At 24.7% G+C, this 144179-nt stretch overlaps 3 protein-coding genes and 11 non-coding genes across 15 annotated transcripts in view; 8 read left to right on the top strand and 6 right to left on the bottom strand.

Annotated features, from left to right (window-relative positions):
* Positions 1–28435: 28435 nt before the first annotated feature.
* Positions 28436–28632, top strand: LOC145830318 (small nucleolar RNA U3). The gene has a single exon (XR_014369655.1). It is a non-coding gene; the product is annotated as a small nucleolar RNA U3 (small nucleolar RNA).
* A 3289-nt stretch (positions 28633–31921) lies between these two features.
* On the bottom strand, positions 31922–31993 carry Trnaw-cca (transfer RNA tryptophan (anticodon CCA)). The gene has a single exon. It is a non-coding gene; the product is annotated as a tRNA-Trp (tRNA).
* Positions 31994–34028: 2035 nt separating this feature from the next.
* Positions 34029–34100, top strand: Trnae-cuc (transfer RNA glutamic acid (anticodon CUC)). The gene has a single exon. It is a non-coding gene; the product is annotated as a tRNA-Glu (tRNA).
* A 1016-nt stretch (positions 34101–35116) lies between these two features.
* On the top strand, positions 35117–35188 carry Trnaq-uug (transfer RNA glutamine (anticodon UUG)). The gene has a single exon. It is a non-coding gene; the product is annotated as a tRNA-Gln (tRNA).
* A 2410-nt stretch (positions 35189–37598) lies between these two features.
* On the bottom strand, positions 37599–37670 carry Trnaq-uug (transfer RNA glutamine (anticodon UUG)). The gene has a single exon. It is a non-coding gene; the product is annotated as a tRNA-Gln (tRNA).
* Positions 37671–38689: 1019 nt separating this feature from the next.
* On the bottom strand, positions 38690–38761 carry Trnae-cuc (transfer RNA glutamic acid (anticodon CUC)). Its single transcript has one exon. It is a non-coding gene; the product is annotated as a tRNA-Glu (tRNA).
* Positions 38762–40706: 1945 nt separating this feature from the next.
* Trnaw-cca (transfer RNA tryptophan (anticodon CCA)) lies at positions 40707–40778 on the top strand. The gene has a single exon. It is a non-coding gene; the product is annotated as a tRNA-Trp (tRNA).
* A 2356-nt stretch (positions 40779–43134) lies between these two features.
* LOC145830316 (small nucleolar RNA U3) lies at positions 43135–43331 on the top strand. The gene has a single exon (XR_014369653.1). It is a non-coding gene; the product is annotated as a small nucleolar RNA U3 (small nucleolar RNA).
* Positions 43332–43599: 268 nt separating this feature from the next.
* On the bottom strand, positions 43600–43671 carry Trnae-cuc (transfer RNA glutamic acid (anticodon CUC)). Its single transcript has one exon. It is a non-coding gene; the product is annotated as a tRNA-Glu (tRNA).
* A 1576-nt stretch (positions 43672–45247) lies between these two features.
* Positions 45248–45319, top strand: Trnae-cuc (transfer RNA glutamic acid (anticodon CUC)). Its single transcript has one exon. It is a non-coding gene; the product is annotated as a tRNA-Glu (tRNA).
* A 249-nt stretch (positions 45320–45568) lies between these two features.
* Positions 45569–45765, bottom strand: LOC145830317 (small nucleolar RNA U3). The gene has a single exon (XR_014369654.1). It is a non-coding gene; the product is annotated as a small nucleolar RNA U3 (small nucleolar RNA).
* A 7423-nt stretch (positions 45766–53188) lies between these two features.
* On the top strand, positions 53189–94085 carry LOC145829379 (membrane-associated phosphatidylinositol transfer protein 1-like). 2 transcript variants are annotated; one of them, XM_082937149.1, is made up of 30 exons: positions 53189–53299; positions 54677–54809; positions 55353–55556; positions 55874–56040; positions 56330–56387; positions 56602–56735; positions 57233–57311; positions 58132–58221; positions 59415–59492; positions 59892–59951; positions 60408–60457; positions 60795–60911; positions 62232–62368; positions 70598–70778; positions 71072–71164; positions 72288–72524; positions 72746–72899; positions 73332–73473; positions 77457–77533; positions 79221–79319; positions 79984–80076; positions 83846–83994; positions 88184–88321; positions 88814–88954; positions 90152–90270; positions 90842–90991; positions 92236–92419; positions 92709–92837; positions 93069–93149; positions 93621–94085. In XM_082937149.1, the coding sequence occupies exons 1-30, from the start codon at positions 53222–53224 to the stop codon at positions 93681–93683; spliced, it is 3615 nt and encodes a 1204-aa protein (XP_082793275.1). In that variant the 5' UTR covers positions 53189–53221; the 3' UTR covers positions 93684–94085. The 2 variants fall into 2 exon arrangements, with proteins under 2 accessions (XP_082793275.1, XP_082793276.1); XM_082937150.1 differs by lacking the exon at positions 79984–80076.
* Positions 94086–95911: 1826 nt separating this feature from the next.
* LOC145828915 (membrane-associated phosphatidylinositol transfer protein 3-like) lies at positions 95912–111650 on the top strand. The gene is made up of 9 exons (XM_082936661.1): positions 95912–95947; positions 96530–96646; positions 97635–97771; positions 104796–104976; positions 105751–105843; positions 106748–106984; positions 107226–107379; positions 108020–108160; positions 111580–111650. Exons 1-9 carry the CDS (start codon positions 95912–95914, stop codon positions 111648–111650), a joined length of 1167 nt encoding a protein of 388 aa, XP_082792787.1.
* A 32434-nt stretch (positions 111651–144084) lies between these two features.
* Positions 144085–144179, bottom strand: part of LOC145828914 (melatonin receptor type 1C-like) — a 14334-nt gene continuing 14239 nt past the window's right edge. The window contains exon 9 of the mRNA XM_082936660.1: positions 144085–144179. This exon is cut by the window's right edge and continues 153 nt beyond it. The gene's annotated coding sequence lies outside the window, so the exon portion shown is untranslated.

Raw genomic sequence — 144179 nt, 5'->3', positions numbered from 1 at the left:
TTAAAGTTACTAACAATATCTTATATTACACTTTGATTAGTTAAATGTTGTTTAATCATAGTAAACAAATGAAAATAAAGTAAATTTCTATTAAAAATTTATTTAAAGTATGCAACATTGATTCTAGAAAATTTTTGTTCTTAGTGCAAGTTGTTGTTTAAACTGGTACTTTTTATAGTCCCAATTCATGTAAGTAAGTAATTTTTGGCTGTTTAAAATTCAGAAATCAATAGGAAGTTTACTATTTTGCTAAGTCGTAGTTAAAGAACAAAAATATAAAATTTTTGTTGAGAACTTTTTCTTTAATATATGATAAAAACTTTAGTGAGTATTTTTTATTTAGTATGGCTAGCATTGCTTAGTTCAGGGGTAGGAAAAATACAGCTGCATTTCGCGAAATAATTTTCAGCTAATTACATACTTCAAAAAAAACTTAAAATCAAGCTTTTAATATAATGATTGCTGTTTACAAACGGTGGCAAGTTTCTAAAGTTTTTTTTTTAATTGTATTTTTACTTTTCATTATTACAAGTATTTTAAAATACTCGTAGCTTAAAGGAAGGTGTTTTTATACAATATGACTCCACACTTACTAAAGTTTACCGATTCCTGGAATACCTCATTTTAATTTGAAGTTTAAAACTTTTATGTTATTTAAACACTAACAAAGAACTAAGTAAAATGTTAAAAATATATAAAACTAAAGCAAAAATTATTTCTAAGTAGGTATTTTAACTGGCATAGATTTAACATGAGTTTAAAAAAACAAGACGAATTTTTGGATAAAAACGATCAAACTTCCTCCCCTGTAGAAAATAATGAAGAAGATCAAAGCAAAGCCGAAATTTTGTGCAAAAAGAATCGGAGCTTAATTTAAACGTATCAGACGTGTCCTAAAGAAAGATTCACCATAAAAGGTAGATTTGCTCATTCAAGCGTCGCAGATATTCACCTAGGACACGATTTAGTTGATAGTAAAACAGTAGCGATAAAAATATTCGACAAAAAGTATGAGAAAGATGCCGCAAGAGAAGTTGAGGTTCTGAAATTAATCAATAAGGATGAAAATTTACTTTGTTTGAAACTAATCGAACATTTCATCAATAATGAAAGCATCCACATAGTAACGGCTTTACACGGGTGGTCCATACCAGAGGCTTTCAGTAAAGACGTTAGGTTTGACATGACTCAAGTAAAAATGATCTCCAATTAGCTGATAGACGCCATTGGATTTCTGCATGGGGAAGGGATCGTTCACGCCGACATCAAGCCGCCCAATATTGTTCTTTCATCAAACGAAAACAAAGTCAACAGTGGAATAAAGCTCATAGATATGGGCAATGCTGAACTCGAAAAGGATTTCAAAGTGAAAAACCTAGATCGAAAGTTTATTGTTCAAAATTACCAAGCACCTGAAACAGTACTGTCTTTGAACTTGGACCGTAGAGTTGACGTCTGGGCGTTGGGCTGCTGCAAATACAAAATTTTTACTATCAAGCACCTTTTCAAATATTGCAGAGGATGCAAGGCAGAAATAAGTAAACCCATGGTTGAGCAGTTAAGAAGTTTTTGTTCAACTGACAGTGAAGCACTTATAAAATCTTCAAATTCTATCAACTATTCATCCTTAGATGAATCAAAAGTTGATTATAAAGAAAAGTTCTTACAATCTTTTGAAGACACAGATGAAGATCAGAAAAACTTGAAAGAATTAATTTTTTCGCTCACGCAATTCAATCCTGAAAATAGGATAACTTTAAAAATGGCGAAAAACCATATTTTTTTCAAAAACTAAAAGTTTTACTTGTTTTTGTAAATTTGCATGTTACTCAAAATGTTAGGTATTGTTTTTTAATGCTTTTGAGTGCCTGAAAAAAGTCTTTAATTGAAAATTGCAGTCGTTGTAGTATAATTTAAAAATCAATTTATAATGCATTTATAATGTTTTCAATTTTTAATATTTTTCTTTTAGTTTTTACTACTTCTCTAAGTGCATAAATTTCATAGAATTATCCATCTTAATTTTTTTTAATTTAGATCTTTAATATTAATTTTATAAAGCCTTGTTAAGTTTCTTTATATAGATTTTACAGTTAGTGTTAATTTCTCTAATTTTTTCTTAACTTGTTCCGTAAATGTTGTTTGTACAATTTATTACGCCTGTTATATATTTCAAAAATGTAGACTAGGGATTTTGCTAAATAGTCTAGGGAAAGAGTTGCAGCCAGGTTAACTTAAATGTCTTTTAAATTTTAATAATAAAAAAACGCTTATGTAAAAATTAAAAAAAAAAACACTTAGCTGCAATTCTTAAAAGGAAGGCATCATGGCTACCTTTCATGACTGTGATGTGATGCACCTTTTGCAAAAAGACGGTTATGCATTGTGAAACGTTTTTAAACGCGCTGATGCGTAACTGTTGATTTGTAAATGCCTGCACGCGGCCCTTCTGCTGAGGGTTGTAATTGAAACGCTTGTAAATCTTCAATTCCAACCTGACTGAAGTGCATCAAACTTTTTACTGGGCTTTAAAAATGTCAGTTAATTGCAAAAATTCTATGAAGTAAATTTAAAATATTTAATACTTCTAATTAACATAAAAAAGTGTTTTTTATTTGTTTTTAGACATGTAGAAGAGTTATTATGATTTAGAAAAGAACTAAACCAACAAAAAAATTTCAGAAGAAATAGTTTAGCAAGCTCATCATTTAAGTTCATCGAAAGGAAGGTTAGTGTGTTTATATAACTAAAGTTTTGATTAACTAAACGTGATTACTTGTCTTTCAATTGTATAAATCTTGGCTACTCGACGTCTATTTATGAAGTAATTTGGTTTAATAAAGAACTTTTTTTAAAGAAAGTTTTTGAAAAAAAAAAAAAAGGTTTGAATTAAAAACTAAGGTTTTTTTTTTGACAAATTTTGAAAGTTAAATTGTATTTTCAATTTTCAAACAAATTTATTTTAACCAATTTTTTAACTCTATGGTCTTTTTATGTCAATACCATTGTATACGTATTGGTAAATCAGTTGGTATATGTTTGAGTCTGTAATTAAAAAGTTGGTTTATTCTATGACAAGTTTCAGTTTAAATATTTTTTTTATAATTTAACTATTGGTTTTAGTTACTATTAGCTTGTTTAATTGCATTTAAGAGTTCTTAAGATGTTTTGAGTGTTTAATGATATTGATTAAGCTGTTAATATAATATATAAATATAATATAAGCCATAACTATAAGCTGTTAAATTCTTAGGTAATAAAGCGTTTTATTTTAGATTGTATTTTTGATGTTTCTAAAATTTAGTAGCTCGATTATGCTTCAATCAAAATAGACCTTGTTTTTTTAAGTTTCAATTTCTTAGCTAAGTGTTAACGCTCGCGGGAAGTAATTACTAGTCGCTTTATATTTGAATATACCTAACAAATTAAAAATTTTTCAATCGGATTTTAATTATAAAGCTTACATTCAGATTAGTAAATCAGACGCTTTGTTTATTCTGATCGATATTTAAAGTTTCAAAAAATGCTCAAAACTAATTAATCTTATACTGCATAGGCACTTTAATTTCAACTATTCGAAGCTGAAGTGTAAATGACAAATCTAAATATAAAGTATTAATGTTTTTTTATTGTATCTTGTAAAAAACCATTTAAAGCTATAACACAATATCTCAATTCCTTGTACTAGATTAATTTTGTAGTCATTTCTTTTTTTTTATTTAACGTAAATTAATTTTATCGGTCAATAAAAAGTATACAGCTTGATATTTAAGAATGAACAAGCGTAAAAAAAGTTTATCAAACTGTGAATAAAACTATTGTAACTCAAACTTCCTTCAACGGTGTACCGCCAGATATTTCAATTAAAATTTTGTAATCTACCAAATTAAATAACATGTATAAGTTATTTTTTACTTGCTCATTTTTATTAGCTTGTAAAATGACTTATACACTGTTTTATCATTTTGATAGACTCCGCTTTATCTTTGCAGCACTAAACATTTCTAAACTAAATTAAATACTATATAGTTGTTTATGTTAAAAATGTTTTTAATGAAAAAGTAACGAAATTTGATAATTTTATAAAAGTTAAAAATTTTAAGAATTTCAAATTCTTACTCAAACACTTAAATTATTTAAAACACAGTGCAATTTGAATACATAAGGCAAATTTATTTTTCAAAGCATTAAAATGTCGGCACGCTCACACAAGACGCCGAAAGCAAGTGTTTCGTGATCTCAAACTCTTTTTCACTCCACTCACCCTCGTCAACGTCATAAACGAACGAGGCTTCGGGGTGAAAGGCGAAGATTGCGCGTCCGACCGGAACGACCGCCGCCTCGCGATACCTCATCGCCCACCTCGGCTCCTTCAAAGCCGCGAAACTTTCGCCGTCGTAAACTTCGCACCCCTCCCACGTGCTGATGACGTAATACTTTCTTCCGACCGCCGCCGCGCTGTGGCCGCTTTTTTCGGTCGTCATGCGCGGCAAGGGCGCCCACCTGTCCGTTGTGACGTCATACCGCTCGACCGTGTCGTGACGCGGCCCGTCGTCGTATTCCTCCCCCCCCCGCAAACCACGATTCCTCCCTCGTAAACAGCGCAAGCCGCTTTGTCCCGCGCCTCGCCCATCCCAGCCAACTTCGTCCACTTGCGGCGCCTTTCCAAGTCGATTTTCGCGCACGAGCCGGTTGCGCGCTGCATTTTAGAACCGCCTAAAACGTACACTTTGCCGGCAAAGGCGCAAGCGCAAAAAGATGTCCTATCATCGACCGTTTCCGCAACTTTCTTCCAACTTTTGGTTTCGGGAAAATATTTTTCCACCGTCGTTTTCCGCTGTTCTAAGATGCAGCCGCCCACCAAAACGTAAATATCTCCTTTAACGCAGAACGCTTTGAAAAACATCGGATTTTGTGACATTGTCGGAACAAATTTCACGTTTTTTGGTATTTTTCCATCCACTTTCATGTCTAATTTTTTTAAGCGCTCCTTGAGTATTCCACAAAACACTATATCAAACTTTTCTTGGTTACAGTATCTGTGTGTGCCAGAGCTCTTTTTATACAAGCTGCCGTTATTGCCTGAAACCTTTTTTGTCAACGCTTTATAATCTTTGATATCAGAGAAGATGAAGATGATGAAGAGAAGATGAAGATGATTTCATAACTTCTTTCAACGCGTCCTCTGAAATCAAATGAAAGCAAACATGTGACAATAGATTTTTTGCAGGCTCTCTTCTTTCATTGATATTGAATCTGGTCCAGGTGTCTATTGCGTTGAATACTTCAAGTTCCGAATCAATTTTCAGTTGAGAGCTTTGCACTATTCTCTCAACTAAACTGTATGGTAAGTATAAAAAGTTTTGACTTTCTACAACCATTGTAAAACAACGCTCAATATAGCTGAACGTAGTTTTAAGTAAACAGTTTAAATTGTATAAATTGGCTATTTGGTAAAATGTAGCTACAGTTTTAACATTTATTTTACTTTCAGTGTGTCTGTATAGCTCTGATGAACTTGTACCTAACAAAAGCTTATGTAGTCTTAAACCGGAAAAAAATCTTACTCCAACAGTTCTTTTTTGATCTGTAAATTTTAAAATTTGTTAATAATGTCAACTACTTTTTATTTTAAAAAAAGTTGGTTTTACTAACATCTTATACTTATTCAAAGAGGAAAAAAGTAGTAAAATTTATTTTCTAAAAAAATATTTATTTACAGAGATTTCTTTACATTAATAAACAATGAACTTTACCGCAAGATCAACAACAACAGCATCCGAGACAATCCTACGACCGGTTTCGTCCTTAATAGGACTCATCAGGCAGGAATAGTCGCGAGAAACCACTATTGTGATCTTAAACAAGAGAGCTTAAGTACAAAGTACTGAAGCGACCGTTTGTGGGTAAAGTTATAAAAATGACACAGCTAAATCATTTACAGCCCAACGTCTCAGACATTGTCAGCTTGTTGTGAGATTATAGTCTGCGCTCGTTTGAACACATTTAGCCAGTATTTATTTCGGCCATCATCAACAAAGTTGAGATGTTATATGCCATCGATAAAAAACAATGAACTTTACCGCAAGATCAACAACAACATTTCTTTACTTTTAATCATTTAATAATAATAATAATTAATAACCAACAAACGGTCGCTTCAGTACTTTGTACTTAAGCTCGCTTGTTTAAGATCACAATAGCGGTTTCTCGCGACTATTCCAGCCTGATGAGTCCTAATAAGGACGAAACTGGTCGTAGGATTGTCTCGGATGCAGTTGTTGTTGATCTTGCAATAAAGTTCATTGTTTATTATCGATGGCATATAACATTTCAACCAGGGTTTCCCAAAGTGGGCGATATCGCCCCCCTGGGGGCGATTTTAGTATTTCGGGGGGCGATAATTAGTAAGGGGGCGAAAGGGTGGGCGATAACTAATAAGGGGGCGAAAAGGGGGCGATTTTAAAATTTTGGGTTGTCATAAAATTTTTACTTTTTATTTTGCTATTTTACTAATTTTAGCTTGCTATTAAATATTTGACCCTGTGGTAAAACTTAAACAAAAAAGTTTATTGTGTTTATGTAAAATATAGAGAAAAAAATCAAGTACTTATGACTCCTACTTTCAAGTTAATTACATATTTTCAATTATATATTTTCTTATTTTACACTTACATAGATCATAGACGATCGGAATTCTTTTCACTATTTTATAACCTTGAATATATGTTATTTAGGATCATAAATGCATTTAAAGTAACATAGTAATAAGAAATAAGGTTCATTTGAATTTTGTTTTGATACATTTTAATTTTTTATAAGTTTTCTATGCACACCAACTTAAAAAAATGCTCATATTTTAAACCACTTTTTATTTAATACTTTAGTTAGTTTAAGTTTAGTTTATGCATACTTTTCTAACATTGTTATTTATACATGTCATATCTAAACTTGTACAGACACATTTGAAACACAATAAACTGAAAGACAATAAAACAATAAATATGACATAAGTTAATATAGTTTTTGTTAGGTATACATTCCATTTTTCAAGCTAAGTTAATTTTTATGCCTTGCATATCAATACACACAACTGCTGTTTTTTCGAGCTACCTATTTAATATAAACTAGATATAGGGATGGTAAATTTATAAAGTTTGTACATTGTTAATCAAAATAGTTTAAATTCAAGTAAATAAACAACTAAACATTGCCACACACTTAGACTATCACTATTTAAAGTTTATCAAAAATATCAGGAATGTTTTTGTTGACTCAGGCTGGCTTTTTTGCTTGAAAGAGTGGCAAATTAAACTTATGATGTATGTTTTGCTCAATCCACAGTGTTAGTTTGAGTTTTAATATATGTTAAATTTTAAGTCTTGCAGCTGATATAATTCAAAATATTATTTATATTATTGTGTACATTAAAGAATGAACAATCAGTGTTGCCAAAAAAGTTGAATCCCGGAAAAGCTTTGAATTTGTGAATTTACGGTTAAAAATTCTAGAATAAAACTTGAATTCGAGAATTTTTGAAAAAACCTGGAATTTCAAACAATTTTTACATTTAAAGTAATGAAATTTCGATTTGACCCAAAAAAGATTACCAAATAAATGTTTTTTTTATTCAAAAATATATTATAGTAGCTAAATAGTATTTTTTAATATTGATAAATGTTTTAAGACATTTTTTAAAATTTAATTAAACTTTATACTAAAAATAAAAGAAGAAATTGTACTCCGTGTTGGTACATTGCACCTTTACTTGAAAAATTTCACCGATTGTTGTGCTTCGCGTTGGAACTAAACCAAGAAATTCTACTAAAATGTCAAAGTTAGTAAAAACATCTCTAATAAAAATTCTCAGATGAGCAACAGTTTTTCTATCAGTGCTCTCATGTTAACAGTTTGATTAAAGTCCTAATTTGATTTATGCGACTTTATAACCTTAATGCATTTCCTAAACACGACTTCATGTTGTCATTGAAGAAATAAACAAAAGTTTTTCATTACCGCCAACATCAATTCTTTATAAAAGCTTTCAATTGTAAACGATAACTCATTTTAGGTAATAAATTTTGCTACTTTATTATTTGCCTTAACAATTTTTTCTGATTGTTCTGTAGTTACTGAAGATAATAATGTGATTTGTCGGAAATGACTTTGGTGATTTTTTTTTGTTTCTCGCAATAACTCCTAACAAACGCTTTTTTATTCTTGTAGCTCGTCTTATATTTTACAATTAATATTTTTAAATGCAATATTCTTATTGCAAATAAAGAATTGCTATCATGCTTAATAAAAAAAATTTCTACTTCGCTAATGACTCAATAAAATTTTTTACTTTCGTTAAACTTGTTTAAGAAACTCGATTGTCCATTCCAGCTGACTTATATATTTTTGGTATGTAATTTATTTACTGTTAATAACCTTTGTTACTTCTTTTTGTAGTGAACTTTATATTAACTGGATTGCTACACAAACAGGCGATTTAAAAATCTTGAAAACTCAGGTGTGTGTGAAGCTTTTATTTTAAACACTTGAAAGAAATCTTCCAATTCTAAGAATAGTTTTTATGACTGTTGTGTAGTTTACTAATTGCATTTTTTCTTGTTTTCTTACACTTTGTGTACTTTTTGATAATGATGATATTTTAACTAACTATTTAAGCTTGATTAACAACTATTTATTAGCTTTTTAAAATTTTAATAAATTTATGCTGGTTTGATACATCTCAGACATTTTTGGTTTTTAATGGCATCCATGTAAAAGTCTAATTACTAATAAAATAGTTTATTAAAGTATTTGAGAATTAATTATGTTAAATCATTTGTTTTAGCTTTCTGGAATACAAACCGGTATTAATTTTATTTTGTTAACTAATTACTAAACTTCTTAATGAGTGTAATTTATTTAACTCGCAAAAACTTATTCAGAAGTAAATATTCTTAGAAATATAAAAAAGTGTTGATGATATAACAAATGTATAAAAGTAACCCATAAATTGTCTTTCAAGTTAGATTTTTACAGAGAGTTAGGTTGTAAGTAAAATTAAAAAAGTATTAAGTTTAACTTATTAAGTGCTTATGAAAGTATATACTTTATTAACAATATTAGTACATATTTATTAAAGTATATTAGTCAATGTAAATCATAGTCTAATGAATATAAATTTGAATAGGCATTCTATGTATAGCTAAAAGTCATTTTAAATAATAAGGTGCAAAAAAGTAAAACTTTTCTCTAGTGTGACTAAAACTAAAACCATAAGATTATTCAAATGTCACTAAAACTAAAACTGCGGCCCGCGAAGACTTTGGAAACTTTAAATTTGGCCCGCGACCACCAACTGCCTGCCGACCCCTGATATAGATAAAAATATGGATTCCTTCGTGGCAGATCTTTTTGAAGTAAACGCCTCACAGGAAACCTTCTCCGACTTACAAACTGACCTTGAACTTAAAGTAATTTTTTCCAAAGAACGAAATGAAAGCTTTTGAACTCAACAAAAACTAAGGCAAAAGTATGAAATCATTTGAGAGGAATTTAGATTGTTATGTATAGTTTTTTCTTCTAGCTATGTTGTTGAGAAAGCTTTCAGTTTAGTTATAAACATCTAGAGCAAAATATATAATCTAGATATTTGTAAAGGAGGTGACTTGAGGCTTTATTTGACTGATTTAGAATCAGATTAGAAAAACTTGCAAGAATTCATGAACCTCATCCTTCGCATTATATTTGAATTCAGTAGCAGACATTATTTTATGAAAGTTTTTTTTATTTATTTGATCTTTTAAAATACTACTTGTTTAACCTGGTTTGTATTGTATTTAAGTAGTCTTTTTTTATTAAAAAGTCTTTTAAGTTACTTATTGTATAACAGGTTGGCATAAATTCTAATAAATATTAATTACGGTAGACTTCCTCTTGAGTTCGCACCATTTACCTAAAAAAAGTGCAAACTTATACTCTCTTAAATTTAACTTAAATGAAGTCTTTTACTAACTAAGTATTAATAAAACAAAAAATACACGATATTTATAGCTTATATAGATCTTTTTTTTATGACTGTTTGTTTTATGTTTTAGTTGATTTATGTTTATTCATAACGTTATTGCATATAACATATTTAAATTTATCATTTTGAAAAAAATGGTAATAATTTTTGAGTTTAAACTTTTTTATTTTGTTCAAAGTGCGAATTGAAGAGGAAGTCTACTGTATTTATAAAATGTTTTATGTTTTAAATATGTTAATAGCTTTGTTTTGACCTGGTTAATTTTGTAGTTTATATTTGTCGATTTACATTACACTAAAAGTTTTTATAGCATAGTGCTTAAAGTATTTGTTTGAAAGAAATTTGTTTGAAATATTTTTGTTGTTACTTGTTTAATCTGTATAAATAAAAAAAACCTTGATAACCATTAAAGTTTTTATTTCAAAAATTATTTTTGGTTTTAAAAGAGTATAGATTTGATGTCTCTATTTGAAATGCTTCAACTTTTTCATTTAAAAGATTATTAAACTCAAACTTATTTTCTAACTTGATTTATTACTGTTAGAAAATCTATATATCAAATAATTTTAAACTATTAATAGAACTGTTTTTTTTAAATCTTATTTTTCAATATATTAGCAATTAGAATATGTTGTTTATTTTAATAGTTCAACACTAGCTTTTAGTTTTTCACTATTTTTTTTCTGGTAAACTATTATAGGCTAATAACTAGAGAAAAAATAAAATTAAACAGTAATAAATAAGCAATCAAAAAGACTGCTACAGTTACAAAAGAAAGTTTTAACACAATTGAATGAATTTTTTATATGATTTTTTTTCTGTTCACAGAATGAACTGTAAAACATTTGATTTTTTTTGAATTTAAGTGAAGAAAAAAAAAGTTAAAATTAAGGTTTAGTTTCCTAAAGGTTATTTCAAGTCAAACACTATTTAATGGTATTCTAATACAAAACATATAGTTTAAAAAGTTTAGAATTAAATTTTTAATTTTACAACTAACTTGCTTATAATACATCTCAGCATTGAATTAATAATTTTACAGAAGGTATTGATAAACCCACTTTTCATGTGAGATAACCAACCAGTCGGTCAAACTTCCTAAAACTGGATCAGCAATTATGTTTTAATATCTATTTCATTATGTTTAAAAAAATCTGTTCATTCTTTTATAGTTTTTTAATCTCTGGTATTTAATTTTAGAATATGCCTTTTTATAAAATAATTTAAGTATTTTGTGCGGCTTAAATAAGTTACTTAGTATTCACTCTAAATGTCCGAAATTCGTTAAATGAGAGGTAGTTATAATGTCAGGTTTCAGTTAAAATTTCAGATGGGTAACTTACGGTCCAGATCCAATCAAATTTCGACCGCCAAGTAACTTGAAACTACTTGTGCAAAATAAACAAAATTTAGTTTTTTGATGCTTATGATTTTGAATTACACTTTCAATTTGGTTTTCAGTTACTTTAGTATTTCCTAGATCACAATAATAGTAAATCATTTTATTACAATTATGCTCGAGTTTTTTAGTTTTCTATATATTATTTTTTTAAATTATGCAGCCCGCAGTTACATTTTTTTAGCGAGTTGAAACAAGAAATGATTTTTAAATAAATATTAATTGCTGACTACAAAAGTTGTCCTCCACTACCCTGAAAGTTTCATTAGTTTCAAAACAATTCATATTTAAACAGGATTTATTACTGATTACTCAAGGCTTTTTAATATTTAAGTATTTTTATACACTTCACTGGGCTTATAAGAAAACAAAAGTAACTTATTTTCCTAAGCCCTGTAAACTACTTTGAACACAGCCCAAAAGTGCGTGTATAAGAAATACCAGACTAAATTACATTTCGAACACAATTTTTTTGGCTTAAAAGTTTGTACTCAAGAGAAAAACTACTTTTTGAAATCGTGGGGGGCGATTAATTTTCAAATTTCTAAAAAGGGGGCGATTTAGTAAATGAGTTTGGGAAACCCTGATTTCAACTTTGTTGATGATGGCCGAAATAAATACTGGCTTTAAATAAATATGAAATACTATACTTTCAAACAAGTTTTAGCTGTATCTCAAAAAATATTTAAATACTTAAAAAAAAAAGGTTTGTAGATATAAACTAGACCTACAAACACATTTTATATTTTGTTTATAAATAGTTTCCTTTTCGATTTGAAGCTCTTTAATTTTTTTTTTAAGAATATGAACTGTCGGAATTCCGAACTGTCCTAACTTAAATTGTCGAGCACCAAAGAAAAATTGTAAAAGATAAACTTAGGTACGCTTAAAAAAACTATGTAATTAAAATTTTGGAGTTTAAGATAATATTACAAACGCATGAAGACGAAACATTTCATTATAAAAAAATAAGTTATCAAACCTGTTATAGGTAAATTCCTTTTAAGCTCCTTTTCAGCTAACATTAGAGCATTTATCTTGCATGTCTTTATTAATTTGTGAAATTTACTGTGTTCTTTTGATAAAGTTAAATTCATTTTAAGTTTAATAAAGCTAAAAAAAACTAATTAAGGTTTATAAGACGAAAAATATAAAGAAACATCATAATCAGTGAGAGATTTGTTAAATATATACTTAAACTATCTCATTAATGAAAGTGTGCAGACCTAATTGAAGAGGTTAAAAAGTTTTTAAATGGCCACATAAATATTGTCTTTCTAATGCATACTTATTCAACAACCCAGTGGACTTAGATTACTTGATAGTTAGGTTATTAACTAATAGTTGCTATCTATAAAACAATAGTACAAAAAAATAGAATAATTAAGAAAAAAAAACATAAGTTTATAATATAAAGTATAAGTGAAACTTAGGAGCTAAACAACAAACTGATGATGGAGTATAAAGAATTTAATGAGTTTATAAATAAGGTATAAATTTTATTTACTTGTTTAAATCAAAAAAATATTAGTGTAGGCTAAACAAAACTGGTAAGAAATGAATATTAAGGAACAAAAGAAAGTAAAAGTCAATTTTCAAAAACTTATATGTAACTATTATTAATTTTTAAAAATAATTCTGCAGGCTTCATCACAGCAAGTGGACTTGGTAAAAAAGACTGCGCTTAGCCTTAAAAATACTCCGTAATAAAATTAATAAATAAAATTAATAATTATAATCGTTTTACCGGGTGTTGTAACAAAAAAAAATAAATTGTACTCACCATCAGTGAATGCTAGATGTGTATTGGGGTTAACAAATGCTTAGAATAATAAAATTAAAATCAGTTTAATTCTTCCATTTTAAAAATAGAATAGAAAATCATGATTAAAAATTAATGTACGAGGAATTAAAATTTTAACTTTTATGTAACTATTTATCAAAAACCTAAAAAAAGTTGGCAAATGAAATAACTAAATTTTTAATTCCGAATACTTTTTTAATAAAGATTGAAACTGTATAAAAGATGTTAATATAAAGTAAAAATTAAAGTACATGTAAATACATACAAATTACGTAATTTGTTTTAAATTAATTCTCTATGTTGGTATTGTTTAATTAAACATATTTTTTAAATACTCTAAATAAAACCTAGATCAGTGGTAGTCAAGCTGATTATAAATTTGTTAACCCTAAACTTCAAAAATGTACATTGTGCACCCCTAGACTTAAGTGTGCCAGTAGTGGTTAAAACATGTAAACACTTTTAATTATTTTTATTCGGCCAAAACAGAAATCTCTGTGCTTTTAGATGTTTAAATCTATTTTATTTACATGAAAATACTTTATGAATTTAACTGGAAATGTGTAAACAAACTAAACAGTTAACCTTATGTCCATTTTGATAATTTGTTTTGTTTAATTTGACATGTTTAAACAACAATATTTTACTTATACTGCTAAAATCTTATACACTTGTTAAACAACATTTCCGCAACCCTTATTAGAACTTAATTCTCCTGATATACAATATTAACAATAAATATTTATTTAAGTTACCTTTGTGAACTTTCATTCAATGATTAATTTCTTTGTTAAATAGAAATATTCACACAAAAACTACGACAAAAAGAAGAGAAACAACAAGTTATTTTTTAAATAAGGTTCTTTATAGTGCTCCAAATATATGCATAGTATTTAACTTTTGAGTAAAGGAAAAATTAAATTTGTTTAACTGAAATTCTTGAAAAACTTATAGCATTTTCAGATGAAAAAAGCAAATATACAAGTAATTTCAAACAATATCAAGCATCTGTAGATTGAATTACTTTGTATTTTATACATTTTTATTAACAGAATTAGTTGCATTTTATTTATATATTAGTTTTAAATTTTTTTAATAAATATAAATGCTATTAACAAACCTTAACTTTTAGAAGTATACTTAAACAATTGTCTTTAATAAGATTTAAAATAAAACTTGAAGAGTTGTCAAATAATAAAAAGGCATTATAAAAATAATAAAAACTGACTAGCCAAAAGAAAATAAAACCACTAAAAGTCATGATAAAATATTTTTGAAAGAATTTTTTTTGTGTTAAAAAAATTAATGTAACAAAAAACTGTTTATATATATATTTTTTTTAAATTTTAATAGCAATAAAAAAATTGTGCTCTAAGTTTAAATAGAATAATATCATTCTAGTTGAAAATCGTATATTTAAAAATTTAAGATTTAACCTGGTATCGTATAATCAAAAAAAGCTTAATTTTAACCTGATAGGTTACTACATGTTTTAATATTACTACTCAACAAGACTTACTAATTTTGGAATAAATGAGATAAAATTTTAAATTTTTATGAATCATTGAAATAGTTTGTATATCAAAAACAACATGTTTTAATTATACAAGAGTTAATAATCTTAAACCATATAACATTATTTTTAATAGTAGTAAGAAAAAAAGACTTAATAAACTTTTGATAAAAAACTCTTAAAATAATATATTTGCAGGAAACTAAAATACCTTAAGACAACTTTAACATTATTTTTATAATAACAAAAATAGGTAAAAAACTACCTTAGAATGTAGGAAAATTATTTAAACAAGCATATTTTTTTATGAAAGTCAAGACTAGTCTGAGTCAGGCTACATTTTTGTAAAAAAATTAAAACAAGCTTGAGAGAATTGAGTGTTGGTGTAATCTTAAGAAATAATTTATAACAAACTAAACTTTGATACAATAAAATATATTTTTCTACAATAGTTTACAACTCTTAAATTTTATAAAAATAAACTTACTTTTATTTTGTGAAAGTGACCTGCATCAGGTAATACTTCATAACTTCCATTCTCAGCAGGTTTTAAAATATTTATCTAAAAATGTCTACTTTAAACAAAAATAAGCCTGAATTTTATAAAACTAGCCTGAATTTTTTTAAAATGAGATTTGTTTTTTTTTTTTTTAATTCAGAAAGACTGTTTTAGGTGATCTTAAATTTTCCTAAGTCATCCTAAAGTTTAAAACCATTAAAAAAAAAACTTTTTAAAATTACTAGGTTACCAAAAGTCGATGAAAAAAAATTTCAAGGCTTAATATATTTCTATCAGGATTTCAAAAGTAATGTTTTTGGTCTATTTTTGTAAGTAAACAAAGTTTAAGGTAAAAACTGTCTTCAACAATATAACAGCATTGAAAAGATAGTTTAAATGTGTCTTTAAAGAAAAGCTTTTTAAGATTAAAAAAGTATACATGTTTATACATATAATAGATTTTTGTATCAATTTGGAATTTTATAACTTCACACGTAAAAATTCTTTAAAATTTCAGGTTTATCAGTGATTTTGTTAAAAACTAAAGGTTTTTTTTTCAAATTCCAGGTTTTTTCAGCCCAAATTGTCGACTTCTAGGATTCCAGACTTTTTGGCAACTCTTAAACTATCAAATATATTTAGTTTATGAACAAAACAAAATAAAATATTACAGTAACAAAGTATTAAAGTTGGAGCAATTAAGTCTTTTATAAAAAAAAGTTATAGAAAAAAAGTTACTGAGAGATTAAAAAAAATGTAACAGTGTATCTAACTGCATTAGATAACTGTTTAAGTTTAATGGAAAGTTAAGAGTTAAATTTCCTGTACATCCAAGCGTTTAAGAGAAAGCTCGCAAGGCTATGTGTTATACTGATGCAAATTCAGATAAGGAGAAAATAAAGAGCAGTCACGAGTTACTGATGCAAGTTTGCATTACTGCATTACAGCCACATAAAAACTTTCTACAACTGATGCGTTCTAGCCACAGTCTGCTGCAGTAAACATGATATTAAACAATAGACATTTATATTGTTTTCTGGAGTTACACAAAAAAAAAATCAGTAATGTTACTTTTTGAGTGTATTTCTTGTTAACATTCTAAATAGTTAAATATTTTTTTTATACATTCTTAAAGTATAATCCTGCTAGATTAAATCTGGTGTAAAAGTTTTGACCACATATAAGGTATTTTCTAAAGCAGAGGTTTTCAAGGTGTACTCATAGGTTGTAAAAAAAAACTTATAAACCTTAAATTTGATACAAAATGTTAAATATCAAAAAATATAAAAGCCTATAATTTTAATAAAGCTTAACAATGCTACATGACGATTGTATTCAATTTTAAAGACAATTTTCAGCATAGAAATTTCATAGTAACAAAATATAACAAGTTAGAAAAAGCATTTGGAATTTAATTTGACGTATGTTGCAAACTTAAAAAAAATACAAACTTAGGCGAAACATAAGTAAAGGCTAAATATTTTGGATGGTGGGTGACATTTAGGAGTTGTGTGTTTTTTTTTTCCATATCGAGTGGTTAAATTTTTTCTCCTAATCGAAATCTTTGCAATCTTTTAGCAGATCTATGACTCAGTGGCGCAACCTTGCTGAAAAAAATTATATTTATAAAACAATTTATTAAAAGTTTGCTTATTTAACTTAAATCTAGAGTTCAAAAATCTTCAAACTTTTGTATATTCTTATTAAGAACGTACTCAGAAACACCTGATGACATAATTAAATTTAAGTACCTTAAAAACATGTTTGTAATGTTTAAAGTTCCTTGTTTTATCGCAAAAAAATTAATAGTAAATAAATCAATTGCTTATATGATTAACTTGTATAACAGGGATCGGCAAACTGCGGCCCGCGGGCCAAACGCGGCCCTCGAAGGATAAATCTGCAGCCCGCGAGCACGTTATTTTTTTGAATGGAATGCGGCCCGCGAGCATGTAAATGTGGCCCGCTAAGCAAAAATATATTTTAAGATTTTTTTTCGTATATGGTTTAATTTGTTTAATCTCGTTTTAGCCCCTGTATTTTAAAAAAATTAAAAGACTTTATTAATTTAGCTTAAAAATGTGAAAAAGACAGATTAGCATTCCACCACGGTTTTTTCTTAGTTTTATAAAAATTTTCTTCTTACAACAGCAAGTTATTATGTGAAAAAACAGTGTTAAGAGTGCTTTGTTTTAGTGAGTTACTTACATAATACGTATTAAGTAAATAAACTACATGCAAATGTTTTCCATTTGTACAAAATAATGAACAGTAACTAACTACGATGTCATTTATTTACAGTTAAGATATTTCTTATCGTTTTTTCTTCATAAATTTATTTTATAGATGTTTTTTTACTAAATGTTACATTTGAGACAGCATAAAAACTGTTAAAACTACACATAGAAAAAAAAAAAGTTTTTTTTGATTTTGACACGGCTAAATTTTTTAGAAGTTTTTGTGCAATTTTAATAAGTTCCTATGCACACCAATTTACAAAGATGCTCATATTTTAAACAACTTTTTATTAAATAACAAAGTTAGATTAAGTTTAGTATATGCATAACTTTCTAAAATTGTTGTTTATAAATGTAATATCTAATTGTGTACAACCACATTATAAACAACACTTAAGGCATAAATTAAATTAGTTTTTGTCTGGTGTATAATTTCATTTTACAAACAATATTTTTTGCAAATTAAGTTAATTTTTATGCGTTGCATTCTGGTATACACAGTTGCTGTTTTTGGAAATAGCTATTTAACACAAACTAGATTTGGGTATGGTAAATTTATTAAGTTTGTACATTGTTATTCAAAATAGTTCAAATTCAAGCAAATAAACAACTGAACATTGCAAAACACTCAGATATGACTATTTGAAGACTTCAAACCTAAGGCCAATTTATTATTTTTTAGTTTTGGATTGAATTGTCTTTTGTGTACTATAATATCAGGCTAGTTGTTTGTCACTGAAGCTGGCTTTTTTGCTTTAAAGAATGGCAAATTAAACTAATGATATATGTTTTGTTCGTTCTGCAGTGTTCGTTTTCATTATAATATATATTGAATTTAAAATCTTGCAGCTGCTGATATAACTTAAAATATTATTTAATTAAATTTATACACATAGGTGTCAACAATCAGTGTTACTAAAAAACTAAAACCCATGAAAAGCTTTGAATTTAACAATTTATGATTTAAAAAATCTAGAAAAGCCTTGAATTTTAGAATTTTTTGAAAAAACCTTGAATTTTAAACGTTTTATACATGTTAAGTAGTGAATTTTCGTTTTGACATATAAAATCTACCATACAAATATTTTTTTATTAAAAAACACACCTAAAGTAGCTTGACAGTATTTTTAAATGTTGTTATGTTATTTGATCTTAATTTATACTCATAATAGAAGCAAAAAGTTGTACTTTTAAAAACTTTATATTGATGCATCGCACCTCTGCTTTTAAAATGTTTTTGCCTATTGTTGTGCTTTGCATTGAACTAAACCTTGAAAGTTTTCTAAAATGTCAAAGTTAGTAAAAACACCTCTAGTAGAACCTAGGTATTTTAGTAGAATTTAAAATTAAATGAGCAATTTTTGTTTTATCAGTACTCTCATTTTAACAGACTTATTTAAGTCCTAAATTGATTTATGCGGCTTTATAATCTTAAGACATTTCCTAAACACAACTTCTTGTTGTCATTGAAGAATTAGACAAAACTATTTTGCTACTCAGGTTCTTTAAAAAAGTTTAAAATACTAAAGGGTAACTTCTTTTTAGTAGTTAATTTTGCTACTTTATAATTTGCCTTAAAAAGTTAACTGATCAGTCTGTAGTTACTGAAAATAATCATGTGCTTTGTTGGAACTGACTTAAGCAATTTTTAATTTTTTTTGTTTCTCCAAAAACTCCTAACTAACGTTTTTTAATTCTTTTAGCTAGTCTTATATTTCATATTTACCTTTTTAAATGCAATATTTTTATTGCAGATAAAGATTGCTATAATGCTTAATAAATTTTTTCTATTTCATTAATTGCTTAATAAAATTTTATATATTTATTAAAAATATTTAAGTAACTTAGTTGTCCATCTAAGCTGACTTATAATGATTTTTTTTGCTATATTTTTAATTCACTGTCAATAAACTTTGCAAATTCTTTATTTTCTGAATTTTTTTTTAAACAGCATTGCCAAATACACAGACTAGTTAAAAAATCTGTAAAACTCAGACTAATTTAAACCTATTAAAGATATTTTTTAACATCTATCACCATCATTTTAACACTCAGGGGTGTGTTAAGCATTTATTTCAAACACTTTAAATAAATCTTCGAAATCTCAGAATATTTTTATGTCTGTAGTGTAGCACACTAATTGTTTTTTTATGTCTTCTTAAATATTGTGTATTTTTTTAATGATGATATTTTAGTTAGGTATTTAATATTGATTAACAGCAAGTTTTTAACTTTTTTAACTTTAATAAATTTAAGCTGGTTTGATATAACTCAGATATTTTTTGCTTTTAAAGTGGCGACCATGTAAAAAACTAGTTAATTACTAATAAGGTATTTTATTAAAGTATTTGACCATTAATTATGTTTAAGAAGTTGTTTTAGTTTTTATATAATACAAATAGGTATTAGTTTTATTTAATTGATTCAAAGCATCTTCTGATAATAAATTCAATCGGACTTTTAGTAACAATTGTTTTGCATATTTGCTACGTTCTTCACTGTTGTGTTTAATCCAAGTAATTGCTGCTTTAAACACTTCAATTTCTGAGTGAATATTTAATTCAGAACTTGAAAGTATTTTAGCAACAAGACTGAAGTCTAAGTGTAAATAGTTTTTATTTTCAACTACCATTGGAAAACATCGTTCTATAAAAATCAAGGATGACTCAGAAATAGTAGCTAGGTTGTAACATTTAGCTAAAGAATAAAATGCGACAACAAATTTAACTGTTAATATGTCTTTAAGGATTTTGTTGATCTTTGTGATAGTATCTTCTACTTGTAGAAGGTGATCTATTTTTAAAGCTAAACGATTTCATGTTCTTTCATATTTGGTACATTTAAAAAATATGTATATATTATATTTGTAAGATAGCTCAGAATTTTTGATACATTTTTAGAATTAAAAGTGTGCATTATTAATAAAAATAATAACGTTTTATTATATCATGCCGTTAGTTATTGAGATATAAATGTGTGTAATAATTGACACAATAAAATGTAAATTACAAGATTACTTTTTTCAAATTAAACGTTGTAAAATAGAGGTAGTCTACAAACAGATCTCTGATAATTGGAATTGTTTATAACGTTTAATAAAATCTGGACCGTATAGGAAAAAACTAACGATAATATAAACATTGCTCTCTTTAACAAATTTAAAAAATCAAATTTTAAATTCTTATTTATTATTGTTTTTATTGTTTATTATTTTTATTATTTGATTTGATATCTGAAATAAAAATCAGATAAGAATGTCTATAGTTAACGAGAGATTTAAAACCTGAATTTTTTTTATGTGTGATTGAAATATCTTGCTGGTTTTATAAACAATGTTTATATTAAACTATGACAATATTCTACAATTTAAACTTAGTATTACTTGTTAGTTGACAAAAATTGCTATCAATAAATTGTTTTTTATATTGCAATGACAACAAAAAGGATTTTTAAACTAAAGCTAATTAAACTTTACACTTTATTATATCATTTAAACACATTTGAAATCTTTTATTAAAAACTTAGTTAGGCAAAAAACTTTTTTTTATTTAAATTATTCTATAGAACTTTAACCATGAACATTTTCTAGAAAATAAACTATTTTTTGAAACGTTACGGACAAAGTCAAAAAGTTTTAATAAGTCCTTATATTAAAGCAAAGTTAAAAGCGGAAAAATACAACTTAATTAAAAAAAATTCTTTTAGAGTTTAAGCAGTCTTTTTAAAATCTCAAGTATATAATAAGCACTACTATTCTACAAAAAATTAAAATTGTCATTTTTTATGAAAGTCATTTTTCTTTTTTTTTTTTGGTTATAATTTTTCTCAATCTTTACAAAATATTTTCAAAATAATATAAATATTTCCTAAAAACTTGAGTAAGATACGTTGTAATATATTTTTTTAATAATAGATAAATATTTTTCTTAATTTTTTTATATTTATGATTAGTTTGACTGTGAAAATATTCCATACATAAACAGTTAAATAAAATGACTATTTATTAACCTTTTTATAGCTTTTTAAAATTAAAAACAATAGCTTATAGTCAACCTTCAACACTTTATCTTAGAATCAATACTAACGTTAAAAAAGATTTTTCAGCCCTCATATGCTCTTAATTTATTTAGTTTCACTTATATTTATTTAAGATTTTTTTTCTTAATATAGTTTACAGTATTCAAATCTTTTAAAAACTTTTTATAACATCTAATCATAATACTAAGTCTTTTTTTTTTTTAATTTCATAACCTTTTTTAAGGGTTGAAATATTAGTTTATCTGGTTAATTAAGTTTATAAAAAACTAAAACTTATAAAAATTTTAAACTAAGTTTAACAAAACGATCAATTTTAAAACAATTTTTTACCTGTATTGCTAAAAGTACTGTAAGCTCGTGCACTTTTGTAATCTAGTAGTTCTTTGAAAAACTTCATGCATTTGTTTTTAAAACAATCAACTACTGAACTTCTGCACGTTGCGTCAAAACCTGCTAACTTGTCATGCCTTTCTTTAAGTGTTATTCTTTTAATATCAGTTTGATCCTTTTTCAGTATATCAGCATGTCCATATTACTTTCAAACGACATGAATTGATGATGTTCGGTCGTTTTATCACAATTAAATCTAAAAGTAATAGTTTATATGTCGTCAGCTATTCAAAGTTGATTTTAAATATTAACTTGTTTATTTTTTTAATTAGGAAATAGTTTGTAACTGTGAGTTTGTAAGAGAATTAAGTTTGAAGACTGACTACTTTTTAATATTAGAAACAAGAACTTGAAAACTAAAAAGAAAAAAAAAACTTTTTATTAAGTGAATAATTTGACTTTAGTTTTACTAAGGTATATTTTTCAAAAATTAAGTTAAAAATACCGAATTTGTTCAAACTTGAACATTTTAAAGTTTTATATTGTATACAAACACTTTAATTCGAATACTTTGTGACATGAATAAAACTATGAATTTGTAATGTGAGTCTCTTTGAGATTGATTTTAAAATATTAAAATAAGTCCTTAAAATAACTATTTCTTGATAATGATTATATTCTATAAAGTAAACTTATATTTTTCTTTTTCATCTACAACTACCTACTACTAAAATGATGGACACTCTCTTAAAAACTATTATGCTTTTAAAATAAAAAAGACCAAAACGTTTGAAAATGTTAAGGCTCAGGAGTGGTTTAAAGATAATAAAAAGATTATTTTAAAGTTTTAACAAAAACCTTTTTTTTTATATAAATTAAATATAAATATTAACCAGAACTAATCGTACCTACATTTAAAACTTATTGCAGTTTCATTATCTTTAATTAGTATTAAATTACCAACAAGCTAAATTTACTTTTCAAAAATAAATCTAAAACTTTATAGTAGGATTGCTAGAATGCTAGAAAAAAAATCTTATAGAAAATTTTCATTTTTATTTTAGCTTGAAATTTTATGCTTGATTAATGTTCATCTGTAAGACTATTACTACCACGACAACTCTTCGCAGGCAATGGAATCCTTAAAAAATTTCAAAGTCAGTTTTCATAAAAAATATGCTCCAAGTTGCGTACTATAGTTATGATGTAGTTACACTCCTAATTATACAATCTACTATCCTATATGATAATATATAATTAATAATCTAAAAAACAAATATTAGTTTAATATGAAAACAAAATATTTTGATAAAAAATTAGTTTTGTTTATTAGATAGATTATTTGGGTTCACGACTATTCAAATTCGGACAATTCAAATTCCGACAATTCAAATTCTTAATAAATGATTGTAACGACTTAAAATAAAAAAAGTAATGTATGTTTGTCTACAATAAAAAATACATATGTAAATCATGTTAATATCTACAGGCCATTTTTTTCTATTTTGTAAAACATTAAATATTTTTTGAGATATGGTTCGTATAAAATAAAAAACATATATATTTTTATTAATTTTAAAATATCTTAAAAAGTGTTTTAGCTTTTGGAAAAAAGAAAAAAGTGGTTTTAGATATTATTAAGATCTACACTTGTGTTTTTTATTTTTTTCAAATTTATATTAGTTATTGAGATATAGTCCTTTTAACATTTTTTTAAGAATTTGAATTGTCGGAATTTGAGTTATCCGAATTTGAATAGTCATGTAACCGATTATTTAATTATAATTTTTATGTCTTATACATAGAAAGGTTAGAAACCTTTTTAATAGTGTAACTCACAAAACTTAAAAGTTAATTAAAAACTATGTAAAGTTATAGATAAAACAGTGTAGAATCTTTTTCAACCCCGAAAAATTAATTGTAATGTAAAACTATTAAAATTTATAATATTTCGACTAAAATATTTTTCTTTGAATTATTTTATAGATTTGCAATTATTAGAAACAAAAATTCAGTCTGCATTTCATAAAATACTAATAAAATTTATATATAAAATACTACTTATAAGATAGTAGTAAAATGCCAGTCAAAATTAAATACCAAAATATAAAAAAAAAAGTAATAAAAATATGTGAAATCTAAGTATAAAATAATAAAAACTATGTTTAGTAAAGCTAACTAGCCTGTCCTTAAAAAAATCAAACGAGCCTCAATCAAACTTATTAAATAAATAATGTGAAAAGCATGTATTTATTTGTTGTATCAAGCTTAAAAGTATAGTTTAAAGTAATTTAATTTTATGAAATTTTTTATAGCAATTATAACCTTTATCTTATAATCTGATTAAACTGGCCTGAGATGAAAACTATATTAAGTTGCATATAAAAATTTTAACTGGCCTGAGTCATCCTTAGATTTTCATAGTATTTAAAACATTGTGAGTTTATGACAACCCTGTAAAAAATCCTGAGTTATTTCAAGTGTGTAAAAACCCTCTTACTAGTTTTATACATTATTTTAACTTCAGGATACATAGATACACTTTTTATTCTAACAAACATTTTTAGAGGTACAGCTTACTTATTAAATAAAGTATTTAAAGTCAAAAAAAATTAATTATATTAATTTTGATAGCAATAAAAAGTATACACTTTTCTAAAAAATGAAATTGAAAAAATTCATTTAATAAATTCATTTCTTAAAATTATTACTTATATTCAATAGCATTTCTTTTATAGAATTTGAATTAAAAATATAGCAGGCTTAAATAAAATTAAAGCTAATAAAATTGAAATATTTTTCGTAAGTATATTTTAAAGAATATATACATGAAAAAAATCAACATATTTTTGTTATATAACAATAAACAATATTATGATGTTTTTCTACTTTTATTGTGTATTAATACAATGACAGCTGAAACTAAATGCATGAAATAAGTATGGTTTTGCTTTTTAAAAAAACAGTAAAACAATAGTTTAAAACTAGTTTAAAAACAGTTTTAAACTATGTCATCTTTTTGTTATTCAACAATACTTAAGTAACTTGCCTATAAATTTTTGAATTGAAAAGTATAATTTATAACTATGACATGATAAATAATCTAATTTAAACTAGGAAATCATTTACAACAAACATTATACGGTATACTTAACCGAATTTGAAAAACAGCCAATCAAAAAAAAAAAAAATTGTTATAACTTTAAGCTTTCAGGACATAGTTAAAGGGGCAAACGTTATTTTTTTCCTACACTCTGCATTAAGAATTAAGCTATAAGTTCATTATTTTAACCAAAATTTCATAAACTAAAATCATAATTTATTTGGCCACTTCGATTTATCTAAAGATGATATTAATTAACAGTATTAATTTATATAATATAAATAAAATATTTTATTTTGCTACTGAGAACTATGATAAGACTTAATTATACATAAGTATTGTCGCGCTTTTTCTTCAAAAAAGTAAAATCATATACTAATATAATTATTACTTGAAAACAAAACCTATTTAAATTATATAATTTAAATTTAAGATCAAGTAAAAACGTTTTGTAGCTCTACTGACTGTAATTAAGATAGCGTATAATACTTTAACAAGGTGTTATTCTTTTAATGCAAAAAATCATCAACATTGGTTGCAACTTAAGTTTTGGTATTAGGTTAAAAATTACTTATCATAAACTACTTTAAACGTTTTTATTTTTATTCAACTTCAGGCTTACTTCTAAACTGATACAAAATTCACGACAGTTGGATATTGAAAATATTTTCTAAAGTTTTTTTAAATTTCAATCTCAGTTTTTATTGTTTTTAGTTTTTAAGTAAACTTTGCTGTTTTCTAGCATTTTTAGTAAGCGTTCCGGTAAAAATAACATCATCTATGTCAGACTTTTTTTTTATTAGTATTTTATTAGTTTTAAAATAACATAAGACTATTTTAAGGATTCATAAAGGGTAAGCTAACAAATGTTTAAAATTACATGATCAAGTTTTATTAAACTCTATGAATAAGATTATAAGTTAATATAATGTATAAACTGAATGATAAAAAAAAATTAATTGAACTACATTTTTATTTATTTGAACATCTAAAATTAAAGACTTACAACTAAAATTGTATTGTTTACTATAGGGGTGGGCAACGTACGGCCCGCGGGCCGGATCCGGCCCCCGGAGTCAAATTGACCGGCCCCCAAACTTATTTAATTTTAAATAATTTTGGCCCGCGAGTGGATGATCCGGCCCGCTAGGCATTTTTAAAATCCTACAAGCCAATGTAAATATTACAAAATTTGAACAAAACCTTTATAAATTACTTTCACAAAATAAACTTTAAGACTTTAACCGGAAAACGTTTTTAAAAATGGCTATTAATTTTTGTAGTAATAAAAACATTCTTTTGTTACAGTGTCTTGTTCTGTTTCAAGTCAGTTGAATTAATTCTTTCTCAAATTATCCAAAAAAATTTCTTGCTGAACTAACTTTGATGATGTTACCTATCATAAAGATTTTCATAAAAAATGACATGTAAAAAATTTATGTTTTCCCAGATGTGCAGTTAGTTGTTCTTATAAATGTTAGGAAAAGTAGTTTTTTATAACATTGACACCTACTTCAAGTAAAACTGCTCAACTTTACATTTTAGTAGAAATTCCAAGTTAAGACTACAGTTTACATTCTTTTTTGCTATTGATATTTCAATTAACGGATTTTTGATTAAATTAATGGTTAAGTTTAATGATGACCAAATGATGACAATATTTCAAAACAATATCTCATTAACTTCAAGTATGATTTGTTTAGGAAATTTATTTGTGCATATTTGTAATAACAGTTTACAATTTAACAAAGTTTTGAATGAATCTTTACAAGTTTTTTTTAGTTTAAAAAAAGTTGTTTAATATTGTAAAGTTCTGAATAATATTATTAATGAAACTTCGAGCCAATGATTACCAAAATTAGATAATTTCGAATAGTTAAAATTTTTTAATGTTTTAGTTTGAAATCTTAGGCTCGAGTAACTTTTAGTAAGTACATTATTGCTTTTATAAAACTAACTAGTACTAATTCAGTCCAGGGTAATTCGATGTATTAAATTTAGAGTTATGAGTACTTAAATAAATATTAATTTAAAACTTTATACTTGAGAACCTTGGTAATTAATAAATTGATTCAAAATTTTAAAACACCAGATCAATTAGCATACAGCCGGATCCAAGTCCTTTGAAGTAAGTTCTATTCGGTTACGAAACTTTGTCAAAATTAATATTTATCCGGATCCGGATAACATTTTTGAATAAAGTTTCGGATCTAAAAAAGGATCAAATTGAATCCTGTAGATCACTTACTCGAAATGCTCCGGTCCGCTAAGGACTAATTTCTTTCGGATCCGGCCGGTCAATTATTTACGTTGCCCACCCCTAGTTCACTACAATAATAGATGCTAAGTAATAAAATTTTTAATAAATAAGCATAATTATAAGTAAACAGCTTAAAGTTACCTCAATTTATAAAGCATTTAATTATAAAGTGATAAGTAAAAATAAATCATTTACCTGAAATATGAAACCAATTCTAACAAGCTAACAGAATTTTTAAATTACTTTTGTTTGTGAAACTTTTTTTTATTTGAACTTTTTAGAACTTTAATAGTTCAGTTTTAATTTTTATCTAAGATAAGTCTGAGGTAATTACATAGTTTATCTTAAATAAAAAGTTTTAAAAGTAACAGTTCTTATAACCTATTGTCAAAACTATATTTCTTTAGTACAGTTAGTATAGTACGAAAAATTTGGTAAGAAAGTACGAAAATCATACAGTTTTATATTGCAAAATTTTGCATTATTTAATCTTGTTTCTATTGACTACGTTAAATACTTAAAACAAAATATAGATGTTTTTGAGTTAAATTGTGATTTTAACTTATTTTAACTTATATTCAATGAAAGTTTTTTGGGTTTACACAAGTAGCAACACATAAAGAGTCATAGGGGGTGTGAAGCAAAATAAATTGCCTTGTATTCAGTTATCACTCATGCCTCAACATTCCATTTTCGGAGTATTTACATAACTGAATATTAATTAGAGGTAGTTTAAATTACTGTGTTCTCGCTAAAACGTTATCACGCGTCATTTTAGGTGTTCAAATTTTTGCAAATTCATAACTTTTTTGAGCAAGCTACGTCCCTGCTGTACTGTAAATACAAAAATAAAACATACACGGGTTAAAAGCTTATTAAAATTAAAAAAATATGACCAGTTGTTAGTACTTATTTAATTTGATAAACCTTATTGTAAGTTTTAAAGCAAAAATAATATTTTGTTGTGTAAAAATAATATATTTTTAGCCGAAAAGTCATAACGAGTATATTTTTTCAACATTAATTAGTTTTAAATCAAAGCATGTTTTAGCTGCAGTTAAAAATTAGCAACCAAAAAGTAAAACTAAACATAAGCTCCTGCTTAATACGCAGCTCAATTCTCTCTTTATACATCACACTAAAGCTCTATGGGATTGTGACATCATACAAACACCCACAAACAGTAGCTTGCTTACTTCATGTATATTGAAACGCTGAATGCATCGTAATTAAGATCATACTTTTAGGGATCATTTCTAAAGTGTGTGTCTCACGAACGTTATTTAACAATGACGGTCAACCTCCCACGATGATGAATTGTGGAGAGGTTCTCTGAGCAGGAAAATGACTTCAGCTTGCTGAATGTCGTAATGACTGTTTCGCTGTTGTCAAGGCAACAGCGGAGGGGAATCTCTCTTTCTGAGTGATAAAACAACAGGCCCTGAGGGTTTTTTCTAGCACAAATGTTTTTAAACTTACGTAAATTTTATAATATTTGAGTGTTTTACATCAGTATTACATCATCTAAAACAAAAAAGTTACTAAACTTAATATTTATGTACAGCAAAGTTTTTGTTCACTGCTAAATCAAACCGTCAGGTACAAATAAGTATATAGATTAATAAAAATAAAGTCACTTTTGATAAAAAGTGTTCAAAATAACGACAGACAAAAAATTTTAAGCAGTAAAGTAATGAAGTGTCGTTGGTAATTAGAAACTAAATATTATACATTTTAATAATATAATCTTTATAAATTACTAAAATTACAAATATGTACAACAAAATTTATTTAATTAAATTATGTGAGCTCAACAAAAACAGCTAAACAACAAAAGTTACATTATAGATGATGAAGGTTTAATAACATTAAAATTTAAAATGAGGGCATATAGTGTTTAAGTTCTTAACTAAATAATTTATTTAAATTAGTTTAAAAAATTACAAAACTGAAAAACTTTATAGAAAAGCTTTAACAAAAATTGTAAACGTTTTATTAGACATAAACAAACAAAATTGTTCCCCAGACAGGGAATCGATCTCGGGCCGCGTGGGTGAGAGCCTTGAATCCTAACCACTAGACCACTTGGGAGGGCGATTATAAGCTAAATAGTAGGTATATAAAGTTGTATGCGTAGCAGTGTGGTGCGGTTTAGCAAGCGCATATCTTAAAATTTTCTTAAAAACTTTACATTTTATATATCTGAATAGCTTTAACATGGGTATATATATTAATAATCATCTTATGCAAAAATTTGAAAAAAAGTTTGAAAAGTAATTTTTTATACATTCCATTTAAATACTTTTTAATTTTAATTTCAAACCTTATTACTTGTGATTAATTTTTGTTAAAATCATAAAATTTTTCATAAGTCTATTTAAATTATTCTCATTTTGTTCCTGATAAGTAATCTATTAAAACTAGTTTTATTTATAAACATATTTTCCTGAATTATAGTAAAATCGCTTTTGCGCAATAAATTTATTGTTTAAGTTTATTTTTTGATTACAATATTTTTAATATTATTAAAACTTAGCTTTTTTTTACTTTTTACTTTATCTTAACTTTTTCATTTGTTTAAAAACTTTGTTTTTTTTGAAATGAAAATTTCTGCAGTAACGATAGTTTCTAACTTTTATAAGTTTAAAGTTAAAAGTTATTAATGTTGATTAAAACGAAAACTTGAAGCTATTGTTTGTAAGCTGTTTAATTTTAGAAAAACAAAATAATTTAAAATAAGCATTAGACAGGCTAGTTTCAAAGTTAGAGTTTTTCGTTCTTTTACTTTAAAGTTTTACTATAAAAATTACTAAGTTATACATTTAAAATGAATCTGATTAATTACCAAACTAGTTTTAGCTTATAATTTTTCTTTTTTCTAAATTAAAGAATGTAAAACAAAAAGTACGATTTAAGTTTTAAACATTTTTTGTGTATGCTTACTTCATCAAGTTTCAAAACAAACATGTATTTACAGTTTAATAAATATTTTTGTGTAAGAAAATAAATTATTGAATTATGTATATATTTAGAGACTGATTTTGTTTTAACTTTTATAAATTTTTATACTCAGTAATTAAAACTAAAAAAATATTTTAAGAAATTAAATAAGTTTTTGTAACTATAATAAAAAAAATTATAAATTAATTTTTAATGTTTTCTAATATTGAAAAAAACAGTATGAAAAAATATAAAACTAACGATTTTTTGTTAAATGGTTTTATTTTTATTTTTCAAATACTATTTATATACATGGTTCGATTTACATGTCAATTTACTATTATTAAGTCGATATTTTAAATAAAATTTAAAAAATTACAAAATTAAAAGTTAATAGTTTTGTACTGTTATTAAATAATATCTTATCAGCGATAATTGTGTACAAAATCATTTATAAAAAATGAAGCTTTTGTTGTTAGAAATGATTGTTTTGTGAATATATTTAGTTAAGGTATACTAGCATTTGTTTAAATTTAAAAAAATAAGTTTTACAGTTAAAAATATTTAAAAACATTTAACAAAAATTTTATTATTTTTATTTTATGAACCATATGTTTTATTAATAGTTAATACACTTATTGCAGTATCATATTAAAATTACTGGAAAATACTTAAATTCACTTAATAAACTAATTATCTAATCAACATATTACCAAGCTAAAACTAAATAAAATGTTTATCCATAGCTACTTGTTAATTTATCTGCTTGTGATCATCGCGTAAGCGAGAAAAAATCGTAGAGCAATAAATTCGATAGAATTTCATGTGCTACATTCAATACCCAACAGCAACATAAAAGTAAATAAATACTGTTTAATTTTTTTTTTTTTAACAAAAAAATCATAAAAAACTTTTTGATAGTTTTTTTAAGAAAAACTAAACATAGAAGAGTTTCAAAACATTTTAAAAAGTTTCGTTATCTTAATTTTAAACCTCAGCATGATAACAATTTACTGGTAGTAAATAATTTTTCAATGAAGTTATTTAATAACTAATTTGGTTTTACATCTATTTAAGTGAATACGATTCATAAAAACTTGTTATACCTTTTTATTAGTACATCATCTTACTTAATGTTCTTTCTTACTTTGCATACCTTTATTAAACAACTTATTGCAATTCCCAAACATGCAATACTGTATTATAACACTTAAAACAAGTTAAAACACCTTTAAAAATTATGTATAGTTTTTTAACTTAGTTTATGTTTTGAACTTTTCAAAATGTTTATTAACATTAGGTAATTTTAGTACATGAAATACTTAAACAACTAAGCACAAAAAAGTTTAAGCTTAAACAAAAAAACAAGTTGTTATTGAAATTTATTAAAGAAAAGTTATTTTTTCTATATTAGTAACATTATCGCCACAACACTATACTTGGGTTTTGTTATGTTTTATATATATATATAATATATAATACTTATATCTTGTATATAAGTTAATATATTTTGTTTTAGTTGTCTGAGTTTAAGAAATACTATTAACAAAAAAAAAAACTTTTTTTAAAAATTATATAGCTAGGTTACTTAAGATAAATAAATTACATTTAGCCGTTAAACGTTCAAAATAATGTTTCATTAGAATCATTAATTTTACTGGTGCCATAATTTCAATTTATTTCCGATGATCTTATTCAGACCACTTTATTCGTAATATACATATATATATATATTTTATCAAAGATCTAAGAGCTAGACTATAATACTGTTTAAAAATGACCCGGACGTGATTTGAACACGCAACCTTCTGATCTGGAGTCAGACGCGCTACCGTTGCGCCACCAGGCCTTATGGCAATATAACATTGTACAGATTATATACGTAAATCTAACTATAACGTAACAATGCAAGCTGATACTCACTTCATACTTTTAAGATAGTTAAGTTTGTAACTTCAACTTTTGAATACTTATGCAAACATTACTGTTTATATAGTTCGGAAGACTATCTACAAAACCAACTTGATAAAAATTATATATTTCACAACAAATCATACTTTTAATTAGAATTAAATAGCAAATATACCTTCCAAATGGTCTTTTCAATTAATAATTAGTTAGAAAAGTTAAATAAAGCACACATCAAATGCACTGATATAATCTAATTTTATGGGTAAGTATTTGGAAAAATGATGACAAATATGTTTACTACTTTAAAGTTTCCAACAAAATATATGTCGTTCAGTACTGTCAAACCTTTAAGTTAATAAAAATATACATATCTAAGTCTTGTAGGTTATACTTATTTTACTAATTAATCGTATGTAACTGTAGTTGTTAATTGTGCCAACATTTTAAAAGCTAAATTGTTTTCAAACTCAAATAATTTTTTTAACAATTAGTTATCCAACTATTAGAAAGTATGCTTAGGTAATATAAGTTAATATTGATTTTAGTGAGGTTTTAAATTTTTGTATAAATTCATTTTTGCAAGCTTAACTTAATAAATTTATAGTTAAAATATAAAGTAATTGACTAGAATAAAATAAAGAACACCCATCTTATATTTTTAAAACTTACCAAAAAAGTTAAACTATTGTTATTTTATATAGTTTACATATTATATATTAAGTCTATAAGTATTAACATATATTATGGTTAATTTTTGAAACAAAATATAAAGCTTATTAAAATTCAAAAGTATGTTTGTTTTTTTATAATATGTTTTGGAACGATACTGTTTTGCTGGTTCTGCTATTGTTTGAAAGTTATTTTGTAAATTTAAACAAACTACTCTTATGTTTTAACTCTTTTAATGTAAAAATAAGTAATTAGAAGTTAGGATTAAGGCTAATTATTAAAATGATAAAAACTTCTAAAGTTCTGCTTTTAAAACGCGTTTTACTGTACATCACAGTTTTGTTTAATTCATTCTAAAAAAAAATATTTTGAGCAAGTAATTTTCAAAACATTTCAGACTTTGACATTTTTTATCGAAATGATAGTTTAATTAAAGTTGGAGCTTGTTCTACTTTGTATATAATTAAAACAAAAACTATAAATTTATTTAAAACTTCTACAGACAAGATGCTTTTAAGGTCTATTAGTTTTAAAAATATTTCTTTATGTATATACACTTTTAAAGTATGCAGTTACGTTAAATATGCAAAACAAAATTTATATAAAAAAATATATAAAAAATATATACGACTTATAAAAAAATATTTTACTTATACTTTTAAAAACATTAATTGAAAACAGTTAACATGCTAAAGCTAGTTAGTAAACTGACATAAGTTTAAATTTGTTTATCTTTATGCAATGTTTATATCTTTAAATTATTTTCTTTGTTTAATTTAAGTTAACAATACAATTTACCTATGCGTGTATTGTTAAAGAATTTATGCTTTTAGATTAAAGGTAAAAAGTTAAAAATTTAAGATAATTCTTTCTAAACTAAAATTAAAAATTTTCAAACATTACAAGTTTGCATACTAAAACTAAAATTTTTGTTATACTTTTTAGAATTTTAACATATTTTTTACTATAAAACTTTTTTCTTAGTGTCATTTAAAATAGGTGTTTAGTATAAGTTTAGTTTAAGTAAATACATATATATATATATACATATATAGAAGTTTTTATTTTACAGCAGTTTTATACAATTGTTTTCTTCTTTTTTTTTTTTTTTTTTTTTTAAGTTGAAAAAATTTAATCAAAAAACTTTAAGATTACATACTATACAAGTTAAAAACTTTTATTCAAAATATTCAACAATTGAGAAACATATATTGAAGATATTCGCATTGCATAACTAAACGCACCACATAAGAATTGTACTCATACAATTATATATATATAAATTATTTTGTCGATTAGCGTCTTCCCAGGTGGTCTAGTGGTCAGGATTCGTGGCTCTCACCCACGCGGCCCGGGTTCGATTCCCGGTCTGGGAACACTTCTTTTTCTAATGAAAGTTATTTAACTAAATACTAATTAAACTTAGGTTTTATACAGTTTTTTTGCGCGTTTAGTTAATATGGTAATAGAATAATATTTTACAAAAACAAATTAAGCCTTCTGACATTTAACTGTATAAATATAACTTAGAATAGTTTTCTAGTTAAAGAATTAATTTTAATACAATTATAAAATGATAGAAAAACATAAGTGTACTTGAAAATTCATAGAAATTTAATCTTGGCATGTATTGTGTTACTAATTGAGGTTATTAAGCACATTACTATCATTTAACTTTGAAAAAATTAAAATAAAATTTTTTTTGAAGTAAAGGATTTATCTAGAACAATAAAAATGATATTTCGAAAAATTATAAAAAAAACAAAAAAATTAAAAAGAATTTTTATGCTACTTGGACACTGATTTGTGCTTATTAATATTATTTAGTAAGTCACACAAAAATAAAAGTTATTATTAAATTTATAAAGATATAATTCATTTTAACTTTTAAAATTTTGTTTTTAATATACTTTTGCTAAATTATACAAAAAGAACCTTATTTAAACTTTAATAGTATAAAGGTGCCTACAATATTTTCTAACTTTATAGAATGTAGCTAAATAAATACTTTTAACTTAAATAAATTAATAAAAAAATTAAATCATTAATGCATTTTGGATTTTTTAAATGTTTTATTGCATAAGTATTTTTATCTAAATTTTTTTTAAAAACCATAAAGATAATTGTAATATTTAACTGATTTATGGGTATTTGACATTATGACGTATTATAATACTTACCACTTATAGAAATTTTAGTATTTAATATATGTAAGTTTTATTTATTAAAACTTAAACGTATAAAAGTAAATTATAGACTTTGCCCAACGAAAAACAGTGCTAAACAAAATAGTGCCAAATATATGTAACATTATTAGTAAAAAATGTTTATCAAGTACAGCAGTAGCTTCAGGTATGTCTTTATAGACGCTTTTAATATGAATACACCAAGTGGTCCCGTGGTGTAATGGTTATCACACTGGACTTTGAATCCAGTAATCCGAGTTCAAGTCTCGGCGGGACCTCTTTTAAGAATTAATTATTTTTGAATTGGTTTATGAGTGTGTTAATTTAAAAACATTTAATGACACACATAATCTTCTACATTTTTATTAAGCTTTAGTAGAAATTTTTAAACAATTTTTTTTTTAAACAATTTTATTGTTATATTTTGAGCTAGACAAGAATTGGCTCACCGTTACAAAAATTCTTTCAATTTATTTTGTTTAGACCATTAATACTCTTAGTTAGGAACTTGTTTAAACAACAATATTAGACTATTCAATAAAAAAAAACTTAATTTTGTAGTAAACTAAATAACCACTTTCTTTAGAAAAAACATTTATTAAAATAATTTTTTTACAAAAAAGTTTATAGTATTTAAAATGTTCGTTGTATCAAATAAAATGTTTTCAAAGTTTTTTGATTTGAAACGATTTAGTTATTATCTAAAATTAAAAATAATTATGTCGTAAATTATTATGATTAAAGCTATAACTAAGCAACTTAAATATTGTAGCTTATTTGTTCTTCAAGTTTAAAACAAAAACCTCATTTCAAAAAATTATTTAATGAAAAAGAGAACAGTTTATTAAAGCTAGGTTTTTACAGTTCGGACCAGTGGCGTAGCGTGGTATTCGAGTGCACAAAATTTATTCTTTCAAAAAAAAAACCCTAGTTTAAACCTTTTTTTTAACGATATAAAAACCTTATACTGTGTAATACAAATAAAATAATTTTACTGATAAGAAGACTGTTCAAAAAAAAAAAAAACTTACCTAGTTGTCAAAATTTGTCAAATTTAACTAAGTTGTAAAAAAAAAAAGAAACATCTAAAAACCTTAAAACGAGTTTCTATTAATTTCTTCTGATATACAGTATAAGGTTTTAAACTTTAAATTTTTCTTTATATTTTCAAAGTTTTTAGATGTTTCTTTTTTTTATTTTTTACTAATATGATTTTATTTGTATAGGTTTTTTGACAAATTTTAGTTTTGTAAGTTTACAAACAGTAAACTATTATATATATTTTAACTTTCTTGTTTATTCTGTGTATTTGAAATTAAATCTGACTAAATTTTACTTTTTAATATTTCTTTTCAAAAAGTCTATGTATATTTTGAATTAAATATTTTTATACAAAAAAAGAACTTAAATTAAATTTAATATTTTTTAGAGTGTTGTTTTACATTTAATTTTCTTAGTTTGCAATTAGTGAATTATTTTTTTTTACTATGTTTGTTGATTGTGTTTATTCAAAGCAAAGTCTGACTAAGCTCTGTGTTTTATATTTTTACTTGTATTGAAAATAGTTTTGAATTTTTGAAAATTATTACATGTTTTAGACAATTTCTTTTTGTGTATTATTATTACCTGTAGTCTTTTTACATATGTTTTGCTAAGCATGACGAAACTTTGTTTTTTATTTTGCTATTTTTCTTAAAATGTTGGTTACCTATTATAAATATTTTTTTTTTCTAAGATATCAAATACTTTGTTAATGATTTCCTAGTTATTTGCAAAAGATTTTATTTTAATATAAAAGTTGTCGTTTATTAATAAGAAGTGAAGTTTAAAGGTTAATTTTATGTTGGCTACTTTACATTTTTCCAAGTACAGAAAACTATAATTGAATTTTAATTTTAAAAAAAGCTAGCTATTGTTGCTAAAAAAATGCTTAATTTTTTACAAAGTAAGTATTCTTATTTAAATAGTGAAATTGTTTTAGCTGTAGTACTTATAATAAGGTTTTTAAATAGATTAAAAGAAAAGTTTTAAGTTAGAGGAATTTTTTTGAAATGAGTAAATTTTGTGCTCTCCCTAACAAAAATACCACGCTACGCAACTGGTCCGAACTTTAAAAACCTAGCTTTTATAAACTGCTTTTTTTTTCTTAAAATAATTACTGTATTTATTTTTTTTTGTTGAATTAAGGTTTTTGTTTTCAACTTGTAGGACGAATAAATTACAGGATCTAAATTGCTAAGTTATAGCTTTAAACATAATACTTAATAACATGATTATTTTCAAATTTACTTAACAACTAAATGATTCCAAATCAAAAAAATTTGTTTACATATTTTTCGATACAACGTACGTTTAAATATTATAAAACTTTTTGTATAAAATTTATTTGAAGTAAATATCTTTTCTATAGAAAAGTGGTTATTTAATTCACTACAAAATCTAATTTTCTATGAGTAGATTCCTAACTAAAAGTATAAATGGTCTGAACAAAATAAATTGAAATAATTTTTTGTAATGGTGAGCCAATTCTGGTCTAGCTCAAAGTATAACAATAAAATTGTTTAAAAAAAAAATTGTTTAAAAATTTCTACTAAAGCTTAATAAAAATGTAGAAGATTATGTGTATCATTAAATGTTTTTAAATTAACACACTCATAAACCAATTCAAAAATAATTAATTCTTAAAAGAGGTCCCGCCGAGACTTGAACTCGGATTACTGGATTCAAAGTCCAGTGTGATAACCATTACATCACGGGACCACTTGGTGTATTCATATTAAAAGCGTCTATAAACACATACCTGAAGCTACTGCTGTACTTGATAAACATTTTTTACTAATAATGTTACATATATTTGGCACTATTTTGTTTAGCACTGTTTTTCGTTGGGCAAAGTCTATAATTTACTTTTATACGTTTAAGTTTTAATAAATAAAACTTACATATATTAAATACTAAAATTTCTATAAGTGGTAAGTATTATAATACGTCATAATGTCAAATACACATAAATCAGTTAAATATTACAATTATCTTTATGGTTTTTAAACAAATTTAGATAAAAATACTTATGCAATGAAGCTTTTAAAAAAGCCAAAATACATTAATGATTTTATTTTTTTATTAATTTATATAAGTTAAAAGTAATAATTTAGCTACATTCTATACAGTTAGAAAATGTTGTATGCACCTTTATAGTATTTAAGTTTAAATAAGGTTTTTTTTGTACAATTTAACAAAAGTATATTGAAAACAAAATTTTTTAAATTGAAATTGATTATAGCTTTATAAATTTTATAATAACTTTTATTATAGTGTGACTTACAAAAAATATTAATAAGCACAAATCAGTGTCCACGTACTGAAAAAATCCTTTTTAAATGTTTTTGTTTTTTTTATAACTTTTTGAAATATAATTTTTATTGTTCTATATAAACCTTTACTTCAAAAATGTTTTCTTTTAATTCTTATAAAGTTAAATGATAGTAATGTGCTTAATAACCTCAATTAGTAACACAATACATGCCAAGTTATAAATTTTAATTTCTATGACTTTTTAAGTACTTATGTTTTTCTATCATTATATAATTGTATTAAAATTAATTCTTTAACTAGAAAACTATTCTGAGTTATATTTATGCAGTTAAATGTCAGAAGGCTTAATTTTTATTTTGTATAATATTATTCTATTACCATATTAATTAAACGCGCAAAAAAAACTGTATATAACCTAAGTTTAATTGGTACTTACTTAAATAACTTTCATTAGAATAGAAGTATTCCCAGACCGGGAATCGAACCCGGGCCGCGTGGGTGAGAGCCACGAATCCTGACCACTAGACCACCTGGGAGGACGCTAATCGACAAAATAATTTATATATATATAATTGTATGCGTTTAATTCTTACATGGTGCGTTTAGTTATGCAATGCGCATATCTTCAATGTATGTTTCTCAATTGTTGAATATTTTGAATTAAAGTTTTGAACTTGTATAGTATTTAATTTTAAAGTTTTTTGATTAAATTCTTTAAGCTTTTAAAAAACAAAAAAAAAAAAAAACTGTATAAAACTGCCTAAAATAAAAACTTCTATATATGTATATATATATATATGTATTTACTTAAACTAAACTTATACTAAACACCTTTTTTATATGACACTAAGAAAAAAGTTTTATAATATAAAAATAAGTTAAAGCTCTAAATAAGTATAACAAACATTTTAGTTTTAGTATGCAAACTTGTAATGTTTAAAAATTTCTAATTTTAGTTTAGAAAGAATTATTTTAATCTAAAAGCACAAATTCTTTAACAAAATATGCATAGATAAAATATATTGTTAACTTAAATTAGACAAAGAAAATTATTTAAAAATATAATTATTGCATAAGGATAAATAAACTTAAACTTATGTCAGATTATTAACTAGCTTTAGTATGTTAACTATTTTCAATTAATATTTTTAAAAGTTTAATGTATTTTTTTTTATAAGTATTTTTATTAATCTTTTTTTTTACATATATAACATAAATGCATACTTTAAAAGTGTATATACATAAAGAAATATTTAAAAAACTTATATACATAACATAACATCTTGTCTGTAGAAGTTTTAAATAAATTTATAGTTTTAGTTTTTTTTTATATACTAAGATGAACGAGCTCCAACTTTGATTAAATTATCATTTCGATAAAAAATGTCAAAGTCTGAAATTTTTTGAAAATTACTTGCTCAAAACATTTTTTTTTTGAATGAATAAAACAAAACTGTGATAGTAAAATGCGTTTTAAATGCAGAATTTTAGAAGTTTTTATCATTTTAATGATTAGCCATAGTCCTATTTTCTAATTACTTATTTATACATTAAAACAGTTAAAACATAAGAATAGTTTGTTTAAGTTTACAAAATAACTTTTAAACAATAGCAGAACCAGCAAAAAAATATCGTTGCAAAACATATTTTTAAAAAACAAATATACTTTTGAATTTTGATTAGGATTGTATATTTTGCTTAAAGTATTTTAGCCATAAATTATGTTAATACTTATAGACTTAATGTATAGTATGATAGCTATATAAAATAACAACAGTTTAACTTTTTTGATAAGGTTTAAAAAAAAATTGAAAAAATGTTTTTTTTTTTCTATTCACTTACTTTGTAATTTAAATGTACATTTATTAGTTTGACTTTGCAAAAATGTTTTAGAATATTAATTTACATTTCTTAAGCAAACTTTCTAATATTTTGATAACTAAATATTAAAAACAGTACTTGAGTTTAAAAACACTTGTGTAATTAATATGTTGGCACAATTGACAACTACATACGATTGATTAGTAAAATACGCATAAACTAAAAGACTTAGATGCTTATATTTTTATTAACATAAAAGTTTGACAGTACTGAACGACATATATTTTGTTGAAAAATTTAAAAAAATAAACATTTTTGTCATGATTTTTCCAAATACTTACCCATAAAATTAGATTATATCAGTGCATTTGATGTGTGCTTTATTTAACTTTTCTAACTAATTATTAATTGAAAAGACCATTTGGAAGGTATATTTGCTATTTAATTCTAAATAAAAGTATGATTCGTTGTGAACTATAAAATTGTTATCAAGTTGGTTTTGTAGATAGTCTTTAAAACTAAATAAACAATAATGTTTGCATAAGTATTTAAAAGTTTCCGTTACTAAGTCAGCTACCTTAAAAGTATGAAGTTAAGCTTGCATTGTTACGTCATATTTACATTTATGTATATAATTTGTACAATGTTGAATGTATACATGGCCTGGTGGCGCAACGGTAGCGCGTCTGACTCCAGATCAGAAGGTTGCGTGTTCAAATCACGTCCGGGTCATTTTGGTCAGTATTACAATTTAACTTTTATACTTTGGATAAATATTTATATATGTTAAGAATAAAGTTGCTTAAAAAATATTATTGAAAATAAAGCAAAAATATGGCAGCAGTAAAATTAATGATTTTAATTAAATAATATTTTGATTATTTAACGGCTAAATTTAATCTATTTAGCTAAAGTAATCTAGCTAAATAACTATCAAAAAAGTGTTTTTGTTAATAGTATTTCTTAAATTTTGACAAGTAACACAAAATATACTAATGTTTATACATATCAAAACATATTAAAGCGACAAGTATAGTTTTGTGGTGACTATGTTACTAATATTGAATAAAATAGTTAAAAGTTTTTTCTTATTTCAATAAAGTTCTATAATTTTTGATAAAGCTTGAACTTTTTTGTGTTTATATTTGAGTATTTCTTTTACTAAGATTACCTACTGTTTAATTATTTTGAAAAGTTTAAAAGATAAACAAACAAAAAACTATGCATAAATTGTCAAAGTGTTTCAAATTATTTTAAGTGTTATGATATAGTATTGCATTTTTGTGAATTGAAATAAATTTTCTAACTGAGGTATGCTAAATAAAAAAGAAAATTAAGCATTGCAGTACAAGTTGATGTACTAACAAAAAAGCATAACCAGTTATTAAAATCTTTAAAAAAATCTTTCTCACTTAAATAGATGTAAAACCAAATTACTTATTAAATAACTTTGATGAAAAAACATAAAAGACGTTTACTACCAGTAAAGTGTTATCATGCTAACGTTTAAAATAATAATAAAAACATTTATAAAAAGTTTTAAAACTCGTCTGATGTTTAGTTTTTACTAAGAAACAAAAAAAAACATTTAAAAAATTTGAATCGATTTTTTATGATCTTTTTGTTAAAAAACTTACACTTATACAGTATTTATTTAATTTTATGTTGTTGTTGGGTATTAAAAAAAGATACTGCAATAGTTGTGTTAACTATTAATAAAATACATGATTAATGAAAATTAAAATAATAAACATTGTGTTACATATTTTAATGTTTTTTAAACTCTTAATTGTTTTTATCTTTTATTAAAAAAATACTACATTTCTTTATAAATGATTTTGAATACAAATATTGCTGAAAAGGTGTTTTTTTAAAATAACACTTTAATATTGACTTTTATTTTTGTTATTTTGCACATTTGATTTAAGATACTTTAATAGGTAATTCGATATTCATGTTTATTAATAATTTTTCAAATCAAAAATAAAGTTGTTAACAAAAAACTATTAGTTTTTTATTTTGATATCGTTTTTATTTTGCTTTATATCAGCAAATATCAAAGCAAGTTATGTTTTACTTAGGTTGAAAAAATATAATAACCAAAGTATACTTTTTAACAATGGTGTGATTAAAAACAAACTATTTTACTAAGATTAGAAAAAATTTTGCCTATAAACCAAACTTTTTTAGTAGAATACTTATAAATATATTTAATAGTAGTAATGAAAAAAGACTTTATAATAATTATATTGGTTAAACAAAATTAGTCACTAAAAATACAGTTTAAGATTAAAAAACTACTTTGAATGGAATGTAAAGAAAGTATCAAATTTCACACTATTTTTAAGTCTTTTGCATAAAACTAATATATATATATATATTGATTCTATGCAAAAAACCTAAAAATAGTGTGATATTTGATACTTTCTTTACATTTAAATAAACCTTTTTAATAATAAAGCCCTCAAGGTGGGCTCAGTGTGAAAAATTTAATTTATAAAGTTAAATAACTTTATTCTATATATGTATTTGTTTTAATTTAAGCTATTGAGTTGCACAAAATGTAAAGCTATGGTGAAAACATTTAATACGTTCGCTTGGTCAAACGCACATCATAAGGTTGTTACGCGTGTAAGTATGTGTTTATATATATATATAAAATTTCGCTTATATATATATATTTATGTTTATATACAACATTTCGGTATTAATTCCTCTTCAGAGGTGGTCTAGTGGTTAGGATTCATGGCTCACAGTTAATAGTACTTATTTAATTTGATAAACCTTATTGTAAGTTTTAATGCAAAAATAATATTTTGTTGTGTAAAAATAATATATTTTTAGCCGAAAAGTCATAACGAGTATATTTTTTTAACATTAATTAGTTTTAAATCAAAGCATGTTTTAGCTGCAGTTAAAAATTAAGAACCAAAAATTAAAACTAAACATAAGCTCCTGCTTAATACGCAGCTCAATTCTCTCTTTATACGTCACACTAAAGCTCTATTGGATTGTGACATCATACAAACACCCACAAACAGTAGCTTGCTTACTTCATGTATATTGAAACGCTGAATGCAGCGTAATTAAGATCATACTTTTAGGGATCATTTCTAAAGTGTGTGTCTCACGAACGTTATTTAACAATGACGGTCAACCTCCCACGATGATGAATTGTGGAGAGGTTCTCTGAGCAGGAAAATGACTTCAGCTTGCTGAATGTCGTAATGACTGTTTCGCTGTTGTCAAGACAACAGCGGAGGGGAATCTCTCTTTCTGAGTGATAAAACAACAGGCCCTGAGGGGGCTTTTTATTACAGTTATTTACAAACTAGCTTAAGCTTTTATTAAATTTCTTAAACAAAGAAATGAAAGCTGAACAAACAAAATTCTAAAAAGATAGGTTTAATTATGATAAAAGTAGAAATGAGGGCATACAGTAGTTTGGTTATTAAGTATTTTAATTAAAAGTTGTTTTAAAACTTGTAAGTTATTAAACGAAAGCCTAAACAAGAACTTCAACTTTGTTTTAAAAACTTAAATAAACAAAAAGTTCCCAGACCGTAAATCGAACCCGGGCCGCGTGGGTGAGAGCCACGAATCCTAACCACTAGACCACCTGGGAGAACGTTTGAAGGCGAAATTATATATATATATATATATACACTTACATACTTATACGCCTAACAATCTAATGACGTGCGTTTGACCAAGCACATACTTAAATGTTTTCACTATAGATTTACATTTTATGCAACTAAATAGCTAAATTAAAACAAATATATTGATGTTATGCAGAAGAATTAAAAAATAGTGTGATAATTGATACTTTCTTTACATTCCATTTAAAGTACTTTTTTTAGTCTTAAATTGTATTTTTAAACACTCAATTTGTATAACTAACATAATTTTTATGAAGTCTACTTGGATTACTACTATTGTATATCTATATAAATAATCTACTAAAAAAGTTTGGTATGTAAGCAGATTTTTTTTTAAACATAGTAAAATAGTTTATTTTTAATAACAAAATTGTTTAAATATATAGTTTAATTATTATAATTTATCAACCTAAGTAAAATTTAATTTGTTTTATACTTTATCTTAGTGTTTTCATTAGCTTAAAACCTTTTTTTTTTTAAGTAACAGTAGTTTTTAGCTTTGAAATTTTTTTTGTAAAGAATTTTTAACATTGTTTTATAATAAAACTTAAAAGCATTGTTTAAAAGCTATTAAGTTTGTTCTAGAATGACAGAAAACTAAATTAAACATTAGAAACATTGATTTACTGAACTGTGTTTCAATCTTAAAGTCTAAAGTTTTATAATAGCAACTATTAAGTATATATTTAAAATTGTTTACTTACCAAGATAGTTTTTGTTTCATTAAGTAAAAACTATTCTAAGTGAAAGAACATAAAAAAAAAGAATTAAGGTTAAGTTTTTTGAAAGTTTAACGTCTATTTGTTTCAATTAATTTTAGAAAAAAATTATTTAAAAAACTTAAATAAGTACCTTAGCTGTTTGAAACACAGTTTATCAAATGCTTATTATATTTTTTTTCACTCTAAAATTAAGTTAATAGGTTACAAACAATGCTTTTAAGTTTTATTATAAAACAATGTTAAAAATTCTTTACAAAAAAAAATTTCAAAGCTAAAAATTACTGTTACTTGAAAAAAAAAGGTTTTAAGCTAATGAAAACACTAAGATAAAGTATAAAACAAATTAAATTTTACTTAGGTTGGTAAATTATAATAATTAAACTATATATTTAAACAATTTTGTTATTACAAATAAACTATTTTACTATGTTAAAAAAATTCTGCTTACAAACCAAACTTTTTTAGTAGACTATTTATATAGATATACAATAGTAGTAATCCAAGTAGACTTCATAAAAATCATGTTAATTATACAAATTTAGTGTTTACGAATACAGTTTAAGACTAAAAAAAGTACTTTAAGTAGAATGTAAAGAAAGTATCAATTATCACACTATTTTTTAATTCTTCTGCATAACATCAATATATATATATATATATATATTTGTTTTAATTAAGCTATTTAGTTGCATAAAATGTAAATCTATAGTGAAAACATTTAAGATATGTGCTTGGTCAAACGCACGTCATTAGATTGTTAGGCGTATAAGTATGTAAGTGTATATATATATATATATAATTTCGCCTTCAAACGTTCTCCCAGGTGGTCTAGTGGTTAGGATTCGTGGCTCTCACCCACGCGGCCCGGGTTCGATTCCCGGTCTGGGAACTTTTTGTTTATTTAAGTTTTTAAAACAAAGTTGAAGTTCTTGTTTAGGCTTTCTTTTAATAACTTTTAATTAAAATACTTAATAACCAAACTACTGTATGCCCTCATTTCTACTTTTATCATAATTAAACCTATTTTTTTAGAATTTTGTTTGTTCAGCTTTCATTTCTTTGTTTAAGAAATTTAATAAAAGCTTAAGCTAGTTTGTAAATAACTGTAATAAAAAACCCCCTCAGGGCTTGTTGTTTTATCACTCAGAAAGAGAGATTCCCCTCCGCTGTTGCCTTGACAACAGCGAAACAGTCATTACGACATTCAGCAAGCTGAAGTCATTTTCCTGCTCAGAGAACCTCTCCACAATTCATCATCGTGGGAGGTTGACCGTCATTGTTAAATAACGTTCGTGAGACACACACTTTAGAAATGATCCCTAAAAGTATGATCTTGATTACGATGCATTCAGCGTTTCAATATACATGAAGTGAGAAAGCTACTGTTTGTTGGTGTTTGTATGATGTCACAATCCAATAGAGCTTTAGTGTGACGTAATAAAGAGAGAATTGAGCTTCGTATTAAGCAGGAGCTTATGTTTAGTTTAACTTTTTGGTTGCTAATTTTTAACTGCAGCTAAAACATGCTTTGATTTAAAACTAATTAATGTTAAAAAAATATACCCGTTATGTACTTTTTGGCTAAAAATATATTTATTTTTACACAACAAAATATTATTTTTGCTTTAAAACTTACAATAAGGTTTATCAAATTAAAAAAATAGTGTTGACTAGTCATAAAATTTTTAAATTAGTAAGCTTTTAACCCGTTTTTGTTTTATTTATAGTCCGGTGAAAGATAAGAAAACAGTAATTTAAATAATTAATATGCTATTTGCATAAAGTACAATGTAAGCATATATTATTTTTATGATATAAAAAAAATTATTTAGCTTAATCTAGTGTTTGCTAAGACCTCCACAGAAATTATTCAAAATAGAACTGTACAGTTTCCTATCCATAACAAGCTGAAAACTTTGTTAGTTTTACTAATTTAATCAATTCAAGTAGAATTAAAAATTAAAGTTAAACAATAACACCATTTAAAAAATTATATAACTGCCTAACAATCTTGTGTTAATGGTGTTTTCATTGAGCAATCAACAGATTTTTTGTATAAACTTTTGCTAAACTTGACTTAAAAGAAAAATTGCTTTATTGTTAATTAGTTTTCAATTACTTACAACACTTCTTAAACTCAAGTTGCAAACACTTGTAAAATGTTCTTTTTTTTTGCATATAATACTTTTCTGTCTTTGAGTTCTTAAGCCACAAGAAAGTTTGTAATATTTTGATAAGTTAACTTGGTACACTATGTCTAGCTTTTCAAGAATGTTTTCTTTTTTAGAAAAAACTGTCGATATACTTTTGCACTTGTATTGCCAACATAAATTTTGCTGTGAAATTTTACAATAAATGCTTTGAATGTATGACATTTGGTATTGTGAAAATTTGAAATGACATCAGTAGAAGAATTTTTCCCGTAATAAAATTTTTTAACATAAAAAGGTTGAGTTTCAAAAATCATAGCTTAAGGAAAATTTTCTAAAAATTTTAAGTATCTTGCTAAAAAAAGAAAAAGAACTAATTAACTTTTATTGCTGAGCCATAAGAGGTCCAACAACTTTTTTAATTAGCACTGGCCCCTAATTAAAACATCAATCCTAATACTACAAATTAATTCCTTTTCTGTATTAAGCATTTAACCAAAATTTTTAGAAAATGTTTCTTTTATAATAAGAAAAACAGGTACTGATTCAGTATAAATATAAAATTAAGCATTTAGAGACCAAGAAAACAAAAAAAAAATGTAAAAATACTTAATTCAATTACACTGAGAAAAGTTAAAAACTTTTTTATTTAGTTTTTTTCTAGAAACTTATTGTACTATCGAACTTTGTAGCCTTGCATTACAACAATTAAATTAAATTTTTAAATGCAAAAAAAACTGTTGTAAGCTAAGTTTTAAGTCTTTTAAATGAGATCATTTATTAAAAACAGAAACGTCTTAGCCCAATATGATCTTATTTTTAATATTTAAAACATTATTGGTATATTGGTTTCTTAAATAAATTTCTACAAAATAACTACAGCGCTAAACTTGATAAAAAACTTCAGTTCTGCAAACTATAATCTGCAGATTTTACTTTAGACCTTTAACACCTGATCATATGTTAGGATATTGTAAAAAAAGTTTGAATCTCTTCAAAATTTAATCGTTTTTTTTTACCTTTTTTAACAACTATAAAAATATTACCGACTTACAATGTAAACTTGCCCAAAAGAAAAGCTTTTCGTTAAAATCGAAAACATGAAACTTAAAATAAGATGAAAATAATCCTTGCCCACGAAGATAACTTGCTAAAAAAACGCGAAGCCGAAGACAGATGCATGCAGACCCGTTTTGTGCGGGAAGTTCCGACTCCGTTCACAAAAAAAAAAAAAGAGCGACTTCGACAAAATCATAAGCGCCTTGAACTTTTGCGCGCTCAAGATTCATCGCTCTATACAAGAAACATTAGGTTAAACATCTCAAAGAGACAACTTCTCGCTGATTCTCCGATGGAACCGTTTTCGACTACAGCACTCACGGCAGTCTGTACGGAGAGAACAGTGTTTACATGCCCAACCTTTTTCCTTATGCTGAGTTTGACCCGATGATCCGGACAAGCTTGAGATCAACGAGAAATGATGATGACGAAATGTATGCGTTCTCTAAGCCTTATGAAGTTTTCGGCGAAGCAGCAAGAATTGTTTTTTTTTCTGCTGTTACAGGAGTTTCGGTTTTGTTTGTCGCCCTTGCTTGGTGTGTCATTTAGAGTTTTTTAAATCACATTACAATGAACGGCAAAAATCATTAAAATTTAACATAGTTACAATATAAACTTTATTAGTTAGACTAACGCCAACATCAAAATTTGACAATTTAATATTTCAAAAATATCTGGATGAAAAGAAAATTAAAATTCCGAGTTTGAATAAAAATAGACAAGTAAAAGCATAAAAACTAATGTAGTTTGTATAAAATTTATTAGGCTTCGTTCTTTGACTTGTACTTTACACAATATTTATAATAAAGGAAATTAATAATGAAAGTGTAAAAGACTTTATAAGTATTAAGCGATGTGTATGTTTTGGCAAACAAATGTAAAACAGTACAAACAAATGTAAAACAAAATTTGTAAAACAGTACAAACAAATGTAAAACAAAATTTGTAAAACAGTACAAAAAATGTTTAAAATTAGACTTTTTAAATACAAGTTACTAATTGCTTTTTTACACAACTGTTAAGTTTAAAAGTATTTATAAAATTATAAAACATGAAAAGAACTTTAAGTGTTTACTTATATTAATTCACAGGAATTTTTTTTCAATTTTTTTTTTGATTTTTACAAATCACAGAGCAAAATAACAATAAACTGCCTGCTGATTTTATGAGCTAAATCATACAGCGGTATTATTAAACATCATAAAGTACACTGTTATTACAACTAAATAAGTTGAAAGCAATTAATTACACAATTAATCAAAATAAAAATTATTTGAAACTAAATACTTTAAAAATATAGTAATCACGTTTATGTAGTAATAAAAAATTTTAAAGATTTCAAATTATGTTTATACCCTATCAAAAAGTTGAGAAATATAGAAAACTTTAAATACAACTTAATTGAAAGCAAATCAAAGTAAATTAAATGCAATTGATATTTTATAGATAAGTAAACGACTGAAATAACCTAGAAGCTAAATTTTAATTTCTTATTGTAGCTTTTGCTTCAAATTAATTTTATATGTACTAACAAAATTGTTAAAATAGTTGGAAATTTCAAACATTAAAAGAGCATGAAATGTAACAAGCTTTGTTAATTACATTGAGTAATATTAAAATATAAAAAAAAACACCTTTTTGTAACAAAGTTGTTTAACTAACTTGTTTCGTACATCTAAAGTTTTTGTGTTTATTCTATTTCATTTCGCTCCGACTTGTCTATAGTTGTTAAACTTTAATCAGAAAATAACCATAAACTAATACGACATAAATCACCTCTATGATAAAACAATTAAATATTAATTAAACGCTGGGTTGAAGTAAAGCAGTTATTTAATTAATTATGAATAAAAAAGTGACGGTTTTGGTTTTTAAAGCAAACATTAACAGTTTTTGTGATCGCATCAATTAAAAAATTTAAATAAAAAAGGTCTTCTAATTTTAGATTCTTAAAAACTGTGAATGTTTATTTTTTATTTTTATGTTGTAGCAAAAAAAAAAAGACGCTTTTAAAGAAAAATGAGAGTTAAACCTTTACAAAACTATACACAAGAAAAATCACGGTGAACATGAGTTTGTTAAGCTTTTGATTTTATTTACTTATTAATAAGGTCTTATTTTATTATAAAAGTCTTTTCTAAATTTTATATAAGTTTAAGGTTTGATAAGTTTTAACCATAACTATTTTATATAAACTACTATATATTAAGAAAGATTTTTTTTCTAAACTAGTTTGAACTCTATTTTCTATATTTTAAACAAAACAGATTTTTACGGAATGAAAATTATTTATCATTATTCGTTAGTAACGAATCGTTACCCTAGTGCTAGACTCTATTCATAAATAAACAAATAGATTAAAATTTAATAAACTTAATTTAATATTTGTTTGCGTTAGCTAACGTTGCATTTGATAATGCAGGAAAATTTTAATTTAAATCTAGAAAGTTGCCGATTAAGTCGATGAGTTTGGGAATTTCTGTTTAAAGCTGTCCAAAAAAAAAAGTACCGAAGCTGCAGTTTTTCGCATACCAATATAAAAAAAGACATTTTTTCTACTAAAAGCAGAAGCTAGTTTGTAAACAATCTAACCATTGCATTGAACTTGCAAATAGAAACTTGCTTAATTCCAACAAAATTAGAAGGAAAAATTTTAATTGGAGTATATAAAACTCACTTATAACAGTGAGCTTTTAATGCAAGGTCGATTATATGTTTGTATCAAGTGGAAAAATAATTGTTTAATTAATTCACTTAGTCATTAACATAATAGTAAATATGGTATGTGGCTTGATGATTGTCCTGGACATGGCATTAAACTGTACCCTGGTGTATGACTAGATAACTGAAAGGTTTTTTGGTACACCAGGTCCTTAAATAAAATTTTTGAGCACTTTTTCGTTTAAAAGGTTTTCCCCACACTAATCCATTGACCTTGATTGTGAGATTTTATATTTTTCTTTTTTTTGTATGTAAATGTTTGATTAAAAAAAAAAAATAGGCAATATATATGTCTTTGATAGTTGATCAAGTAACACCAAGCTAAAAATTAATTATTTGAAGTTGATTAACTGGTAATTACTTAGGATGATGATGCATTAACATAAAGCTGAAATTATATTTGAGATACTTTTTTTAACCATAAAATTAGGCTAAAAATTTATACCTTATAAATACATTAATAAAATTAAAGTAATTTATCATAAACTAATAAATTTTAAATATTTAATCACTTTTATTATAAATAGATTGAATCAGTACAATGAATTATATCTAATACAATTTTGTTTAATAAAATGGGCTAAATATTTTATTTCATAATAATTAAATTTAATTCTTACTGTGTGTTTATATAGCTCATTTAAAATAAAGTGTATCTTTAGATTAAACATATTATACTTTAAACATTGATTTTTACCCTAAATTTATTGTTAAAAAAGACATTAAATATAATATAGTTTCAGATTGATATTGGTGCAACATCATCCTAAGTAATTACCCGAATATTTTACTACAAACAGATATTAATAGTTTTATTAAATTTAAGAATTTTTTATTTTCACTCAAGTGTTTTATAATTATAATTTTTTGTAGGATAGTAAAAAATCAGTTTGACTGAAGTTCTGATAAGGAATCTTGTTTTTAACAAATTTATTGCACATTAAGTTCTAAGTTTTCGTATATTTATTATTGAAAACTTAAAAAAATAACTTTTTAATTTTAACTTAATCAATTAAACTGTTATGTTGTCACAATTGGACTGTCAAACAAGTTTTAATTTTGACACCATAATAATTAAATGGGTAAAATCAAAATTAAGAATTGTTTAAAAACAATGTTCAATTGCTTACAAAAAAAAATAATTTTACAATTAAACATTTTTTTGTTATGTCATAACTAGTGTTTAAATTGTCAAACTGTTTGAAAAATGTCTTCATGTATAAATTATCATATTTATATTTATATCTTTTGCTATGCAGTAACTTTGCAAAAATGATGTTTAAAGCTGCACTCTAGCTGTCTTATAAAAAGAAATTTCACTAGAAATTCTTAAGTTATTTTTAGAATAGGCTTTCCCAAAGTGAGCCATATGGCCCCCTTGGGGGCCATTATAGAAATTTAGGGGGCCATAAGGGGAGGGGGGAATGAGTAGTATAGGGGGTCATAATTTGAAACCTACACTAGATATTTTGGAATTGATTGGTAAACAGCAAAAAAAAAGGTCTTAGGTGTATGTAAGGGAAGTTTTTTGAGAAATCTTGTCTGAGGAGGCCATAGCTTTTTTATTTCTTCAAAGGGGGCCTTATGAGAAAAAAATTGGGAAACCCTGTTTTAAAAAGTTACAGATGTTATATAATACACTAAATATTATTTTTTTAGTAAAAAGATAATTTGTTAAAGATAATTTGTGTTTTTTAATATATTAATTATAAAGTAATATAAATTTTAACTAAAATTAAATAAACATCTTTAAACCTTTATTTAATTTGTGTATTCAAGCAATAATTTTTTTTACTTAATCTTATTTATAACATTAGTTTAATAATAACTTACTATAAATAGTTAACTAGATACCAGTAAGTTTTATTGAGTTTAACATGTAATATGTTATGATATATACAAACTTCTATTTAAAGAATATTAAACATTGCCAAAGCTTAACATAATTTGATGTGTAATAAAAAAATCATTAAGTAAGTTTAGATTTATATAATATTAAACAATCTTAAACAAAAATCATGAATTAAGTAGAAAAATGGTCCTTGATTAAAACTAATGCTTAAACTTTTATAGGTTTTGTTGTCTTTGTATTCAAATTTTAGTTAGTACTGTTAACAAATTTAGGTAATTCAACACTGTTGTTTTTTCAGTTTAAATTAAATTAGTCAAAAATTAAAAACAAGCTTAACTGTTATAACTTAATTATAAAGTTATGTTTATTCTGATGTGTTTTTAGAATAATAGCATTAAATTAGAATATTTCTTTTCAAGCAGACCTAATGCTTTAATTATACAGCTTTAGTTTTTGTTAAACAAATTTCCACTTACAAAATGTTTTAAAACTTTTTACAAATCAGTTTTAAGGCTATTTTAATTTTTTGAGATTATATTTGTACCTGACAATCTTCTTAAGCAGTTTTTTGGTTGTGACTGACTGATGAGTCCTAATAAGGACGAAACCGGTCTCAGTCTACCGAAACTTGTGGTCTGATGATCGAATTGGCATGATCAACCCTTTTGTTAAATTTTCTTCTTAAGCAGTGCATAAAGTATTACCTATTCTAATAAGCTTTGTTGTATATTATTTTAATTTTTCAAAAGTAATTATTTTTACTTGTTTATTACAATTTTGACAAATAAAACTACACTGTTACTTTATAAAATAAAATAAATTTTGCTTAGTTTTTATTATGCTCTTTTTACTAAGTAACACAAATTTGGCAAAGTATTTTTGAGTTGCTAGAAAAGGAAGCAAGTGTAAGAAACAAATAAACATTTTTTTTAAACTAATATAAATATTTTAACTTTTATTGATACTTTTCACTGCAGTTGTATTTTAGTTTAGCACAAATGAAATAGACATGTTAATAAAAGAATACAGAATTCCAATGCCTCTGAGCGTTGATGAATATAAAATTGCACAACTTTACATGATTCAGGTTGGTTTAACAATAATTGTATTTGTTTTGTTATAAATACCTTTGTTTTTTTTAACATTTTTCAACTCATTTGTTTATTATTATTTTTTCTATAATTATGTTATAGACATAAACAGTTATATGTTTTTTATTATTTTTTTATGTTTATGATAAAAATAATAAAAAAGTCTTCACTTATAAAAAAATCTTAAGTGTAAATTTTTTCTGTTTCAATTTATTAATTTCATCAAAGTTTTCATTAATTGATAAAAACTCTTTTACTTATGTTGAAGTATATTTGAATACTGAAAACTGATGATAATATTTTAAAAATTTGTTTGGCAGTATCATGAAAGTACATAAAACTTTTTAGAAAGGAATTTTTTTGTTACAAACTTTTCAAATTTTATTTATTTTTTAATAAGGTATATCATATAAAAGCATAAATTAAAACTGTATATTATGAAATAAAATGTATAGTAAACATGTAAAGATATGTTCAAAGCTGTCAAAAATTTATAAATCTTAGAAAATTTCAAAGCAATTAATATATATATTTTTAAATATTTTTATCTATTTTATCATTTAAGTAAAACAAAAATATACTTTTGTTTTAATTTAAACACTATTGTAATTCACATTGTTTAAACTTTTGGTATATTTTTATTATAATTTTTTTGACTTAAATTAATTGAGTTTTTTCTTTATAACTCTTTTTATATTATTTATATAATTATTGATATGTAAAATATTTAAAAAGTACTTACTTATAGAAACTCAATTAGGGCCAGTTAAGAATTAAGATAGTCTAGTTTTTTAATTTAATACAAATATTAATGTGGTTTAAAAATTAATAATCAGCATCATTTTTAATATGTGTTAAAGTTCTTTTTATTATGACAATTGTTTGACAAAATAAATTAAGTTTATAATTTATACTGTATTCTGGTTCTATCACTACACTTATGAACTAACTTTATTACAAAGAAGAATTAGGCATTTTTAAGTTATTTTTGAGGTTAAAATATCCATCCATATAAAATACTTAAGTTCTGACAAGAAGTTTTTAAAAACCATACTGGCTTGCCAAACTTTCAGAATAACTCAGGCTAATTGTAAATTTTTGGATAACAGATCCAGACTGATTCGGTATTTTTTGATTAAAAAACTCAGCCTAGTTTTAATTCTTTTTCATTAACCTCAGGCTATGAACTATGACTACAATCCTTTTTTCTTATTTTTTTAATAACGACGTTGTGTTATTACTTTGTAGATTTTGGAAATTTTAGCTTGTCATTACTCAGGCTAGCTTGAAGTATTTCAGTTAAAAATTAGCAACAGTAAAAAAAATTCAAGCATACTTTTACCTTGCAACTAACAATTTTGATACATCTACAGAGGAAGAGTAGAGAGGAGAGCAAAGGTAAAGACAGCGGAGTGGAAATAATCAAGAACGAACCGTACACTGAGGGGTACGGAGGTAGTGGGCAGTATACGCAGAAGAAGTATTTCATTGCTTCTCATGTTCCAAGTTAGTTGTTAATTATTATAAACACAATTAGTAAATACTTGAGTGATCAATATACATAGTAAACATATTTCATAGCCTCCTATGCTATAAGTCAGTATCCTTATAAATAATTAAATATAAATTATAAGTTGTTAATATATACAAAAGGAATACTTTATTGCTTCACTCAATTAAACTCAGTTAGTTTGGTTTATATAAGTATTAATTATTGAGAACTAGACAGAAATAATATTTTATTGCAATTCATGTACTAAGTTAGTTTTATTATAATTTTTTTAAGTTGTCAGTATACACAAAAGAAATATTTTATTGCAATGTTGTTAGTTAGTTTGAGTTGAAATAAAAAAACATTAAGTGTAAAGCTAAACAATGCATCACATCGTCCTACTTAGTTTTATTTGAAATAAACAATTATTATTATTAAGTGGTCACAAAAGAAATATTTTATTAAAGTGAGTTGAAAAAAAGTTTATTTCTCTAACTTGTTTGTCTAGTAATTCAATAACCAACTTAAATTGTTATCAATAATAAATAATATTTCAGGCTGGGTCCTTCCAATTTTTCCCAAGGATTCATTTGTGGTTATAGAGGAGGCATGGAACGCTTACCCGTACACCAAAACCAAGTTCACCTGCCCCTTTATGGACAAATTGAATATCGAGATTGAGACCCACTTTCTAGATGATGTGGGTGACAAGGAGAACGTGTTTAACTTGTCACAGAGTCAGAGGAAGAGTACTAAAATTGGTTGGTGTTTTATGTATTTATATTGTTATAGTTGTGTTTTTTGTAATGCTATCATTAATGCTATATGTCAATGTTAAAGTAGAAGAGCACTAAAATTGGTAAGATTTAGTTTGAATGCTAGTTGGTTTTTGTCAAGTTTTTAAAAGGTTGGTCTGATTTAGAAAATTAAAGTAGAAAAATTTTTTCAATTTGTCTAACCTGTAATAACTGTGTCAAAATTTAACTTTTCTCTGATTAGTAATAAAATAAAATTGTTAAAATAAATAGTTTTTTTGATAGTTTTACAACAAAATCATAATCCCAATTTTTATTCACAGACTTGATCGACATAGTCAAGGAGAAGACAGCTGACTGCCCCAAAGAGGAGGACCCGAGGTTCTACCAATCACAGAAGGCGGGGAGAGGTCCACTTGCTGATGATTGGCTGAAAAATTTGAAGGACGATCCTGATTGTAAGAAGATGTGCGCGTACAAAATATGCAAGGTTGGTTTGAATAAATTTTACATTCGATTTATAAATAAACAAAGTAGTTGTAATTAATATTTAATGTTATGAGTCTTATTGAGATAACAAAAAATGCGAATTGAGATGGTCTAAGTCAGTGTATCACAAAGTGAGCACCTAAGAATGTTAAGCTTTCAGAAACGCTGCTTAATTTTTAATATATAACACTTTTTAAGCAACAATTATAATTACTAGAGAAAAAGGTCAAATTATTTCTACTACTAGTTTAGAGTGCTTTCATTCAAATTGAAATATTGAAACTTTTTAGGTGGAGTTTAAATATTGGGGAATTCAAACGAAAATGGAAAAGTTTATTCATGACACAGGTTTGTAGATTTGTTTTTATTTTTTATTTTTAAATAAGTTGATATTTTCATAGCTAAATTATTCCTCAAAATTAAAAATAAATAAAAATGTTTTTATTTTCATTGGTATTTTTTGCTTTGTACTGCGCAAAATAATGCTTATAGTGGCACAAACAAGATCAATGTTAAATGGATGAGTTATATTAATTATATATGTATTTAAATATATTTGAAGGACTACGCAAAACCATGCTGGGAGCTCACAAGCAAGCGTGGTGTTGGATGGACGAGTGGTTCGACATGACGATTGAAGATATCAGGAAACTGGAGCTTGAAACGCAACAAATGCTGCAGGAGAAGTATAACAAGGTTGGTGTTGTTTGTATGTGTTGAATATCAGAAAATTAAGTTAAAATATGTATGTTTTGCAGAAGAAATATCAACAAATTGATTTTGTTAGTTTTTTGCCAACAAAGTAATACTGTAAGTTATTATATTAATAATTTAAAGTTGTGAATAAAGTATCAACGTGCTAATATTGTTTTTTATACATTTTTAAAAGTATTGTAAGTTTTTTGTAAAATTATAGAAAAATGTTATTGTAAAAAGTATCTGAACTATCACAAAATAATCTGAATCATTCTTAATTAACCCAAGAAACTGAATAAACAGAAAAACGTGCGTCAGATTTTAAGAAATTGAGAAATTGCAAATTCTTGTTCCAACGAACTTTTTTCTATTTACAAACACTCTTAGAAATAATTTTGAGCATTTTTTAAATGTAAATTTATTTTCGATTAAAAACTAAAGTTTGTTATTTTATTGTTTTTTCAGTATTAAAAAGCAAATAATTTTTAATATTTCAGATAGGTAAAACTGAAACTAATGATGAGAATAAAGAAAATAATTCTCTCAATAAAACTCCTTCTATAAGTTCTTTAAATGGTAAGTTTAAGAATATAATTATAAAATTTATTAACTGAGAGTTTCTTTCTATTTTCATCTGTCAAAAGATTTTAAAAGATTTTATTTTTGTATAAAAATTACTTTAACAGGTTCTTAAATTACTATTTTCAATAAAAATTGTTCAATAACAATGTTTGTTTTTCTTTAATTACAGATTTTAAACGTATCCAAAATAAAAAATTATTTTCAGTTTGAAAATTAATTTGAATTAAGTCCAATTTGAAAAACTAGTTTATGTGAACTCAATCCGTTGTTTGCAAAAGTCAATTGTTTTTTTTTTAACTACAGACTGCTAGTACGTGAAATTCTGTATTTAGCTGTATAATTATTTTTGGCCCAAGACAATAAAGGTATTGTGTATAAAACAATTTTTTTTTAAAGCTCTGAAACAAATTGTTATTATTAAGTGTATCAAAACTTAAAGAGATGTGGCCAGATGAATTAAATTGCAATTAAATAAATTATATGCAGCTTTTTCTATGGCTCACAATGAAATATAAATTATATTTATAATCTTTTTTATTGAGTCAAAAAATAAAAATACTTGTTGATAATTTGAATTTATATACATATATAAAATGTATAATATAAAATTTTTATAAAAGGTTTTTTAAAAAGTTCTGGTCGATAGTGCTCGACAAATTAATTTGGAGCTAAACAATTTCTGTTAACTATTATAATAAACTGTAGCTTACTGAGGAATACATGAAACTTTATATTTCATGTATGAAACAGCTGTAAAAAGTTATAGTTTTTAGATAATTAGATAAAATAAAATATATAATATATATTAATACAGATAAAAGTTCATCTACAAACAGTTCAGTTCAGTCAATGCACAGGAGAAACTCCACTAAATCTTTACTTTCCATCAGAAGCCATAATAGCAGTAAGTAAACTTGTTGATATTAAGATAGATTTGATGTGATAAAGATAATCTAAAGTTAATTAAAATCCAAACAAAAAAAAAAACATTTCTAAAAGTTTTAGTTACTTGTTATTAAAAAAAACGATAATAATCAAAAAACTATTTAATCAAAAAGTTTAACTGCAATTGAATGAAGAAAGGTGAAGCTTTATGTTTAAGAACTTTACTAAACTTGTAGAATTTAAATTTTGAAATATTAAAAGATTTTTAAATGCCTAGTATAGTTCTTTGAAAATCTAATAACACTTTCATAATTTACTACTGGGCAGCACAAATCAATTTATCTACAATTTTTAAATGTTTAATGCATTTTTACATCGCTTTTGAAAAAGTTGAATTTTAATAAATTAAGTTTTTCTTGTTATAAAAACAAACGTTCAAGCGTGAAAGTCAAAAGAATTAAACGAAAAATAACGCGTTTCTCCACAAAGATAACATTTAAAAAAATAACAAAAACTGTTACGGATTAAAAAGTTTAAGATTAATTTTAAGAAAAAAAATATTTCTCATAAAAGATAAGATTTCATGAAAGTTTAATGAAGTATGTTTTGAATTAACCCGTATAAATTTAAGTTTTAAGGAAAATGGAAACAAGAGATAAGATAACAATGTATAAAAGATAAGAAATAAAAGTTTAAACTTTAAGAAAATACAGGAAGCAAACGTTGGGTAAAATTACGCGCTTATTTTGAAACAAGCAAAATATCTGTGCTTTTAGGAAAACTATAAAAAGATCTATTTATAGAAGGTTTGGCAAACAGCTTTCGAATTGCAAGAGTTTTTTTCAAAGACTCTTTTCGAGTTTATTGATTTAAAGTTTTACGCACACCAGAATGGTTTTCACGCAAATGTTTTAAAGTTCAAAGTTTTCTGCGTTTGGTCTGTTTTTTTTTTAACTCTTGACTTTAAAAAAAAATATAATAAGAAGTAGGTTTACGCAGTAAAAATTTATGTGTAATTTGTAAGGCGTTGTTAAAAATAAAAAAATGTTATGTCTAATGCAAAGCAATATTTAGTTTATTTAGTTATGCACTGAAAAATAGTGTGTAATTTGTAAGAAGTTGCTACAAATAGAAATTAATTTGTGCTATTTTACTCAGTGTTACTAAATTACGAACCAAAAATTATTCATTTAGCACATTTTTTATTTATAGGCAGCAAATTAGAAGGATTAAAACGAAACAGTGTAGCATCTAACTCAAGTAGCGACACTGAATATTTTGATGCTTACGGTTAGTTTATATGTTTATGTCTTAAGCTAGGTTAACTTAGAAGTTCTTTTAATTTTGTTGTGTTTTATTTTGATTTTGCTTGAAAACTCTTCTTTTTTGTTATCAACAATTGTTGATTGATTTTGTGTGGCTTTTTTTTCTGAACTGTTGTTATATTTTCTTGTTTCTGTAAAACCAAATTAAAACAATATTTAAATTTTTAAGCTAAATACAACAAAGCACTAGTGAAGTACTGGTAAAAATATTTGACAGACATAAAGTTAATTTAATATAACGAGTTTACAAAATATTAAGTTTGTTAAAAATAGCTAAAAAGTTTTAATGGAACAAGAAGGGTTTATAAAACTCATGGCAAGTTTAATAAACTTTTATATGAACAAAAATTTATTTTTATTACAGATGAATCACCTTATATTAGTGACGATGAAAATAAATCTTGCTGTGCGTCAAATGAACAAGGTTTGTTTTGTAATACTGTATTATACAATAGTTATATATATATATATGTTTAATTTTATTAAGCTAAATAATTATTAAAATACATATTGTTGCGCGTCAAATGAACCAAGTTTGTTTTGTATAAATTATTTGTTTTATAATGTTATATGGAAAAATAGCTAGTTGTTGGTGTTTATTTATTTTAAAAGAAAATTGAAAAAAAAAATTCTACTTATTTTTTTTTGTTCAAAAATTCAAGTGTAACTTGTTAAATATTTTTAACATACTGGTATAACACTAAATCTTGAACGCTGTAAGTTAAGTATATTTAAAGTAAAACGTTCATACATTTATTTCCGTACACTTAAACTAAACTTTAAAAAAAAGTTTTATGTACCCTTTGATTTTAGTAGTTACTCTTATAAGTTAGATTGTTTTAAAACTTTAAGTACTTTCAATAGTTTGTTTATTTTTTAGATTCAGTTTACGAAGAGCCCATACAATGCAGAAATTATCAAACAGAACAGGTATGGTATATATAATGATATCCTAGTTGTTAAATAGATTTTAATAATAAAAGTGTAAACTAGTATCGATTGTTGCATCAAAACTTTTTAAAACTATTTAGCTTTGTGTAATTTTTTATAAAAAAATATTTTATAAAACTTTTCTACAATATTAAGACTTTATATTTACTAAGTACATTACTTACCACTTAAACAACTAGTTTAAACATGTTAACTTTATTCTCGTTTAATTTTAATCACTGTTTTGTATTGGAAATTACTCACAGTTTAGTTCTACTTTAATAACTTCTTAAACATTTTTTTTGCTTGTTAAGTTTACTATTAAACTTCATTTCAGGCAGCAAGTTCAGATAAGAAATGCAGATATTCAGTATTAGTGTTGGTTTTACATGGGGGTAATGGGAGGCCTACAACTGAAAACGAAAATAATTCGAAAACTTCCAGTTGTAGACATGTTTGTTTTTTAATTTTATATTTGAAAATTGACAAAATAGATTAAGATAAATCGAAAGTTTCCAGTGTAAGCATGTTTGTTTTTTACTATATATTTGAAAATTGACAATATAAAATAATTTAAAAACATTGACCTTAAGCATGTTTGTTTTTTTACTTCTACAAAATAAAGTACCATCTATAAAGTTCTAATAATTAAAAAAATTTCATTTGTTTACATGATAGTTTTTATTCAATCATTTGTGGTATTAAGTCTAAGTATCAAAATATAAAACTGATTGATATAAAAGGTACTAGTTATCAAACTTATAAAGTTTATTGACAAAAAACATTGTTTGAAGTTATTTAGTCTATTCCTAGTCTAATCAAACTTTGAAACAGTAAAATTAAAACAATTTAATCCTCAAAAAGTTCTTGCTTTAAACTGTTAACATTAATGAATTTTAGTTTAATTTTTATAATTTCGCTAAAGCTAATTACTTTGGTAAAAAACTGTAAAATATAATATGCTAGTTTGCAAAAATATTATCAAAAGGTGTTATTTACTACAAAATTGTTTAACGTAGAAATTTTTTTTGTAGTTAAGCTGTAAAGCTATTTTGTATATCAATTTAAAGTTTACAAAAAGTTATTTGAATAAAAACATAATGTAAGAAAGAAAGCATTGAACAATAAGGCTTTTAACAATACAGTAATTGTTTTTAGTCAACAAAGCTCATTTATTGAAGTTAATGATTTTATTACAGTAATCTTTAAAACAAAAACAATGTTAGAAAAAAAAGATAATAACTTGGTCTAGAGTCTAGACTGTTTGAAACATTAAATACAATTTTGAAAAGAAATTAATACTTGAAGTACTTACCAAAGAATTAGTTTAGAATAAAGAATAATCTAGTTCTTTTATAATACTTAAGTTAACGTAAAGTGTTTGAATTAAAGCAAAGTTATTAAGTTTTTTCGTTAATTTAATTACGCAACAAAAACGTTAAAATGTATTTATTGAACTGTTATTTTACAAGTTAATTATAAATTGAATAAACTTTTAACGTATACGAACTATTACCTCAATCTTTTAAGTTAGTTTTTAAACAAAACAGACAAAATAAAATATATCAGTCTTTTTTTTTCTTTATGTAGCACAACTCAGTCAACATTCTAACAGTAACTAAAAGTAAATTTTAAAGTTTAATTGTTTAAACGTTACTAACAATTAACTCAAGTCTATAATAAACTCCAATCAAACAAGTATTTCTCATTGAAATTAAATGCTACTAACCAGCAATTGATATTTTTCCGCCAAATCATCATTAATTAACGACAGAACGACGTTAACACGCTTCAGTGCACATTCGAGCAAGTAATTTCCCGCCATTACAAGCGAGCAGCCAATCAAATCGCTTTCAGACTTGTTTCGTGTCCCAGCAACGTGGTTAACAAGTCGTACAATCTCCTTAACAGGTTTGTTGGTAAATTTATTGTTATTTCACAATTTCTTACAATAAATTAGTTTCATTATAATACAATATTAGATGTGGTAAATTTTGTTAATTGTGAACTTTTCCGTATTGTTTTGGTTTTAATTAAAGATTTTAATAAGCCATGAAAGCTGTTTGTTAGGTTTACATATTAATTGATTAAACTAATAAAAATGTTTTTAAAGTTTTTAAAGCTTGGATAAATAACTTTAAAAATTACATTAAATTAAAACTGTTCACAGAACTTATATTAGGTATAACGTGTTTTAATTTTATGTAACTTATTTTAGATGTAACCTTTTTTTAACTGACTTGCATAAAGTATTTTTAGTTTTAATTGAATTAATTTAAAAAAGTTTCTTAAAAGGCAATAAACTTAATTAGTGCTAATTTAAAAAAGGGTGTTGAGTTTTTAAGCATAGCAAAATACTAAACAAAGTTTAAAATTTTTCTTTTTCTTGTGAAACGATTATTTTCTGAAACTATATTGCAATTATTTTAAATGTTTAATGTTTAGTTACTATTAAAACTTACACTACAAGTTTAAATACAATTTGTAGAATTTTCAAGCCACAGAAAAACATAAAAGTTTATATAAAATAAACGTTTGAGCAAATTACAATACAGAAATTATTATTAGTTTATTTTTAAATATAATCTTATTATCAACTATTTAGTAGATTTTTATTTTGATGATTTTAAGTTTAGATTTACATTAACGTATTTTGAATTAAGATTAGTCATTGCATGTTAAAATAATCAGTTAAAGTTTCATGGTCGTCATTTATATAAAAATTTCTATATTTACTAAAGTAAAATATAAAGCAGTACAAAGCTTAACAAGCAATTTCTATAGTATTTTAAAACATCAATATAACCAAAAAATGCTTTTAGGTTTTGTATTATAATTTATTGTAATTCTTGTTTTTTTATAACGTTTAGTTTTATTGTTTAATTACAGCTGTTTTATTTGTTTATGTGATTAAATGGTGGGCCGTAGGCTTTTAGTACTTTTTTGACCAACGTTTTTCAATTAATATAAAACACTTAAAAAAAAACATGTCTGCATCATACTTGTAAGCGTTTTTTTTTTCGAATACATTAGTTGTTAAGTTTTAAATATGTTTGTTGATATACTAAAAATTGTTTGGAAAATCATTTAAAGTTATTTAAGTCACAGGTGTAATTTCTAAGTCTTTGTAAGTTGACTTTAGGAAACTTTTTCTAAACAATTGTACTCATAATCAAACATTAGCAAAAGCTTATTTAAGTATTAATGCTCATATTTTTCAAAATGTAACAAGCACACTTCTTAGATTACGTACCAAAAGATGATTAATTCAACTTGAAGTAAAACCTATTCATTTTAATTACTTCGATTTATACTGAAATAATAGTTTTAACCAACATTTACCCCTGAATATTTATTTTAGACAATATATTACTCACAAAAGCCTTATGCGTTGGAGATTACTGTTTTTTTTTTTGTTTTAACAAATTTGTTTTTTTGAATTTTCCGCACATTATTTGTTTCTTAGGTAAGAAACCTTATATATTTTATGTAGAAAAAAAAGTGTTTTTGAACACTGTTCAGTAAAATATATTAAGTTGAACACCCTATACATTCAATTACATAGATTTAACTAATTTACTTAAGTATTTAATTTTACTAACTTTTTTGTGTTAGTTTATTTCCCTTTAAACAAAATAAGTTTTTTGGACTCTATCTTATTTGTATATATGCTTTAGCGATGTACATACATTTCAGTTAAATTTAAAACAGAATATTGTATGTCAACGACAACGCTAAATCAAAATTGATGCTATAAGATTTCGAAGTTTGTCTAGTTTTACTTAATTAGAATTTTAGTTATTTCAAATAAAAAAGAACTATATTCCCTTTGGTCTTTTAATTAGTTTAAGTTGATGTATACTTTTTATTAGAAATTATTAGTATTTTATTAAAAAAAACTGTTTAACTGTTGTTCACTGTTTAACTATAAATAGTTATGTTGACATTTATTTTATATCGTATAAAAAAATGCGGGTATAATTTAAATGTTTTTAATATAAATATAGATTGAAAAGGCTAAATTTTTTTAGAGATATGCTTTTTTTTCTTACATTTGGATAGTACTATACAAACTAAGCATATAAAGTTTTTGATTAATTTTTTTTATAAATATTTTTAAACTTTAAAGTTTTATAATCTGTGAAAGCTTTTGATAATAAAAAAAAAATATATATAGTAAAAAACTTCGTTATTGTATTTAAATATCAATTAACTTAAGTAAATAGTTTTCAAGACAGTTAAGTAATTTTTAAATTAAAAAACTGGACCTTTATTATAACAAGTATTTAATTTTTTACTTCGCAAAAATCAAAGTAAGCATATTTGTGTATTTTTAATCATCAACCATAAGTAATTAGTGTTTAGTTCCCAGCAGAATTACCAAAAATTACAGATACACTTAAGTTTATACAAACAAACCTGTTAATTCAGATAAATACTAAGTTTTTTATTTGGACCTAGTAAACTAGTTGTACTTAAAAGATTATTTTTCAAATTATAATATTACAAGTTTATAAATAGTCAGTTCATTTTGAAAAATGTTTATTAAAAGCGATAATATCTTTTATGTGAAAATAAAGTATGTTAAATTTAAAAATTTTTGTTTTGTTCCAGTTCATAAAAGTTATTTATAGCTTTAAAATTTCTTTACCAAAGTAACAAAAGTTTGATTGAAAACTTTTAATTTTAAATTATGTGTTATTAAAATTGTATGCATGCTTTTTGTATAGTTAATAAGTTTTTATTAAAATGCTTTGTAAAAATGTTTTCAGCTATGTTTAGTTGAAGTTTTGAATATAAAAATAGATTAAAAAACATTGTTTTTACTTTGTGTTTACCGTATTTGCATATAAATACACTTTATTTGATTCATAATTACCTTAAAACTAGTATTTTTTTCAAATTTATTTTTGCTACAAAAACTTTTGATTAACGTATGCTAAAAACTTGTAAACAAATTAATAAAAATAGTTTTGATATAGGTAAATTACTTATTATAATACAAATGTGCTTTACTTAATTTATCAGTTTAAACAGCTGTTTATTAATACTTTTAAAGTACTGTAAAAAATAATAAACAGCGCCTGTTAAAAAAAGTGTTAAAACCACATTTGTTCTACGAGCATATATTTTGTTATTTTTGATTATTATTTCATTTTATTTTGTTTGTGTAAATATATCTCAGACTATGAATTTTAGTAATTTTTTAGTTTTAAAAATTTTGTTTGATCAGTAACGTTTTTTTAACAACACAAAACTAGTTCCCCCTGTACAAGCACAACTTTTTATAAATAACTTTTTTAACCTTCTTTGTTTGTTTTTTAAATTGAGTTTAATGTTTAAAAAAAACTTGAAAAAAAAAAACAATAAAGAGTTGTACAATGATGAATAATAGCTTAATAACAAGTGTTTTGTTCAGTTTATAAATCTAAGCGATTATTCACTAAAAAATAAAATAAATTTAAATGATTATATTCAAAAAATCTTAATAATGTTATTCAGCAGTTATTCCACACAAACAAAATTTATGTATAATTTATTGATTTTATTTACTTCATAAATCTTCCACTGGCATTTGTCTGCTCGAGTATGAGGATTAAGCTCTCATATTGAAAGCAAACACAAAAATATCGATCTACTGTCTATCCCCTGTTTGTTGTTTGCTAATTTTTGTTTGTTGTTTATTCCTTCAGTTTATTTCTTGTTGTTTGAAATGTCATCTGTCTAAATAGTTTATTTGAAATGTCATCTGTCTACGTGGCTTGTTTGAAATGTCATCTGTTGTCTTACGTCTCAGACTTCAATTGTCATTATTTTTAAAAAGTTTGAATAATTTATGTGGTTTTGAAACATTGACATTCAGGTTTGATTCTTTGTATGAAAATTGAATGTAACAACAAGTTTTGATCATAAGACCGCAATGTCTCTCTGTAGGTGAGACTCGGGTTTTGTTGTTGTTATTCAGTTTAATATAAAAACTTTGTTTATATGCCTCATTATTCAAATGTTGTCCTTATTATCTTTTTCTTATAATGTTATTTTTGTTTTTATTTATAGTTTTTTATTAAAAAAATGACTTAGTATGCGTTTGAAGTCATTGGCAATAAAACTCCATACTGATTTTTAAACGTTATATAACTTTTTATCTCAATTTTTTTTTGAAGTCAACAAAAGTTATAATTACTAGATTTTGATTAAAAGTTTTATTATCTTAGCTTTATAATAAGTTTTAGTTTATTTTTACCTTTATTTTTAAGATTCTTACTGTAATGACAAAACTTTTAGTTGTATTTAAAAGATTTTTAAAAAATACAACATCATAATTTTTGTTTCAGTGAAATTTCAGCATAAAAATGTCTGGTTTAATATATAGTCAAGTATATATCAGTTAAATGAGATGATTGATGGAGAAATACTGTATTTTGTGTCTAAGGTAGACGCTATAAATATTAAAACTCATAAGTCGAATTTATGTCATTTTTTAACCAAATAGGATATTTACTTACAAGTAGCTCAATATAGTTACAAACTTATTCCTAAGTTATGAATAAAACACACTTTGAATAAATGCAATTTACTTTATTTTCAATAATAATTTTTAGTTCTGAAGAAAGAGCTTTTAAATCACGACACAAATAAAATCTATAAAAAGTATTAACAATCGTAAAGTTATATAAATACTAACATTAACTCCGCGATGTAGACGTTTTTTGATTCTCGAAACTAGAAATAAACGTTGAATTTAATCGTAACTTGAAGCGCGGCATAACTAATTCACCAACTAAGCGACTAACGCGTATTTGAAAGACAAACGCAAGTATATACGCATTGAAATGAATATTAACTCCTAAAAATAAAAAAAGTGTTTGTTTTTTAATACTGGAAGCACGTTATGAAAACATTGAAAAACACTTTACAACATTTGCTTTAAAATAAGAAAATGAAATGTTAATACCATTACACTATTTCATTTTTACTTTTCAAATTAGTGTTTAAAGCCTGGTTTTAAATGACTTAAATCCATAAAATCATACTCAACTTTAAACTTTTATATAAGTGTTAAAAGCGCGGATCAAAAAAAAAGTAAGAAAAAGAAACTGTATTACTTATTATCTCAATAAGAGAACCCGACGTGGTGTCTAATATCTTAATATAGAGATGTTCGTAAGGGGTAATAGTAATAGTAAATTAGATTATTACAACAATCGAAACAAAACTTATTTTTTATTTACATAAACGAAAGAAACACAAAGATACATTATAGCTACATCACACTGTACTAAAACTACATTTAAACACAAATGATAATAAAATACTAATAAGTGTTAAAGAACTTAATCAAGAAAGCATCTCAAATTTAACGTGTTTGAAATGCATTAAAGCACACCAATAACTGCCGAATGCTCTGCCGAATGCTCATAACTTTCAAAATGTTGTTTGTTTTATATCAAAAGCAAAGAAAACTTCTTTTTTTCTTAAGTATTCATTGATAAGAAATTAACTCCTAACAATAAAAAATGTTTTTTTTTTTCAATATTGGAAGCACGTCACGAAATCTGCGTAAAACAGTTTACAACTGCCCCTTTAAATAAGTTTATCTCGTGAATACTGCGACAATCTGAAGAAATTATTTTGAAAAACAAAAAGTTGAAAATGCATTTTTAAAGATTTGTATGTCTGTTGGTTGTCTCCGAATTAGATTTTTGTTTCTTGACTTCAGGTTTATTAAAATATACTTAATAATTTCTATTGTTTTCATATTTTAAACATTTCAATTTTGTTTCTTCATGAAGCTTGTTTATAGTTTTAAATTGAATACTTAAGCATAATTTCTAGGCTGTCTATTTTTTGTTATTGTTTGTGTTTAATGAAATAAATAGTTTAGTTATTCATGAGGTATTCAGATCATAAAAATTTAAATGTTGTCTTGATGTGATGTATGTGGTTTGGTTTATCAAAAAAATCCAATTGTTTTCTGAAATCTTAAGCATAAACTTTTTGAATCAATAATTGTGTTTGGATTATTATATTGTTTCTTATTTCTAAAACTTAAGTTATTATATATACTTTGAGTTGAACTTAGCTGATACTTTTGTACTGTATACATATATATTTAAGTACTTTTCGGAAAAATATTAAAGTTCTGATTTTTTCTAAAGATTACACATTTTTAGGTGAGTTTTCTCGTTCTTTGGCTATTTATTTGTTGACATGTTCGTGAAATCGTTAAGACGAAATATTTGCAAGTTAGAACTAATTATTTGTCAAATATATAGTTGTTTTGAATCTAAGGTTAAAATGTGCCGGTTGAATGTTTTTATGATTTTAAAAATAAACAAAAGTATACTGGCATGTCACAGACTGTTCTAATGGTAAATGTATCTAACAAAGTATTGACTGAATTAGTGTTATATAACAAATTATAGTTTTGGCATGATTTGTGTCAGATGTAATTAATTAATACTGAATTGATAATGTAATAAAAAGCATATAAAAGCATATATCTGGTTTATAAAGCTTAGACTAATCAGTGTTTATAATATAGAAAAGTAATAAGTCAAAATTGTTTAATTGAACTCCAGCCAAACTCATCATATTCATTATGTCTGAATGAAGTGTCTGAAATTTCATTTTCATCAATTGTCTAAATGGTTTTTTAAATGTCTTGATAGAATTAAAAAGTAAGTTTTAAAAAGTTCTACATTTAACTTAACAACAAAAATAGAAAAATCACATGAATTCATTGTCAAACTTACGTCATTTGAAAAAAAAAATATTAATAAGAATTTAAAGTATAAAACATGACGTTTGAAATAGTTCTATATGTACTTCGAAAATTGTTCAAATTAAGTGTGATGTTACTAAAAAAATAGATTGTTTATATGGGTTCCAAAATATAAACTTTATATGTTAAATTTTTCAATATGTAGAATTTATATCAGTTTAACATTACAATTGATTAAAAGTCTAAAACATTTAAGTTTTCAATTAAGTTTCTCAATGTTAATTTTGTATATACAAGGTAAACAACAGAAAGATAAGTCAATTGTGTTTAATTTATGTTGATTATTGTAAATTTTACTGGTACTTCTACGTATGAGTGAACTCACAAACTCTTGTGAATAATTTACGCAGTTTTGAAATCATAAACACTTAGGAAGATTATATTGGTTTAAATTTTGAATTCACGTCATTTTCCGAGATTAATTATTTAAACACTCGAATTTACCGTTTTGACAGTTTTGTTTATTTACGGCCGTTCAAGTAATATTATGTTTGTTTGGTCTTCGTTGTTTTAAATTTAACAAATTTTGTTCGTTATTACATAGTCTGTTTGTTTCATTTAATTGATGGTTAGCCTGTAGTAAAAGTTTAAGTATAATATTTAAAATCGTTCGAAAAGTAACTTATCACAAAGTTTAAATTAATAAACAGTTATTTTGCATACTTGGCACACTTGAGTAATTTTATTAATTAACAGACAATCATTATTTTTAAAAATAGAAGTAGTTTGAAAAGAAAACAAAAGTTACTTGTAAATTTTTTATTTACATTTAACATATTTCTATACTTTTTCTAATGTTTGTTATTATGGGATAATGATACGACATAAAATAGACATTATCTTAAACATTCATAAAAAATAACTAATGAGATACACAGAAACATGATAAAATACTTTAAGTATTTAAAACGTAAAAAAAGTATATGATAAGCACAATCATAGTTAAACAACAGAGTCAATAAAAAAGAGAATATTTTTTGATAAACAAAACAACAATGTGATCTAACTCCCTTTAATTAAAAATTTATAGTTTGTCCAAGGAGATAACTGTTTTGATTTTATCATATAAATTTAATTTTCACTGCTGAATACTTATAAACATCAAGATAGTTTGAGATATCATACTCCTTTGCACAATTTGCCTTGTTTATCAAAAACTCACATGGTGATGTTCCTCATGTAGCATTTCTCAGTTATTTCAAATCTAACATTTTAAAGTAAAAAGTATCCAGCTTGCAATAACATAATTGAAATAAAAACTTTGTACATTTTGCTCTTCTAGTTTTTTAGTTCAAGATATATATTGTTACAAAATATGTATTTCATTAATTAAATAATAACAAAATTTTTCACAGATTGAACCCGACGTCATCGGACAACGACAGCAACAGTGCAGTGATCACGTCATCGACGATAGCGCTTATGACGTCACAATCGTCAAGTTACGACAAGTCGGTGAGGACGTTGGTGCAGAGGTGCAACTTTGTGCACGACAGTTTCCTGCTGAGTGACCAGGGGTCAGGTTTTAACGGGAAGGTTGGTTGTGTTTGTTGTTACGAAGTTTTTAAAGTTTTAATTTTTAATTAATTAAAATTTTATAGAATTTGAAAGCGTTGTTTATTTTCATATTGTTTTTTAATTGTTTTTACTGTTGCCCCTACGGTTTTAATAGTTTTTGTTTAATGTTTAAAAAAATGTCATTTATTGGCAGACTGGTAAAATAAGGCTGAGTTTATTATTATACTTGAAAAGTTTAAATATACTTTTTAAAAATTTTCAGACTTAGATATTTGAAGAAATTTTGATAATGTATATTTATTTAATTACAGGTCTGCATAATATCTGATAGTATTGGTGGAGTGATTGGATATGACTTGTTGTGTTCCTACCCTAAACCGAGCAGAAAGCATAATAACTCTGTTGTTAGTTTAATAAAATTTCATTTATAAAAACTTGTAATAATTTATGATCAAGTACTAAATTTTTTTATTTGCTTTTGCTTTAAATAATTTATCGCAATTTTAAAAGTTAACAAATTAATAAAATGAAAAATTTAGCTTATAAAAAGTATGATGAATAAATATACATAAAAAGTAAACCTTGATTTTAGTACTTTTGCTTTTGATTAAAATTAATCGTAATTTTATAAGTTAACAAAAGTAAGTTTTAAAAAGATTGAGTTTATAAAGAGTAAAATGAATAAATATATATTTATAACAGACCTTGATTTTTAAAATCTAAACATGTAGAAATTGCAAATAAATTATTTTTATTCCTTATTAACCACTTGGATTGAGATTAAATGCACTTAAATTGAATAAGCATATAATTTGCCTCTTAAGCTTATGATTTAAGTTTTAACGGATATTTAATAATGCATAACAAGCAAGTTTAATAAACAGATTTAATCTTTTACGCTGAAGTTGAAATTATCTAATAAATCTTTTGTACAAGCGCCAGCAGTAATCGATTAATGTTTTATATATTAAACAAAAATAATAAAATTTTTATTGATTTTAACAACTGATAAAACTTAGTAAAAAGTAAATTTGTTTGGTTTGCTTCAGTAAAAAGATCATTGAAAATTAAATTACAAATAAAAGTAGTTTTGCGAACACTTATTACAACAAAAGTTTGTTTAATTATTAAATTACACTAGTTTTGAACTTGTTTTGATTTAGAAAATAATATAAAAAAGTTTTAAAGTTGGTATAATTGTTCAAACCGTACATAATGGTTTAAATAATTGATTTGAAAAATTTTGCTTACAAAAATCACTTTTAATAGTTTTAGCCATACAATAGTTTATTGTAATTAAACTAAATTAGTATCAAAATTACAAAGTTTAAAAAGTTAGCTTTTAAAAAATTTTATATGTTACAGCCAGAACTACCGTCAACCAATTTAAATTATAAATATTATTTTATCGTACCTAGTCCGTAGAAAATAACATAAAAAATTAAACAAAATGTGTTTTGATAAGTTTTATCGCCTTAAAGTACTAATTGTTTTCCGACATCTTTTATCCAAAACACCATTTTTCAGTCATCCGAAGCAAACCATATAATCGAGGACCAGTCGCCACTTCAAACACCATCTCCGCGCTGCGATCAGACCATGTTCGCTCAAGCGTGTCAGCAACCACGTGACCAGATGTTCAGTCATCCGCGACGGTCAGTCACTTCTTGTTCGCACCAGGGTCCTAACGAGGTTCTCAATTCAGGGGATTCTGGGATTAAGTTTTACCCTTCGAAGCCCCCCTCCACGCCCCAAAGCATACACGTTTGTTTTCATTAAAGTATTTTTTAATAAATTGAATGTTTTATAAAATTTATTTTGTAGTTTTTTATAAATTTATCAGGTTTACGTGTAACCAAACAAGTCTGTTTTGGCAAAGTATTTCAATAAAACATATACTATAAAGTTTTGATATCATCCTTAGACTCTCTGCAGGTTTAAGAAAATAAAATCTTTTTGAATCAATATTATATTAACAACAACAGAGTTCAATCCGGCTAGCCAACTCACTTTCAAGCGAGGAACTCAAGAAAATGCAGAAAGGAAGAACAAGCACTTTGGATGGAAAAACTAATACCAGTTTCGTTGGTAGCCAGAATGAACTGCTCAATTTTCATGTTGAACATTTCTTCATGTTGGGTTTGTTTTATTGTATGTATAAAAAATAGAATAAAGTAGTAAAATCGAATAATGTAAAAACGAAATAAACTGTCTTATATTGTATACAAAACTATAAAAAAATATTTAGTCTGTGTACATATAGATAATTAATCAAGCGTTTTATTTAAAAAGTAAGATTAATAATGTTTATGTAAATAAACGAGATATATCTTTAAATGTTCGTTTATGTATACAATTAAGACAATTACTGATTAGTTTAACTTTACATAGTTAATCAAATTTAAACAATCAATCAAATTATTTTTTATAAAAGACTGAATCATACGAACCTGTGGTTTACAAATATATAAAGCATTATAAAAATATAATTTTTTTACAGTTTGTTTTTATGATCATAACAAAGTTTATCAAAATATGTATCATATTTACATATTTCTATTTTTTACTCAGGTTCACCATTATCACTGGTGTTAGCGCTGCAAAGTATCAACAAACCGAACAAGCACAAGAGACCTTCGTGCAGTCAGGTTTACAATGTTTTCTACTCGTCAGATCCCAACTCAACCAGGATCGAACCGTTCATTGACGAAAAGTAAGTATTTTTGATATTTCTAATGTGTTAAAATAAATCAAATACGGTCGAAAACTATTATTTTGTTAGAATTGATTGTTAAAAGAGTAGTAGTTTTTAAAGTAACTAAATCCTCTGATTTTAATTATTTTGTAGTTATAAATATCCGGTCCTAACCCAACAAGAGTTGATTCATTTATTGTCAAAAAGTAAGGTACGTAGTATACCTTTATTGAGTTTAAATGTGTAATTTTTTGATGAACTTAATCTACCAATCTATTAAGACTTTTTTTTGTGCTTTTATTAACCTATAATTCAAACAGTGAAAAGTTTAATTTAAATGTTTTTTAGCCCTAAGAATGCCTTAGAACTAGTTTGTTTTAGCTACAAAAGTAATCAATAGAAGGTTCAAAAGTTTATAGTTTGCTTTGTATTTGTTCCTCTGAACTTTATAAGTTAGTCTACTTGCTTTTAATTTATGCACTACAAAAGAAAGTTTCTATCATTCAATTTAAACGACCTCTTTGAACTAGTCTGTGTTGGCAAGTGTACTATGTGGCTTTTCTGATAATTACGAAAATACCAATGAAAGTTTAAAAGCTTGTAAAAGTTAGTTCGTGTTAATATCTCTGAAATTTGGATATAGTTTTTGGATACTTTGATTAAAAGTTACAATACATTTAAAGATACATTACTCTGGACTTTATACGTCAATTTACAAGCTTTTAAACATTAAAGAACTTATAAAAGAAAGCTTTTATATTTTAATTTAAACGAACTCATCTAGTTTGTGTTTTCACAAATGCACCATGTAGCTTTGCAAAACATCACAAACAGTTACCTTATTCAAGTGTCTAAAGTTCAAAAGTTTGTAAGTTAATTTGAACTTAATACAATAACAACTTACTTGATTTTAAGTTTTTAAGAACTAATAAAAAGAAAGCTTATATCATTCATTTTAAACCGAGCTTTTGAACTAGCTTACGTTCGCAAGTCTGCAGTCTTCAGTTCGAGCAAACTCTTTGAATTGTCTCTGCAATTCTAGTAAGCTTTTCAAACGTTTTGTTACCAACAATCGATGCACCATGATTTATTGACTTGTTAAAAACTCGCTCTTGTATTATTGATTGAATTTTGTAAGTCAAGTTCAATACAATTATAAACTGCGAATTAGTTTTCTTTTTGATTTTATTAAAGTTTTTATACATTTATTTTAGTTTTGAAATGAACCTATAAGAATTTTAGTTGAGGGTCAAAAAAATTCATAATTATAAATTATTTTTAGTAGAATAAACATTTTTATTGATAATGATAGTTTTAAGTCTGGTGTTATTAAAAAATTGATTTTTTAATAAAAACTATCTTTCAGAAACAATTTATTCTGATTTTTAAAATAATAACTGCTCTAGAATTTATTAATCTCAATTAGCAGAGTTGTGAAAAAGTTTTCAATCAATATCAGTAAATCTGATTATAATTTCAATTCAGTTATGCTTTCCAAAATATGCTTTATTTTTAATCTTAATGCACTATAAATAAAATGAAGGGTTTTTAAGCTCATAAATGCTTAAAATACTCTTCAGTTAAACTATATAATACATTTACTAAAATTAAACATTTTGTGTTAGATCCTTGTACTACATTTTGGAATTGAAAGAATATTTATAATTACGACTATAATTATTTTTGCCGTAAATAGATTTTATAAAAGTAGACTTTGAAATGAAATGAAAATAAAACTACCTCCTTAATTTTTTAATGATAAATATTTGTTTCAAATATTTAATACAACCTTATATTTTTTTTTAACAATAGAAAGTATAACTCGTAGTGCTCAAACTATTTATTCTATAATTTTTAATTTTTTTTTTAATTTCAAAAAGTAAAGTTTGAAATTATTAAGACTAATTTAGTTTTTATTAAAAAAATATTTTATATAGCATGAAACACTAACTTTCAATTACCAATAATAAAAATAAGTTTTAGAAAATAAAGTTATTATGAGCTTAGATTATAAAAACTAAATAAATACAATGTTACGAACTTTCAGAGTTCATTTAATTAAGTTAATCTATTTTAATACAAGTAATTTATTTGATTTATTGTTTTTTAAAAGTTCGCCTATATCCTGTTGCAGTCAATAAGCCTTGCTTTTATTAATTTTTTCTAATACGATTAGCTTTTTTTATTTCGTAATTACGGTTTATTTAAGTTACAAAATAGTGGAAAAAATATTTGAACTATTTTAAAAAGCTCTAGTTTTAAGTAGAGTAATAATAAATAAAAATACTTAGTTGTATTAAAAGAATAACTTTTTTGTTGATTTCAAACATGGCACTCTTAACTGAATTATTCTAAAACCTTAATTAGTTGTAAAAATCAGGAAACTTATAAAAAATTAAAAGCTAGTAAGAATCTTATCGGTAAATTTATTTTTCATTATTTGTTTTGCAAGCCCACTAAAGTTTTCAACTAATTTTTTTACTTTTTCTCAGTCAAAATATCAAATACTTCTTTATATAGAATCAATAAAACACTATATGACACACATATCTAGATTTAATTTAACTAATATGACAAAATAAATTCGTGTTCTGACCATTTAACTGTTTCCAATTGCGTAATGGGAAAGCGTCCGATAACATCTTGTTATTTTCATAGTAAATAAATTGGAATTATAAGGTATTAAATTAATTTTATACAAACAATTTAAATCTTAAGTAGATTTCGTAACTTTAAACTGACAGTTTTACAATTTCTTCATTAAACCTTATTAAAATATATTAAATGCTTTCAAAACCAAGTTTACAAATCAAGTATTATTTTAAGTATAACATACTAAAGCTAAATAAATTTAATTTATTATCATGGAAGTGTTTTTATTTAACTCTATGTAGTGTATTCAATCATATGAAACAGAATATGAACTTGAATTCATATAAATTCATAAGATTTTGATTGATAGCTTGTATGAAGTCACATGTTTTCGAAAATTAAAATGACATTTTAAATGTTTTACAACTTATACAAATTTTTTATTTACACCCTAATTTGTTAAACTCTTAAAAGTTTTCACTTAAAAGCATAATATTTCTATATTTGTTCTGCAATGACAAAAACTAACCAGTTTTCATACGTGCATTATATGTAAAATATTGCATAAATTTTTCAATATAAAATTAGGTAATTTTTGAAAAATTGCAGACTACATTTTTTAAATTTGTTTATTTTTAAAATGCTAGAAAAAAGAAAATATAGCATGTGATGGTTTTAATCTAATCAGCGTTTCCTTAAAACATAAGTCGAAAATCCCTAATTTGATATATTTTATTAAATTTATAATATTTGTAATACGTTATGCAAATAAATTATTAAATTTTATTAGAATTACCTAAGTAAATAAAATGAAAATTCCAAATTTTCTATATTTTTGCTAAAATAACAAGATTTGTAATGCTATTTGCAACTAGTTTATTAAATTTTACAATTTTCCCAAATTTCCTACTTTATCAAATTTTGCTCACATTATGCTTACATAAACGTATACCTTTTAAGAATTGTTACACAAAAAAAAAATTCAAATTTAGATAAATAGTTCAATTTAAAAACAAATTTTAACTTGATCTTATATACAACATATTTTTTTAATTAAATACAAGCAATATATTTCATACATTAAAATTTGTTTGAAATTTTACAAAAAATAAGGTAAGTCAATGTATTCATTCGATAATAAATAATGATGAATGAGAGATGATGTATTACATTTATGTATTTTTCCAAATAAAGATGAATTGACCAACAAATATGTTAAGTTTTGAATATCAAACAATGTATTCTATTTAGAATTATTACAATTGTTATATTTTAAACTTAAAATCCATAGACACTAGTTTAAAAACTACCAGAAGGGTGTTCTATTAAAATTAATCCTAATTTAAGCAGTGAAAAATACTTTGAAATAAAAAAGTTTTTATTTTGTTTTTTTTTTATACCCAAAACAGGTTTTCCCAAATACCTTCGGCAAAAATTCCCAATTTCCGATATTTTCCTTATGGTGACGATCAACCAATAAATATAGGTAAGTTATAGTATTTAAAAGTTGTTAAATAAAAGCTTTGTTATTATATTAAAACTAGTGTTATACATGTAATATTTGTTCTGTAATTATGATAGCTTAAACAATGACCAGCCAATAAATATAAGTAGATTATTTTTTTTCACTACAATTTTTTAAATAAAAGTATAAGATTTTTTTTTCTGTATTTTAGTTTTAACATGTTTTTATTTTTAATGATTTATTGTCATTTTAACAACATAGTTGAGTTTTTTTTGATAATTTTTATTAGTTTAAAGCTTTTTTGATAGACTTAATGTATCGAAATACATTCTTCAAGTATTATTAAATTAATTTTAGATAGAAGTATCTGACTTTCAAAACAAACAAAGTTATAAAAACATCAAACTTTTGTTTAATTTGTACAAACAATAGAACTTTTCTCATTTTAATCAAACAAAGATAAACATTTCTCTTTGTTTAAATGTTTACAATTTCTTCGGAAGCACATTTCATTTTTGATCAAACAAAACTTACCTAGTAATAAAGTGTTTGTTTGGATTTCTTGTAAAATTAGTTTACAAACTATAAAGAAAAGCTTAAGCAGTTTAAACGAACTTTGATCTCAATTAAATGGTAATACATTGTAGTTACGATAAGAACAATACAAGTAGCGTCTAAATATTATTCAACTATTGTTTTAATTATTTATAAAAGCTTAAACAATGTTTTGTTTTCGTCCTTAAGGGCATAGGGGGGTAAACATACTTTTTTTGTTTGTTTTTGATCTTATTTTATATAACTTTTACTAAACTACAAGATGCTTTTTACAGATTTAAAAAAATCAAAATAACTTTTGAGATATAGCCGGTCAAAGTCGGAGGCAACAATAGGATCCTTATGGGAGGCGCAAACTAAAACGGCAAATAACTAAAAATCACTAAAAATCTATCTCCTCCTACGTTTTTTGAGATAACTACCTCAAATTTTTAGGAAATGTTCCTTGATATATTTAGAAAATTCCGTCGGAACAGAATTTGAAAAATTAAAAATTAAAATTTCCAAACAAAAAAATTAAAAAAAAAATTTTGAAAACTTTAAAAACATTGAACTTTTAACTTACTTTATTTAAATATTAAACCAATACAACTACAACAGTTCTAGCTCTGCTTGTACTTGAAATTTGATCTATATAATTTTATTAGCAATGAATGTTAAATAATAAAACTGCTCAACTCAGTTTATTTAATAACTATTTATCCCCTACAGACGTAAGTACAGAAAAAATTAAACACCATTTAATTTTTATAAAAAACAGTTTTGTTTTATTATTTTTTTATATTATGTATAAATGAAACACTGTTAACCAGTTTACTTTTTTTTTTTAATTATTAGAAAACCTAAATATTTATTTCATTAACCTGAAACTACTTGGTGTTTTTTATAAGATGCTTAGAAGTTTAATTTTCCACATATAAAAAGTAACATAGATTTTTAGAATATTTACTTACTTTTTGCTATTTTAGTTAAAGTGAAGCACTGTATGGGAATTTGTTATTAAAAAAACTAAATATGTTTAAATTAAAAAAAAATTAAGGTGACACACTACTCAACAATACAGTTTTATTTTGCTCGTTAAAACAATTAAATAAAATGCAATTCACTCACTTACGATTTTATGAATTTTAATTTGATTGTTATATTTTTCCAGGTGAAACACTTTTGAACAATACAGTTTTGTTCACACCAAATCATTCACCCAGACTAACAAACAGCAAGTTAGATCGACAACATTCTTTCAATCATAAAGGTTGGTTTATTGTATTATGTAAAGTTCAATTATTTTTTATATTATTTGTTTGAATTTGCTTTAAGTACAGTTTTTTTTGGAGTGAATGAAGATAGTTTTTGTTTATATTACATTTTGAATCAATGAAGGTTTTTAATTATCTAATAAAACCATCTAATAAAATGCTTGCGCTTGAAATAAAGTTTATTTTATGTACATTTAAACTCGAAAAATATCTTTTTACATGTTTTCCTTATTTGTTTAGTTTCATATTCCCTAATGCTGAAATAAGTCAGTTTTGGGTTAATATTTCAAAATATTAGTTTTTGAAATAAAATTTAGTCACATGAATGCAAACCATTATTCTTTTAAACAATTACGTTAACAAAAAATACACACAAAAAATCATGTGTACCATTTAGCTTAGGTTCATTGTGTATACGGCAATAAAAAACAAAAATTATTACATTAAACTGTTTGAAAACAGATCAATAAAACCTTTTAAAGTTGTAATTTGCAAACTGCATTAGAGCTTGAAAACAAATGTACTAGCCACTCACTATAAACCCCAGAAATTATTTTATTTATTTTATTCTTATTGCTCCCTAAAATTTTGTTTTAAACTTTGTTTTTATTTTTTTGGGCTTTTTTCTGTTCATTTTAATTGTTTTGCATGTATTTCCAGCGTTAGATTGGCAAAACGGCAGGTTGACTCGGCTGAGTTCTTTAGATTCCAACTCGCTTTTTGCTGTTTCTAATTACAGAGACATCACCGACAGTTAGTTTTACTCGTAGTTGCATGTTAGATATGTTCACTTAATAGTAATCACTTTGTGCTGTTCGTATACATTGTAGTTTTCTTTTAATGTAGCTTTTAATGTTCTGTATTTCTAGTTCAGTAGATGTCATGTAAAAGTATATTTCAAAATTAAAACACGGTTCACATTAGTATTTATTACATACTAAATTGGTACAATATATGAAGAGTTAGATTTTAAAAAATTAAACGTTCACTTTTCTAAGTTGTGGTGTTTTTATATACATGATACATAATCTATTTTGGGGCATGCAAATTGTAGTACACTAGATGTAGAAGTATGTCAGATCTGTTCACTGAATAGCAATTTCCTTATTTTCTTTTGATGTACATATTTTGGTGGTTCCAAACAAAAATTTGACAGCTGGTTTCTCTTGTAATTATATAGATCACGGGTAGATGTAAAATATGCACAAGAGTCTATTTTGCACTAAAGTCATTTTTTTCGCTAATTTTTTTAAGGTTTATTGTTGCTATGTTTAAATTTTAAATTCTTTTTTTTAAGTTTAGTTTTCCATTAATGCTTGTTTAAGTTTTAATTAGGTTCGTTTTAATTGTATTACAATTTTAAACTCATTATAGCTTTAATTAAAAATTGAAACTCGTTAAAAAAAGACTTCGTGCAAAAGTGACCCATCTCCATAGATCAAATGTAGAAATATATTTAGATGTTATTATAGATAGGCTCATTGGTATATTTTACTATTTGTTGTTGATGTATCTTTATATATCGGTAGTTTCCTAATAAAAGTCTATTTAAATTTTTGCATGCAAGTTTAGTACATTACATGTAAAAATAGAATTTGAATATATAATGTTGATTCCAATATTCTGCATGTTAAATAAAAGTATTGAACCTGTTTTAATTTGTGAACAAATGTTTATTTTAAGAAAATGTTATTGTTTGTATAAAGATTTCAGTTTTGGTCAATTTTTTGTATGCATGTTTTGTATTTATTTTTGTTTTTTTAAGCTCAGTATATAATTAAGGCATTAAAAATATAGCATAACATTAAATTGATTAAAACAAATCAATAAAATCTTTTAAAAATGTAGTTTGCAAACTACATTAAAGCTTTAAAACAAATCTATTTGCTACTATTAACCCAAACGTTTTGACTTTTTTTTGTGTTTTTAGCTAGTAACAAAATATATAGATCTCATTATCACTCAAAATTTTTAAATGTCACGAATGTTAATTTGTTAAACATGTTGTAGTTGTACATGTATATTTTGATTTTAATTGATAATACTGTACACTTTTACTATAGTTACTTAATGTATAAGTGTACTTTTATATTTGTTTTTAGAATTTTCTAGTTTCACGTTATTAATCTGGTAAATTTAGTGTCAATTTAGATTTTCGTAAGTGTTTTTATGATAAAGTAAATTAATTTTTCCACTAAGCGTTTTAATGCTAAACATTCCAAATTGATTTAACAAATTTACATACAATTTGGTTAATTTCCTGAAACTCTAAATCTTTAAAATACAAGTAAAATAACACTGTGAAAAACACTAAATAATGTGTTATATCCGTTAAATTCCGGAAACTTTAGTATGTACTTCGTAACTCCTAATTGGTTTAGTAAATTTATATACAAATTAAGTTGACTTTATGAAACTCTAAGTCTTTAAAATACCTTACTATATATATGTAATATTAGAGTTTTAATTACCTTTGGAAAAACACTAAATACTGTGTTATATCCGTTTAATTCTAGACACGTGACTTTTTACTATATTTTAAGTTTTTTTTTCAACTTAAATTGTATGTAAATTTACTGAATCAATTAGGAGTGTTAAAATTTCAATTTACAAATTAGTTGTTTTTTAAATAAACTTAAGTTATAAAGCTGTATAATATTTTTATCAATAATACTTTTAAACGTCTTTTCAATGCTTACTAATTTATAAATACACGCAACAATTTTTGCTTAAATCTGTCAAACAGTTTAGTTATTCAAACATGTTTAAAAAGCGCTTTACTTTTAGTATAAACCCAACAAAAACTCTTATAAATTAACCAATTAATTTTTTAACACTATTCAAAATCTCTAGCAAACTAAAAAGTTTGATTTTAAAGTCAAATCATACGTATCTTTGACAAACTCTTGAAATTAAACAAATAAATAAAAACTTTTTATTACTCTGCAAAAACTACAAAATTTTACATTGCATTGTGAAGGCAAATCAACAAATTTTAATTTGGCAAAATTAAATTTCCTACACTGAACTGAACCACTCAATCGGATTTATGATCGGTTATTTCACTTACTGTCTACCTTATAAATTATTCACCACTTAGGATTAAGTGCTTAGACTTTCCGCGGTGCAGGACAATAAAAATCAAAACATTTAATTGAGAAGTTTATTCTGTCCTGTGCGTATAAAATAAGATTTTCGGACTTTTTAAAAGCTTTTCGCGTTTTATTGAGTCTAAATGCGGTTTGTTTGCTTTTTGTTTTCCAAACCGAGTTTATTTTGTCTCTAATTCCGAATCAGATCGATTTGTGACGTCATAGTAAGTTTTGACGCCGAAACGTTTGCGAATTGGAACGCAAACGTCTTAATTCAAAACGTAAACTTTGTTTCCAATAAAAGGATTGTTTTATTTGATATGAAAATAGGTAAATTCAATAAAGGTTGGCTTAAATTAAATAGAAATAAATCTACAAAGGTTAAGTTGATATTTACTATTTGAATTTTAAGAATATCGATTTTAATCGGTAGTCATTGTTGTTTTTCAATTTGAATTTAAAAAAGTTTAACAATTAACTACACAAGGTTCTGAAAAAATCTTAATTGTACCTAAGCTATAAAAAGTAAGACGTAAAAGCAACATATGGTTTAATGAATTTAGCTATAACAGAACGATAGGTAAGTCCAATAAAAGTTGGGTCAAGCTAAAATGAAAAACAAATACAAAGGGGTTAAGAAGTTTCATACGTAAATATTATAATAAATTATACAAAAAAAGATTTTAAAAGTGTTTTTGAATTTAATAAGTGGTCTTTTATGTATTTTCAACTTAACAAATAGTAAAAAGTTGTTTTGTTTTCATATAGTATCATATGCATAGATATATTTATAATAATTTAATTTTGCATGTGCATGCTTAGTACTTAAATAAAAATAACATGCTACTTGAAGTTTATAAAAATTATTTTCTAATAAATGATAAATTTACTATACAACTTCACAGTCACAAAATAATCTGTCGATAAACTTAAAGTTCTATTTTATTATTAATTTTCGATGAATAGAGCATTTAGTTAAACTGTAAACAGTTGAAAAACACTCCCTAACTTAAAACTTTCTGTTAAAAAAGTTATCAATTAAATGTTGATAATATCAAGTTAAACTTTTAAATAGAATTAATAGTTGTCTTTACTTATATAATCTTAAAACTTGCATTGATATTACTTATTAGTTAAGTCATGATTTTAAAAGTTATTTTTTCCACGATAATCTTAAAACTCTGTTATTTAAATGTTTTATATACGTTTTAAATTTTTGAAACGTTAATAAAATTCATTTAAAACTGTTTTTAAAACTTTTAGCCCTGATATACAAAATAAATATGTTTACAAACAGTTTTGAGCACACGGTTAGGTAGCAACAAATGTATAGACTAATCATTATCGGCCGTATCGAACTTTTAACCATTATGTTTAAAAAATTTACTAATCCCTGGTATACCGATTAAAATTGTTTACAATGTTTTCAGTTTTGAACACGTGGTGGGGTAGCAAGCGTATCGACTACTCCTTATTCAGTCCGTCAGAACTGTCAACATTTCCTTTGTCCTCATTGGCTCATCTCCACCACGCCAGTTTCTGGGAAAGCACCGATTTCGCAGCCTTTGCAATCAGACAGGTTAGGATGTTTTTTATTATTTTGTAATCAGTTTAATTTTATAACAATGTTGTGTTATTTTGCCATGTCATGTTTAGTTTTTATTAATGATTGGCACTGATTTTGCTGCCTTCTCATTAAGACAGGTTTAGATTTATAAAAAAATTATTGTATACATTTTAGATGCTAATGTACTTAGTTATACGTTTAAATGTTTTACTACAAAACTGTTCAAATACTAAGAGTAAAAAAATACTTACAGTTTAAGTTTACCAATAAAAAAAATTAAACATAGGTTTTATAGATTATAAAAAATATTTTTAAACTAAAATCTTATAAATTTACAAACATTTCTGAACTTTATGGACTGAAAATGTGTCTTTTTAAAGGTTTGGGTGGTATAGTTTTTTACAATAAAAAAATAAAAACAAAGCTTTCTAGCACTTTTTACAAATATATATGTAAAAGTTGTAGATAAATGCTCTTTAAATTGCTGCAAATATCTATTTTAATCTTGCTTATTCAAGCTTTCTAAAACCTTTCATTTCAAAGTTTAGGCCACACAAGCTTCACACAAAACAAACTATTAGTATCTAAAAACAACAACAAAGAACTTTAACACCTGTATACATTGTATTGTAATTCATGTGACAATATGTTCATGTTACACAGACTGTTTAAAAACACTTTCATTGTTACCATTGAAAGTGCAGAAACGAACAAAATAAATTGAAACTTTTAATTTAAACGAGTTTTTCTAACTTATAAACCTCATAAATATTTAGTTAAATGTTTGAAGACTAAAACTTAAAATTTTTTGAAGTATTTGTTTCCAACCTTTGTACACAGTTTGTTTATAGATAATGCAATTTTCAAATAATAAAAACATTTTAAGTGTTTTCAAATAGCAAACTCTGTTATTCTAAAATGTATAAGTGCAAAAAAAAAAACAAATTAAGTTAAATCATTTAAACTAATTTGAAGAAAAAGTTCAAAAGTCATTTGAGATCATATACAGTGCACATAAAAACCGGCTTAAATGTCATTTAAATTAAATTTGCATCAACTTTGTCGGTTTATAAGAAGTATCTCATCCGCATTTCATTTTAGAAGCTGTGTAATAATGTGGCATTTGTATGAATTTACTATGACAATTTATATGCTCTTTAAAAGTCTAAGTTTTTTTATTAGTTATTTAAATAGTTTAAAAACTTTTTGTTTTATGTTATGAATTGAAATGAAGACAAGACTTAAACTGGTAATTAATACACTTAATGGTTGTTTTTTGAATTACTAAAATAACTAAACTTACATAATGTGTATGAATTTATAATTACGACTTGTATACACTTATAAAATAAATTTATAAGGTGTTTAATTATTAACTAGTTTGTTTGTAAATTACATATATCATCTAAAACCATACAAACTTAATTGAAACAAACAATAAATCTTTAATTTGTTTTTATACACGCTTCATAGTTTTATTTTCTTCCGTTTTCTAATACTTTATAACAAAAATTGTACATTTATTGTTGTGTTGAAGGTCTATTGAAATTTAAAAAGCATATATAATTGGCAATTATAGGCTATCGTAGAACTAGTGTTTTAATAGTTAAAGTTTTTTTAAGTTGAACTAAATCTACAGTTGAAGTTTAACACTTATATCAACTCTTTGTAAATCATGCTATCGAAAATAAATATACATTGATTAAATACGAAAGCTTTTATAAATGACAAGAATTCGCTTGTAATAAGATTCGTTTGTATTAATTTCATTAACTTAATTGAAATTTTTAGGTGAATGGTTGTTTTTCAATAATAAAAAAGAATTATTTATTAAAACTGTTAACTAATTATGACGTAAATTATAGTTCATTTGAAAAATAAAGTTTTCTTAAATTGGTAATTAGCACTTCATAGAGTTTGTTACTGGTGTTCAATTTAAAAATGTGAAGTTACTTCATATTTATGAACTTACTGCTTTAGTTTTTAAAGTATATGAAGAAAAAAATATTTTTTTAATAATTGACAACAATATGCTTTTTAAAATGGTATTTCTTCAAGTTTCAAAAACTCATATGAACTATAATATAAATATCAATAAAAAAAAATTCTAAGTCTTAATTAATTAGCAATTACACACACTTTACTAATAAATTTTGTTTGTTTTAATTTCAACAACTTACTTCAACTTTTGAGGTAAACTGTTGATTTACGATTTTTGAAAGATAAAAACAAATTTTTATTAAAAATATCCAATATATTTTACACAAATTGTAATTGAAATGGAAAAAAAAAACATTTAATTGGCAGTTATACGCACTTCTTAAAGATATTTTTTTTTGTTTAAGTTTTTTTTTTTTTTTTAATAAAAGTGGTTAGTTTTAAAAAACATAAAATTAAATTATGAAACATTATACAACTGGCTTTTAAAACACGTAAAAATAGACATAATACGCTTTTAATAAAAATAATTTGTTTTAATTTGAATAACTTATATGAACCATTGAACACCTTAATAACTTTTAAAATTTTTGGTTGCTTGTTAAAAAATTTGTAGTTCATTGAACTGAAAAATTACCTTATTTGTCAAGTTAAAAAACTTTCAAAACTAATATTTAGTTTAAGTTTTTATTTTGTTTCAACAATTAAACTAAAGATCAATATATTTTAGATTTTAATAAATACTGATTGTTATGATATGTTCAAAAACTCTTTTTTTTTTTGAATATAATTACGTACATTAATGTTAGATGAAACATTTTTGAATATATCTAATTACAAAACAACACAATGTCTTCTTAATTTATTAATATTTTACAAAAGACGTAAATACAAGCATTTGCAGAGTTGTTTAAAGTGCATTTGATACTGTGCAAAGTTCATTATTTTATAAATATAACAATGATTTACATTTAATTTTAAAAATCACAATACCTCTATAAATACATAAACTTGATATTTATTTAAATGTTAACAACTAATTAAAATGTCAGTTTTAAAACTGATATGTACTGCATATTTAAAATCAATCGATTTATTAATAATTTCAAAATGTAGAGTGTGGGAAAACAATGTAATAATGCTAAACTAATGAGGTTATGTTTCCTATCATGATAACAGATTGTTTTACTTGTTTTAATATTGATAATAAAATCTTTCTTTTGTACACTTACTTTTCTATTGTTAAAAAATATATGTTATTTCTAATTGTCTTGAAATTTAGATAAAATACTTACATAAAACTTATAGATTACGAAAGTCGCTTTTACATATAAATGTTTTAAATTTTGGGTTTGATTACTAATTATTAGCTTAGTTTAAACAAAACTAGTTTAATTATTTTTTATAATTACTTTTTAGCTGTTTTTTAAAACTTTGCCTTTGCTTTTTGTAGAAGTGCAATAAAATTTCAATAATTGTGTCAATAAAATCTAGTGTAAATTTACTAATTACTATAACAAACTATATAATTCACTAGTTTCTATTCTAAAAATAATACAACATTTTTAAGTGTTTATAATCAATCATTTTTAAGGTTTTAGTTAGGTTAAATTAAAAAGTACTTATTTTTAAAGTTTTAGAAGGTAGCAAATTATTTATCAAATATAATTACTTAATAATACTTTTTTGTTTTTATTTAGTGGTATTTATTTTACAATCGAAATTAACTCGAGTGAGATGGAAATATTAATAAGCAACTTTTAAAACTTTAGGTCATGTAAGTTTTTTTACAAAGTAATCTACTGATAGGAACAAATCATTTAAGAAAAAATTAAAAACATTTTACTAAAAAGTTGTTCTTAAATGCTCTTTGTTTTTTTCAGTGATTAAGTTTTATTGTTTGATTTTACACATTTAAAGGAAAATGAAAATTTTGTTTTCGAAACTTGGGTCACATAGGTTTTAAAACTAATGACTAAATAGCAACGTCAGTACTGTTTAAACGTATGTATACAAAATGCACTTAATTGATCTTGTTTTTTGCCATGAGTAATATTTAAATGTGAAAGTATACATACTATGAAGGAATCAGTTTTTTTATTAGTTTTGTAAAATGTGTTTTTACCTAAAGGTTTACTTGTAAAACTTATAAAAATACCAGTATGTCTTAGTCTATATTTATTTCTTTCATATTATTTTTGCTACTTGATGATACAATAGGTCTCATGAAATAAGTGTTTAATATATTTTTTTAACTAAACAGATGTTCAATCAGGAGCAACCAGTAGAAGAAGTAGGTCAACATCAGCAAGTATCATTCGATTTGGGTGACGGGGCAACCTTTGACCCAGTTATTCAGCGACAAAAGTGGAAACACAAAAGAACCTCATTCAAAATTGGGGTCAGATGTTTTTATTGATTAAAAAAAAAAAATATATATATATTGTTTTTAGAAAATAAACAACCGTTTTAGCTTATTTTTTTATCAAATACAGTTTAACCTTGATAAGCTTTTGTGGAGCGTTGATTTTCAATTAAAGTTTTTGACTCTGCAAATTAGGTCATAAATAGGGGATAAACAACTTTTTTTGTTAGTGTGCCAGAAGTTTTAGAAAGAGTTTTGGTAGCTTGTAGTTTTTGTAAATGATACTATAAAAATAAATAATTTCAAAAGCTAGTTTTTCAATAAAATGTTAGTCTAGTAGGCACGATTGTGTAAAGAAATTAACTAAAGATCGCGTTTAGTATATTTATTAGCTAAAAAGCTAAGTTGTAATTGTTTTGCACAAATTTTCAAACTAAAAAATTCCACGAGTACGGGAATTTTTTGCTTGGTGTTGCCAAATAATATATTTAATAGTTATATTACTGATCTCAAAACTTTCCCGAACAGAATTTAAGCGCGAACCACCGATCCAAGGACACTGTTGTTTTGGAGGGAAACCAGCAAAATTTGGCGGGAAAGTTTTGCTACGGTCCACTGGATATGGTGTCATTACATGATGAGACAATTGACATATACGTTCATTTTACTGTTAGTTTTTTTATTTTTGTATACAAAAATATACATCATTTAAAATTTGAGTTTTCTTAATATATTTTCTAATCTTACGTTTAAAGTTTTTTGTCTTCTAGCTCTTCATAAATAGTTATTACAGACACAGCTTAAATAAAAACAGTTTCTGTACATATCCGTGAATGTAATGTTTCAGTATTTTTTAAACTTTTAGTTTTTACTTTTTAAAGTTTTTCTTTTGTTTGTTTTATTAATTGATATATTTATTAAATTGTTTTTTTAATTGTGTATAAAAAATCTAAATGAAAAACTTTAACTTAAAAATAAAGTTTTGGAAAAAACTGTCTTGGATTTTAATTACATTCATTTTTGATAGTCATATATAGTATTTACAGCACTCTTTTGTTTTACTTTTGACCTTAAAAAAACTAAAGTTTAGTTCTTTATAAATATATTAGAACTAGTTTGTGTTTACTCAATTTAAAACTAGGCTGATTTGTGATAATGTAAACCAGAACCAGTAATTAAGCATTGAAAATGTTTAATTTCATACCCTGGGTTGACTATACCAATTTTAAAGCTGCAATTAAAATAAGCTTAACATAAATATCAATGTGACTAATTTTTAAGTTGATCGAAAAAAGTCCGTGCAAATGATTCGTTTTCTTTATATACAGATATTTATTGATTTAGTTAAGGCAAAAAATTGCTAGTTCTTTTTTTAATCAGTTTAAATTGAGATAATTAGTACTCGTTAAGCTTTAATCACCAACATAAGTTGAAACTATAGTTTTTATTCGATTAAGTTTTAACTGCTGTAATTTAGATTTTTGTAAAAAAGATATTTTAGTTTTGTAATAGAACGTAAAATATTAATCTATTCCAAAACAACTCCTTTTTGATTAAATAACTTTCGTTTATCAATAGCAATATATATCTTCATTACTCTTGATAACAAGTAATTATTAATTTTTTGTCCGCAGTAATTAGTTATTATGGCAAACATGTTTCTATACCTTCATGTATTTGTGTATTTTTTACGTATTTTTATAAATATACCTGCCGTCTGCCAATGGATACACTTATTTTTTGCATGTTTTGAAAATATTAAAAAATTCGAGTATCTATTGCATAGGGTTTAACGTTTAACTCTTTTTGCTAAATTGAATAATCTGTCTAATTTTTTTTTCATTATTTTATTTATAACATATACAGAATACAAACGAATGGAAATTATTGTCAAGCCAGCAAGCAAGTCACGGTAAAATTAATTACATTCTACCATCTGAAGATAAATTACAAAGAGGATTGTACCAGATTAGAATGCTTGTTAGGTGGGTTAGACATATGTGTTATTAGTATATTAGTTTAATACTTTTTTTTTTAAGTCAAACACTTTTCAACTTAAAAATGTACCAGGTTGCAGTGGTTGTTAATTAAATTAATTTGTTGTTGTGTTTTCTTTTTGTTAATATCAAAGCTTCAATATTCAATCGATTAGTTATTTTGACAATTGTGTTTAAGATAAAAGAATAAACGTTTTTTAGCTCAGGGTACAACTTTAAAAAAAATTAATTACAAGTAGTTATATAACAATTCGCAAAAATATATGTCGCACACACATTCTTATGCTTAAACATGATGATATATATTATTAGAATAAATACATCTCAATAATACTATTTTTGTTCTTTAGGTTTAGCTTTAACTTGTTACTAAAAATAAATGTTTTATTTTTTTGCACTTATTTTTCAAGGGTTGGGGTATAAAACTACTTCTTAGTAAAATTTAAAATTGTAAAATATATTTTCATAGGGGATATGACATATTCAGAATCCTACTTAGGAGAAATTAGAATCAGTTGTTGATAATAGTTTTTGATAATTATTAATATTTTTTCCACAGAGGTGATATGACATACTCGGATAGTTACTTAGCAGTAATCCCACCCCAATTAGAATCAGTAGTCTTCAGCATAGATGGATCTTTTACGACCAACTTCTCAATACTCGCCAACGATCCCAAAGTCAGACCCTCAGCTGTTGATGTCGTGAGGTTTGTAATTATTTGATAAATTAAAAAAGGTTTTCGGTTAAGTATAAAAGTAAGTTACTAATTTTGTATTTTAGTTTTCTGCAAATGCATGAACTTTTTTCCATTGTGCGTCCATTGGCTCAGGTTTAACACTCTTATAAAAATATAATTGTAAGTATTTATATTAATTTTTAATAAATTTTTTTAATTTAGGTTTTAAAGTTTTCATTGGCTAGTTTTTTTTTTATTAACTCTGTCGTGTAAAACTTTTTGTAAATATTTCGAAAATTACTAAACTATTGTATTTGTAAAAAAGCATAATACTAGCATAGTCTGTATATTTATGTATTAAAAAATATTTCTGTATGTTTTTTTTTTGCTAGTTAAGTTAGTTCAACTGACTTTTTAAACAAAAAACACACATTTATCAAAAAACTGTTTTATAAAAAACATTGAAAGTTACTTAAAAAAAAAGGTAAATTTATCTCGTTTATCTGTTTAAATTATTAGTTCGCTTATTTTAATATTAGTTTGATTAGTAGATGTTTATGTTATACTTATGTTAAATATTTCTGCTCTCAAACTTGTTTAAAAAGTTATATTTATTTTGGTTTTATTTGCAATAAAATTACATTTTAACGGTTCGCAACGTAAAACTTTCAAAATCTTATAAATCAATAAATGAAAACATTTATCATTCAATCTATGTATTTTTAGTAACACTACAAATATACTTTATAAACATCTACTAATATTTGTTTTCTTATTAAGTATTTACATTTAATATTCTTGATTTCACTACAACTTCCAGAACTCAGCTCTTATCACAGTTTTTTCAATTATTTTTTACCATTTAGATTGTTTTAAACATTTATTGTTTTTGGATATAGATTATATAGTTATTTGCCTTAACTTAAAAAGAATGCTCAATTTACTGTGATGTAAAGAGATTTTGCTTGAAAAAGTCGCAATCTCTTGCCACCGAAACCGGTCGCGAAAAAATATATAATTTGCATAAATCTATTTGAATATAGATTAAAAAATTATTAAGGTATAATGCCTATGTAACAGATGCTTTTTGTAAACAGTTGGTCGAATTTTAGCACACAAAGTGATTTGTTTCGTGTTTTTTGAATCTATTCATTATATAAAAATAATAAATGCATGTAGTAAGATTTAAAATATTACAAAAATAGGTAGTGAGTAAATAGCAATTATAAACAAACAACTGTTAGTGTATAATAATTTATATTTTTCACCCTCAGGAGATGGCAGCAGATGGGTTACGTCATCACATACGTCACAGCTCGCCCAGACCTTCAGAAGAAGTCGGTTCTGACGTGGTTATTACGTCACAATTTCCCATTCGGACCACTTTATTTTTGTGACACTAATATAACCAACTTCTTGAGTAGCAAGGCGAATACGTTGAAGAACATACAGAAAGAAGTAATATTTTTTTTTTATTTATTTATGTTGAGTGTTATTAACCGAAAACATTTTAAAAGCAGAAAAAGTGATTAAGTTTAAAAAATGTTTTATTTGGTTAGTTTCTAAAATACTGTAATTATCGTACAGAGTTCTCAAAATTTTAACTGTTAAGTAATTTTTAATGCTTAAATAAGTATAAAGTTTTTTAATACAGTTGAACTTGCAACTTATAAATCAGCAACCGAAATAATCTTTTTAAAGTACTTATTGCTTTTAATTATTTTTAATTTATTTTATAATTCAACAGTGCAACTTACAATATGTAGCAGCTTACGGTTCATCAAAAGATATTGCAGTTTACAATCAACTACCCATACCACACGATAAAGTATTTATATTGGGTAAATCTAAAAAACAAACCCAAAATACTTGCACTGTTAGTTGATTTTATTTGTAACTGAACGTTCTTATTAAATTGTAAAATATTGTTTTGTTTTATCACTTATAATCAATTTTCAAGTTTTATTTTAAGAACAAAAAAGTTGTCATCAATTATATAATTTTTGTATACTATAAAAACTAGTCAAGAACTTGAAATATAAAATATTTGATTAAAGTAATAAAAAACAATATTGTATTAGTAACTGAAATAAGTTTAATTTTTCAGTGGTTACCAAATGGGTATCCTGACCATTTAGACGATCTTCACAGACCTGAAGTTCTTTCACCTGCTAAATTCGATGCTAAAGTTTGTTTGATATGTTAAAAATACTTAGTTTAAATTAATTTGAACTTTTTATCAAAGTTTTTAAACTTCAACTATAAATATTTAAAAAAAACTGGTACATCTTTTACAGAGTGGTCTGTACTAAATTAAAAATTTAGAAGAGTTTAAGTAAATATTTTGTATAAATAATATACATTTTGTGTTGTAACAACATATACTTTTGTCAAAATTAAATAATATCTTTAGCATATTGGTTTCTTCTTTATAAATTAAACAATTGCAAATACGAATAGTTTTTTTATACAGTTGTGTTTTTAGTATTTCAACTACCTTTTAAAATAAACTTTTTTCTATTGCTAAATTAAAAACTTGTGAAATTAATTTTAATGGTTTTCGTAACTAAAAAACTATTTAATAATAATAATGATTAAGTTACCCATAATTTTGAAATTAAAACAAGACATTTTAACGAAACATTTATATTTTCATCAGGAAATATTTGGAAAAAGATCATTTAGGAATACAAACAGAAAGAAAAGCAAAAAAGACCACTGATTAAAAAATTTATATATTTCTAATAGACCACTGCCCTTTATAAATAATATTTTCAAGATTTTTATATTATAATGTTTTAATAATCCAAAAGTTTTGTTTTTAAAAGAATAATTACGTAATCCATTTTGGATAAAAATTTATAAACAGTTCTTTTTTACGAAATTTAAAGAATTTTATTTTCTAGCCTTTCCTACAAATTATAAAACTGTTTAATAATTTGTGTGACAATCTTTTAATTTCTTCTACACTTTAAGTTATATTTTTTTCTTGAAATCCATGTTTTTATTCTGTAATGGATTTGTTTAGTTTTTTTTTTTCAAAATACTTATTAGGATTAATAATACATAAATGAAATATTATTAAACTTATACTTCTGTTCATTATATAAATACAAATGTATCACAACAAAAATAGTTCTAAATCAAATAATTTTTTAATTCGTGCAATTTCACAGATTTGGAGATTATTTATTTTTATGTTTTTGTTTTACACATCATAAGCTTTCTTTTTATCATAAAAACACAAAAACAATGTCTAAATATAGCTGCTGGAATTTAACACTTGTTTTTAAGTTTATAAAAGTCAGTTGTCAAAATAAATACATAATGTGTTTGCTACCAAAGTCTGTGTTTTCATTTTATTTTTTATTATAAGTTATTTTTATGAATTAACAATAAGTTTTTACCGATTGGGTAATAAATCGTTTTGGTTAGTTTAATTTCACTTCAAATTAGTTAAGTTTGTCAAAATTTGCAACTAAATTTTATTTTTAACCAAGTATGTAGGTTTTATTTTCCAGATAAAAAAACTTTTTCTTTTCAACATTAAAAAGTCTACATTTTAAAAAGTATTTTGATATGTAAGATTTTTACTTTTTGTTAATGTATTGTTCTATTCTAGTTTAATTTGTCATTTAATAACTAAAACTTTTATTTTACCACTCTTTGCTTTATTTTGTTTCTAAACATTGTTTTATTAAAAAAGTAAGAAACATTAGTGATTTTTTATTTAATAACTAAGATTTTTAGTAAAGCTATTTTAAAAAGTTACAATACTTTTTTTAAACTTCAAACATTGTTAGCTAATTAATTTGAATGCATAACAAATATATAAAACACTCTCCTAAGTTTTTCTGTGATAGTTTAATATGCGCTAATTACTTTGTTAGTTTTAACTTTTGGTATTTTTAGTAATAAAACTATTCATAGTTTTAAATTTGTTCTTCTGTTAGGTTCTGACGAAAAGTAGTGAAATGCATATTAAACTACCACAGAAAAACTTGAGAGAGTTTTTTATACATCTGTTATGCGTTTAAATACTTTCTTTTACTTACTTGTTTTTTTGCGCTTGAAATTGCTTTATTTAACTAACTTGTCTTAAATAATAAATACTACCAAAAGTATAAACTACTACATAAAATACGTATTTAATTAGATTACATTCAACATAACCGTTTTACAACCAAATTAATCATTAAATTAATACACAAAGTGCTTATAGATAGAACAGTCTATACAACCTGTCTCCTTAAATGCCTATTTGAAGTTTTAAATTACTTTAAAATAAACGTAAAGTTTCTGCAATTAAATAAAAAAAAAGTTCTTTTTTTTCTTATTAATGAGCTGGAAAGTTTAGATATGAAATTACAAAGCTTTACAAAAACCTTGAAAATTAATTTATGTGATTGAAAATTTTACAAGTTAATGTGATAAAATGTTTTCATTTAAATTACCACTTTAGAGATCATAAAAATATTTTATGCAAGTTTAACAACAAAGCAATATTCTAAAGTAAGTATTTACAAAATACAAGCGAAAAATTACTTAAATGATTACCTTCAAGTATTTTGTAATAGTTCAAACTTTAAAATTATTTATGAGCAGTTTAATATTTTTTGATCTTACAAACTTTACAGTTAGATAATTAGATCTAAAGAAATATTGGAATTTACTAATTAAACTGTTTCAAAATTTGTACTTTACTAGCTTCGTTCCATATAGTTTATCACTTTTTATGACTAAGATAAAGACATGTTTATCACAATTGAAGTATTGATATAAAAATTAATGAATTTAAAATAAACTTGATTCAAAAAAATTTTTGTAAAAATTAGCTAAAAAGTTTTAGTAGAACAAGAAGAATTTATAAAACTCATGACAAGTTTAATAAACTTTTATATGAACTAAAACTTATTTTTATTACAGATGAATCACCTTACATAAGTGACGATGAAAATAAATCTTGCTGTGCGTCAAATGAACAAAGTTTGTTTTGTAATACTGTGTTAAAAGAATAATAAAGCAAATTAGCAAAATTTGCTTATAAAAAAAGTTAGCTAAAACTTGTAGTTGTTTGTCTAAACTGAAAACATATTTAACTAATTTTTTTCTACTTATAGTTGTTGTTTTAGTTTATCTAAAAATGTTTAAGTGCCCTTAAATAATGTTTTGTTATACTACAACCGCAAATCTCAAGTATGAAGTAATAAATATATTTTAATAATAAAAATTTAAGCTTTTAATAAATATGTTTTGTTATTGAAAAGTAGTTATACAATTAAGTTGTTAAAAGTTATAGACTAATAGTGCATAATTTTGTTTTAGCTTAAATAAGCAGTCTTATAAGTTAATTTATGTTTTAGTTTTAGTAACAAATTATTATTTTAAGGTTCTGTCTAAAAAGAGCCGATACAATGTAAAAAATTATCAAACAGAACAGGTAATTGTATATGAAAAATTTACTTTAAATAATAGTTTTTTATTAAACAATACTGTTTACTTCTAGTTTGAAAAATTGTACAACTTATGTATTTTTCTTCTTGGTATATTTATATATTTTATTTTTAGGCAGAAAATTCAGATAAAAAATGCAGATATTCTGTACTAGTATTGGTTTTACATGGGGGTAATGGGAGGCCTACACCTGAAAACGAAAATAATTCGAAAACTTCCAGTTGTAGACATGTTGGTTTATTATTATATATTAGGTTAAATAAGCTATATAAGATTAAATAATTAGAAAACATCGACCTGTAAATATTCTAGTTTTTTAATATGGAATGTTAGTATAGAGTTTATATAACAAAAAAGTTTTAGAATGATATGATTTATTTATTTTTTATGGTCGTTAACTTCAAGTATTTACTTAATATTTACAAATTTAAATTCATGCTTTTATTAATTGCTGGTAGATAAAAAAGTTTTAACAGTTATAAGTTTCAAGTATTTTAAAAACTTTAAATTTTTATTTTGCTTTCTGGTTATTTTTTATTATAAAACATTATGTGTCTTAATTGAAATTCTTGTATATTAAAGTAAAATGATTTTTTCGAAAGCTTTTACTTTAAATTAAAACTACATTCATACGTTTGAGTTTAATTTTTACAGCTTTGCTAAGCTAATTACTTTAGCTTAAAATTAAAAAGAAAAAGAAAAGTGCTGTTTATCAAAAATAATACTAGTAAGTGTTTGTTGCAATAAAAGTATTGAGTCTTAGTGTAGTAATTAATCTTTAAAGCTTTGTTGTATATCAAATTAGATTTCACAGCGAATTAAAAATTAATGGATAAAGATAATTAGAGATAACATATAACTATTAAACTATTGACTTTGGAAAACAATGTTTAGAATAAAGACCAATAAAGCTATAATAAACTAAAACCTGTTTTTAGCAAATCTTTTAAAATGTTTAATAAAATGCTTTAATAGTATAAATACTTGAAATATTATTTAAAAACAACTAAAATGTCTACCTATCTTAATAGTTATTTTTTTTTTAGTAAACCTTAAGTTGTTTTTTAATATGAAATTTATTTTAAAACTTATTTAATAACGAAATTAAAGCAAACTTTAAATAAAATGATTAAAAATTGTTCTTCAATTGGAAGGTAATGATAAACACCAATAAAAATAACTATTGCTTCCCGCCAAAATCATCATTAATTAACGACAGAACGACGTCAACACGCTTCAGTGCACATTCGAGCAAGTAATTTCCCGCCATTACAAGCGAGCAGCCAATCAAATCGCTTTCAGACTTGTTTCGTGTCCCAGCAACGTGGTTAACAAGTCGTACAATCTCCTTAACAGGTTTGTTGTTTTATTTGTTGTTATACTCAATAATTTTCTTACAATAAATTAATATTCATTTAGAATTTAGTTATAAATGTGATAGATTTTGTTAATTATTAACTTTTTTTTTTGTTTCGGTTCTAATTAAGGTTTTCAACAAGCCATGGAGGCTGTTTGTTAGGAATCATATATTAACCAATTGAAGCTAACAAATAAAGAGTTTAAGTTTTTAAACTTTAGCCAAATAACTTTGAAAATTACATAAATTTAAAACTGTTCACAGAACTTATATTAGATATATATTATTTTAATTTTATATTTCAGATGTAAAATTTATTAATCGTATTGCATGAATATTTTTTTGTTTTAATTGAAGCAAGTCACAAAAGCTTTTTAAAAGGCAATAGATTTAACTAGTCCAAATTAAAATTAGGGATGTTAATTTATTATGCATAGCAAAATATTTTCAAAAACTAAACAAAAAATCTTGTGAAACGTTGTGCAACGATTATTGTCTGAAACTGCAATTATATTTTAAATATTAAACATTTAATTATTATTAAAACTTACACTACAAGTTTTAATACCATTTGTAGAATTTTCAAGCCACAGAAAAATATAAAAATTTATCTGTAATTAACGTTTGTGTAAATTACAATACAGAAATTATTATTTGATCATATTTCGGTATAATCTTATTATCAACTGTTTAGTAGATATTTATTTTGATAGTTTTAAGTTAAGAATAACATTTACCTATTTTGAATTAAGATTAGTCATTGCATGTAAAAATAATCAGTTAAAACTTCATGGTTATCCTTTATATAAGTAATCTATTTTAACTAAACTTAATCAAATTTTATAAAGAAATCAAGCAATCTTATGTAGCATACTAAAACATCAAGATTATTAAAAAAAATAAACACACTAATTATAAATATGTTAACTTGTGTTGTTAAATTGCAGTTATTTTATCTATTTATGTCGTAGTTTTTTCCAAAATTTTTTTAATACTATTGAAACCAATCTTATTCAAATTATAAAAAATAAAATAAAAAACATGTGTATACTAGGTTTGTTAGCATTTCTAAATAATTTTAATACTACTGTTATAAAGATTTTAGTTTTTTAAAGTAGATTGAAATTATTATTTTTTAATTAATGTTAAATTAACTTTAGTCACAGGAAATTTCGTAAGTTAATTTTTATGGGAACCTTATTTTAAACTTTTAAACTATTTTAGTCGTAATCAAACATTACGAAAAGGTAACTTGAATGCTAATACTCATCTTTTTCAAAATGTATCAAGCACACTTGGTTTACGTAAAAAAGATATTGATTCAGCTTAAAGTAAAACCCATTTATTTTCATTGTTATCGATTTATACTTGAAATATCAGTTTTGACCAACAGTTACTTTAGCCCTAGATTTATTTTTTTTTAGACACTATATCACTCACAAAATCCTAACGCTTTTTAGATAAGAGTTTTTGTTTTACTTTAGTTTTGAACAAATTTGACAAACAAATTTGAAATTAAATGTTTGGCGCATAATTTGTTTCTTAGGTAAAAAAATATTATTTGTTTTATATTAAAAAAAGTGTAATTGTACATTATTGGGTAAAATGTATTGAATTGAATATCTTTGATAAATTTACTTAAGTATTTAATTATACCAACTTTTTGTATTAGTATAAACTTTTCTTTAAACAAAATAAGTTTTTTGGACTTAATCTTTTTTGTATATTATTGCGATTATATACGTTTTACTAGATTTTGAAATAAAATATTATTTATAAATGACAACGCTAATCAATATTAATGCTTTATGTTTACAATGTTTGTTTTGTTTTACTTACTTAGTATTTTAGTAATTTCAAATAAAGAAGATCTATATACTTTTGGTCTTTTAATTAGTTTAAGTCGATGTATATTTTTTTAATAGAAATTTTTAGTATTTTATTGAAAAAAAAAACTAAGAGTTGTTGACTGTTCAATTAGAAAAAGTTACTTTGACATTTATTTGATATTATATGAAAAACTACGGGTATAATTTAATTGTTTTATTTTATAAATATTTTTGACCTAAAAAAGTTTTACAATCTCTAAAAGCTTTTGATAATAAATATTGAAAAAAACTATAACGTAAAAATATTCTTTATTGTAATTTTAGTTTAAACTAACCGAATGAACAGATTTCAAAGCAGTTAAGTATTTTTTTTATTTGAAAACCGGACCTTATTACAACAATTTTTTTTTTTTTTTTCACAAAATTCAAAGTGTGCCTATTTTTGCATTTTTATATTATCAACCATAAGTAGTTAGTAATTAGTTCCAAGCAAAATTACCAAAAGTTACTGATACACTTATGTTTATACAAACAAACCTGATAATTTAGATAAATATTATGTTTTTTATTTATACCTAATAAACTAGTTGTACTTAAAAGCTTTTTTTTTAATTATAATATTACAAGTTTATAAATAGTCTGTTCAATTTGAAAAAATGTTTATTAGAAACGTAAAAATCTTTAATGTGAAAATATAATATGTTATATTCAAATAATATTCTTTTGTTCCAACTCATAAAACTTATTTATAGCTCTAAAATTTCTTTACCAAAGCAACAAAAGTTTGATTGAAAACTTTTTATTTCAAATTATGTGTTTTTCCAAACCGTGTTTACATATATGCATGCTTTTTGTATAGTTTATAAATCTATATTAAATACTTTGTAAAAGTGCTTTCAGCTACATATAGCTAGAAGTTTTGAAACTAATGTAATATTAAAAAACATGTTTTTACTTAATTTTAATCGTATTTGCACATAATGTTTTGTTTGATTCATAATTACCTAAAAAAAAATATTTTTTTCAAAATTTTTTTCCTTATAAAAACTTTTGGCTGACGTTGGCTAAAAACTTGTAGAAAAATTAATAAAAATAGTTTTGATATAGGTAAATTACTTATTTTATTACAAGTATGCTTTACTTAATTTATCAATTTAAACAGCTGTTTATTAATACTTTTTAGTAGTCAAAAAATGTTAATAAACAGCGCCTGTTTAAAAAAAAGTGTTAAAACCACTTTTTTTTTTCAAGCATATATTTTGTTGTTTTTAACTATTATTTCATTTAATCTTATAATGTATACCTAAGACTATGAATGTTTGTAATTTTTTAGTTTCAAACATTTTGTTTGATCAGTAACGTTTTTTAAACAACACAAAACTAGTCCATCCTTTTCAAGCATAATTTTTATATATAACTTTTTTAACCTTCTTTGTTTGTTTTTTTAAATTGAATTTAATGTTTAAATAAAAACTTGTAAAAAAAAACAATAAAGAGTTATACAATGATTAATACTAGCTTAATAACAAGTGGTTTGTTCAGTTTATAAATTTAAGCGATTGTTCATTATAACTTTGATAAAATAGTGTAATTTTAAATGATTTTGTTAAAAAATCTCTATACTCTAAATCAGCAGTTATTCCAGACAAATAAAAATATTTATATCATTTTATGATTTTATTTACTTCATAAATCTTCCACTGGCATTTGTCTGCTCGAGTATGAGGATTAAGCTCTCGTATTGAAAGCAAACACAAGAATATCGATCTACTGTCTATCTCCTGTTTGTTTTTTATTAAATTTTGTTTGTTGTTTATTCTTTCAGTTTATTTCTTGTTGTTTGAAATGTCATCTATCTAAATAGTTTGTTTGAAATGTCATCTGTCTACGTGGCTTGTTTGAAATGTCATCTGTCTAAATAGTTTGTTTGAAATGTCAATTGTTGTCTTCCTCGATGTCTCAGACTTCAATTGTAATTATTTTTAAAAAGTTTGAATAATTTATGTGGTTTTGAAATTACAAACAGTGACATTCAGGTTTGATTCTTTTTGAATGTCAGTTGAATGTAACAACAAGTTTTGATCATAAGATCGCAATGTCTCTTTGTAGGGTGAGAGTCGGGTTTCGTCCTTGTTAGTTAAGTATAAAAACTTTGTTTATATGCCTCATTATTTAAATGTTGTTTCTAAAGTTGTTATTAAGACTTTATTTGGGTTTGAAATCTTTGGCAATGATTTTCCAAACTGATATTTAAATATTATATAGAAATTTATCTCATTAATTTTTTGCGAAGTGAATGGTAATTATGTTTACTAGACTTTGATTAGAATTTTAGTTGTATAAACTGTTGTTAATGTTATATATTTTTACCTTTATTTTATGGATTAACTGTAATGACAAAACTTTTAGTTGTATTTAAAAAATTTCCAAAAAATACAACCTTTTCAATTCTGGTTTTAGTAAAATCACAGCATTAAACTTTTTGATTCAATAGATAGTCAAGGATATGTCAGTTAAATGTGATGATTGATGGAGAAATAGTGTACTATGTGTCTGAGAAGATGTAAATTTAAAAACATCAAAGTCAAATTTCTGTCATTTGAACAAAATTATTAATGAAAATTTGAAAATAAACTTTTAATGATTGTATGTCTGTTGGTCGTCTCAAAATTAAAATTTTGCTTCTTGACGTCAGGATTATTAAAATCTACTTAATAATTCATATTGTTTTCATATTTTAAAAATTTCAATTTTGTTTATCATGAAGCTTGTTTATAATTTTAAAATGAATCCTTAAGCATAACTTTTAGGCTGTCTAATACTTTTATTATTGTTTGTGATTACTGAAATAAGTAGTTTAATTATTCATGTTTTATTCAGATCATAAACATTTAAATTTTGTCTTGATGTCATTCTATATGTTTTGGTTTATCAAAAAAATTTAAATTGTTTTCAGTAGGGTAAAATCTTAAACATAAAATTTTTGAATTGATAACTCTGTTTGGATTATTATTATTTTTTAGTTTCTAAAATCTAAATTACTATATATTTTGTCGAAATTTTTATCCTGTATAACTTCTATCAAAGTCTTGTTTGGAAACACAATAGATTTGTTTTTAAAAATCTTTCACATTTTTTATATTAGATTTCTCGTTCCTGGATTATTTAGTTGTTTACTTGTTCGTGAAATCATTAAGATGAACTGTCTGCAAATTAGAACTAATTGTCAATAAAATTAAAAATTGTTTTGAATCTAAGCTTAAAATTCCCGGTTGAATTTTTTTATGACTTTTAAAGCAAAAATATACTAGCATGTCACAGACTACCCCAATGATAAATGTATTTAATAAAATATTGTCTCAATTAATGTTTTATAACAAATAACAGTTTTGACATATTAAAAATTTTATGTGTGATATAATTAATTAAATAAATAAGATTCATATAAAAGCATATATCTGGTTTATAAAGCTTAGACTAATTAGTGTATATAATATAGAAAAGTGCTGAGTCAAAATTGTTTAATTGAACTCCAGCCAAACTCATCATATTCATTATGTCTGAATGAAGTGTCTGAAATTTCATTTTCATCAAATGTCTAAATGGTTTTTTAACGTCTTAGTATAATTAGAAATTAGGGTTGAAAAAATTCTACATATACTTTAATAATAAAAATAGAAAAGTCATATGATTTCATATTCAAACTTACGTCATTTGAAAAAATATAAAAAAAGTTTAAAGCATGATGTTTGCAATGTACCATACTTCAAAAATTGATCAAATTAAGTTTTTTATTTTCGAAAAAATGTTAATTGTTTATGTAGTTTTAAAAATATAAACTTTAAATGTTAGATTTATTGCAGTGTAGAATATATGTCAATTGAACATTACGATTAGTTGAAAGACTAAGCATTTTATTTCTCAATGTAAATTATAAATAAAGTGAACAACAGAAAAATAAGTCAATTGTGTTTAATTTATGTTGATTATTTTAAATTTTTCTGGTACTTCTACGTATGAGTGAACTCACAAACTCTTGTGAATAATTTACGCAGTTTGGAAATCATAAACACTTAGGAAGATTATATTGGTTTAAGTTTTGAATTCACGTCATTTTCCAATATTAATTATTTAAACACTCGAATTAAACGTTTTAACAGTTTTGTTTGTTACGGCCGTTTAAGTGATGTTATGTCTGTATTGACTGTGGTTATTTAAATTTAACAAACTTTTTTTAGTTTATATATACTTTTTTTTACTTAATGGGTAGCCTGTAGTTAAAGTTTAAGTATAATATTATAAATTTACAAAATTTACAGTTAGTTTACATATTCTGCACATTTGCATTGTTTTACTAATTTACAGGCAGTCATTATGTTTAGCAATTAGTTTGTATAAGTAGAAGTAGTTTAAGAACAAGACAAATATTACTTATTTATCAATTTTCTAATTGCATTTAACATTTTTTGATACTAATTTTTAATTTAGTTAGAGTGGGATAATGATACGACATAAAATGGACAACTTTTGAAATTGATATTAAAAATATCCAATGAGATCCATGATACAATAACTTGACTATTTAAAACATAAAAACAAGAAGATGGTAAACAGAGTCGTAATTAAGTATCAGAATCAATTAAAAGGTTAAAAAATGATTTTTTTGTTTATCAAAACAATATAATAATCTAAATCCTTTTGCTTACAAATAAACCGTTTGTTCAGTAGATAGCTATTCCATTTTTATCAAATTAATTTTTTATAACTCCTTTTTTACCAAACATTGATGTCTCATCATACTCCTTTTCACAATTTGCCTTGTTTATTAAAAGCTCACATAACAATGTTCCCTATGTAGCATTTCTCAATTGTTTTTAAATAACAAAATCATCAGCGAAAGTCTGCAGAGTAGAAGCCTGGACTTTCGTATGCCGTGAGACAAGCTCAAGTTTTACAGAGGATTGCTCATGCCAATCCGATTATAGGAAAGCTTGTAGTCTGATGATCGAGTTGGCATGATCAACTCTTTGTTTTAAATCAAGTACTTTTAAGTATAAAATTTCCAACTTGCAAAAATTGATTCAAACAAAAACTTTGTATCACACTCGAATGTTACCCTAGTTTTTTAGTTCAAGATATATATTGTTACAAAATATGTATTTCATTAATTAAATAATAACAAAATTTTTCACAGATTGAACCCGACGTCATCGGACAACGACAGCAACAGCGCGGTGATCACGTCATCGACGATAGCGCTTATGATGTCACAATCGTGTAATTATGACAAGTCGGTGAGGACGTTGGTGCAGAGGTGCAACTTTGTGCACGACAGTTTTCTCCTGAGTCATGAGGGATCAGGTTTCAACGGGAAAGTGGGTCGTGTTTGTTGTTACGAAGCTTTTGAAATATCATTAGCTAATTTTCAAACTTTTTAATTTTTATTTAATTTATAAATTTTGAAAGTGTTGTTTATTTTAATTTAGTTATTTACTTAACTTTTAATTTTATGGTTTTTGTAATTTTTTTGTTATTCTAGTATTAATTACTGTTTTAATTGAATCAGTTGAAAACCAAAAACTATTAGTTTTAGGTTGGTGTAAAAAATTACTGTTACTTTTTAAATTGTTAGTAGCTGAACCTACTTAACACTACTTTACTGGGGTCGTTAGCATTTCATAAGTAACGAGCTAGTTTTCCAACTAAAAGCCATTCGCAGGATGCACCTCAAACAAAATGCCTTTTGCGAGCCGCGGTATTTCAAAAATAATTGATGTAAAAGCTTTAAAACACTACTTTCAATCAAAAGTTTGATAAAAACAAGAAATAATAAAGCACAAGTATTTATATATTTATCATTACACTGAGAGCTTAATTGTAAGTTTAAAAAATATATACAAGTTTTTTCTGTAGGTAAAAAGTAACTCGCGTACCGTAGGTTTTTGTACTGGGGTCACACTTGACCCGCGAGGCGCACTTTACCGACCCCTACTGTTTTAATGATTTTCAATTACTTATTTTAATATTTAAAAACATGTCATTTGTTGGCAGACAGGTAAAATAAGACTGAGTTTAAACATACTTTTTAAAAGTTTCTAGACTAAGAGATTTAAATACTTTTCAAATAATATAATTCTATTTAATTACAGGTGAGTATAATATCTGATAGTATTGGTGGAGTTATTGGATATGACTTGTTGTGTTCCTACCCTAAACCGAGCAGAAATCATAATAACTCTGTTGTTAGTTTAATAAAATTTCATTTATAAAAACTTGTAATATTTTATGATCAAGTACTAAATTTTTTTATTTGCTTTTGATTTCAACAGATCGTAATTTTAAAATTAACAAAAATAAGTTTAAAAAGAAATTGAGTTTATAATAAGTGAAATGAATAAATATATACAAACAATAAACCTTAATTTTTATTCGTTATTAATCGCTTGGACTGAGATCAAATGCACTTAAATTGAAAAAGCATATAATTTGCTTTTAAGCCCATATTTAAGATATAACGGATATTTGATAATGCATAACAAGCAATTTTAATAAACAGATTTAATCTTTTACGCTGAAGTTGAAATTATCTAATAAATCTTTTATACAGGCGCCAGCAGTAATCGATTAATATTTTATATACTGAATAACAGTAATAATATTTTTATTGTTTCTATCAACGGATAAAACTTACTAGAAAATTGGTGGTCTTGCGTAAATAAAAGTTTCATCAAATATTTATTTAAACAATAGTTTACCACTATTTGATGGATAGAGGGTTAATTAGTATGTATAAACTTGACAAGCTAATAAACCTTTAAATGTTGGTTTAAACTCTAAAACTTTACATAATAGTTCAAACTATTTTTATATTGAAAAAAAATATCTGCGACTAATTTAAACCATGCCTTGATTGTTTATGGTCATCGAATTAAACAAAGTTCAAATTACATAATTTCATACAATTTATCTGTTTTTTAAAGAGTTTTTTACTATTTGCTCTATTAACCAAAGAAAACTCCATTTATAGTTATTAATTTTTGTTGTTATTTGGAACATCAATAGATAAACAACAATATGTTCATAAATTTCATTATATCATAGTAGTAATTAATCTAATATTTTTTAATTATTAAACACCGTTTTCAGTCATCCGAAGCGAACCATATAATCGAGGACCAGTCGCCACTTCAAACACCATCTCCGCGCTGCGACCAGACCATGTTCGCTCAAGCGTGTCAGCTACCACGTGACCAGCTGTTCAGTCATCCGCGACGGTCAGTCACTTCTTGTTCGCACCAGGGTCCCAACGAGGTTCTCAATTCAGGGGATTCTGGGATGAAGTTTTACCCGTCGAAGCCCCCCTCCACGCCCCAAAGCAAACACGTTTGTTTTTGTTTGTTATAATAAAATATTTACATAAATTAAATAATTTAACAAGTTAAACATGTTTCAAACATTTAAATTTCGGTTGTCTTTTTTTTTTTTGCTAATTTCATAAATTTTAGTACAACTAAAAAAATTTTTTTGATAAAAAACTTTTGTAAAAGATATACTATAATGAATTAATTACATTTTTTTATTCCTTGCAGGGTTAAAAAAAATATAGTACCATTTTTAACAACAGAGTTCGATCCGGCTAGCCAACTCACTATCAAGCGAGGAACTGAAGAAAATGCAGAAGGGAAGAACAAATACTTTGGATGGCAAAACAAACACCAGTTTCGTTGGTAGTCAGAATGAACTGCTTAATTTTCATGTTGAACATTTCTTTATGTTGGGTTGGTTTTATTTATAATAGTGTTTAGAAATTTGTTTATATTTTAGATTTTCTTTAAGTTGAAACAACTGTAAAAAAGTATTGCTTATTAAATAATTAAATGTATATATTAATATGCACATAATTAAAACAAATACCAGTTTCATTGGTAGTCAGAATGAGCTGCTTAATGTTGAATATTTTCCATGTTGATTATTTCTTCATGTTGGATTCGTTTATTATATGTATACAAAGTAGATTAAGTAGTAAAAATAAATATAGTTAAAACGAATTAAAATGTCTTAAGTTATATACAAAACAATTTAGAAAAATATTTAGTCTCTTTACATAAAGATGATTAATCAAGAGTTTTATTTGAAAAGTAAGATTAATAATGTTTATGTAAATAAACAAAAATTATTTTTAAATGTTCATTTATATACATAATTGAGACAATTATTGATTAGTTTAACTTTACGTAATTTGTTAAATTTATACAAACTGCCTAATTATTTTTAAAAAAAGTCTGACTCATACTAACCTGTGATTTATAAATATATTAGGCATTATGGAAATATGATTTTTTTACAACTTATTTTTATTAGCATAACAAAGTTTATCTTAATATGTATCATATTTACATGTTAATATTTATTACTCAGGTTCACCACTATCACTGGTGTTAGCGCTGCAAAGTATCAACAAACCGAACAAAACAAGAGACCTTCGTGCAATCAGGTTTATAATGTTTTCTATTCTTCAGATCCCAATTCAACCAGGATCGAACCGTTCATTGACGAAAAGTAAGTACTTTATTATAACTAATGTGTTAAAATAAATCAAATACGGTCGAAAACTATTACTTTGTTAGAGTAGACTGGACTTTATTTGTTAATTTACTAGCTTTTAAACTTTTCAGGACTGTTAAAAGAAAGCATTTATATTTTAGTTTAAACGAACTCATCTAGTTTGTGTTTTCACAAATGCACCATGTAGCTTTGCAAAACATCACAAACAGTTACCTTATTCAAGTGTCTAAAGTTCAAAAGTTTGTAAATTAATCTGAACTTAATATAACAACTTAGTTGATTTTAAGTTTCTGAGAACTAAAAAAAAGAAAACTTACATCACTTAATTCAAACCAAGCTTTTGAACTAGTTTACGTTAGCAAGTCTACAGTCTTCAGTTCAAGCAAACCCTTTGAGTTGTCTTGAGTTTTTTTAATTCTAGTTCTTCAATCGTTTTATAACCAACAATCGATGCACCATGGTTTATTGACTTGTTAAAACGTAGCCTCTTGTGTTATTTATTGAATTTTGTAAGTCAAGTTCAATACGATTATAAACTGCGAATTAGTTTTCTTTTTGATTTTATTAAAGTTTTTATATTTTTATTTTAGTTTTGAAATGAACCTATAAGAATTTTAGTTGAGGGTCAAAAAAATTCATAACTAGAAATTATTTTCAGTAGAACAAAATTTTTTATTGATAATGATAATGATAGCTTAAGTCTGGTCGTATCAGAAAATAAATTTTAAGATAAAAACTATCTTTCAGAAACAATTTATTCTGACTTTTTTAATAATAACTGCTCTAGAATTTATTAATCTCAATTAGCAGATTTTGGAAAAAGTTTTCAACCAATATCAGTAAATCTGATTATAATTTCAATTCAGTTATGCTTTCCAAAATATGCTTTATTTTTAATCTTAATGCACTATAAATAAAATGAAGGGTTTTTAAGCTCATAAATCCTCAAAATACTCTTCAGTTAAACTGTATAATACATTTACTAAAATTAAACATTTTGTGTTAGATCCTTATACTACATTTTGGAATAGAAAGAATAACTTTATTTACGACTATAATTACTTTTTGCCGTAAATAGATTTTATAAAAATAGAAATAAAATGAAAATAAAACTACCTCCTTAATTTCTTAATGATAAATATTTGTTTCAAATATTTAATACAACGTATAAGTTTTTTCTTTAACAATAGAAAGTATAACTCGAAGTGCTCATTTTATTGTTTCTATAATTTTTAATCCTTTTTTTAATTTCAGTGTGAAGTTTAAAATTATTAAGTCTAGTTAAGTTTTTATTAAAAAATATTTTATCAAGCATGAAACACTAGCTTTCAATTACCAATAATAAAAATAAATTTAAGAAAATAAAGTTATTATGAACTTAGATTATAAAAACTAAATAAATACAATAATACAAACTTTCAGAGTTTATTTAATTAAATTAAACTATTTTAAAACAAGTAATTTATTTGATTTATTGTTTTTTAGAAGTTTGCCTATATCCTGTTGCAGTCAATAAGCCTTGCTTTTATTAATTTTTTCTAATACGATTAGCTTTTTTTATTTCGTAATTACGATTCATTTAAGTTACAAAATAGTGGAAAAAGTTACTTGAACTATTTTAAAAAGCTCTAGTTTTAAGTAAAGTAATAATAAATAAAAATTTTTAGTTGTATTAAAAGTTAACTTTTCGGTTGATTTCAAACATAGCACTCTTTACTGAATTATTCTAAAACCTTAATTAGTTGTAAAAATCAGGAAACTTATAAAAAATTAAAAGCTAGTAAGAATGTTATCGGTTAATTTATTTTTCATTATTTATTTTGCAAGCCCACTAAAGTTTTCAACAATTTTTTTTACTTTTTTTTCAGTCAAAATATTAAATACTTCCTTGTTATAGAATCAATAAAACACTATATGACAAACATATCGAGATTTAGTTTTAACTGTTATGACAAATTAAATTCGTGTTTAGACCATTTCATTGTTTCCAATTGCGTAATAGTAGGAAAGCGTCCGATGACATCTTATTCTTTTCATAGTAAATAAATTGGAATTATAAGGTATTAAATTTATTTTATACAAACAATTTAAATCTGAAGTAGATTTCGTAACTATAAAATGACAATTTTACAATTTCTTCATTAAACCTTATTAAAATATATTAAATGCTTTCAGAACCAAGTTTACAAATCAAGTATTATTTTAAGTATAACATACTAAAGCTAAATAAATTTAATTTATTAACATGGAAATGATTTTATTTAACTCTATGTAGTGTATTCAATCATATGAAACAGAATATCAACTTGAATTCATATAAATTCATAAGATTTCGATTGATAGCTTGTATGAAGTCACATGTTTTCGAAAATTAAAATGACATTTTAAATGTTTTACAACTTATACAAATTTTTTATTTACACCCTAATTTGTTAAACTCTTAAAAGTTTTATATTAAAAGCATAATATTTCTATATTTGTTCTGCAATGACAAAAACTAACCAGTTTTCATACGTGCATTATTTGTAATTTATTGCATAAATTTTTCAATATAAAATTAGGTAATTTTTGAAAAATTGCAGACTTCATTTGTTAAGATTGGTTATTTTTAAAATGCTAGAAAACAGAATTTATGACATGTGATGGTTTTAATCTAATCAGCGTTTTCTTAAAACATAAGTCAAATTTTAATCTAATCCCTACATATGATACATTTTATTAAATTTGTAGTATTAGTATTACGTTATATAAATGAATTATTAAATTTTATTGGAATTACCTAAATACATAAAATAAAAATTCCCAATTTTCTATTTTTTGCTAAAATAACAAGATTTGTAATGCTATTTGCAACTGGTTTATTAAATTTTACATTTTTCCAAATTTCCTACTTTATTAAATTTTGCTCACATAATGCTCACATAATGCTCACATAAACGTATACCTTTTAAGGATTATTACACAAAAGAAATTCCAAATTTAGATAAATAGTCCAATTGAAAAACAATTTTCAACACGATATCTAATACAACGTATGTTTTTATTGTTTACTAGTATTTTACATACAAGCAATATATTTCAAACAATAAGGTTTGTTAGAATTTATATAAAAATTAAGTTTAGTAAATGTATTTTTTTATTTAATAAAAAATGATAAGTAAAGGATGGTATATTAGATTTTTGTATTTTTTTAAACTATGATGAATTGACCGATAATTATGATAAATTTTGATTGTCAAACAATGTATTCTATTTAGAATTATCATAATTGTTAGAATTTAAATTTAGAGTCCGTAGACACTAATGTTCAAAACTACCAGTCGGGTGTTTTATTAAAATTAACCCTATTTTAAACATTAAAAAATACTTTTAAGTTAAAAAAGTTTTTCTTCATATTTTATAATTTTTTACAGGTTTTCCCAAATACCTTTGGCAAAAAATCCCAATTTCAGGTATTTTTCTTATAGTGACGATCAACCAATAAATATTGGTTAGTTAAAGTATTTAAAAGCTGTTAAATAAAAGCTTTGTTTTTATATTAAAACTAGTGTTATACATGTAATATTTGTTCTATGATAGTTTAAACAATGACCAACCAATAAACACAGGTAAATTATAATTTTTTAAAACAAGTTTTTTTGAATAAAATAATTTTTTATGGAATTAATACTAGGTTTTTCTAATTTTCTGAATTTAAATTTTTTTAAATGATTTTATTTATAATAATTTATTGTTATTCTAAAAATATGGTCGAGTTTTTTTGATAAACTTACTAGGTAAAAGATTTACTAGGTAAAAACTTTTTCAATAGATTAAATGTATCCAAATACTTTCTTTTATTGTTATTAAATATAATTTTCAACTAATAATTATAAGTAAGTTATAATATTTAAAAATTAATAAATAAAAGCTTTGTTATCAAATAAAAACTAGTGTTATACATGTAATATTTGTTCTGTACTTATGATAGTTTAAACAATGACCAGCCAAAAAATTTAGGTAGATTGTACAGTTTTTAATACGAATTTTAATAGATGAAATTTTTTAATCAAAAAATTTAGAATTTTTCAAATTTTCTGAATTTTTTTTTTTAAATGAATGTATTTATTGTCATTGGATACATTTATTGTCAACTTAAAAATATGGTTGAGTTTTTTTTGATAAACTTATTAGTTCAAAGCTTTTTCAATGTATCCAAATACTTTCTTCAATTATTATTAAATTATATATTAGATAAAAGTACTTGACTTTCAAAACAATCATAGTAAGACAAACATCAAACTTTTGTTTAATTTTTACAAACAATAAAACTTTTCTCATTTTAATCAAACGAAAATAAACATTTCTCTTTGTTTAAATTACATTTTCTTCTTTTCTTTGTTTAAAATACATTTTCTTCGGAAGCACATTTCATTTTTAGATCAAACAATACTTACTTAGCTATAAAGTGTTTGTTTGGATTACTTGTTAAACTAGTTTAGAATTTATATTATAAAGTTTAAACAAACTATTTGAACTTTGAGCTCAATTGAGTGGTAATCTATTGTAGTTACAATATAAATAATACAAGTAGTGTCTAAAATATTGTTCAACTATTGTTTTAATTGTTTATATAAGTTTAAACAATGTTTTGTTTTTTGTCCTAAATACTTTTAACTTGCTTTATTGAAATAATAAACTTTTTTTTATAATTTTATTAAAAACAAATGTTTAAATAATAAAGCTGCTCAACTAAGTTTATTTAATAACAATTTTGCCCCTACACACGTAAGTACAGATAAAATTAAACTCATTTTAATTTTTCTATTATACAGTTTTGTTTTATTTTTATTTTTGTTTTTTATAAATTAAACACTGTTGACCAGTTTACTTTTTTGTGTTCTTATCATAAAAACTATTAGAAAAGCAATTTTTTTTATTAACCTAAAGCTACTTTATAATTTTTTATAAAGACTCTTAGATGCTTAGTTTACCACCTAAATATAATAACATAGATATTTTGAATATTTTCTTACTTTTTGCGTTTTTAGTTAAAGTGAAGCACAGTATGGGAATTATGTTATAAAAGCTAATTAAATATGTTTAAATAAAAAATACAATTTTTTAAGGTGAAACATTACTCAACAATACAGTTTTATTTTTTCTGAATAAAGTTAAATAAAATGCAATTCTACTAACTTATTGTTTTATGAATTTTTATATTATTTTATATTTTTCTAGGTGAAACACTTTTGAACAACACAGTTTGTTCACACCAAATCATTCACCCAGACTAACAAACAACAAGTTAGATCGACAACATTCTTTCAATCAAAAAGGTAGTTTTATTTTATTTAATAAAGTGCAATTATTATTAAATTTGCTTGAAAAAAGTTTGTTTTTTTTGGAGCGAAAGAGAAGTTTTTGTTTTTTATGAAATTTTGAATCAATGAAGGTTTTTAAATTCTAAGAATTCAATAAATGCTTGTTTGAAATAAAGTTTATTTTTTGTACACTTGAACTCGAAAAACCATCTTTTCACATGTTTTGTTAAATTTCTTCTTCCCTAACGCTCAAATATGTCAGTTTTGGGTTAGTGTTAAAAAGATATAAGTTTAGAAATGAAATTCAGTGAGATAAAATTAAAACCATTATTGTTTTTGATAATTCTGTTAACACAAAATACACACAAAAAATTATGTGTACCATTTAGCCCAGGTTTATTGTGTATATCATTGTGTATATAAAAAACAAAAAGCATTGCATTAAACTGTTCAAAAACAGATCAATAAAACCTTTTATAGTTGTAATTTGCAAACTGCATTAGAGCTTGATAACAAGTTTATTTGCTACTATTAACCCCAACATTTGTTTCCAATTACTATTTTTTGCATATTTACAGTTTTTGTATCCAAAAATTTAGCTTCATTTTTTTTGTCAGCTTAATTGTTTTGCATGTATTTCCAGCGTTAGACTGGCAAAACGGCAGGCTGACTCGGCTGAGTTCTTTAGATTCCAACTCGCTGTTTGCTGTTTCTAATTACAGAGACATCACCGACAGTTAGTTTTACTCGTAGTTGCATGTTAGTTGCATGTTAGATTTAGTACATTAGATGTAGAAACAAATATGAATTTATTGAATGTTCACTTTTCTAAATTTAGTTGTTTGTATATATATATATATATATATATATCTATTAGTTTGTGAATGTTGTTTTTGGTAGTTTTTTTGTAAGTACTTTTATTAGTATGTATAAAAATAGTTAGTTTTTACTTGCAGTTGCATGAAAATTGTAGTGCATACTGCATTAGATAAGTAAATTTGTTTTCAAATACGGTAGTACAGTTCACTGTAGGAGTAGTTATATACTAAATTTGCACATTTTATGTATAAATAGATTTAAAGTAGCTAAAGTTTACTTTTTTAAATTGTTTTGTTTTTAAGTATGCATTGTAGGTTTTTTTTTTGCTATATTTCAAAAACTAAGTATATTGTATTTTACATGTAGTTACATGACAGTTCGTAGTACATTAGATTTATGTTAGATAGGTTCACTGGATATTTACTATTTGTTGTTGATGTATATATTGGTAGTTTACAAACAAAAGTTTGACAGCTGGTCTATAGTGTTGTTGCATAATGTATAGATCATGGGTAAATGTGAAATATAGACAAGAGTCTATTTTGCACGAAAGTCACTTTTGCAATATTTTTTGTAGATTTTTTGCTGTTATAGTTCAAAATTAGTTTATAAATTTATTTAACTTTAGTGTTTCATTAATGTATGTTTAAATTTAAATAAGTAAGTTTTAACTATATAACAATTTCAAATTAATCATAAATTAGATTAAAAAAGTCAAACTCGTTAAAAAGTGACTTCGTGCAAAAAAGTGACTTCGTTATAGAGTGACCCATCTCTATAGATCAAATGTAGAAATATATTTAGATGCTATCTTAAATAGGCTAATTGAATATTATTTACACTATTTTTTTTTGATACATATGTGTATATATAACAATAGTTTCCAAATAAAAGTCGATTTAAAGTTCTGCATGCAAGTTTAGTACAATAAAGGTAAAAACTGGATTTCGAATTTGTGCACTTAAGTATCCTAAATTCATGGAAAGTACCCTAAATTGTTGTTATGTTTTTAGTAATTAAAAAAAGTTGATTTTAATATTTTGCATGTTAGATTCAAATATTAAATATGTTTTAATTTCCATGGAAAAATTTTAATTAAAAAAAGTTACTGATTGTATAAAGATTTCAGTTACAGTATTTTTTTGTATGCATGTTTTGTATAATTTTTTCAAGTTTTATACGTTATAAAAGCATTAAAAACATAGCATCGCATTGACCTGTTTACAAACAAATCAATAAAACCTTTAAAATTTTAACTTGCAAACTACATTAGTCTAAATATATGTTTGTTTTTACATACATATTTAAATGTTCTGTTCACGGTGATACTCTAGTAAATTTCATGTAAATTTAGTTATCTTTATGTTATTCCTGATGAAATGAACTGTTTTTTTTTTCTCTAAGTGTTTTCTTTGCTAATTAACCTAAATTGATTCAATAAATTTACATACAACTTAAGTTGACTTTCTGAAGCTCAAAATCTTTAAATTATTCTACTAGATGTATGTAAAATAAGTGTTTTAATATACTGTGAAAAAAACTAAATACTCTGTTATAACCGTTAAATTCTGGAAATTTAAGTCTCCTCTTTATTTTTAATCTTTTTTTAAACTAATTTGTATGTAAATTTACTAAATCAATTAGGAATGTTTAGATTACTATATTAAAATTAGTTAATTTTTTCAAGTAAACTACAGTTATAAAGCTGTATAAAAAACTTATTACATTATCAATAATGCCGTTATTTTTTTTTTTTTTTTTGTGCTTTAAATTTATGATAGATAAGCAAATAATATGTTAATACACGCAAGAGTTTTCGCTTAAATCTATCAAATAATTTAGTTATCTAACAAACATGTTTAAAAAAAGTTTACTTCCAATTTAAATGTAAGACAATATCTTAAAAATTTAACCATTAGCTATTTAAAAACTTAAAACTGTCATTACGAAGTCAAATCAACAAATTTTTAATTTGGAAAACAATTCGAACTAAATTTTCTAAACAGAACCGAACCATTCATTTAGATTTATGATCGGTTTTTTTTACTTACTGCCTACCTTATAAATTATTCACCACTTAGGATTAAGTGCTTAGACTTTCCGCGATGCAGGAAAATAAAAATCAAAACATTTAACTGAGAAATTTATTCTGTCCTGTGCATATAAAGTTCTGGGTTTCGGACTTTTTAAAAGCTTTTCGCGTTTTATTGAGTCTGAGTGCGGTTTGTTTGTTTTGTATTTTCCAAACCGAGTTTATTTTTGTCTCTAACTCCGATTCAGATCGATTTGTGACATCACACTCACGTTTTGGCGCCGAAACGTTTGCGAATTGGAATGCAAGCGTCTTATTTTAAACGTGAACTTTGTTACCAATAAAAGTGTATAATGCAATGCTTTTCTGTTCAAATACTAAGAGTAAAAAAATACTTACAGTTAAAGTTTACCAATAAAACAATTAAGCATAGGCTTTATAGATTATAAAAAATATTTTTAAACCAAAATCTGATAAATTTACCAAAATTTCTGAATTTTATGGACTGAAAATGTGTCTTTTTAAAGGTTAGGGTAATATAGTTTTTTACAATAAGAAAAAACAAAGATTTCTAGCATTTTTGTACAAATATATATGTAAAAGTTGTAGAATGCTCTTTAAATTGCTTTAAATATGTATTTTTATGTTGCTTATTCAAGCTTTCTAAAACCTTTCATTTCAAAGTTTAGGTCACACAAGCTTTGCACAAAACAAACTATTATTATCTAAAAACAACAACAAGAAAATATAACATCTTTAAACATTGTATTGTAATTCATGTGACAATATGTTCAGGTTATACAGACTGTTTTAAAACACTTTCATTGTTACCATTAAAAGTGCAGAAACGAACAGAATAAATTAAAACTTTTAATTTAAATGACCTTAGTTTTGCTAACTTACAAACCTTATAAGTGTTCGATCAAAATTGTAAGACTAAAAACTCAAAATCTTTTTAAGTATTGTTTTCAAGCATTTATACACAGTTTGTATGTAAATGACGTAATGTACAAACAATAAAAAACAAACCTTTAAAATACACTCTCTTATTCTATAATGTGTAAGTGCACTAACAAACAAATTGAATTAAAGCATTTAAAGTAGTTTAAAAAAAAGTTCAAAAGTCATTTGAGGTCATATACAGTGCACATAAAAACCGGCTTAAATGTCATTTAAATTAAATTTGTATCAACTTTGTCGGTTTATAAGAAGTATCTAATACGCATTTCAAATTAGAAGCTTTGTAATAATGGTATACTATCAAAATCCACCCGCGTTCAAAATCCACCCGATCAAAATCCACCCGCATTCAAAATCCACCCGATCAAAATCCACCCGGTTCAAAATCCACCCGATCAAAATCCACCCGGTTCAAAATCCACCCGATCAAAATCCACCCGAGTCAAAATCTACCCGATCAAAATCAACCCGAGTCAAAATCCACCCGATCAAAATCAACCCGGTTCAAAATCAACCCGATCAAAATCCACCCGATCAAAATCCACCCGAGTTAAAATCCACCCGGTTCAAAATCCACCCGATCAAAATCAACCCGACTCTAAATCCACCCGTTTCAAAATCCACCCGATCAAAATCCACCCGATCAAAATCCACCCGGTTCAAAATCCACCCGATCAAAATCCACCTGGTTCAAAATCCACCCGATCAAAATCAACCCAACTCTAAATCCACCCGTTTCAAAATCCACCCGGTTTAAAATCCACCCGATCAAAATCAACCCGAGTCAAAATCCACCCGATCAAAATCCACCCGAGTCAAAATCCACCCGATCAAAATTCATCCGAGTTAAAATCAACCCGAGTCAAAATCCTACCGACACAAAATCAACCAAAGTCAAAATCCAACCGAATCGAAACAAGCACCTTGTTTATTTATTTCTTTTTAAATCAAGTATCATTTAAACAAATCTCACCACTCTAAAGTACCAATCTTAAACAAGTTTTATTTAAAAAACACTTATAAAATCTTGTATTTTTGTCCCTTATAAATTGACTTAGGAATATAAAAACTGTACTACAGATTGAACTTATTTTGTGAGGTTTTTTGAGTTGTTATTTGGTTTTTTTGCTTATTATAAGGAATTTTTGACAAAAATATTTTTGTTTTATTGATTACTGAATATAATTTTGAATAGCTACAGCCGGCAAGCAGCTTTTAAAGGTACTGTTGTTTTTGTTATAAGTATAACTATAAGAGCTAATAAAAGTTTAACAACGTCAGGATAAATAAATTAAAGTTTTACTATACAAATATGACTAAGTTAAAACTTTTAGAAAACTAAAGGATGTGCCAGAAAAAATAATCTTGTATTATCTCAATCACAATTACACGACAATCAATTATAATTTACTGTTTCTAGGTATAAAATTTAATAATTTAGAACTTTTAAGTAATTTTTAAACAAATACGTCACACGATATAATTTTTATAAAAACTGAGTATTACAAGTGAAAGCTACCATTTATACTACAAACTAATCCATTTAATTTAGGGGTCAGCAAACTGCGGCCCTCGAAGTGTAAATATGTGGCCCTCGAGCATGTAAATTTGGTCAACTAAACAAAACAAAATTTAAATTTAAATTTTCAAAAAAGAAAAAGAAATTATAATAGTTTGTTTTTAAGTTTCTGAATATCATTTAAAAATCATTTATTATGCTTAAGCCTTAGATGTGAAAAAAGACAGATAGTAAATCTAGAAGTTTTTCTTTAAAGTTTAGACTTTACTTTTCCTTTTAAACAACAAAAGCTTACGTACTTGGATAAATTACTTATATAATATTGCAAAGTTTTTTTAATTGGCAATTTTACATGTTTTTAACTTTTAAAAACACGGTGACTGGGTTGAAGTAACTGTTGTACTTTTTTTGTTTCAAAAAGTTGCAACCCGAAAAACTTTAGATAGATTATTAAGGTATTTAAAGGTTTTAAAAGAAAAACTTACACTGTTTAAAATGAAAGTATTAATATTTGTTTATATTTTAACTAGTTTAACAAAATCACTAAAATTTTAAATACGTGATATGCTGTGCATTAAATAAAAAAAGATTTTTTTTAACTACTAAAAAGAAAATACAAATAAAATAATAGAAATTGATTATAAAAAGTGTGCATAATGATCTACACCTGTTTTTAATGATCTACACCTTGTAAATAATGATAGAAATAATAATATGACACAAGTTTTTAAAAAAAATAGTTTTCGACTTTAGAAAAAAATATACATTTTAAATATGCCAGGCCTGATCCCTTTAAGTAGATAAACGTGACTAAAACAGATTAAAAACAAAAATTGAATAAAACAACGGCTCGCGGAAAAAATTGAAACATGAAATTTGGCCCGAGATAAACAATTGTCTGCCGACTCTGATTAAATCCAACTGCATCTTCGTTACTTTTAATTACAAAAAAGTAAAAGGCAAACGTTTAAAATTCATTTAGTTTGTGTTTTTTTTAATAAAATTTTTTATGTGAAAGGTCTTAACAAGATATTTATCTATAAAAGTTCTCTTTGTTAAGAAAAGGTCACTAATTTACTTTAGATAGTTACCTTTACTGTATTGCCATTTAAAGATTTTTCAATATTAACTTTAAATTAAATATTTATTAATTTTCGGTTTTATTTGTTAGACAAAATTTTCACGCTTTTAAAGTTAATTTGTCTACTAAACAATTTGTTATAACAATAGTTGTCTTTACCGTTTAAATTCGTTATAACCAATATAAAATTTTATTTAATTTTAATATTGTTTCATTTTTAATTAAATTACTTAAAATTTCTTAAGTTTTAACAAATGGACTTTTTTTATATGATAATTATATTTAAAAAAAATAGTGGTAAATAATAACATTTCCATTTCTATGAATTAAAAAATATCAATTAACAATATAATATTGAACAGTAAATAATAATTTATCTTACTTAATTACAATTTCTATGCAACTTTATATTTATAAAAAAACATAAAACGTTTACAACTAATTAATTAAAAACATGCAGTTATAGCTTTTAACTTAAATTGTCGGAAATTAATTCAAGAAAATTTATCGCATGTAAATTAAAAGTTTTAGATTAGACAATTTAAAATTTAAACGTTAACCAAAAGAGATTAAATTTTATAAAACCACTCAATTAATCACTTTCAAAACTGGCCTTAACCTATTAATAAAATTAATAATACGATTGTTTAAGTTGATACAGTCTGGTACAAAAATTTATAAAAATAACTTATACTTGAATTTAAACTCTCTTGTCTGAAATACATACTTTTTTTAATGAACCTATGTAAAAATAGAACATTTTAATAATAAATTAAAAATGTTATAAGTTTTTTTTTCGTAATATTTGTTATAAATATAGTGTCATTTCTAAAAAACTCAACTTATTTGTTTACTACTACAATTCTAAAGTATATAATTTCCCTAGCTCAAGTCTAACTACTAACTTTTTTAGTTGCAATTTACAAGCTATGAGAGCAAACTCAATGAATTGTAGAGTCGATATTTGTTTTATGTAAAGGACTTTAGAATTCATAGAAAAATGTTTAGCTTTTTAATTTGTACTATTAGTTAAAAACTAGCAAATTAAGTTGTTATCTAATTAAAAATAACTTATAACTTTAGTTACTTTAGACGAAACTATTTTTAGTTTTTTCAAAAATAGATGGTTTATAAAAAAAACATTTAATAAAATAAAATTCAATTAACTTAAACACTTTGAAAAAAAGATAATAGCAGCTAAAATTATTGTATAAATTAAAAAAAATAACTAAAAAATATTTGTAACAAAAATTAGATAGAAAACAATAAAATTGTTTTAAAACAGTTATTGATTTCTTACATATTCTTCATTTATATTTTTTGTAAATTAGTTTTCGTATTTTTATATTAAAGTTTATGTTCTGTTTTTAAAAATTACTAATAAAAGAAACGTCAATAAATTGTTTACTAAACGACAAATAAAAGCGCTCAAAATATTTGGTCCTAAGTCCTCTTGCACGAACATACCTTAAAGTTATCGAGTCGCACACCAAAAATATCTTTTAACGTCCTTTCCACGTCGAAAACAATAATGTTTAAAATATAATTAATAGGTGATAGTTTTTCCAAATTTAACAAAGGATTTTTATTTTATTATCACGTAGCAATTTTATATTATTCTTTATCTATATTTTATTTTTTATAAACACTGTTAGTTGAAATTTTTTATATAACAAAATATTGTATGTAATACTATTTTGAAATTTAAGTAAAGCACAAAACACAAAACTTTTTACATCAAAAAAAAAAGCTCAAAAATTTTAGATTAATATTTTAATTTTCTTTTTGTAACATTTAATTAACATTTTCCATAAATTTACATTATTTGGTATTTGATTTTTGTAATTTTCTTTAGCTTAATAAATATTATTAAAGATTCTTCTAATTTATAAACTTCTATAGTTTTGATATTTTAATTTACTATGAGTTATCCTTAGTAAATATTTTTATTTAATTATGATTGACTTTGGGAAATTAAATTAGAAGGAAGTTTAAATGGATTGAAACTGAGCGTAATTTTTTTTTATTTTTTTTTAACTTCTTTTTTTAAAAGTAACACCAACACTACTAACATTAATAAATTATAAAAATTTTAAATACTTGTAAAGCTACTATGAATTTTTTTTTAAAGCTGTTTAATTATATTGTTTAACTTATTTTTTTAATTATTTTATTAAATAAATTAAAATTTCTTTCTTTATAAATACTTACTCTTTTTTATACCAATAGTTGTTTAAACATATAACTTTATTCAATATTACAAAATTCTATTAGAAGTTAATTCTTATTTCGAAAAAAAATGAACTCGGGTTGATTTTGATCGGGTGGATTTTGAACCGGGTGGAATTTGATCGGGTGGATTTTGACTCGGGTGGATTTTGAACCGGGTTGATTTTGAACGGGTGGATTTTGACTCGGGTGGATTTTGACTCGGGTTGATTTTGATCGGGTTGATTTTAATCGGGTGGATTTTGAACCGGGTTGATTTTGATCGGGTGGATTTTGAACCGGGTTGATTTTGAACGGGTGGATTTTGACTCGGGTGGATTTTGACTCGGATGGATTTTGATCGGGTGGATTTTGACCCGGGTGGATTTTGATCGGGTGGATTTTGATCGGGTGGATTTTGATCGGGTGGATTTTGATCGCGGGTGGATTTTGATTGCGGGTGGATTTTGAACGTGTCCCGTAATAATTTGGCATTTGCATGAATTTGCCGTGACAATTTGTATGCTCTTTAAAAGTCTATTTGGTTGTTTTTTTTTGTAAAATGATTGGTTTAAATGTTTTTCAAAATATTTTTACAAAGATAAAGACATGTTTTATAATGGCGGTTTTTAAAAGTTAATCTTTATTTAAGTTTATAAATTTTCGAAAAATTTGTTTATTGTTTTGTAATATTCTTATTTGAAATGAAGACCACAGTTTAATTGATAACTATTGGTAAGTTAATTTGTTGTTTTTAAATTTATAAGTTGCCAATAATTTTTTTTTAAATATAGAAAGAAATTACTTTTTTATAACTGACAACAATATGCTTTTTGAAATTATGGTTGTTTTAAGTTTCAAAAACTTATATAGAAAGAAATTATTTTTTTATAACTGACAGGAACATGCTTTTTAAAATTATGATTTTTTTAGTTTCTTAAACTTATAAAACTTACACGAACTTTAAATCTTATTGTTTTTAAATCTAAATTTAATTAGCAATTGGACACAATTTACCAGTAAATTTTATTTTTTTTAATTTCAACGACTTACTTGAACTTTTGAGGTAAACAGTTGTTTTCAATTTTTTTACAGCTTGTTATTAAAACTATTAACTATTTATTAGATAAAAGAATTAGAAAAAAAAAACATTTTATATTGGCAATTATACGCATATCTTTAAGTTAGGTTTTTGTTTAAGTTTACTTTTCTATAAAAAAATTGTGGTTAGTTAAAAAAATTGAAAATTTTATTATGGAAAAATTATACAATTGGCTTTTCAAATACGTAAAAGTAGACATAATACGCTTTTAATAAAAATTGTTTGTTTCAATTTGAACAACTCATATAAACTTATGAAATAAAGTATATTTTAATACCTATTAAAATATTTTTGTAGCTTGTTCAAAAAAATGTAGTTCATTGAGAAGAAATTTAACTTTATTTGTTAAGTATAAAAACTTTGAAATGTAATATTTTGTTTAAATTTTAATTTAGTTTAAACAAAAAAAATATGATATTTTAAAAATACTGATTTTTATGATATGCTCATTAAGTTCTATTTTAAAATTTATTTGATTGTAATTTGAACTATTGTTAGATGAAACATTTATATACATATCTAGTTACAAATAACACAAGGTATTGTTTATTTATGAATATTTTACAAATGACGTATATACAAACATTTGCAGATTTATTTAAAGTGAATTTGATATTGTGCAAAGTTCATCAATAAAAATATAACAATGATTTACATTTAATTTTTAAAATCACAATACCTCTGTAAATACATAAACTTGATATTTGTTTGAATGTTAACAACTAATAAAATGTCACTTTTAAAATAAATAAATATTGATTGTTGAGTTTCAATCGATATATTAATACTTTGAATATGTAGAGTGTGGGAAAAACTTTGTAATAATGCTAAACTAATGAATTTTTGTTTCTTGTCATGATGACAAATAATTCTCTTAACACAAGTATTAAATAAGTATTAAATTAGTTAGTATTAAATAAATGTTTTGTACTTTTGTTGCTTGTTTATTGTAAAATATATAACAAGCGTAGTTTTCTTTAAAATTTGTTTTAAAATATTTTGATTATTTTTTGTTTGTACATTAGGACAATAACCTAGTCTTTATCCATAAAAACATATTTAGTTTTAGTTTGGTGACTAATTTTTAGCTTAGTTTACTTTTTAACTGAATAATCTTAATGCATAATTACTTCACTATATTTATATAAAGTAAGTCGACTTTAAATTCGAGATTTTATACAAGTGCAAGAATTATAATTAAATGAAACAAAACAAATTTCCTGCTATTATTACAAACTTATACTTATTAGTTAAACTTATGCTTATTTTATATACAAACTTCAAGTTTGAAATAGTAAAACATTTTTAAATGTATTTTGACTTTTATGTTTTAATCAAATTACATTAAAAATACACCTTAACTTAAAAACTTCTAAGATATAGATTAATAGTTTAACTTGATTTTAAATAGTTAGCAAAACTTTTTAGTTTAATTTTCTATAATTCTTATTTGATATTTTGTTGAGTAGGAATATACTTTAATAGGTTTTTAAAACTTAGGTTCATGTAAGTTATTTGCAATGGAAACGATTGAAATAAACATCAAAACATTTTAGCTGATTTAAAATCTTTACTGAAAATTTGTACTTAAATGATCTTTTTTTTAATGATTAATCTAATACTTATTTTTTATCTTACTCATTAGATTGCGTTACACAAAGTTTGACGTTTAGGTTACATAGGTTTTAAAAACAAGACTAATGACTAAAAAGCAACGTCGAAACTATTTAAACGTCTGAATACAAAATTCACTTAGATGCTCTTGTTTTTTGCCATGAGTTTTTTTAAATGTGAAAATATACATACTACAAAACCATCAGTTTTTTTAAAAGTTCGTAAAACGTTTTATAAAGATTTTCAAAACGTTACTTGTAAATAGTAAATAATTATTATCAAAAATACAATAATGTCTCAATCTATATTTATTTTTACATATTATTTGTGCTATTTTAAGTAGTTTAATACAATATAGTAGTTTATGACTTAAGTTGTTTACCGAACAAATGTTCAATCAAGAGCAACCAGTAGAAGAATTAGGTCAACATCAGCAAGTATCTTTTGATTTGGGTGACGGGGCATCCTTTGACCCAGTTATTCAGCGGCAAAAGTGGAAGCACAAAAGAACATCCTTCAAAATTGGGGTCAGATTGTTTTTATTGATTTAAAACTACTTATGTATTATTTTTAGAAAATAAACAACGTTTTAGCTTATTTTTTCATGAAATATTGTCTAACCTTAATAAGTTTTTCTGTAGCGTTTATTTTTAATTAAATAATAGACTCTGCAAAATTAAGGTGTTATATTAGGGATAGGCAACTTTTTTGTTAGTGTGCCAGTATTTTTAGAATGAGTCTCTAGTAGCTTGTAATTTTTAAAAACGATACTATGAAAATAAATATATTCAAAAGCTAATTTTTAATAAAATGTTAGTCTAATAGGCACGATTGTGTACTGAATTTATATGAAGATCGCCCAAATATATTTATTTACTAAACAGCTAAATTTTAATTATTTTACACAAATTTTTCAATCTGAAAAGTACTTGGCGTACAGATTTTTTTTGCTTAGCTTTGCCAAATAATATATTTAACAGTTATATGACTGATATCCTCAAAATTCTGACCAAAACTTTTTCAAACAGAACTTAAGCGCGAACCACCAATCCAAGGACACCGTTGTTTTGGAGGGAAAGTTTTGTTACGGTCCACTGGATATGGTGTCGCTTCACGATGAGACAGTTGACGTTCATTTTACTGTTAGTTTGTATATTTATGTATATAAAAATATACATCACTTGAAAAAATGAATATATTTAATATATTTTGTAATCTTTTGTTCAAAATTAATTTTTCTCTTCTAAATTTTTATAAATAGTTATCACAGACATAGTTTAATTAATATCAGTTTCTGTACATATCCGTTATAGTAATGTTTTAATAGTTGTTAACCTTTAGTATAAGTAAATAAAAAAGTTTATTTAGCTAATTGATACATTTTTTACATTGCTTATTTTAATTATGTATAAAAAACTTCACAAAAGTGTCTTTTTTGACAAAAAGGTTTTCATAGAAATTGTTTTGCTCTTAAATACAACTATTTTCAAAAGGCATATAAGTTATTTGCAACGTTATTTAGTTTTACTTTTGAACCTAAAAGTTTTACATTAGAACTAGTTAGTGTTTACTCAATTTCAAACTAGGCTTATTTATGCTAGTGTAAACCAGTAAATGTTCAATTTCATTACCTGGGTTGACTATATCAATTTTCAACGCTATAATTAAATAAGCATAAAATAAATATCAGTGTGACCAGTTTTTTTTTTTTTTTACAATATACATGCAAATGCAACTTTCTATTTATTTGAAAATTTTTATTGATTTTGCTAAAGCGAAAAATTGGTAAATCTTTTTAAAATCAGTTTAAACTGTTATAAGTAGTACTAATTAAGCTCTAATCACTAACACAAGTTGAAACTATAGTTTCCATGCGTGAGTTTATAGTTACTAATATCTTGTGTTTATAAAACAAAAAATGTATCTTAACAGATTGTAAAACTTTATTCTGTTCTAAAAAAATTCTGCTTGATCTATTGACTTTGTTTACCATTAGCAATATGCCCTATTAATACTTTTGATAAGGAGTATTTTTTTGTTTTTATCTATAGTAGTTAGATCTATCACAAAAATGCAATAAGTTTTATCGATTCACGTATTGGTTTTTGTTTAACTCTAAATAAAATACTCCTGACGTGTCAAAACAACTAGTAGTTCTTTTAAAAGATTGATAAAACTACTATTTGTCGAATTGTATATGTTATGTACTTTGATTAAAGTGTACTAAATAATTTTCGTTTCTGAGAGAAAACTAAATAAAATCATATCAGGTAGATTTTTATTTACATAACTGCAGTATTTTTGAAATATTAGGTTTTATAAACTGTTTATAAAATACACTTCTATTCAACAACAGATCTTTTTTACTTTTAAATGGTTTAGTATACAGACACAAAAAAAAAGTTTTTTTTTTTTTTAATAACTCAGACTTCTGTCGTTTAAATATATGGGAAAACAAGCGTTTTCACTGGCTTGGAATTTAACTTAACTATCTGAAACATTGATTTTAATTACTTTTTTATTACTTTTACAGAATACAAACGAATGGAAATTGTTATCAAGCCAGCAAGCAAGTCACGGTAAACTTAATTATATTCTACCAACTGAAGATAGATTACAAAGAGGACTGTACCATATTAGAATGCTTGTTAGGTTGGTTAAATTTAAAAATTAGAATGATTTTTCATGTATGTTTTTAGCATTCTGACAGTTGATAAAAATATTTTCGTATGCTTTTAAATTTGGAAAAGAAGGAGCTTTTATTGACTTCGGTTTTGATATTCTTATAAAACTTTAACAAAAATTTAATAAAATTAAGCGTTTGTTTTTTGTGAAGTTTGTAATCATATTAACTCATATAAAATTTAAAAATTGTACGAAAAATATTTTAAATTAAAGTTTATAAACTCTTATAGTGCTGATGATAATGGCATACACAGACTCATACTAAGCTGTTATAGTATTTATTAATAATCAAATATTTATAGTAATATTACTTATTACAAGGATGGTATAAAAAAAATATTTAGTAGTTATAATTTTTAGTGGGGATATGACATACTCAGACATTTATTTGGCTGTTATCCCACCCCAATTAGAATCAGTGGTCTTCAGTATCGACGGATCTTTCACAACTAACTTCTCAGTACTGGCTAATGATCCCAAAGTCAGACCCTCAGCGGTTGATGTCGTGAGGTTTGTATTTATTTGGTAAATTAATGAAAAAAATTACTTAAATATAAAATTTAAAATTGTGTTTTAGCTTTCTGCAAATTTATTCACTTATTTTTCCATTGTGTGTCCATTTGCTCAGTTATAACACTATTTTTCAAATATAGTTATAGTATTTATAGCAATTTTCATAAGTTTTTGTGATTTAGGTTATAAAGTTTTCATTTGGCTATTTTTTTTCTTTAATTCTGTCATGTAAAACCGTTTGTAAGCATTTTGAAAACTACTAAACTATTGTGTTTGTAAAAAACGCACAATGTTAGCTTATTCTGTATATTTATGTTTTTAAAAACATTTCTGTATATTTTATTTTAGCTAGTAAAGTTATTCCAACTGATTAATTAAACAAAAAACACTTTTATTGTAAAAATATTTTGATAAATAACGTTGAAAGTTACTTTTTGTTAAATTCATCTTGTTTATCTGTTTGAATTATTATTTTGCTTGTTTTAATATTTTTTTTGATTAGTAGATGTTTATGTTATAATTGTGTTAAATATTTCTGCTTTTAAACATTTTTATAATTAAATATAGTAGTTTTTGCAACGTAAAACTTTTAAAATCGTATAAATCAATAAATAAAAACATTTATCATTTAGTCTATGTATTTTTAGTAACAGTACAAACATACTTTGAATGGTCTACTAATATTTGTTTTATTATTTAGCATTTACATTTAATATTTTTGATTTTTACTACAACTTAACAAACTCAGCTATTATTACAGTTTTTCCAATTATTTTTACCATTTAGATTTATTTTTTTTAATTTATTGATTTTTGGTATGTAGGTTAAAAATTATTTAGGTATAATGCCTATGTAACAGATGCCTTTTCTTAGTAGTTGGTCAAATTTTAGCACTTTTTTTGAATCTATTCATTATATTAAAAATAATAAATGCATGTAGTTAGATTTTAAATTATATTAAAAAATAGGTAGTGAGTAAATAGTAATTATAAACAAACAACGAGTGTATAACAATTAATATTTTTTAACCTTCAGGAGATGGCAGCAGATAGGTTACGTCATCACATACGTCACAGCTCGCCCAGACCTTCAGAAAAAATCGGTTCTGACGTGGCTATTACGTCACAATTTCCCTTTCGGACCACTCTATTTTTGTAAATTATACTTAATAGAAATAAATTTAAAAATCTTACTTTTTTCTGTATGTTATTCAAAGTGGTTGCCTTGCTACTCAAGAAAATATCACCAATTTCTTGAGTAGCAAGGCGACGACTTTAAATAACATACAGAAAAAAGTAAGATTTTTAAATTTATTTATATTAAGTATAATTTACGAAAAAAAAACTTAAAAGCAGGGCAAAAAAAGCGAGTGGTTAAGTCTGTTTAAAACTTTTATTACTTGAGTAAGTATAAAGGTTTTTTACAGTTAAACTAGCAATTTTTAAAGTAGCAACCGAAATAAGCTTTTAAAAGTACTTATTACTTAAATTTAACTATTTATAATTTATTCTATAACTCAACAGTGCAACTTGCAATATGTAGCAGCTTATGGTTCATCAAAAGATATTGCAGTTTACAATCAACTACCAATACCACACGATAAAGTATTTATATTGGGTAAATCTAAAAAACAAACCCAAAATACTTGCACTGTTAGTTTATTTTTGTTTAATTTGTTACTGAATTTGTTATTAAGTAGTATAAAAGTTTTCGTTTTATCATTTAAGTTAACTTTTAAGTCTAGTTTCATTATCAAAAAAGTTATAATCAATTATATATTTTTTTCTATATTGTAATAGCTAGTCAAAAGCTTTTACTACAAAATATTTAACAGAAGTAGTAAACAATATCTTTTTTAACTAAAGTAAATTCATTTTTTAGTAGCAACCAAATTAGTATCCTGACCATTTAAGTTCTTACAAAAATTCGTTCTATTAGCTAGTCATGAAAATTGATCAAAATAATCGTAAATGTCATTTGTTTACTAACTTTTTACGTTATGGGTAATAAATGAACTCTATAGATAGAAAACTGAATCATTATTTACCAAATAAAACTTTTGAGCAAAAGTAAGTTCAATTTTTTTCAGTGGTTACCAAACGGGTATCCTGATCACTTAGACGATCTTCACAGACCTGAAGTTCTTTCACCTGCTAAATTCGACGCTAAAGTTTGTTTGATAAAAAAGTATTTCATTAAGCTTAACAATATTTTAAGTTTAATTTTTATTATTCATACTGTTGTATATAATTAAAAACAAATTAAAAGAAGTTTTAAAGAGTTGTATCTGCTAAATTCTAGGCATAACTTAAGTGTTTTATAATTATTGAAATAGATGTTACATTATTATAAATACATGTTATGTTTATAAACTTTCTGATATTCAGAATTAAATAACAACTTTAAAAATTAAAATAGTAATAAATTACAGATCGAATTTTTATACATATTTTTTCGAGTATTTTAACTCTTTGTTGAAATAAACCTTTTTCTACTGCTAAATTAATTTTTTTTTAATTAATTTCAAAGATTTTTGTTAGCTGCAGAGCTAATTGAAATAATAATTATTAAAATGTTTATTCTTTTTTAACAACAAGATATTTTGTTAAAATTATTTTCAATTCATCTTATTTATTATCAGGAAATATTCGGTAAAAAATCATTTAGGAATACAAACAGAAAAAGAAGCAAAAAGACCACTGATTAAAAAATTTATATATTTCTAATAATTCACTGCCCTTTATAAATAATATTTTCAAGATATCTCTCTTGTGATGTTTTTATAATACAAAACTTTAGTTTTAAAAGAACAATTGTATATTCATTTTGGTATAAAGTTGTAAATTGTTTTCTAGCCTTTCTACAAGTTGTAAAACTGTTTAACATTTATTGTAACAATCTGTTTTATTTCTTTTACTCTTTAATTTATATTTTTCTTAAAATCCTTCTTTTTTTTTGTAAAATTGATTATTTAGTTTATTTTGTACAAGCTTTTTTCTGAAGGTATTAACTAGTGATGTACCGGACTCACTATCCGGGTCCGGGTCCGGCCGGATATTGCCATTTTTGTCTGATATCCGGATCCGGCCGGACTCTAATTTGAAAAAAAAGTCCGGATCCGGTTCCGGCCGGATTCTAATTTGAAAAAAAAGTCCGGGTCCGGTTCTGGCCGGATTCTAATTTGAAAAAAAAGTCCGGATCCGGGTCCGGCCGGATCTCTGTTAGGATCTAGTTAGTAAAAAAGAGCATACTGAAAAGTATTTTTTCAAAAACAAACCTTGTGAAAATTAATAAGATTCATTTTCGTCACTTAAAATTAAACACCTACCCCGATTGGCTCATTTTGTACACGTGACTAACTTACATTTGTTTACATTTAAACTAAAAATACACATTTCATGAAATGCAACTCTTTACATATGTTGTAAAATTGAAAACTTTGGAATGAATACGTGCATTATTTATTGTTTAAAGTCGAGCTCAGAGAATATTTAGAGTTAATACGGTTGAATGTACAAGCCAATGAAAATCATATGACGAAATGTTTCAAACTAAATACTGATGCAACAAAACATCAGAACATGACAGGCAGTTTATATGTAAGCAGTTAGTTAGTTTGGTGTGTAGCTTGAAGCAACAAAATATCTTGAACGTTTTTGTGAATGCTTATTGTAAGTAATGGTGTTTTGTCTTAAAAGTGAATATTTCAACAGGTGTTTAATTGTTTAAATATTTAAGCCAGGTTTATAGTTTAATAGCTTATTAAAAATTTTACAGTTTCTTGTTTACTAAAAGTTTTATTTAATTTTTAGTTTTTTGTTTTAAGTCTTTTGATATAGATTTAAATTGCTTCCAGTTTTTAAAGTGTTACCAAATTAATTAATAATTTTGTATATGCTAGTATTTCTTGTTGTGTTTTATATAAAAGATTCATCACTCAAAACTGTCGTGTCTGATTATAGAAAGTAGTCTCAGTTAGAATTAAGTATTTGTTAGATATTAATTAAATAAGGTAGGATTTAATTATGATGGGTAGCACTAATAAGTTAAGTGTACCACAATCAGTCCACAACTTTACTACCAAATTGTCAACCTTTGCTAGCTGTTCTACTGATTATTAGATTAAAGTAATTTTTCAGTTTTTAAAAACCTCATTCTGACTCAGGCTTGTTTATACTCACTCTAGCTAGTTTTATTGTCTTAGACAGTGGCAACCCTGCTAGTTTGAAAATTTTTGGGACTTTTAGAAAATCTTTGACTGCCTCAGGCTAGTTTAGTTTTTTTTATAAAAACTCAGGCTAGTTTTCTTTTAGATTTTGAATGAGTTTGAGCTGATCCAGTTTTCAATATTTTGTAATTTTCTAGTGTATTTTGTTCATGAACTTGATTTCAGATTTTTAATTGTAAGTAACATCTAAATTTGTAAACCTTGTGGCTAGCTGTTCTACTTATAATTAGATTTAAGTTCTTTTTTCAGTTTTTAAAAACCTCATTCTGACACAGGCTAGTTTGTTCTAGTGATGTACCGGACTCACTATCCGGGTCCGGCCGGATATTGCCATTTTTGTCTGATATCCGGATCCGGCCGGATTCTAATTTGAAAAAAAAGTCCGGATCCGGTTCCGGCCGGACTCTATTTTGAAAAAAAAGTCCGGGTCCGGTTCCGGCCGGATTCTAATTTGAAAAAAAAGTCCGGATCCGGTTCCGGCCGGATTCTAGTTTGAAAAAAAAGTCCGGATCCGGGTCCGGCCGGACCCGAAATTGTGGGTCCGGTACATCACTAGTATTAACACAAAATTTCAAATCTTTAACTTTATACTCCAGTACATAATTTTGAATAAAAAAATAATTTCACAACATGCATAGTTTTAAATCAAATATCTTTTTATATCGTGCAATTTCACAGATTTAGAGATTATTCTTTTCTTTATTTTATACATCATAAGCTTTAATTTTCATCATAAAAACACAGAAACAATTTTTAAATATAGCTGCTTGTATTTAACACTTGTTTTTAAGTTTATAAAAGCCTTGAAAGTTTTTTCTATTTATTTTTATAAAGTAACAATGAATTTTTGCGAATTTTAAAACACGTTATTTTAATTTGATTTATTTTGCTTTAAATTAGTTAAGTTTGTCTTTTAATATGTTTTTAATGAAGTACAACTAAGTTTTATTTTTACCAAAATGTATAATTTTTTAGTTTTTATTCTTTTTTTTTCGATAAAAAACAGTCTACATTTTTATACTTGATTATGTTAAGTTTTAACAGTTATGTTAAATTGTGACTTTTTCTTATTGTATTGCTCTTTTATAGTTAAAATTGTCATTTAATAATTAAAACTTTTACTTTCTTTTATTTGAGTGCTCTTTGCTCTATTTTCTTTTTCCAAACTTATTTTGTTAAAAAGTCAGATAAAATTGTTCAGGAGTTTTTAAATACTATTTGAAGCTTTTAAAAAATAAATTATTTATATATAGTTTAAAAAAAAATTACTTAATCAAATTTATCTCAATATAGAACCAGTTTTAAAAATAAAGGTTAACTAAAAAAATTAAGTAAAAATTTAAAAGAACTACTCCTAAATTAAACACTAAAAGTTATACAAAACCTACTTATATTTAGAACAACTTACTTAACCAGTTTGCTTAAATGCTATACAATGCTAGAATTATTTAATATAATTTATATTTGTAGATATATTTTACTTAATTAATGAGCTGTAAAGTAAATATATAAAATTACAAACTTTTGTAACAAAGACTTTCAAACAAATGTATTTATTAGCAACCTTTTTTAAATCAAAAAAAAAATTCGATTTAATTACCACTTTGGAGACCTTAAAAGTGTTACACGCAATTTGACAACAATGCGATAACTTTTACACAGTATCTTAATGTAAGTATTTATAAAATACACGAAAAAGTAGTCTTAATTTCAATGATGTTTTATAATTTTTTCTGGGCTTTTAGTTACAGATAAAAACTTTTCCAATAAAGTTTATGTTTTACTTGAAGCTCTTTATGTTTTTATTTTAAACATTCACAGTACATCTTAAATTAGTAATGAACAATATATTTTTTGATTATATGTTGATGAGTTTTCGAGCTTAAAATTATTACAGTTAATTTATTATAATTAAGCAAATATGTTGCTGTATTGTATGAAATGGTTTAAAACCCAAGTTTGTACTTTAGTAGCAACGTTTTACAAAGTTTTTTTTTTCAGGTATAATATTTTTAATAATACATTTTTATGGCAGTCTTAATAAATTATTAACCTATTCAAATTCTTACCATATTTTTTTAATTTAATTTTCTTTATCTACTACTAATACTTGCTTTTGAAATATCTACAAAAACATATCTAAAACTTTAGCTAACTAGATTTAAGAAATAAATTTGTGCAATTTAAGTTTAAAACTGCTCAATAAGATCCAACAAAACAAACGATTTGTTGTTTTTTTGCTAAAAAATAGCCTAAAATATACGGTTTAAAATAAAATTTTTGTTTACTACTCTGTTTAAGTCTTCTGTGCTAAAACACACTCTTTGTTTGTTATTTTGAATTTTAAGAAAATTTACAGTTTTAGGGATTTGGTGCTTTAGTTTTAAGATATTTTTTATTTGAAATAATTTATATGTGAATTTACATATTTTTTATTTTTAAAATCTACCTAAACAGCAGTAAGTTGCCAACCAATGCTTATGTTTAAAATAAATTTCATCTAGAAATTTTCTTAGTACTGATTTAGCAAGGATATAAAAGAACTAATTTGTACCATAAGAACTTATTAGTTAGGTCAATTCCTAATTAAAAATATTAATGGTTTAAAACATTAAATTACTAAAAAAATAAAATTAAACGAAAGAATTTTTGTAATTTGCTCTATTTATTCTAGCTCTGATTTTTTGTAATAAATTTGTTTATAACAATAAATATTTCTACCAAAGCTGAATAAAATGTATGAAGTTATGTGTAGCAGGCTTAAATTAAATAATAAAAATAAAACTATTCAACTTCTTTAGTACTTATGATTTTTTTACACATTCATTACAAAAAAAATAAAAAATAAGATTTAACTTGGATTACTGGGTTCAAGCCCAGTATGATAACCATAACACCACATTACTACTTTGTGATAAGAATCTATAAACAAATGGCTTTGAATTCCGTTGTGGTACTTAGACTATAATATAATTACACTCCGGCTTATGTATTTAAATGTTGACTTGTAAAAATCGATTGTTTTAAAACAGGGATTCCCAATTTTTTTCACAACGCCCCTTTAAAGATATTTAAGCAATAGATAATAAATTTTTTAACAAGATTTACGAAAACCTCTTCTTAAAAACACCTAATATTTTTTTTTCTTTTCAACATTGACTCCAGAAGTTTTAACTGAGTTTTATATAAAAGTTGAAAAGTTTAACCAAAAATACCACAAGCGAAGAGTTTTACTTTCTAAATTTGGCCGGCAAGCACCAATGCTAACCCCTTAATTACTTTTTTTCTCCAATTGGGCAACTATGAAAAACTGACAACACCAACGAACATGCAACTTGGCTTATGTGCATTAGCAACATTTCAACTAGACTATATACTGGATCATTAACGAACATGCGAGCTGTATTACGTGCATTACTAACATTTCAACTAGACTATTCACTGGATCGTTGACGCAAACAAGATTTTCATGGTTAAACTGTTTGATAAACAAAAGTTATTTTTTTAAGGTGAACTGACTACCAATTTAAAATGTGTAAACAAAACCTAAGTTTTTGTCTAAACAGAACATATGGTAAAGTTGGTGTATTCTTACTTTAATTCTGAAGATAAAAGGATTATTTTTATGCTTGATAATTAGTGCTTTCAAACGAAAGATAATTTTGCTTAACGAAAAACATTATTAAGATTTGTAGTAACCTTTTTTTTACTTCTTTCTATTTACAATAAAAAAAGCATATGGTCAGGGTAAAAAGTATTAACTAACAATACAAGCTATGTATTGTTTTAAACTTAATTATAGATACAGAAAAAAATATTCTTGTAAGGTTAATTTCAACCATTCTTGTTCAGACGAGACGTTTAAAGGTATCCAAGTGGTGTGCGACTCGATGTACGAAACGTTTTTTGTTCACCAGGTCCTAGGACCAAATATCTTGAGCGCTTACATTTGTTCTTCAATAAACAATACATTTTATGAGAAAAACTATAAAAATAAAGACTTTTTTTCAAATTTATACTGCATCTAAGTTCTTGTTAAGTTTCAACCGGAGACTCTCATTTTACTCACTGGGGTTCTTCACTTTTTTGAACGTAAAACACACCAAGCAAGGGCGACAAACAAAACCGAAACTCCTGTAACAGCAGAAAAAAAAACAATTCTTGCTGCTTCGCCGAAAACTTCATAAGGCTTGGAGAACGCATAAACCTATGAACGAATACATCTCGTCATCTCAGTTCTCGTTGATCTCAAGCTTGTCCAGGTCATTGAGTCCAAAACCACGTAAAGAAAATGGTCAACACTGTTCTCTCAGCACAGACTACCGAGCTTGCTGTGATCAAAAACGGTTCCATCAGAGAGTATAAGCGAGAAATTATCCTTTGCGACGTTCAACCTGATGTTTCTTGTATAGAACGATGAAACTTGAGCGCGCAAAAATTCGAGCCGCTCATGTAACTACAAATCTTTTTAACAAGTTGTCTTCGTGGGCAAGTATTATTTTCATCTCATTTTACGTTTCATGTTTTCGATTTTAACTAGAAGCTTTTCTTTTGGGCAAATTGTCATTTTAAGTATGGAATATTTTTATAATTGTTAAAAAAGTAAAAAAAAATTGAGTTTTGAAGAGGGTCAATCTTTTTTTACAATACCCTAACATATGATCAGATATTAAAGGCCTGAAGTAAAAACTGCAAATTATAATTTGCAGAGCTAATGTTTTTTATCAAGTTTAGCGCTGTAATTATTTTTGTAAAAATTAATTTAAGAAATCAATATACCAATAATGTTGTAAATATTAAAAATAAGATCATATTTGGCTAAGACGTTTCTGTTTTTAATAAATGATTTCATTTAAAAGACTTAAAACTGAGCCTACAATAGTTTTTTTTTTGCATTTTAAAATTAAAATTAGTTGTTGTGATACAAGGCTACAAAGTTCGATCGTACAATAAGTTTCTAGAAAAGGACCGAAGAAAAAAGTTTTTAATTTCTCTCAGTGTAAATTAATCTTAAACAATCTTGTTTATGCCTGTTTTTAATTCATTTAAAAAAGCATTTTTTTACAAAAATTTTTTTGTACTCTTGGTCTTTAATTGCTTAATTTTATATTTTTTCTGAATCAGTACCTGTTTTTCTTATTATGAAAGAAACATTTTCTAAAAAATTTGGTTAAATGCTTAATACATGTATAGGAATTAATTTGTAGTATGTAGATTTTTATTTAGGGACCAGTGCTAATTAAAAAAGTTATTGAACCTCTTACAGCTCAGCAATAAAAGTTAATTAATTCTTTTTTTAGCAAGATACTTAAAATTTTTAGAAAGTTTTCCTTAACCTAGGAATTCCGAAACTCAACCTTAGTATGTTAAAAAAAATTATTACGGGAAAAATTCTTCTATTGGTGTCATTTTATATTTTCACCATACCAAACAAATTATTTATTTTAAAGGTTTACAGCAAAATTCATGTTGGCAATACAGGTGCAAAAGTATCAAATCAACTTAAGACAATTTCTTCTAGACAAGGAAACGTTGATTCTTAAAAGCTAGACATAGTGTACCAAGTTAATTTACCAAAATATTGCAAACTTTCTTGTGGCTTTTGAATTCAAAGATAGGAAGGTCTATATGCAAAAAAAAAGAACATTTTACATAACTTACAATAACTTATTTTAAACGCTTAGTAGATAAAAAACAAAAAATAGACTCAAATAAAAAAAATAAAAAAATAAAATCATAGGCTTGCTTCGACTTATTCTTAAAAAGTATTAAAAATGTTTATAAATATTTATAATACGTTAATAACGATTATAACAAATGTGTGTATAAAACATATATTGTTGTAGTACTAAACTGTAAACAAATTAAAACTCAATAAGCGGAGATTCGTTTTATTTTTTTCTAAACTATTAATAATACTTTATATGATGTATATACTAACAATTTATAAAATAGAAATAGATTTGTTTATACTTTTGAAGGTAAACAATTTTAAGGTATTTTTAACGAACATTAATTTTTAAATTGATAACAAAAAACATAATTTGGTTACGTGAGTTACTTAAACATATCTGATAAAAAATCATTGTTTAATATTAGTTATTAAAATTTCTATTATACTAATAATGTATAAGTCAAGTACAGTGTAGTTTGAAATTTAGTAGAAAATATTTTTTGATAAAAACATTAGATCCCTGAAAAGTTACTTGTAAAAGATAACTCACGTCTATCTGATATCATATGTACAAATAAAGTTTACTATGAAATATTATTTGTATTAATGTGGTTCAAAAACATCTAAACTTTTTTATTCATGCTACACTTTCAAAACAATGAACGTTTAAACTTTATATGATTATCAAATATTTTTTTTGCTGGTTTAAAAGCATAAATAAAATGTGAGTAAATCAAGCTTGCAAAACAAAAAAGTGTCAAAAAGTTTAGAAGTAAAAACATAGCAAAAAAAATAAAACTTCAAAATATTACAAAAAAATTATTGTACTCTCATTTCAACTCTACAGACAGTGTTGACAATAGTTTTGAAAACTTGTGTGAACAGACATCTATGTATGATGAAAAAGTTCTGTATGTATGTCTTGATGTTAGTGTGTCAACTTAAATTTAAAACGCTTTTAAGTACTTTTTTAGTAAATAAAAAAGTGGATAATTTCTTTTTCATTAACTGTGTAACTAAAACAAAATCTTATTTTTCTTTTATATTTAAAAAAACAGTAGGTATCTTAAGCCAATTCCAAACAATTAGTAAGTCATTTTAAAAGTATCTATGGTATAAGTTAAACTTTTTTTTAATCTTTACATTGATTTCTAATATAGTTAAAGTTTAAGGTAATTCACATATAGTCATTAAAAAGCAGGTGTGACTTGTAATAACATTATAAGGGGATCATTGAACTTATACTACATTTAAAATAATTGTATTTAACATTTTTTGTAAATCTTTTTAGAGTATAAAGACAAACTGTATATATATAAATAATTCAACGACTAGTGTTGAATTAGTAGCAACGTACTCGATTTGATATGATCAATGTTTTTTTAGTTAACAAAAAAAGGTTTATCAAAAAGAAAAAGTAAAACTAATGGCTAGGTTAAACGATATCAAGTGTTTAAATATGTATGTTTAAATTCTATCAACTAATTATTAAAGTAAGTATCTAAATTTTTTCTTGCATATAACTTAACCTGTTTAAATGGTAACTTTTTATTGAAAATAATTTGCAAAAAAAAGTGTTCATTACTTATTTTTGCTTGTAAGGCTTTATCTAAAAAGGTATAAACTATTCAATAAATTTGAAAGAATTCAATTTTTGAAAAAGACCATTTAGTCAAAGCAACTTCTTTAAAACTTTGAAAGGCTAACAATAAGCGTTTGCATAAAAATTGAAGGAAAAAAATCTCAAAAACTTTCACAATATCAAGAAAAAAAAAGCTTATCAAAATGTGATTAATTACTACCAAATTATAAGCTATTTTAATTTTAATCAACTTGCTATACCAGCTTTACGCTACATTCAGCAATTTTATTTGTTAGTTACTGCAGAAAGCAATATTTTTTGGAGTTGAATTTCAATCTAATTGCAAAGACTATTTCCAGTTCTGAATTAAGAATTGATTCCGAAATAGAAGTACTAATTGCATCTGATAATTGGGTAAAAACAACTTTCATAAAAGAACAATCTGCAATTAATCTTCTATTTAAAGTTCGTTTTAATTTGTTACCAGACCAAGTTGTCAATTCTATTTTTTAAAGTTGTTTGTCCTTTAATAAAGTTAATGGCTATAATTACACGCTCAAAAGTTATTTGAAAAGTAGTAAGATCTTATATGAAAACAAGTCAGTAACAATGTTATTTGCTGAAGACGAACCTGAAAGTACTTCAAACAGTATAATGAGTATAAAAAAGAAAAAATTGTCGATTTTCTTAAATCTAATAGTTTTTATATAAAGTAAAAAAATAAGTTAAAACATTGCTATTTAAATAGAACAAAATATTCTATATATATTCTATATGACAATTATAGGCAGTTATGATTAACCACTAAACGATACACTTTACAATGTGCAACAAATTGATGTTAAGAACCTAAAAATTGTATAAGAAGTTGCTTCAATAAAATTTTTAAGAAAAAAGTAGGAATCAATTTATTGCCGGTTTATCTGTTTAGAGGTTTGTAAAGTCTGTTGAGAAGAATTGTTAACAACCATTATAAAACTACAACCATAATAAAAGTTTATTTTGTACGTTTGGAGGAAACTTTACTGTTTGCGCTTTTATGAATTACATTTTGTTGTTGGAAGATGGAACAAAGTTCTCTTGGATTCTTGCATGTAGTTTGGTGCAATGACAACAAATAGAACAAGATTGCCAAAATGAACGAAGCAAGATCGGTTGCTTCTTGAACAGTTTACGAAGAGAGAGTTGTTGTTTCTGGTTGATGTACACCAAACTGTTGAAGCGTACGATCACGTGGCTAATAAATGGTCATCGATGCCTAATATGGTCAAAAGAAGATACGGTCACAGTTCAGTTGCTATTATGAACAAGTTGCATGTCACTGGAAGTTTTGGAGGAAACGGAAGTAGACCATGTGAAGTTTCTGATCTTAAAACTGAAAAGTTTACTTTATTAAAGTATTTCCCAAGTAAGCTAACAATAAACTTAAATTCAGTAGCTAATACCTTCTCTAATGGACACAACTGGTCATAATTCTACTAAACTTTTATGTTATGACGTAGAAAAAGATAAATGATCTAAAGAAACATTTGATTTAACAGTTATACCTCGAATGGAACTTTGAATACAAACCGTATTGTCTTTTGAAAATAATTGCTTTAGTATTTTATGTAGCTTTTTTTTTACTTTTTCTTAGGTTTAATACACTTTTAAAGAATTAGTTTTAAAAACTACCAACTTATAATATTTTGATTTTTTAAACTGTTAAAACAGTAGTGGTTTGTAATATTTTTACTATGTTTTGTAAAATAGATAAAACTAAATAACATTTTTGATTTTTTTAAAGCCTCGTTAGATAAAGACTGTGAAATATATCTATGCTCCTCATACTCTTTACAAGTCTTTATGTGTTTAGAAAAAAACTTTTATTTTTAGTTTTAAAAACTCATTTAAACTAGTAAAGCATTTTGTACAAAAAAAAAGTAAGTTTAGTAAAACAAAGAATGTAATGAGTTGATTTTTTTATGTTTCTATTGGTAATTAAAGTTAGTTTTCAAAGTTTTTACAGTCTCATAAGTTTTATTATAGTTTAACTACTACTTATCATCACCTAACCCAATTTAAATGCCGCCAAGGACTAAATGTTTTCACACCTGGCCTGTAGACTAAAAACGTTGCCTACCTCTAAACTGCTATATACAAAAATATTGTTAATTGAAAACTTCAAACTTGTATAGTCACTAAAAAATAAGTTTTTACCAACGCTTTTAGTGTTTGTGTCTTAAAACTGTGCCATATTTAGAATCAATGTTAAACCCTTTGTAAGTTTCGGCGTAAGTGAGGTTCGACCTTCAAACTCAAGTTTTTTAAATTTGGGAAGAGCTTCGTATACATTGAAAGAAGGTTTGAAGGATTCTAAAGCGCCGTAAAATGTAATTAACTGACCTCACTTTTCACAGCGTAAAGCATCGCAAATTTAGAGTTGACGTGGTTAAAAACATTGTGTTTAGTTGATCTGCTGGCAGTAGGATTTCAATTATTATTCTACTGTTTGTTTTAAACCTACTGCGGAGGACTTTTTTACACTAAACACAGTGCTTTTTATCAAGTCTGGTGTGAAGGACCCTAAAGTTCAATAAAAACCAAAATGTCTCACTTTTCCAAGCTACAAGCATCAGAAGGTTTAAGTTGAATTATTTAGATGCTTTGCGTTTCTTCAAGTGTTTCCCTAAAGACAAAAACGTAAATTTCCTAAAGTAGTCCATAAAAACCCCTTAGGGGTCATTTTATAAATTTAGGTTCAAGTTGCGTTATTCAAATCAGACTTGGTAAAAAGCAGTGTCTTTGGTGTTAAAAATCCCATGTATTGTGTTTTAAACTAATCAAAAGAATAATTTAAATCCTACTGCCTGGGACTTTTTTACACTAAAAAATAATGTGAATTTTACCATGCCTATTTAGACACTTATGCTTCGTTTTACTGCATCATTTTCCGCTTTGCAGCCGTTCTGCCACAACCTCTCCGCAATGTTCTTTGCATGGCAGATAATGCTTAAAAATTGGAAAAACCACTATAATGCTCCACAACCAAATCCGAAAACGCTTACCGACCGAGAGTATGGGTCAAGGGTAACAATGTTATAATAATAATAATAAAAAAAAAGAACAAAAAATTAAGATTAAAAAAAAATTGGGTGGGAATTGATCGCGGGGGTTAATTGTAAGTATACCTAAAATTAAGTGTCTCCGCTCGTTTTTAAGACGAAAAATTGTTTTTTTTAATACAACAAAGGAATAAAACTATTTAATCATCGCATTAATTAATAACCTGGTGAGTTAAAATAAATGTAGGCTATCGAGCTAAACACTGTTAATTTACTATGACTGTTGTTTAAATTCTACACAATTATAAACATTCAGGAGCCCTATACATTACTTTAAAACGCTAAAACATATGTAATTGATAAGAAAGACATCTATAAAGAATGTATACTTATAATTATTTTTAAAAAATAAAACAAAATAGTCCTAAAATTTAACTAAAAGTATCTTTAAATGCAAGAATTAGATTATGTTTTTATTCCAACTAAGTATCTTTTCTTTAAAGAAATACATTCAAAAAATTTAACAAGCTCGATGTTGTGTTGTGAAGTTTTATTAATTTTTGTTTAGTAACAACAAACTAAATAAACATTAACGTGTTTGATATTTTAAAACCATTTAAAGCATATTTTGAAAAGCTTTAACGAAAAAATAACTCGTATTAAATAAATTTTAACTTTTCACATCCTTATTTAAATGATGACGTAAAATAGTTTTAGTACCAGAATAGTGTATATATTTAAGTACATTTAAATGCAATAGTTTTTTATCTTATTTTAACATATCTTTTGCTTCTATAAATCTCCAAGTTGACAGTAAAGCTTTTATTTATACTTTAAAAAACTACTTAATTTAAAATTCAAAAATGTTTTAGTAAAGTCTCCTAATGTGTTAAACAGTGCAACTAAGCTTAATTTATTAGTTTTCGTACTATTTTTGTTAAATTGTTTTTAACTCTAAACTTGTTTTTTTATTAATTAAAAAATAGTGATCAGCTTAAATATTTAATGTTAGTTTTCTAATTGAAATGTTCTAGCCTAAATGTACACTGTACAAGTATTTTAGTTGTACACTGTACAAGTTAAAATAAGGTTTAGTTTTCAATTAAAACTTATGTTACTTCTAAGGTTTTTTAAATAAATTAGTCAAATTTACGATTTAAACATTTAAATGCTACTAGAAAAAAAACGTTTGTTATATAGATTTTTATTAGAATAAAACACGAAATTCTGAACACAAACGTTTTAGATAGTACTTGAGAGTGTTTAAGTATTTTAAATTTAAATAAAAGTTAAATTTTTAAGTAACTAATGAGAAATAAATAAAAATTGAAAAAAACGCTTTTATAATAATTATCTGTAAACAACAAAAAAGTTGTATTTTTTGGTACAAAGTTTTTTTCGTAACTAAAAATTTTCATGGTCAAAACTAAAAAATATGATTGTTAAACTACAAAACAAAATTTCAGTAAAATTAAGAAAATTAATTATGTACAATTAAAGTATAACTGTAAAAAAACTTTTTAGTGCAAAGTATTTACAGACAAATTACACACTTAAACTCTATTGCACAATTGATAATATAATAGAAAATAAAAATTGTAAAACTTTTATGCTTATGAAAAAATTTTCACTATCGTTTTTATATTTCG

The sequence above is a fragment of the Thalia democratica genome, chromosome 2 (genome assembly GCF_965202585.1).
Source record: "Thalia democratica chromosome 2, ktThaDemo2.hap1.1, whole genome shotgun sequence".
In the NCBI taxonomy this organism is placed as follows: Eukaryota; Metazoa; Chordata; class Thaliacea; order Salpida; family Salpidae; genus Thalia; species Thalia democratica.
This window is presented reverse-complemented; position numbering and strand designations above follow the sequence as displayed.

Coding starts and splice junctions, on each gene's coding strand:
- LOC145829379 (XM_082937149.1), top strand. CDS start 53,222: ATGTTAATAAAAGAATACAGAATTCCAATGCCTCTGAGCGTTGATGAA. Junction 72,525..72,745: donor CCACGCCCCAAAGCATACAC/GTTTGTTTTCAT, acceptor TAACAACAACAG/AGTTCAATCCGGCTAGCCAA. Junction 88,322..88,813: donor GAACCTCATTCAAAATTGGG/GTCAGATGTTTT, acceptor TTTCCCGAACAG/AATTTAAGCGCGAACCACCG.
- LOC145828915 (XM_082936661.1), top strand. CDS start 95,912: ATGAAAATAAATCTTGCTGTGCGTCAAATGAACAAA. Junction 104,977..105,750: donor GATCAGGTTTCAACGGGAAA/GTGGGTCGTGTT, acceptor ATTTAATTACAG/GTGAGTATAATATCTGATAG. Junction 107,380..108,019: donor TGAACATTTCTTTATGTTGG/GTTGGTTTTATT, acceptor TTTATTACTCAG/GTTCACCACTATCACTGGTG.